The 144179-nt window shown below is 39.0% G+C and overlaps 2 protein-coding genes across 2 annotated transcripts; both read right to left on the reverse strand.

Moving 5' to 3' along the window:
- Nucleotides 1–5942: 5942 nt before the first annotated feature.
- On the reverse strand, nucleotides 5943–16172 carry BLOC1S5 (biogenesis of lysosomal organelles complex 1 subunit 5). Its single transcript, XM_040080651.2, has 6 exons — nucleotides 15939–16172; nucleotides 15516–15879; nucleotides 14226–14308; nucleotides 11983–12112; nucleotides 10245–10303; nucleotides 5943–8039 (listed from the first exon to the last, which is right to left on the reverse strand). Exons 1-6 carry the CDS (start codon nucleotides 16170–16172, stop codon nucleotides 7860–7862), a joined length of 1050 nt encoding a protein of 349 aa, XP_039936585.2. The 3' UTR covers nucleotides 5943–7859.
- Nucleotides 16173–23934: 7762 nt separating this feature from the next.
- EEF1E1 (eukaryotic translation elongation factor 1 epsilon 1) lies at nucleotides 23935–41587 on the reverse strand. The gene is made up of 4 exons (XM_040078066.2): nucleotides 41418–41587; nucleotides 39184–39384; nucleotides 31918–32013; nucleotides 23935–24790 (listed from the first exon to the last, which is right to left on the reverse strand). The coding sequence occupies exons 1-4, from the start codon at nucleotides 41574–41576 to the stop codon at nucleotides 24650–24652; spliced, it is 597 nt and encodes a 198-aa protein (XP_039934000.1). The 5' UTR covers nucleotides 41577–41587; the 3' UTR covers nucleotides 23935–24649.
- Nucleotides 41588–144179: the final 102592 nt, after the last annotated feature.

Genomic DNA, 144179 nt, shown 5'->3' on the forward strand with positions numbered 1-144179 from the left:
AAGATTCTTCATTTTGGATCCAAACACACACTTTTCAGAAGTACTTTCCATTTGCTATTAAACATGTAAAGGGACCTCTTCAAAGATCAAGAGTATCAACTCTTTTCCCAGGAGCAGCATTTAATTTTTTTATATGCCAATATAATGTCTATCATACAATCCAAACTGCAATCCCTTCTAAGACCTACTCAATCACAAAATAATGAGTAAGATGAAGATTACCCTGCAAAAGCAATTATTAATATTAAAAGCATTAATAAGGCAAAACAAAAAGAAGAGGCATAAAATGAACACAGAAAGCAGATGCAGTCATTTCGGAGTGACAGAAACTGGACCAAGATAATGCTGATAAAAATTACACTCATTGAGATGCATAAGAAAGAGGTAAAAATGTGTTGTCATTTTTTTCCCCATATATTTTCCTGGTACAGCACATTTCTGAGACTGTGTCATTGGCTTTACTTCACAGAGATAAAATGGGAAAAATGAGTCTTTATTGTACTTTCCTATCTCTAAACAAATTTGAGTCAAGGTACTTTACCATCAGGTTCCTGTTCCTTCTATGTGTAATTCATGTGATTGCTAATGAAAGCTCATTAAGAAAGAAGCTTTTGCCTGTCACTGGACAGAGGAGGATGTAAAAGAACTGCATTGTTCCTGCTCTGAAAAAAAACAATTTGCCACAGCCAGACCCCCCTCCCAGCAGTGCCAAGCACATGGTAATTTATTACCTCTGGATGTCTGATTCCAAACGAAGGAAACTGAAATGTCATACCTTCATTCATAACACCGTCTCATGGAATTATTTTTTCCGGATTCCTGGGAAGTTGAAATATTTGAGAAGAATATCAGGAACTGTTGTTTTAGCCTGTTTGGTGAGTAGATAATTGCCTTCCAACTCTATTCTTTCAGGAAATGATGTGAGTGTTGCATTGTTCCTAGACGAGGGCAGCAATGTTTTTTAACAAGACACACACATACATATTTTTAAAAGAAACAAAACACAATAAAAACATGCAGTCTAAACCACTGTACTGAACCAGACTTTTTGAATCTGGCTGAGATAAGGGGTTGGCCCAGACAACATGTCCACATTTCACATAACTCAGAGCATTCTTTAGAAGGGATGTAAGTAACACTTTTTGTTGAAGTACAAGAAAAAAAGAGAAATTTCAAACAAAACCTTTTATGATGTGAGAGTAAAAAGCTCATTATGTTAAGTGATATCAAGCATGACCAGAAAAGACCCTAGGGAGAAATTACACTTTCTTTATTGGGTTCCGTGGGACAAACCAGCCTGGGAACTTGAAAGCAGAAGGAAGGTGCACGTGGAAATCACATCATATATGCAGAATAATTCCTCACCGTGTGAAAATGATTTGGAAATGGTTTTCAGCTAAAGTCTCTCTTTATGGCAGCCTTTTCAAAGGGAGCACACTGAGGCAACGACCTACAGTAGCACTGATACAATGGCTGCTGGATAACCTCCTCTCAGAGGTACATGGTCTCAGCCCAGTTACCTGTCAACAGGCAAAATATAATGAGGACTGAAACTTGTAAGAACAAGGGCCCAGTTTTAACCTCTTTCTTTATTTTGCCTAAAGATAATGGTGAAAATTTAGCACAGTTTTTGAATTTCAATTTAATTTTTGAATAAAGTAAAATTGGGCCTGGAAAGGGTATTCCTTTTCTTCTAAGGGAGAGGGGCTTAAGGACTAAGGGACAACATGCTGAAACTCTGCTGTGGCTTTCCATGTTCCAGATTGACCACCAAACATTTCTCAAGGCCTTGCATCCTCTACAGAAAAACTGAAGGAAGATTTTTGCAGTTAGTGACTGTGTGCTTATGGTGACCACCTCAGTGGCAAATACAAACTGTACAACAACCTGATGTAGTGGGCTGCATTGTCCATTTTCTTCCTACCCCTCCACATCTAGCTAAGAAACAAAAGTCAATAATTAGAAAGGTTTATTACATAATATTCTGTTTGTGGATGTTTTAATGGAAATTGCATTTGCTATACCATCTGTAAGTCACAGCTGCAAGAGACTTTCAAAACACAATGCGTCCTGGTTACCCCAAATTAATTTTTTTATAGTACATGTGTATCTATTTTGAGATTTGGTGTTTTGTATTTTTGAGTCTTTTTACAACCAGAGATGGTAGCCAGTGATTAGGCCCACTTGTCCTGGATACATGGATAGACGAAAAAACAAAACGGGAGAAAGCTGCTGTCCTACACTAGGTATCTGTGCAGTATTTGTATTCTATGCAAGGTGCCCCAGACAACAAATTAATCACATTGGCTGATAAAATGAGCATCTCTAAACTTGCTCAAGACACAAATATCACAGACCCATTAACTTCAAATGCTTCTTGATTCCAGAAAAATTTTCCACTCTGTGGAAAAATTGAAGGCCACTTATTCCAAAAAAATATTTTGAATCCTTAGGACTTTGAGGGCTTGATAGATGACTCCTCCTTAGGATTCCAAAGGCTAATTTGTTGTTTGAAACCAAGCCACTACCTAGACATACTACTGAAATTCTGCTTTACAATTTCGAATCTTCATTGTTTAGTAAATAAATGATGCTCAATTTTCTTTCAAATCACTACATTAGAAGGATGCATGATATTTCCTATTTACGTAATTCAGCTTAGGTTTCTAGTTGACATAGTAAATATTGGAACATATTTAGAACCATCTGGAGAGGGGATTTTCAGGAACCGGAATTTATTTAATGAGGGCTAAAAACATCTGGAAAGGACAAGCTTGTGTCCACTCATAAAGGACTTCCTATGACCTCAAGCAATCCTGAACTAAATTTCCCAGGGCTAAAGTTACTGAAAAGTGCTGTGCATGCTCCAGAACATGTTGTAGCAAAAGGTGTTGTTGCATATCCTAGTTTGGAGATGCACTGACTACAGACCACCCCACTAGCCCTCCAAATCAAGATGGCAAATTTATTTTACAATTAATTCAAAGACAAGTAAAAATACTCATCCAGTTCCTGAAACATTTACTGCAGCAAGAACAAAGTGTGGTGGTTTTTTTTGGTGTTTTTTTTTTTTTTTTTTTTTTTTCTTTTTTCCTCTTCTCCCAGATTAAAGAATATTAGGACCATATGTCATGAAATGCTGGATAAATTTATAGAATGTGTCCATCTCAAAATGTTAGTAAGGAGTACCAAGCAAAAGCCATAAATAGTGCTTTGGTTCCCACTAAATTCCATTGCATCACATTACATGAAATGTCCGATAAAAAAGAAAAATAATAATAATAAAAAAATATACATTAGATTGCAGGTCTCCTCATATCCATCCAGTAAGTCATTAGTGGGAAAGACCAAGGAAATGCAAGATTTTATTTTAAATTACAGTTTTAACATACAGTATTGTCCACCCTTCAGTACAGTTGTCTTGAAAGCTCATCTTGAATGGGTTGTCTTTTTCTTCACCATCTATGAAATTATGTTAATTAAAAATCTGAACCATCTATTCTCTGATTTGGCCCAAAGCATATAAGGTGCCAAACTCAAGCTTAGCTGCCTAATTCTACAGTTCTACATGATTTCTATTTAGGAAGTACAAGTCTGAGCCTGGATTTTCAAAGCTACAGTTTTACCCCCAAGCAGGACTTCTCCAATATTCTTCTTTCTAATGCTCACAATTGTCTTGAGTAAATTTGTTCCTAGTTTGCTCATTGCTTATATACGAAACTGCCAAGGTGCTGCACACAAAACTGTACACACTGCAGAACCGGAAGGCACATGGATGTGGAGTGATGTATTTCTACAAGATTTCTTTCAACCCTTAGAAAACTCCCTTTGTTAATTGCTTCAAAATAGACTGTGATACTTTTGTTTTCTGCCTTCTCTTTTAAGTGTCTACATTATTTTGATTTTTAACAATCTTTGGCTAAACTATTTATGAAAGTTGTGTTAATCATTAACATCCTACTACAGCCACCTCAATTCCATCTTTCTGCAAATTCTGCTGCACCTTGACACACAGACCAGAAGCTTGATCAACAGCATGGGGCATACAGCATCTTTAATACTTTGAGAAGTTCATTTCACTATAAGCAATTAAAATAACTGGCCCGTTTTAAAAATGTGTGGTACGGTAATTTGGTTCACAAATTTTATTTGCAGAAGTTACCATTTCCTTTTTATGACACAATTTCCTTCAATAAGCTTAAAATTTTTCATCACATCTTCAGAAAACCTGATCCACTAAAACCAACAGTAGTAAGAATGCAGGTCTTGAAAGTATTAATCTCCAACATTTGAGTATAATCTCAGATTATAATAAATTTTACTTAGAATGCAGAAGAATGGCAGACATTGTTCATATCAGCTCTTTGAAAAGAGCTGATTTCATATCACTTTTGAAAAGTGTCCTGTTCTAATGGGGCAAATGCCACTAGTAAGTAGCATCACTTTATATTTAAAAGTATGTGGCTTCACCCACAGACCGTCTTTTACTTACACAAAACACTGTGTTCCAACTGAACAGCAGCATTTACATTTCATACCTCGCATCAAACCAGGCTTCCTCATGCTCCTTCTCCAGACTACACTGACACCTGCTGGGGAACTTCTGTCAACTTCAGAATCCACACCCTTGAGATGCATTAAGCGTTTTTCAACTCAGCAGTGAACTGATTCAATTCACTGGCTGATTATGCCATGTGTTTGCCGTATAGTTTGTCTTCTGAAAAAAACCCCTACAATTTTCAGGGAGAGATCTAACAAGCCATAAATTATTAGAAGAAGTGATCCAGTTGTAATGATGTACTTTTTCAGTGTCACCATAGAAAGAAGGAGAGGAAGAGGATACATACCAGAATTCTCTCTCATTCCTAAGGTTAAAACAATGTGGTAGGCCTTAGATAAAACCCATTCCAAGAAGAACAGCACACAGGATTGTTTTTAACGTAAGGCAGTTTAAAAAACCCTAAACCCTTAAATACCTCTCCAGCTCCCCAATTTAGTATTTCTCCTAAATACACCAGGGGCAGGTTTCATACAGCAGTTCCAAGGAAGACACCGAGCTTCCTGCTATGTGTTCATTAGAACAGAAAGACTAAGAAAACATTCCAGTGGTTACATGACACCCAGCCCCACTTTCAGTTCCAAAGAACAGTTCAGCTAAATAAGCAGCAATAATAGTAAAGCAAAAAGTTACGTGCATAGTCTGGTACGAAGACGGATTGCAAAACTCACCTTTCATACTAGAAGTTAACTTAATATTGAGGACCTTTTTCAGCTCCTATTGGAATCCAATGCAGACCTCTATTAGGGACTAAATAAATCCTCAAGATTTTTAAAGTTATGGAATTCAGTCATGTAAAACTGAAAGTATAAGGTGAAACACTTCCTTAATGGACCAATGGCATAAAACCAACTATTAAACAATTGATTTTTCTATTTCTCCCAAATAGCCAAGACTATGAATAACAAAAATTGAATTTTCAAAGAAAGTTGCACTGTGGAGAACTATTGTGTGCAAACAGACCATAGTCCCACTTTGATAAAAAAATGCTGAAGACAGGAATCTATCAGTCATACATATTGAGTATTGGACAGATCAGGTATTGGTCGATATTTTTTTAAGCATTTGGACAGAAAAACATGTTTTCCTACCAATGTTGGCAAGTTTCTTCAAAGATGATTAAGCATTTCCAAGTACCTACAGCCTATCATGCAAAAAAAGGTGTAAGTTACTAAATGAAATTATTTCAGGAACAGATATTTTTCATTTAGTCACCACAATGAATAACATTGACCTAGAGGTAGACAGATTTTGAAGAAGTGTGCTTTCAAATTATCATAAAAGCATAAAAGATTCTTAAGTATAAAACACTCTGAAAGAGGAATGCATTTTCAGTGTTAGTACTTAATAAACTTTCTGAAAAATCAGGAGCACGCATCCCAGGTTTTGGAAATACCACTTTATTTTCCAGTGAATATCCAACTTATAACACTTTCATCATTGCTTTTTAGCCTCCAAATTGATGAAATACTAAAACCTACAGCTCCAGTGCATTAGTTAATTAGATATCTAAATCTTAATAAAAATTATCAGTGCAAAAGTAAAAATTAATTCAGTAGGCAGTTAAATGCATTTTGTTACAAAGATATTTGGACTTTGAGCACATATACATCAAACAATCTGGTAAGAGAAGCCACTTCCAGCCTGTGCTCCAAACAAAACTATTCCACACCCAATTCTAAAGACAGTCAAGAACTAATCTTTTCTTTTTAACGAAAAGTCTGAGCTTAGTTACAACACTCATCACGGGTACACAAGCTGAGAAATATTACAGAAGTCCCCCTCTATTCAGTAGAAGTTGTTCAAAAAGAGGCTTTCCTATTTTTCATGTGTGGGATCCTTTTGAGACATCTATGTTTTTTCCATTCAGAACAGAGAATTAACAACATTCCAGCGTGCCCCAGTGTTGGCAAATCCTCTTCAGTCCAGATACACAATGATGATTGATGAAGCTGTTGGACCTACGGTAGCAGGCAGAGCAGCTTGGCAGGAATTCGGTGTTATTGAAAGAAATCTCAAATACATACTCCATCTCCTCTACTAACTTTAATCACACTATCAACATGCTGCCAGGAATGGAGCCTTGAAACCAAGCCATAAACCTACACAAGCAACCCTTGTTGGTGTATTACTGCTGCAATACAGGTAAAGCATAAATTCTGTTTATTTTTATCTGTTTCCATTCTACATTGGACACCAGCTAAATTATGGAAGGATATTTCCTGCACTAACGGTTAGCTTGCAGCAAATTTCATTAAGGTACTATGTCTCATTTTCCTTGGTTAATGAACTGATTAAGTTAAGTTCTTCAGTTACACTGCTGGTAACTGCAAGTTTTGGATAAAGGAAAGCAGTGCAGGAGCGTGTTTCACATACGCTGTAAAAGTGGGTAAAAAACCAGATCAGTACTACAGGCATTTAACCACTAATCTGCTCATTTGTTATGCTGATAAAGAAACAAAAATCTTACCTCAACTGCTTCATAAAGTCCTGACAAGCTTATCCGAAGTAAACCAACAGCATGCCAAATATTTAAGGTAAAACTGTACTAGCTACAGAGCTAATACAAAGACTGATATGCTTCTCATGATCATTTTTTTAGCTTGTTTTGGCTTTGCTAACAACTGTAAAGCTTAAAAAGAGAAGACTGAGACATTTACAGGGAGGAATAAAAAAGGGAGTTGTTGACCAAGCTTACCGTACAATTTTTGTGTTAACAAAAACCATTCAAATCACAACTCTAATTCATAATACTGAACATACAACCCAAAAGTTTGAATTGCAATTGGATTTAAAACTCTGTTGAGATCCTTCACTGGTTAATCTTCAAAGTAAAATATTCCATAAGACAAGTTTATTTTCTTGAAATCTACAAGCAGAATACAGAGTTTTCCCAGTGAATTCTCAGCTAACTATGGCTGGAATCTATTAACCTACTTTTTGGGAAAGGGCTGTGGCTGCACACCAGGATAGTTGATATTACATTAGTCTCTGTTTTCCCAAATGATACGATACTCTGCTGATGAGAGAGAACTCCAGTTTGCAACTCCCTGAGCTGGTGCAGTCACATAATTTTCAGTTCCACTTTCCAACAAACAAAGAAATACTGGCATTCCACCTGCCGTGAACCAAAAAAGCACAGATAGGCACTTAAGTTGAAAGTATGCAAACCTTTTCTTCCTGTACCAAGCCTGTAGAGGAAATTCTCCTTTTTACTATCAGCTTCTGCTTTCCAAAAGAACCTCAGTTTAAGTCAGAAACAACTGGGCGTGGCACAAATCCAGCATTATTAAAAAAGGTCTTAAAAAGAAACATATTTGGCCAGTTCCTTCTCCATCTCAGAATACTGCTCTTTGAGGCGCTCCATAGCTTTTCTGTGCTCTTCATCCACCTCCGCACGTTTGTTCTGCTGTTCTTTCATGAACTCCTCCCAGTGGGCAACGCACTTCTCCTCACGAGCCATCACCTTGTCTGCCTGAAGCTGACAGGAGCAAAATGTGAACAAAGTTTTCAACAATCATTTCCAGACTAAAACAGGGGCTTAATGAGAGCTACATAATGTTGAAGTATCTGGAAACTAGCAAGAAAACATATGGAAAGGGGAAGCTATAAAGAAAACATTTATTTTTGTACAGCCAATCCAATACAAGTGGTAAAATGTCTGTAATACTATTAATGTGATTGTATTAGCAATGCTGCTATTTCTATAAAATACAACAACAGACAGATTAAATGTTTTGAAACTGGCAGTTAGCGTTTCTGCTTTAGCCAACTAGTTCTCACTGTGATTAATGTCTGCCTTTTTAATAAGTTATTTTTCCCCTCATACTTTCCTACTGCTTGGCTTCTGCTAAGTCTAATTCCATTCACTATCTTATCTTGAAAAAAAAAAAAATTAAAAATGTCTAGATATCTAGAAAAAGAGATCATACACACATCCAGTGCACATGACAAAATGCAATGTAATTCTGTGGATTCCTTGCAAGCTGTATTGACAGTCTGGCCCCCTTATATTACAGGTGCAGAAGCCAAAATAAATCTAGGCAGTTGTTCTTCCATTTCCTCCATCTCCCAGCAAAACAGAGGCTTAATCCTTCTTCCTTTCCTAGCCCCTCTCCTTTTCAGTGTATCACCAATGACTGTTTCTTATGTGTGGCATTTTTGTCAACTAAAGGCACTGGGAACCCACTTAACATATTCTTAAACACCCTGCTCTTCTTCAAGATCACACAGCACGGGCTAAATACACCCCTTTTTTCAGTACAGCCTTTGATACACTTTAGCAACATCATGCCAAGATACATTTCTGTTTGCAACAGATACAGTAACATCTACAGACAAAACACACCCGTTCACACTAACAGTTTGACTGGTACGCTACTTCGTATTCAACAGGTTTTGAAACATTGGCATTTGAAACGCTTTTTGACACAATTACACATTATCTTCCCAAACCTGACATTACATTCTGCCAAAAACCTCATTATTTTTTCAGAACAGGAAAAGGTATTTCTCCTCAAGTGGCTGCACTATAAAGACAACTTTTATCTATATTTTTAAAAAAGTTAAATGTTACTACTCCCATCGGGAAAGTTTCAAGCCAAAAAGTCTTACTATACAAACTTTAAGAAATGCTACAAATCCTGGATACCTATAACTACTCTTCCACTACATATAAAAAAAGAGTGGAAACATACAGCTAACATTTTTTAAAAAAGAACAGTCACCATTCTTACTGACTGTTCATTTTATAAATTTCTTTTTAAAGTTTTACTTCAAACAAACAGTAGCAGAACTGTAAGAATTTCCTGCCTCTCTATGAGTATCTGCTCTAGTGTCAGACACAAGCAAACTCCGTCAGTGCTCAGCAGTGTGCTGCTTGCCAAGCACCAGTATTCCACTGCAACTGGACTGCCCATCTAAATCAGCTGCAAAGAAGCAAATGAAAACATGACTATCAGCTTACATCCACCGATGCACAGCCTGTTTTGCTTGATGGCCATGGAAACGTCTTTGGTTTTTCCTGAATTTAATTATTATCAAGAGCATTTTGCAAGTAAAGAGATAACGCAGGAACACAAAAAAGAATTAGTAATGGGAATACATGAAACTATTTTCCTGCTTAATTTTCCAGGTTTTATATTCAGAGCACATGTATTTCAAATAAGCAAAGTGTAGCCAACTGAAAGGGCTCCAATGATTCGCATGTTCCTATAATGTAGCCCTTCATTAAATAACCCATCCACAAGTGAAAAAAAACACTTCCTTTTCAACAAGCAATATATATAATATGGTCAATGTTCTCAGCTAACTAGGAAAGATTTACATTTCCATTCTGGTAGGTTAGTAGATGTTTTTTGTTCCACAGAAAATAAGTTTTTTTATATTTAAGTTTTCCCTATATGTGACAAATGTTATAGACTGAGCTAGGAGGGAAAATAAAGCGAAGGAAATAAAAAAAATAGTTTCCATATATCGGGAGATTGTAGAAACAGCTAGATCCATTAGCTTTGCAGTGTACATTTTATAAGTGCAGAAATCCTGAAAGAAGCTTTACTGCAAGTATATAAGGTACAGAAAAGTATGTTTTAAAGTTTTGCTGTACTGAAGGCAGACCACCTTGCTGTGAAGCACAAGACTCTTAGATCACAAAATAAAAATAAGAATCTATGCATCCATCCTTTACCTTTCTTGCTTCATACTCCCTCTCTTGGAGTCTATGGATCATAGCGTTGGCAGCTTGTACTGAAATAACAAATTGCAGTAGATCAGTCTGCTGCAGTAAATCAAAGAAACTTGCCTGAAAGGGATTTAGATGTGAGGCTGTTGCAAGTTGAAGATTATATTCCACTGTGTCACTTAACTCTGCCCAAGAGTCAGCTGTACTTGCAGAAAACGCTTTACACTTACAACTTTTACACTTATAAAAGTAAGTAGGCTTATTTCAGAATTCAGCCTTTGTATATGTTCTAGATGCCAAAAGCTGAAAGGCAGTGAGGTCCTCTTGTGCCCACACTCTTAGTGCCGCTGATGAGCTGGAGTGCACTACTCAGCACCTCAGAAGACATCAAAAGCCACTCTCAAGTCAGTAAGTAGAAAAAGGTGACCAAACTCTATGCTTTAGTTAGTTAGGGTTTTTTCCCTTATTTTTCCCCATCAGCTGTGTATAGACTCTGCATGTACATCTTTATGCTGAAGTCCATCTCTTCTCTCCCAGACTAAGCCTGGGAAAATTTGTCAATGGAAATAGGAACTGCATTCCTTCCCACACACCTTTCCCCCCCAACTTATTAAACACTTAACAGAGAATTATATACACTAATTTCCCAAACAGCAACTGGATATGCAGTCCTGGACAACTGGCTTAAGCTGCTGCTGCTTGAGCAGAGTGGTTGGACATGACCTCCAGAGGTCCCTTCCCACCTCAGCCATTCTGGGAGCTGTGTTACTGGAGATCACTGCACAGCTGGCCATCAGAAAGCCAGGGAGCAGCACTGAAGGTTCGCCCCAGTTAGACGGTATTAGGGTGCCTTGTTTGCATGACGAAATTTTAAGTTTCAGTGTTTTTCTGCAATCCTTTTGGCATGTAAAGCACCATCTACCATTTGCTATTCTGCATATGCCAGATGCCATATAAATAAGTTATAGGAAATTAAATGCTTATGCAACATGCCACACATAAATTGTAACAAAACCCACAGTGGCGTGTTTCAACTGCATAAATTTGGCAGCTAAAGCTGTGTACCCACACTCTCTTAGATCCTCTTTTGAAGAAGCCAACCCGCTAAATGAGTAAGAAAAAAAAAGAACACTTAAAAATTAGTACAAATTTCAAACATTCTTTTAAAATCTGAGCAGTAAAGAAATATATTAGTAAGAATGAAACTAAGATTAGCATGTGATTACTATTACTTCCCAATTTGTGACTGAATAATAATAATAATAATAATAATAATAATAATAATAATAATAATAATAAAAATAAATTTCATAGCTATACAGCAGGAATTTTTAAGTGATTGAGAGAGTATTATGCACTCCTGTGGGAAAATAAAGAAACTTGAAGGTCACACCACAGATGCTTGCAACAAACCAGGAAACTGAAATTTTGTCCATGGCTTTAGTCAACGTGGAGCACTATTTCCAAGTGAATAGGGAAAGACTGAGATGAAACAACTTCTACTTAAATCAACAAAAAACTTGAATGTAACTGTATCAAGAGCTGACTGGCTGAACTACTACATATCAAAAAACATCCCTGTTGTTTCCCTTTTAAAGTTGGACAGAAGTGAGAACAAAGCACATAAAGAATAGAAAACTACCCAAGTGTGGCAAGTTTTTAACAAGTCATATTTTTGAATCCAACCTATTTAAATTACACCTCAAAATGATGCATCAAGAGCAATAAGAAGCAACCTGCTTACATCTCTTGAAGGTTTCACTCAAATTGTCTTGCATTGACTGCTCACACTTTGGAAGAACACGTTCATTTGCTTCAAAGATCGTATTTTTTAGATTTTCAAGTACCCGCAGCTCTCGGAGGCCACGTTTTTCCTGCCACAAAAAGGAAAGAAAGTGAGTGGCTAGCAAGGAATTCCACTTCACAAATTAAAGATGGTTTCCCAGTTGATAAACTAATAGCTTCATCTCAAAGATTAGACCACTGACTACTAAAGTGTTACTCTACTTATTTAACAACACAGATAAAATTGACAAAAAAAAGAGCAATGTTCCATTCTTCACATTAAAGTATGAAAATCCTTTGAATGACTCCTCTGGCCCTTGTGAGAAAAGACAGTATTGACCATTTACACACCATGGGGAAAAAATGTCTTGTTTTCTATAATTTACAGCATCTCAAAAACAACAGAGAGCAACAGAGTTTGAAAGCATTTCATTTTTATCACTCAGTTGGTTACTGAGAAATAACATAGCAGTGATTCTGCTGGTTTGATATCTGACCCTCCCATTTAGTACAGCAAGAGGTGAAAACAATGCAAGTAAAATTGTTTTAACTGAAGTAAAGCAATGAAGTTGACTAAAAAGTAATATAACACAGCTGACTAAAGAGGCAGCTCTTCTAGATCACTTCTGATCATGATTAACTACGACTACAGCAAGATCTTGTTTTATTGGCTAAATTAAAAAAAAAAAAAATCTGAAGCCTCAGCACTATTCTCACTCTGAATTTCACTTTCATTTTACTTTAGATAAAAACTCTACATAAACAAAAAATACTTTATCACATGAAGTGATAGTGATAGTGTCACATGAAGTGACAAGGATCACCACACTCATTTTAAAAGTTCAGAAACAGAGGCATGGACAAGTAAAACTCCTTAATTAAACAGGCTCCAGATTCCCTGAGTGCAAATCTCCATTTCTTGCACACTAGGTGCTAATCATTGAAAGCATAAGCACATGTCCTACTACAACAAAAAGGTATCTCATATCTCTAAGTTAAAAACAAGTGGAAACTTTGGGTGCCAGTGGTCCTAAGCCCATTTAAATTCTAAATTGCAAAAATGTAACCAATCCTCTACTTAGCTATTTTCCCCCCATAAAAGTATAAGCCAATAACTAAATTTCAATTAAAAAATCTAAGAATATATTACATTTGTCTAAGAAACAGAACAAGACTTCAGGTGAAATGAGACAAATACATGAATTATCAGCCTAAAGATAAAAGTCTGAATTTTGTCTTTTTCTTCTTGTGGGATGACATTTAAAACTACTTACTGTAACCTATAGCTTAGTTAGGGGAAGCAGAGAAAAGGAATAATTTCTTATGACTCTCAAGCCCAGACAATACAGCCCTGATGAGTTTATTTCACATCTGGATTTTGCTAAGCCAGCAGCATATATAAGCTGAAATATAAGCTACAATCTAGGTTGGGGGTGGAGGTGAGGGGGAAAGACATTTTAATGCCATTCAAATCAGGTCTGCATACTGGAATTTTGAAGTGTAACTGCATTTTCAATTACATTTTAAAACGCCACATTCTGTATAGAAAAATCTATAAAGAAACAGCATTTTCCTGGCATATGATTCAAATTTTCTAAACTTTTGCTGCCATCTTGTGGAAACCAAATTATATTTTCCAGGCAAAGCTGTACATAAACACTTCTATACATTCAGCACTTTAACCTTATCTGCAGCCAATCAAATAACAGTTATTAAATTTTTAATGATTTTATTACTTTGCACGAAGTGTTCCTCTTCTCTTCCAGTAGCATCACTTTCCTTTGTGTAACAAAAAATCAAAGAAAATAAAAATACAACTGTGGCAGCTGAATCTAGCTGAGGCATAAAGTAGTTTCTCAAAGAGAGGTAAACCTACACTGGCCAACAATACTTTCCTTGAACCATCTGGACTTCTCTAAGGTGTTAGGATGACATTATTCTCCTACATCAATATTTTTGCCAGTCTTCTACAGGGAAGAAAAATCCTAAAAAACATATGTTCTTTTCAAGTTTTAAAAGAAAAATTACTGCCTTATTTGTTAAAGATGCAGATGTATACTACAAGTGTGTTATTTAGGGAAAAAAAAATCCATGTCAAGCCCTTTTGAAGAAAGTTATGTACCTCTTACGATATCTAAAAAGATGCGAAAGCTGTTCAAGGTTTCAGACCCTGCCAGCATCCAGTAAGAGACAAATACTTACTTCAAATTCTTTAACAAAGTAACGTATTTCTCCCTGAATTACTGGTCGGTGATCCAGCAGTCTTGAATAGACTTCTCCAACATCTAGAAGATCAATGAAAGTCAGAATTTTAGTTTTTCTCTCACTCTTACACCAGGCTACACAACACAGGCAGCACACTGTACCTCAGTGTGACGAAGGACTGTTGCTCACCAAGTACATACAAAACCAAAAGAGCACTAGAACAGTCTCTGTAGGGTGACCTATCTAGCCAGCAAACCACCAGCTTAGATAAAACACAACAAACCAGCATTCCAGACGCCAGACACCTTTCTGTGAATGTTCTCCTCTGCGGCTCAGCACCCTTTGTCTCAATCCTCTTTCTGCTCAGTACAGCTTCTGTATCTGATGGTTAATGCTGGTCAAAGAACAGAACTAAACGCTGCAGTATGACAGAGATCCACAGAGTAAGTGTGGGAGTCTTCCGCAGCAAGAGACAGGAGGAAACCTCACTACAAAGGAAATCTGTCAGCATTTTCTTGTATTCCAGGGACAGACTAGAAATTTAGTCTTGGAAAAGAGTACTTACTACTTAAGTATGTGCAGAGAAACAGGCTTGTCTGTCACAAAGAAAAAGCCCGCTAAATTGAAAAGCACTATGACAGCGTAGCAAATACTGTTTCAAGAAATATACTACGTAGTCCCAAAAAAAGACTTTAAGGTGGCACTGCCATTTAAAGGATGCGTTCTCCTGCCCCAGCTCTTGGACCTGCCCTGTGGCTCTGCTGTATCCACCTGTGTCGGTTCTACACCCTGAATCCCACCTCGTTCAAAACGCAGCAGAACGATTGTTTAGAAATTTGGGAAAGTCGTGATTGTAGTAAATAAAATATGGGCTAAACCACTTCCGAGTCCAAACGCTTCTGTGTACGGATTAACCAGAACAAAACCTGGGCGATTAAGAGCAAAAGTAAGAGTTTCCCAGGAAACTCCATGCCCGTGACAAGGGCCTCGGTGGCCGATTTGGCTCCACAAAAAAAAAAAAAAAAAAGCCACAGAGACACGCTGGTTTCTAATTCAGAGAGACGAAAGCCAGCTAAGCTTCTCAGGGTGTCCAGCTTTAAATCTCAGTACACGCCGCCGAACCTCGGAGGGCTGGAGGGCGCTGGAATCCCGGAGAGCTGGATCGGTCCTGGGGGGTCCCGGGACACTCCGGGCGCTCTCGGGGCCCCTGGGCCGTCTCTCCGCCGCTGCCGCGGGGTTACACAGCGGGCTCGGCACCTCCGGGGGCCCGCACCGCTCCCTCCTTACCCTTTATGATGGGCTGGATCGGGGACCCGGCGGCCGGAGAGTCCCGTCTCCTGTCGGCGGGCGGCGGGGCCGGCGCGGCACCGCGGCCGGGGGACGCGGCCCCGGCCCCGGCCCCGCTCATGGCGCTCGGCGGCCCCCGGGCAGCGCAGCCCGGGCCGCCCCGGCCCTGCCCCGGCCTCGCTCCCGGGCTGAGCTTCCGCCGGGCCCGCTGCCGCGCCGTGAGGTCATCGCGGCGCGCCGGCCGCGGCTGAGGGAGCCGCCCCCGAGGAGCCCCGAACCCTCCCGCGGCCGCGGCTGTGGGGCCGGGGGCGCGCACGGGTCCGGAGACGGGCGGCGGGGCTGGGGACGGGGCTGGAGACGTGTCCTGTGAGCACCGGCTTGAGGGAGCTGCCTGAGGCAGAGGAGGCTCAGGAGAGACCTTACCGCTCTCCCCAAACGCCTGGAAGGAGAGTGTAGCCAGGTGGGGGTCTCTTCTCCCAGGTAACCAGCCACAGGACAGGAGGACCCGGCCTCAAGGTTCAGATTGGACATCAGGAGGAATTTCTCCGCAGAAAGGGTGATTAGACACTGCGATGAGTTGCCCAGGGTCGTGGCGGAGTCGCCATTCCTGGAAGAGTTTAAGGAGAGATTGGACGTGGCGCTTGGTCTAGTTGACATAGTAACGTTTTGTCATAGGTAGGATTCAATTATCTCAGTGGGTTTTTTTTTTTTCCCCAATCTAATTGATTCTCTGATTCAGAAATTATAGTAAGAGACACATTAAACAACCCAGTTTACTTGTAGGTGCAGCCAACATGAATAACTGCTGGACATGCAGGTTACAAAAAACCCCAACAAACAAACAAACAAACAAAAGAGCAGCAAAAAGCCACTCTTGTGCTATTAAAAAAGGCAAAAATGGCATGAAATCCTTGTACATTTCTTTTAAAACCATTTCAGAGTACAAAAGAGGTTCCCAATATGAGAAAGACACGGAGCTCCTGGTGGAGGTCCAGTGGAGAGTTACAAAATTGCTTAATGGACTGGAGCATTTCTTGCAATGAAAGGCTGAGGGAACTGGGCTTGTCCAGCCCTGAGAAGAAGCAACTGAGAGAGAAGCAATGTCTATCACTATCTGACAGGGGGATAAGAAGAGGATGGACCCAGGCTGCTCTTGGTGGTGCCAAGCAATAGGACAAGAGGCACCTGGCAGAAACTGATGCACAGGAAATTCCACCTGAATATATGGAAGAAGTTCTTCGCTATGCAAGTGACAATGCACTGGAACAGATTGTCCAGAGAGGTTGTGGAGTCTCCCTCCCTGGAGATACTTTTGCACCTTCTGGATGCAATCCTGTGCCATGTGCTCTGGGATGACCCTGCTTGAGCAGGGAGGTTGTACCAGATGACCCCTGTGGTCAACCTGACCCATTCTGTGAGAGCATTTTAGGGTATTTTCAATATGATTCCTCTCCCTCCCAGCCACTTATAAATTACCGTATATTAACTTCTGTGACTTTTTTCTTCCTGCAATTCAATAATTTCTGGAACAGGTTGATTCTATTTAGGCCATTGTATCAAAGGTGTTTGGTTGTTGGTTTTTTTTTTTTTTTTTTTTTTTTTTTTAAATCTGCAATGCATGCCACATAACCCAGTGTCATTGTATGAGCAATGAAGAATAAACTGGACCACAAATTCTGCTCCAGCTGCTCCAGCCTTCAGTGTCCTGAAGGCTTCCTTCCTACCTGGAATACCAGAAAGGTGCCAGTTTAGCTGGAACAATTACTAGTTTATTAGTAGAAAACAGTAATAGTATGTATTCTTTGTTAGAAATTAGTTCTGCCCCTGTTCTACTCTGCATAGCTTTTATAAGTAGGAGCAATTGTGTCACTCAGGAAAAAAACGGGACTTTAAAAAGCTATTAGAACTGACACAAAAAATGATTCTATTATTAAATCCTGTGCCACATCATAAAAGCTTGGAAACTGCTTGGAAATTACTGTATGGGGTTTTTTTTGACAATATTTATAATCTTCTAAACTCAGGCTTAAAAAATGAGCTAATTTGTATTGTTAAAACAATCTCCTCCCAAATCAGGCAAAATATAGCTGGAACCTGTCTAAATAATAAAATGAATCTTACATTGGGAAGTGTTCAATACTTCAGCTAACATTATTATTAAATTTAGCATAAATATATAATGTAAAATAGTTTTTCACTCCTTCACTGTTACAGTCTGTAAATATTACATTAATTAGGCAATTAGTAGATGTAAGAATTATTTTAAAAATAGTTCCCTTCTACAGTATCTTTTTTCCTGAAAGGTTGCCTATTGCAACCTGTAAATTAGTATTTATATTTTTTCACTTGAATCCAAAACATGTAAGTATTTGACAAACACCAGTAAATTACAGTCATGCTCATATATTGATAATATCTGCAGGATATTCCAGCTGGCTCAGTCATCACTACTAATTTGGGCTAGAATTCTACAAATGTTAATTTTACTCTTTCCAGTTTAGCTGCCAGCCTTTCATAGCCTCTCAGACAAGTTTTTTTCCCCTCTAAGTCCTATGCTCCAGCTTTTTATTTGTTAAGAAGGAAATCCTGTAGTTAAGGGGCTTTGTAACTACTGCATTTCTAGGAAAGAGTTTTTACATCATGGCTAATGTCAGGTTCGGAATGATGGGACTGCAACAAGGGCAAATCCTGTGACAGATAGCTGCATTGGTTTCTACAACTACTATTCTGAAACCATTCCTCCTTTGTTTGAATAATGTTGGGGGTTGCCTTTTTTTTTTTTTTTTTAGAATATGCTATTTGTTGTATTTATGATTTATGCCTGGTTTTGTTTTTTGTTCCCCTGCTTACTCTCATTGCCCAGTCAAGCTTATTTTCAAAACATATTTTAAAGAAATTAAGGGGGACTTAGAGGTGATGGCTATAAAAAAGACAATACTTGTGGAGCCCCTAACCTGTCAGTTTGTAGAAAGTAGTCATCAAGCCACAAAAATATGGAAATAGCTATGGCTTGGAGCATGAAAATCAACATATGTAGTCATCATGTATTTTTTTGGAAGATAGGCTAAACAACCTCTGTCATTTTTGCCGTGCAATGGAACCCGCTTTCTCTTTTAGGGATCACCCTGCCACTTCCCGTTAGCATTAGCAGCACTCTGAATTGCAAAATCTTCAGATGAACGTGCCGAGTCCTGTCATTTCCCCCACAGGCCGTCTGGCGATGATAATCCACTAAAGGATTATTTCATCCAAGTGGCCATGTCCGAGTCAAATGCCGGCAACAGGCAGGGAAACCCAAACCTGTTGAGGCAGACATCTGCCCGGATGGGAAGAATCGGAGCGACGGCCCTTAAGAGTGCGAGGCGGGGGACATACTTTGTGCCAGCAGAATAAGTCCATGGGCTGCACCCGTGATGGGAGAGCAAGACCACGATCGTGATGGCTGGGAGTTTGCGGGCTGCAATGCCGATGCTGGCCAAAGCAGGCCCGGGGCTGCCCTCTTTGGAGGAGTGCCTCGTCACATTAGCCGGGCGGCCACTGTGTTTGATGCTCAACCTGGACAGACAGGCCTGCCAGGCAGAAACTGCTCAGGCAGATGATGCTGGGGAGGACAAAAATTATCCACTGCAAGACTGAGAAGACAGATGACACCCAGCAGGAACAGCAAGCCAAATCTGCAGAATCCACAATGCAGCTGGCTAGCCTGGGGCTAGCCTCCTCTTTGAAGAGGAACAGACATCACCTACGAGCTGTCAAATTAGATCACCAGCCTGAAAATGCTGAAAGAAATTTAGTTCTTCCAACAGAGAAGAAAAAGTTTAATGGATGAAAATCTTCCTAAAGGGGCCAAGGTAGTGTGGGAGGGGACAGGGGAATCTTTCAGATGCAGCAACAATGAAAAATTAGTCACCTCCCACCTGCCTGCAGAGTGAGAGATGGGATGTGCGGTGCTCTGTGGCAGCCGCGCTGGCTGCAGTCACTACCAGCATGGAAAATAAAAGCCATGTCTGCAGGAACGTGCAGAGAGCAGCAACAAGTAATGCTTGCTAGAAAATTGATCCCCCTTTCCAAATCTGTGGTATCTTTTTATTGCCCTGGAGCTGGGCTCTGAGGTACAATACATCTCACATTCAGGACGTGCAGCAGTGGGATACAAAGGCCCCATATGAATTTGATAACTCGGCAAAGCAAGAGGTGCAAGATGGCATTACCCCTTTAATTTCTTCTGCAATAAAATTCCAGCACAAAGAAATTCTGTGTAATCCAAGTCAATTTTGATAAATAAATAGAAAAAAATAATTAAGATTACCAAGTGAGTAAGCATTTGCTCAGGTGTATGGTGAATCTGAAACCTGGCCTTTCCATCAGGGACAGCAGCTGCATGATCCAATTATAGATGCAAAGAAGAAATACTGCTCTTAGGGGGAAAATATTAAATGAAGCAATCCATTAAGCAGCTGCATCATTGCAATTGCACTTTGAAGACTGTGAAACACACCAAAGATTAAAAGGGGTGATAACATTAAAAACCAAAAAGGGAAAAAAAATTCAAATAGGCCTACAGATCCCTCTTACAAGATTCTGCATATACATACAATTGTAAAATCAATTTATGGCTATACCAAGCAAATCTACTTGAAAAATCTATTCCAAGTTTCTGCAGTCAACATAGCAGACAAACCATAAATTACCTGCAGAGATGCAAACAGAAGATGCTAGCAGATCAGAAAGAATATGAACCAGGCTTCTAAATAGTAGAGCTTACACTGAATTTCTTAATGATGATTTTATAGTTCTATCTATTCCTTTATTTTCATCTCTCTCAGCTAATCACTTTTTAAGTACTTTGTCCTCTTCCAAATCAACAGCTGACTTTTGATCATCTATTGTTTTTTTTAACCAAGCAAAAAATAGATACCCAAGTTCTACTGCTCTTCTATCTGTAATGTTACTTGGTCTGTTTTCACAGACAAAACCACTTTTAAGTCATGTTTTCATATAAAACAGTTAATATAAATGAGTGTCTTATTTGAATTGCGAAGTACCTCTACATTAAACCTTAGAGTCTCAGCACCCTGCAAGTAACCCAGGATCCACACACACACTGAGGGGTCCAGAATAACCTGTATCAGCTGTGATTGAAATTGATGTGTGTACATGCGTGTGAGAGAGAAACTAGGTGAATGTGTAGAATTATTTTATCAAGAGACTTTAAAGCTGTAACACCTATTAGAAAGTCTAAGGTGCACCTCACAAAAAATAAGCTCCCCATTTCTAGGCCTATGTGCTTCCAATGATTCAGCCAGTAGCATGAAACTCCCAAGAGAAGATCTACTGCAGTTTACAAATATTTTGAAGAGGGTTGGGTAGGCTCTAGAGAAGGAATACAAGATGAAAAAGATTAAAAATACGTGAAAAAAAATCACCTCTTACTGGCAAATAGCCGAGGTGTTTGCTAGGAGGCTTCAATGGCAAAAGTTACACTTTCTACACAAAGACTCTCTGGAAATTCTATAGGTGCAAACCTATTGACAGCAAGTACTTACTGTGGGTGGGGTGAAAAAGGGTAACTGGATTGGACTGTTTCAAGTGTGAATCAGAAGTGATACCTTCTAACTCATTTTCTGTGTGAAACACTGGGATACCAACCTAGAAGGCAAATCACTGATGACCAGGAACACAACAGAAAGCACATTACACATTTAAGGTATAAATAATTTCTTTAGTTTTGCTGCTGAAAAGCCTTCACTTTGGCTCCATCTGAATGGTCAGATTTTCTAAGTCCTCAGGTTCTAACTGGAACTATTTTTTTTGTTCGGTGTAATCTTTACGAATTTCTCATTCCTGCTCACTCTTTCCTAATCCCATATTAAACCCAGATTTGTCTATAAATCACTGTTGCCCAGTTACAAGTCTCAGAGCAAGAAACACCCCTAGAGACTTCAGAAGTCAAACTGAACTCTCACTTAAAAGTGAAGTTACACACACAAAGACAACTAAAAATCATGAGCACATTTCTAACCTCTCATGCAATTCTTGAACACCTGTTTCAACCTGGTTTGTCTACAAGCAGTCATCTTGGTATCATGGGAAAGACAAAGTAGGATTTTACTGAACACTTACAATTAACATATTTATTTCACTGCTGAATTCTTCTGTTGCTGAAAGGTTGTCATGCAGCACTATCTCACCATATGGCAACACACTCAAGTCCCAGGGGCACATACTTATAAGACCATAACATGTCAGGCCCCTTGAATAAATTAGAACAATTATGCAAAATAATAATACTGCAATGATGAGATACATTAACAAATGAAAGTGTTGCTGTTCATGAAATGCTGTGAAAATAAATTCCACACATCACTGTGGTCATCATCATCATCAAAATGCAAAGCAACAAAAGTAAAATATCACAGTGCCCTTCAGCAACTGGAGTTTTAAGAACAGAGAAAGGGGTTGCAAGGGAGAAAAGTATCTTTTACTAATGTTCAGTGAAAGTATAATAAAACATTACAGAAAGAAGAAATAGCTTTAAAAGTAACTGAACATTCACCCATGCAAACCCTTTACACAGACCATCAAGGTTAATTTTGACAGCTCACACTATACATCTCATCTTTTAAGATTATGAAGCACAGTGGTAAAAAATGCACCTCATACAGTCACAGACCAACTCAGATAGAATTGTGTGATTTTTCAGAAGTTTCTTATGGATGTATTTGTCCTTGATCAAAAGGCGCTAGATAGAAAGGGGGAGAAGCAAGAAAAATCAATACCATCTGGTTTTCCCAGTAATCTCTCTAAAGGCAAAGCCTCAATTCATCCATTGCTTTTAACCCTCTATCCCCTAAAGTTTCTCCAAGCAGGGGAAAGAAAATTGAATTATGTTCAAGTTACTATATGATAATAACCAAATGCCTTTTAGATAGTAGAGAGTTAAATATTACTAATCCACTTCTAAACATTTCATCTTTCTACCAGGTGAATATTTTTTTAACATTTCAGCAGCAAGTAACACATTTGTTCTACACTAGAGAAAATAAAACTGGCACAAGAGGCTAGGGGATACTGCAGCAGTAGCACGTAGCCAACTTGAGAAATCCCAATACTTGCAAACAGCAGCTGTTTGGGATTTAAAAAAATATGACTTTGTAGCATCATCTCCACAACAACTTGTCTGAAAAGATGACAGTACTGTTCCCAGCAACATTAAGCTCTGGTTCAATTTCAGCATTCTCAGCTGCAATGTCTCATCTTTTCATGGATGAAAGCTTGCACATTCACTTTAAAGAACTTAAATCATTCTCACTTACAAACTCATAAATAAAAATATAAATGCATAAGATGAACATGAAACTAGCCTAAACTCTGACTACACTGATGATTCACACCCATCCTCCCCCTCTGAAACAGAAAATGGTTCATTATAACAGAATTTAGTAGAAGTACAGGTATTTTTCTAAGTCGTACCATCACTTGCTCCCACACATGAGGGAAAAAGCAAACTCACTTGAATATACACTATTAGGTAACAAATGTTTGAATAAATTGAATACTAAGAGTACAAGTACTGACAGTAAACATCTGAAACTCTCAGGCCGTTGAGTATGAAAAGCTTTGAGAACGAAATTTCTAATGTATATCTGTACTAAAGCCCATTCCACAACTCTTGAAGAGATCTCAAGATTTCAGAGAGATCTTTTTAAGTACATAAGGTGAGCTTCTAAACAGCAAGGAACAAGAAGTAAAGAATTAAGGCCCCAGGAAATTGTGAGAAATTTCTGAAATTTTTGCCCTAAAGGTAACTTGGTGTGCCTGTAAACCTTCAGTAAAAGAATTAAAAATAAAATTATGTATATCTATACAAAACACATATTAGAGTCTAGAACTGTCCAGGTTATGCTTATCCTTGCAAGTTTCTTCTGTCCATTTATGTGTCAGGATATATTTTAATTATCTCATCTCATTGTCTACTGTTTTTTTGGTTTTTTTTAAGGACTTTTAACATTCCAAATGCTCAAACACCTATCCAAGATAGCTTTTTTTTTTTAATATTTACTGGGTGAGAGGCTTCTAAGTAGCACATAAAATAAAAGAACGTACATGTGAAGTTGTCTGCTAAGCACTGCAGAAGAAACCAACAGAGAAGTTAATTTATCAATTACAAATTTGTATTTCTTTCATGTCTTAAAAGAAACATTGTCTGAATTGTGCAGGAGGTAATTGACCAATTCAAGTTAGCACTTTTATACTTGTTACAAATAAAAATCGGAGGACCACATTCTACAGTAAAATGACCCATCCAAATGTGTGACTCAGCAACAGTGTAGTTGGTTTCAAAGCCCACTTTAAACTTTGCTAATGAACTTAACAGAGCAGCAAATTATTAAGTTGAGTGTTTTAGCTGGTTTTGTTGGGGGGGGTGGGAAAAGTGCATTTGCACTCAAGTGAAAAACGAAGCAAGGCACATGCAAAATCTTTAACAACACTAACTTTGCTACCCAGTTTGAAAGGAAATGCTTCTAGATTCGAAACAGTACACCACAAAATGAAGCAGGAAGTAAACTAACCTTTTAAAATAATTTTACTGAGAAAAAAACCTAGTAAGTTTCACAGCCAAATTAGGACTACAGTTTTAAAATAATTTATTCGGTCACATAAATACTTTGTAACATTTGCATGTTCCCTTTTTCACATCCTTGGCACACAATATAGCTCTTAACTTGTACAAAACTAGTGTAAACATCCACGGAAAACAAAATGAAAGGAAAGCTGGTTGACATACATAAAAATTCAATAAATAGCAAAAGGAGTGAATAATTGATGGTAAAGATAATGTAATTTCACTTGAATGTTTAATTAAAAGAACTTTAATTTTTTAAAAAATAGTGAATTAAAACTCCATTTTCATCTTTCCACCATTTTTGCATTTAATCAGATACACAATAACAATTCTTTAGTTCAAAGTCTTGAATGAACAACAGCAATTCAATGCAGTTGTATTATTTGAGGCATTGACAGTTTCGGTTCACATACAGAAGGTTACGAAACAGTATTTGCAGGTTAGTGGCTTTGGACAGTACAATTTCTAAACTCCCACACCTCATTACAACATGACATTAAGATCTGCCTTAATGAGCATTAGTGTATAATCTGTTCTTGATAAAGACGACGTTGGACAGATGCTGTCGGACACCTGGGTAATGCTGAATGTGGTTGAACCAACGAGACACATTAAGGTATTTCTCCTTTTCTTGCACTGTGAGGTCCACCTGCATGGAGGAAAAATACAAGGCACCAGTAACACCAGGCACTGCATCATTAGAGTCATAAACATGTGGTAAGGCAAAATAAAAGTGGATCATTTTACAGATGATTTAAACTCGAGTAACTTGTTACAGTCCAGCAGTATTCTATCCTAACTTCACACAGTAAAACTCTAACCCATAATATGTATGGAAATTTAATCTACTCAAAGGAAAGAGCTGGAGGTGGAATATACACCTACATGATAGAGGGGGTAAAAGCCTGCATGTATTTAATGCATCTCTCTATTCATGGGGTCAGCATAGAGCACTGGGCGGTGCAGGGAAGAGACCCACAACCCTTTCATGTTCATTTAGCAGACAGTCTTGTCTCACAGGCAAAGCAACTACTTCATGTTTCAAGGTATATTGTAAGTACAGCAGTAGTTTTTTTCTGGGCAATTTCAGACTGGATAGGAAAACCGGAAGTTGTTTTGTACGACTGTTGCTCAAAATGCAATAGTTACTAAGAATCAGCATAACTTCAATGCTATATTGATTTCAAAAATATTTAAGAATGAAGACATCTGGAAACTTCTTAAAAAATGTAATTTAAAAAATCCCCTGGATTAGAAAATAACTTCACTACCACAGGAGGCATTGAATGCTTACAGATCTGTTAGCTTACATTATTAAGATAGCAACGGCATGATTCAAATTGCAACACTAAAACAAACTGAAAACCTGCCCATACTGCATAAAAATATTTAGAGTACTATCACACAGAACAGCTTCAAGATCAATCAGGAAGAAGTCTCTATCAACACTATTGCAACAGCTCCCTGTCACAGGCTATGTAGCTAAGACTAATGCAGAGCTTCAAGCCTATCTTTAATCAGAAGACTGGATTAGGTAAAGTTATCTACAGTTACAGATCCAAATTGTACCTTTAAAAGTTTTTCAAATTTAGGTCTGCAGCATCCTAAAAGCTTCACTACAAAGTCTGTTATTACTACAGAGTCTTTCAAACCAGCTGTAGAACTATTCCATCTTGTATCACCTGTATTACTATTCTTGATCGGCAATTTTATGTCTCCTTATTTCTCTGTAATAAAGCTGGCTTATCAATTTAGACCATAATCTCTTTTCTCACATTAACATACTACAACTGAATTACAAACGGGGTAGTCCACAAAACAGACTATAAAACCTGCATCAGGAACAAAATGTGATCCTCACATCAACTACCCTATCCTATCTCACCAACGCTGAAACCAATCAGTGCAGGATCACCTCACTTCATTTTCAGTTAGCCAATTAACCATGAAGCTTAACTTAAATCTTGACAATGCCACAGTCAATGAAAAAGGGCACATCTGTAGAGGACAGTTTTAACAGATAAATAATGATCTAGACATGCCTAATATTTTTCATATTTAGATTTCTAAACCTAATCAAGGTTAATCGCCTCAAAAGCTAAACAGATGGCATATTCCTTACGCTTTATTCTACAAGCACAAGATTTTATGGATGCCGCAAGTTCACTGAAAATTTGGTTTTGGGCACAAGACAGCTGGAAACAAATTTGTTTCAACAAACTTTGGATCACAGAAAGAGCTAAACATACTCATTTACAGGTGTATGAGCAGAAAGCTGCTCTTAAAATTTATGTATTGTCTTATATTTCACCTTGTGACAAGCCTTCCTTTTGATTTCAGGAGTTGCCTATCAGATCTGCTGCTTCTCCTTGCCGTTCTCTCACACAGCCTAGCATTTGCCTTAGAACTGGGAAGCTTTAAACATGTAGCAGCAAAAAGAATATAAGAATATATAAGAATATATACTAGAAGAGGAACTGGTGGAAAAATACTGAGGGAGAAGAATTTCATGGTGTTGCAGAAGAAAATTCTAAACCAATTGAACAAAACACTTAAGCTCAATTAATGGGAAGTTAAGGGCACAGTAACTGGCAGCAACCAAAAAGCAGGGATCTTGTAGCTTCTGAACCCAAGTAGCTGCTCTTCCTAGGAAACATTCCTGCCTGATAACAAGCACAGCACTACAGATGTATTTCCTTCTGCAATTCTGTACCATTATGAGCCCCAGTTCAGGCAGTACAAAAAAAAATCTGCTCTTCTTGCTGCTGGCATGGAAATGCAAAACAAACATTGTTCCTACAGTTGTACAGTCTGACAGAAATGCACAGAAAAACCATAAAAACCAGCCACATATTTTTGCTGATCTAGAAACATAAGAGTTATTGGCAATTAACCAAGTGAACAACTAGAACAGCACTAACAGAGCAGGGGAAAAAAAAAAATCTAGGATTTTTAAAGGCATTACAAATGCAAAATGGAAGCTATGGTAATGCAACACTGTTCCACAAACTGCCTGAGTTTCTGCAAATGCAGTATATGCAGGACCAAAAAAAAAAAAAAAATCAGTACCATTTAGGAAAGATGTTTTTGATCACCTGCAGTGTGTCATAATTAATTGCAGCTGAATGCTGATGCTTATAGGAAGCTGGGGGACCATTTACAAAGTAACACAGCGCGTGAAAAGAACAATGAGTGCGCTCTAAGGCAATCTAAAACTACTGGAAATGAAGAAAGGTATTTAAGTATGAGTAAATACTAAAACTCTGAAACTTTTAAGTTCTTGAGTTGACAATAACCTTTTTCAGTCTTTAATGGATAAGCATCTGGTTATGGAAAGAGTAAGCTAAATTTTAGATTTTGCAGCAGATACAGTATTTCCTTCCCATAATCTTTTACTGATAATTCTCCATCTTCATGTTTCTCCAATGTAAATCAAAAATGAAAGTCTGGAAAACTCGTCCTCTTTCATTCTGTTAGCGTAGTGAAAAAACATCTGAAGGGCAAAACAGACAGCTATGCTAATAATAAGACCCCTTTTTGTACTCTAGGCACAACAAGCAAGATATTTTTACTTATTTACATAATGTACTCTATCAGTGAAATATATTAAAAAGCACTTTGTGGCATGCTCTACTTTTTACTTGGAACATAACTCTTAGGTTAATTGTTTAGAGATCACTTCCATGGCATTTTTTACAACATTTTGTTAGATGGGTATTTTCTGTTCTTCCTCATTAAATTAGATAATTCCCCCAAGTTAAGAAAGACTGCTGTTCTGCTGTTAAAATAATTATTTGCTATTAAAGCAATTATTTTAATAGCAAAGAAGCAGACACTTAATTTGACAGACTTTTTTTTTCCATGACATGAAAAAAAAAGTCTTTTTCTTCTACCACAAAGCTCACCGAGGGGAACCAAGGTGGTTATCATACAATGCAACTCTGAGAGTTTCTGAAAGGGCTAAAAATACACAAGCATTAATTATATTTTCTTTATGTGGCATTGGGGATGCAGGCATAAAGTCCCATTCCCACACCCTGCAGGTCACAGAAAATCTAAAAATACCTGCCTACATACGAACATCTTCAGCATCAAGAAAAGGACAGATAGATACTATCTGACTTTTTAAACTTAGCCTTTAGATATGGAAGAAAGAGAAAAAACCCAACAGCTGGATGGTGTATTTCATGACATACTCTCACATAATTTTGTCCAATTTTCTGCTGTTAAAGGAATAGGCTTAAAATTACATCCTTTTTTTTTTCCCCTAAGTTAAACCTACTTCTTTTGCAATTCAGTTTAAAAACCATTTTTAGCATCATTGCTTAGAAGAAAAGCCTGTTACCTCAGTATTAAAATAAGCAACATACTAGTGAATATTCACAAAAAGTCATGGCAATCAGTTCATTATAGGAAATGTTCATTATGGAAAAAATAACTCCAAAATAAACTAGTATTGTAGTCTCATTATAGTCCAATATTAGTGGTTCTGACTCAAGGACAACTGCTTAGTTTGTTTCGTATTTGACCGTATTTGGTTTGACACCAACATTTTGACTGAGGCATCTTCCATTTGCAGATACGAACTTCACCCACAAGTAATTTTCCAAACCTTATTAAAGAAATTTTCAAGTCAGAGATATACATTTGAGACCACTTCCTTGGTTCTGACATTTTTGAAGTATAAAAGCAGATAAATCATCATATTGATTATTTTTCTTGAAATAAAGCTGGACTTGTGCTGGTCAAAAATACTTGTAAGAATGAAGACATCTGGAAACTTCTTTTAAAAAATAATTTAAAAAATCCCCTGGATTAGAAAACAAGTTCATTACCACAGGGGGAATTCAATACTTACTGATTGCCTAAGCTAACCTCAAGCAATGCTTCTAAATTCATGCTTTGGTCTGCAATCTTTAACCTAGTAGAATTTTATTGTTCATATTTATCCACACATGTATTTCTCGAAATGAAATGTCTGTAAGACAACAATATTAATGTTACATACACAGAGACATAAATCATGTATGACAGTGTAGATCACATTGATTGAAAAGGCAGTATCAAGGATTACACTTTTTACACATTTGTGGCCTATATTATGATGCAGGACAGCACGTACTATTTAGTTCTGGGCTTATTACTAGGAGTGTGTATTTCTAATTAAAAGACCCAAAACAGATTCTGTCTGCAAAAACCCTGCAACACTACCTGTGAATCTGATTCGCACTGACTGAAACAATGATTATTTTCCCACAATACGGATTTTTAAACACATCACACTACTGTGTTTATTAAGATAACTAGAAGGGACAGGGAGACTGAAAGGTGGGCACACATCTGAAGAATTAAGAGTTGCTGCTGTTCAGTAAACAAACTCTCAGTTCAAATGGATGAAGCTGGAATCCAGAAGTGAAGAGCCAGACTCCAGAACCCCTCCTGGATAATAGGAAGGGCAAAATGAAGATGGGAGGGGGAAATGAATACAAAGATGCATGATCTATACTCAGAGAAACCCAGATACCAGGCGAAGAACTGAGCTATAGGAATGCTTGGTCTTAAAAGCTTTTCCAATGAAATATGCATCAGAAGGGTTTTAAAGTTTCACTACTTGGCTCATTCAGGATCATCCTGGTATCTCAGATTTAATATTTACAGTATCCCATCACTAATGTCTGTTTTAGCATGTAGTCTTCAGTCAAAACCAAAAGCAGAGATTAATCTTTAAGGTACTACCAGTAATGTTTTCAGATCATTTTTCTAGATGACCTCATGGACAGCAAAATCTGTGGGTCTGCCCTATGTCTCCCATTTCCACCTCCCTTTTTAAAGCATCATAGGAAACATGTATTGATACTTTGCACAAGGCTTAGCTGAAGCAGTGGTGGATATGACAAACTGTTTCTCTGAACCACATCACATGAGGAGATACAGCAACTTTCCCCTGCCTCTCCCATAAAGCTTAGGGCAGAGCAGCAGCTCTGGACACACTCTCTTCCGATTTCAAGAATAAAAATAATTGAAAGACATTTAAAAAAATAAAATCACCAGATTCTACAGTTCAGGATCTGGCCTCTATATGTTTATCAATTCTGAAACCGTCAAAATACATGTAGTTCCTAGTCAGTTGCTTCTAGATTTTCATATTTATTTAGAATAATCACCCTGTTGCTTGCCCTTTATACCCTTCCAGTTCAGAAAATTACCTTTGATAAAATCAAACATTTCAGAAACAGATACTGTACTATAAACTTGTCCCAAGTAATGTCTGGATGGTTGCAGGCACCCAGGAGCACCAAGTCATTTGTTTTTACCATCTGTTCTATTTCCCAAAGCAATAACTTGTATCTTTTCATCTTGATTAGGTGGTCTACTCTAGAGCAAACTCTAAATTTAAAACATGCTTGGATTTTCCCCTGCCAAGTTCGTTTTTAAAAAGTCTCATTTGAACTGGTACTCTCTTACAGAATATACAATCATATTTTTAGAAGATACTTATAGTCTTTTTTTATGTCTTCATATCATATGTGAAAGGTAATGCATTCTAACACTGCAATCAACACATCTATCCTACTGCTTAAGATATTTTACAAGGTAAATATGATTCAACAGAATTAATTCTATGTGACTTTACCATGTTTTCAAAAACCTTCTGAAATGAAGCTTCCCTCTCCTCAGCTTGACACTCACTTGAACTTTTACTCCTGGACAGACACAGTACAAATACATAAGTTCTCTTTAATTTCTGGTAGAATTTCACTACTTGATTTCCCCTCCTCTCTGCTTCCATTTTGAAATGCAGTATTCTTCTACACTTCTCCCAGAGCTCTCATTTTAATTGTATAAAAGTAACCATTCACCCAGTTGATTGAATTCAATTCTCAGACACACTTGCATTTGTCACAGGCATCTTCTTCTAATTATCCCCACTCCCCCCCTCAAATTTTCTAATGCAAAACTGACTGATTTTCATTTTTTCCCAAGAATTTAGTAGACCTTTTTATGAGTACTTTGGTTTCTTCCCACTCCAGAGAATGACAATGGCTCATTTACAAACACATTCCAGCCACCAAAATGCAAATAGCTTCTACTGCTTTATCTTTAACACTTGGGGTTCAGAACTGAAGGTGCACCAATTTTTAAGCACTTCATAGTAGCCTGAGCGGACTACAAATAATCTCAACATCTTCCCCACTCAGAACAAATTTATTTTTGGGGTGGATGTTTTTTTTTTCCTTTTCCTCCTAAGCACCAGCTCCCCATGTTATTTTCATATTATGTACCTTATCCAGTCTTATCTCTTAAGTCTGGAAACACAAATACAATTTGTTATGGCTCAAACTTCTTTATATGCATTAAGGAGCTTAATTTACATGCATTTGTATTTCTCTAATACTAACAAAGTTAGTACTTTTCAGTTCTGACACATCCTTTCAGCTTCATTTATCTATCTATCTCCCCATGTACTTCTGTGACTGTAGCTCTGTAGATCAGTCATGTTTCTGACTCGAACAGGCAAGAGTCCTCAACCCTAGAAACACAGAGACAGGGATCATCCTGGCTACATTTTGCAGAGAAAACTAAAGCATTCTGAAACTACAGGTCTTCTGACAGATCCATTGCTAAATATTAAAGAATAAAATGAAAAACTTAAAAACAAGTTTTACATTCCTTTGTTCTGTTCAGTAGGTCAACTTCTACCAACAAGAAAATGCCCTCTAGACAAATCACAATTATGAGAGTTATACATATAAAAGTGATGCAAGTAATGCTTACCATGATATGATGCAATCCATAGTACATCAAAATGTCTGCCAAGGTAAAAATGTTTCCTGCAAGGTAGACTTTATCTTCAAGGTGCATGTTAAGATCCTAAAAAGGAAAAAGTCATTATACTGCTGTAGTATTGACTTTGTGAAACAATATATTAAGGTAAATGTTAAAAATAACAGAAATTTCCCCTGGAGACCCTGCATATAAAATAAACACTAGTTTTAAATTATCCCAACACAGCAAACAAAACAAACAATAAAAGAAGAAAAAATTCCAGAAAGCAAGTGACAAGATAATAAAATATCATTCACTGACACTGAGAATTAGGTAAAATTTAAATGCTGGTCTCTAAACAAAGTGCTTTATATGAAGGGAAAGTTTTGTAAATGCAAATGCAGTTTATTTTGAGCTGAATTCACAGAAATACTTTCAAGACCGTCTTTTCTTGGTTTCAAGTTACTGAAATTCAAAAATTAGAGAGCTGTATATTTATTATAAGTGCAAATTCAAAGGTTTAACATTTGATTAACAGAAAATGCAGTCCTATGATAAAAGGACAGCATACTGTTCTTCCAGCAGCAGCTATGCCTGTCCTGCAGGACTCTGCAGCTGGTCAGCAAGGATCTGGAACTCCAAATGTCTAAGAACCAGGGAATCACACAGGGATAGTGGGGTGGGAGACAAGGTGTTTCAAGCTTGATGCTGGTAAGTTGATACCCATCAGCTGCTATCACTTGACACCTGCTTTTATTAACGTTGAAATTACTGCTAGTAATTCTTTGTGACTGATGTTGTCAATTCGGCTGCTGTCCAAGTCTCCAAGAAGAGGGAATTTCAGCATTTTAACATCATCTCTCAACTGTTCCAGATCGGACGCTATGAGGGTAGGTAGTAGGCGGCTTCCATTCAGGCTCAGTAAATAATTATTTCAAATACATACGAACAGAAAGACTCCTTTTCACGGCTTTTTGTACGCAACCATTCTCTGCCAGAAAACAAGAGGCTGACAGGCTCAGTGTTGCTCAAGTTTATCAGTTCTGAGGACACAGGCATCGCACATCAGCTCTGCCTCTCTACCTGTCCTTCCTTTTCTCCAAATCTTACCTGTCATACAATTTATGCACCTTTCTGTGCCCTACTTTTCTCTAAAGAAATGTAACAGTAAAATTACCTACTTTAACCTGGACCCCAGCATAAGCTTTAGTTTTACAATATTATTAAATATTATTACAATTTATTTTACAATATTATTTTCAGACTTTTACAAAAACAGTTCCTCTGCTCTTCCTCAGATTTGGAAAATTCCTTTATCTGAAGGGAAAAAAGCAGCACATATCTGCTTAAGTGACTCCCTTCCCTTGCCCTAGAAACAAAGGTAAGCAGCTTAAATGTAACAATCATTTTCAAAAATTTTAGTGTTTCAGTCTCAATTACAGCACATTCCATTTTCAGACAACATTTTATTGAAAAAAAGTCTTGGGCAAGGAGAGAGGAGTTAATACTTAGTGTGAAATTAAAAGATTATACTTGGCCTTAAGCATGTTGAACTTTTTGTGGTTACATAATTTTACTGATATAGGGATTTCCTATAATGCATATATTGAAAATAAACCAAGACCAAAACACAAAACTAGAATGTTGAGACTTTGAGACATTTAACTTCGCATTTGCTTTTGACAAGTTTGACTCCATTAAGCCACCTTACTATTCTTTGATAACCTCTTCATGACAGGGCTCCTGTACTTCTGTAGTATTTGAACATCCCCATGTCTGCTTTGATTTCTTTTACTGGAGTAAATCAGGGAAACATATTAACCCCTGCATAGTTAAAATCCTGTTAAGGTCAACTGCCCCTAGCTATGTATCTTTTCTTTAGACGGGTTTACTGCTTTGTTCATGTTAGTTAGTGCTCAAATTACCTCAAACATGTAACTACAGTTCTCTGGAATTTCTTATATGCAACACAAAGGCAAATCCAACGTTAAGAAGAAAAAACTTGCAGGACGAAAAAATCCCAAACCTAAAGATCAAAAAGCCCCACAGGCTTGTCTGTTTTGAAACAAATTCTCTGACCAGTGTTTTTCACTTCAATAAAACAGAAATTCCACATGCATTATAACGAAAATTAACACCACTGAAACGCTATCTTATTCCCCTCCTCCCCCATTCTTCTCAGCTTAGGCTACAGAATCAGGATTTTGTGAAGTAAAAAGCTCTTTATCTCTGAAGGTACCATGACCACAGTTATTTCCCTGCTGAAAATTTTGGATTTCTGCATCAAAGAAATTACAGCACGCTAATTCTGAGTTTTATATTGCTATATTGCATGTGTACACTCAAAATAGTCATTGATAAAAAAATCCTAAAATTTTAAAGGCAAGGTATGCCATTACAACATGAACAAAGTTATTTATTCTGGTTCATCAAGTTTTATGATGTCAGTTAACTGAGGAAATTAAATTTGACAAAAATGCTTTAGTCTTGTGTAAATTAGCATTAGTTTACAATTTTGGTTTTGAACATGTATTTTCTTCCCCTAAAATATAGACAAATATTCTGATTTCATTCTGCAAGTCATGCTAATTCAGAAACACTATTTTTTTCATGTGCATTAGGCACATTTAGTTAATCTCGCCTCATGGGTTATGCTTCCCACAGATGATTATAGTACTGGATAATAGCTTAATGTGCCAAAATTCCTGAAAGTCAAGTTTGCTTAACTGACCACAGTATTAAAGTGAAATAGTGTTCCTGTCCTGGGGAGATTAATGAAAATATGAACACAAAACTGTATAGAATTTCTATCACATCCAGGAAATTCAGGTCGGCTGGCTGTCATCTGAATCATTTGTCTTTCATGTACTGAATGCCACTACTTAAATAAATTCCATATACACAAACCCAGGATTAAAAGACTAAGATAGTCCTGGAAGTTGCTTGTAACTCTATAAACTTACAGTCGCATTCCCTCGGGAAACTCTCAAATTTCAGACAGGTATTTAAGGCGTAGCTGCATTACAGTGCATTAACATACACTAAACAACTGCAGCAATTCCAACACCATTTTTGGGTATGAGGAGAAGAACAGCAACAGAAAGAATTGTTGTATTATTTATGGACTAAGCGATGGATTTCCACTTGCTTGTTCTATGGGAAAAAAAAATTACAATTTACAGCCTCTATCTAGCAACAGCTCAACACATCCCATTCAGAGCACACTTCTGAGCACCCCCAGCATTGCTTACTGTATGCTAAATATGCAATGCAATGACCCCAAATCCATTTAATCTGCTCAGGGTGCTGAATCCCTGCCAGTCGCTGCCAGTTGTGACAGTGGCTCAGATAAGGAGCAGTCGCTTCTTATGACAACATAGGAGCTTCCAATGGCCTAATCACATTCTGATTTTGTTCTGGATATTTTGCCCACAACACCCTGCTGGTGTATGTGCTTCCCTTACACACAGAAGCATGTCCTGTCCTTTCAGTCAGCAAGATTCCCGAGGTCATTTATGCCCTAAATGCTTTTATATTGCTCGCACCATGCAAAGACAAAAAGCTGAGCATTCCCAAATGTTTCAGAAAAGCCCCTGACAATGCAGAACCCAAGAAAGGGTTTCTGCAACCACATCCAAGAAAAGAAGAATGACACTTTTGGTACATAGACATTTTTAATTCTCATGCAAGACTCTTCTCTCTAACTATGAATTCTCTCAAAACTATGAGCTAAACCTGGTCTGGAAGGATATTATATTATTGAGTTTTTTGTCATAGACAGAAGAAAAATAATCAACAAATGTTGCTGCAATAATAAAAATTCAAATCTCTAAACCTGGAAGTGTGCAAAAATATCCTGGGGCTAACAGAAGAGGTGAACACAAAACTGAAGTTTGCTGGACCAGCTTGCCAAAGCAGGAAAGCAACCCATTCAGCACTCTCAAAAAACAGTGTAGAGAGCCATGGATTAATGACAGGAACAGAGCACAGATTAACTTGCTTTTGTACCTATGGAAACAGTAATTTTTCAAGGAAGCACATTATATAGAAATTACAGCTCTCTTAGTCAGACTTCTAATTGGATTTCACGACTACAGTCAGGCAGCACCAGGAAATTGGGATAAAGCTAATTGAAATCATGGAATGTTGTTCTGTATGAGACACTGAAAGTAATACACAAAGATTCTTAGTTATAATTATCCTTCAGGGACCAGAGGTTTCTACATTTATGTGGATGCTTTTATGTGAATTTAACAAGCTACCAGTTCTTTGTCAGAGGTTTCTGAAGATGGGGTGTGAGGGGGGAAGAATCCTCAGGTTTAAAATACCTAAAATTGATAACGCAGAGATATTAAAATCACCTGAACAGAATTCACTAACACTTAAGTAGACATTTCATGGCACAGAGGTTCTCGGTTCCTTCCTTGAGGAGCAGAAAAAACACTAGTTATCCTGCACGACAACTCACCAATTTTCAGATTTTTTTCCTCTGCAGCTTAATTTACCACTAACTATACAGCAAAGAAACAAAAGATTATACTCTTTTATCCTGTGGAAAAGAAAGTTAATATAATGCACTGGATATTATGCTATCACTGCTATTGACATTCATCGTTCCTACGAAACTGCTGAGGAAGGGATCTGGAGTACTGCTCCCACTTATTTTGTCAAGTACAGAAGCACAAATCAAAATTAGATAAAACTCAACAAGCCCTTTATTGGCCCATTCTGAACATTTTGGCATTTGCTCTGGATGAATATAAAAAACCCTGGTTGAGATGGTCTATTTCATCACTATTTTCCTGCCAAGTAACAGCTTTAGGCAACATGTTAGTAAGAACAATATAACAACCTATTTTCATAAAGCAAATAGAAAATCCTTCCTGTTCAAATTAAGAAACATGAAAGCAGCTATTTACTGACATTTTGTAGAACCATATCAGTTAAGGGTTAAATAGAGGCAGCCTAAAGTTTGTATCAGAAGTGACCAAACTGTTTTTGGTGCAGCTTATTATAAATTGTGGCTCTAGGCTGCAACCATCCCAAGACTGCCATTTTGTATTCCAGACACGTTGTAAAACTACAGCCTCAGACTTCTCTCCCTATTTTAGTTCTTCTTTTTTTTTACCTGTACTCCCTTTTGGCACAGTACACTTTAATGCTAGGCTGCCCCTTTTCTGATTACTCATGGTGGCAAGAGAACAAATTACAAAAAAAAGCCCTTAATTGCTATACTATGAAATTATTAGTGCTGAAACAATTCCACAGCAGCCTTGTGTTAAAATAAATTCTGGTTATTCAACACTTGCTTAAAAAAAAAAAAAAAAAAAATCCACAGAAAAACTTTTAAATGCACTTAAAGGCAGAGATTTTCACACAAGTAACACCAATTGTTTCTCAATAAGGAAATTTTGCTTTGCTTGGAAACATTTGATTTATCTACATATTTGTATTTCAGCATATTGTCTTTTCTATACAACCAGTGTCACTAAGGCCAAAGCTGAAAAGAGATCCCAGCTTCAGCAGGAAAATGCCGTATCTCTGCATCTGGTTTTAACGCTCCAATGCAGTTCTGCAAATACACATATGTGCTGATACTGCAGCATACATATCGTCACTAAAACCATCCTGAGCAGATGTACTTTGTTGTAACAAGACGGAAAACTTGCTTTTGGTTTTTATACGATAGGATGGCAAGAAAGGTAAATTGAAGTTAATTATTTGTTCTCATACAGTCTTCTCATAGTTTCAAGCATCACAAGTTTCAAGTTTGTTCAAAGAATGACTGAAACTCACAAAAGTTTAGACAACAGGGACCTCCAAGGGCCACCTCGTCTTACACACAGCTAAACCTGAAGTCAAAGATTGATTAGTTTGCACTTCCTCCAATCAAGTTCTAAAAATCCTAAAGGGTAGACACTTTTCATGCTGTATCCGCAGAGTAACCATGACTGTGAAGGTTTAGATAGCATTTGCACACAGAAAGAGCAGATATGTTACAAAAAGAGAAGCAACATAAACAAAGTCATGATTAGCCAACGCAAGGTATTCCTCAGGTACAATGAAACCAAGATAACTCAGATTATTTGGGTTCAAGTCAGAGAAATGGTTTGTCAGGATTTTCACCACGCTGGTAGGTAATGAAAGCCTGACAGGCCTCAAGGTCAAGAGGGCTGTCAGCTTGAAGAGTAACAAAGTTTTGTTTTGTATCATTTTAAGAAGCATTTTCCTTGAGTTTAACTAACACAGTACTGCTTTAGTTTATCTTTGATTTCTGCATACCTTACCAGAGCCAGATTAGGACTCTGCCAGGTAGTCAACCTTGTAGCTTACAAATTTCTAAACTCAGACTCAGTGGTAGCACTGAACAATGTAACTCTCTATCTAAAATGCATTTTTAAAATTAGAAAAAACAAACACTTTAAAAATTGATTGAATTTCACTGCTCTTTTATACACACTTTGTAAACAGTGCTTAACAGTGTAAAGCAAATTTTCTCTTCAAGTTGTTCCCACAAGACTGCAAAAACACTTATTACCAGTTGAAAGGAATAAGGAAAATGGAGTAAGTTCTGCTAACTGCTCCTTGTCATCTGGCTGCTTAAACAACAAGGGGGACCCTAGAGATTCTCTTTTTTGCTTCTGTTTAAGAGGAAGTAAGCTTCAGCCTAGAAGAAGAGTTTAATAACAGCAGACCAAGGACTGCACACAAAGTAGCTCAACGTGAAGGACATATTTGTAGAGGTTCCTTTATGATTTCACTTTTCACATGCAATTCTGTCCAGTATCTCCTTTTAGCATCAATACCAATTACCACAGCATCAAGTATGGCTTGTATCCTGTAATTGTCACATCATTAAGAATAGCTCTTAAAACAACCAGAGAATGTTATCCTGGAATACAACACCAAATTGTTTATAACTAAGGGTTTATGAAGAAAGTAAGAAACTTGCACCTGCCTCACACATGCAGCTGAACAGTCTCTAAACCATGTGGAACACCCTTCGTAATTTACAGCCGTTGAGTACTGCAAGAGCGTTGCTTCATGTATTTTACAGTTTTAGCTGTTTTCCCATTTCAGGTTGTTGGGGTATTTTTGTTAATAAAAGTGAAAAGCAGCAAGAGGAATAAAAGCCAGTACTCAGTGATACTGTCATGCCCTTAGCATCTGTTAAATTTTATTAATTGGATGCTGATACACACATTAGCACTGTAATCTTCTTCAAGGTCTAGTCACTCCAAAATTCAGTGGCAAGGTTAATTAAGGACTCCTTACCTTCAGAATTGTTCTAGTATCTTCCTTACTGGAGCCTCCGTTCACTCGGGTCACTCTGTATTCCAGCCACTGCTGCACCACTGCCTTCTCCTCGGCACTGCTTCCCAGCAGTTGCTCTTTCCTAGCCTGCCTGACCAAGTGGGCAGCAATGGTCATCAATCCCGTCAGCCCAGGGCCATTGTTGGTTTGAAGAACAGGAACCTGGAAGTGGAAACAAAAGCCTAAGACTAAACAAATAATTGAAGAAAGCAGTTTCTATATGAATGGCTCTTGTTTTTTTATGGTTCCTCAAAAGGACCTTTGAAGTAACAGATCAGAACTTAGAAGCATTCACGGTAAAGGTGGTGCCATCAAAACAAAGTGTGTTCACATTTTGCTCTTTGGGATGATTTATTTTCAATTTCTACAGAGGAACAAGAACAAACTAAGACACCTTTAGCTCCAATTAAGCAAATTCTGCCAATATTAGGTAGAAATAGCACTGCTTGTTCTAACACTGTCAGAAATCTTATTAACTGACTTTAACTCATTTCAAAATTCAGGACTCTTGACTTAAGACTGTGAAGTCAGCAGCATCCAACTTCTCACTGAACAAGCAAGCTGCAGTAACCACACCTCCTGAAAAGCTTACTCCTACGTACTGCACCGTTCCAAAACGCCCTGAACAGCAGTCAGGAGCTCACTGGTACCAGCAAGACAACACAACACACCTCCAGCCTTAGCCATGATGTCTTTGTGAGTGACAGCAGCGTGTGTTCAGCTGTGGGAAAGGAAACTGAACCACCACCTCAAGAAATTAAGTGAGTGAACTGAAACTCACTGCAACAGGCTGGAGCCCATTCAGACATTTATGACATAAAATAAAAGAAACTGATTAAAATGCAACACTCTTTCTTTTAAAATATGTGACTACACAGAGCAGTCTGTTTATGTTCAGATTTATTTAATCTAAGGTGCAAGCTAAAAGCATAATATTATTTTTGTAGTTGTATCAAGAGTCTTTCACTACTATTAATTTTTTTTTCACTGAACATGCGGCCAGAAAAACTACACAGAGACCTTGTTACTCGATTTTTTCAGCCTTATGCTTTATAGCAATAGCACTAAAATACCAGCTGGTCTGTAAAATAATTAAGGCAGCTTTTGCAATTGAAAAACTGAAGAATACAGATATTCAAGACTCCAATCAAAAACAATCAACTAAAAAACCTCAAAACATAAGGCAACTGCAAAGCTTCATTTCTCAACCAACCTTCTCCAAGAGGGAGGATCAAACAAAGGGCTCACAAATTTGTGACACCCCCAGCTTTACATTGCATTTTTCGTGCCTTGGGTGCCTCTTAAACCATGGAACCTAACGTTTCCATACAAACTTTGAAACGTTAAGACATCTAGAACCATAGAATCATCAAAGTTGGAAAGGACCTTTAGGATCATCCAGTCCAGCATCCACCCAGCACTGCCACTGCAATCCCTGAACCACTAAATCATCACCCAGTACCACATCCAGACATCTCTTAAACATCTCCAGAAATGGATACTCCATCACCTCCCGGGGCAACCTATTCCAAAGCCTGAACACCACAAGAGGGAAAAATATTTTTATTTTATATCCAGTCTGAATCTCCCTCGTCTCAGCTTAGGCCATTTCCTCTGGTCCCCTCACTGCAGGCACAGCAGCTGGACCGGCTCCCACCCCACTACAGCCTCATGTCAGGCAGTAGTACTTTAAATGAATAAAACATTTAAGAGCAACACGTTCTCAATACAGACACCTTCCTATTATTAAAACAGCACCTTTTTCTTCACATATAATTTTTATCAAGGTAGCAGAGACATAACTCGCACAGGGAAAGCAAAATGGTGAAAGAACAAGTGTAAGTCAAGCCGAAGTCCCTTCCATGAAAACATGATGAACCTTCCCACAACACAGGGAAGGAGTTTTCAGAACCTACAGGCTCGCAGGCAGCGAGGACCCTACAACATGCACAACATATGTTAGTTGCTGAGGGAAGGGCTGAAGGGAACACAGGTGAGACCACGATCAAGGAGACGTCGGCTGGTATCTGGGGGGCCGCAGCCACCTTCACATCGGTGCCTGGGGGCAAATGCCAGAGAGGCGGAAAGGGAAGCTCGGAGGGAAGCAGCCACTGAGGAGAGGAGATCAGACCAGCCCGCCCTCCCACGCGCGCCGCCGCCGCCACCCGCTCCAGGCCCCTCCTCGCTCCCTTCACCTTCCGCTCCCCCTGGACGCCGTACTTGTTCCCGCCCGGCAGCCCCAGCAGCCGCTCCAGCAGCTCCAGCTCCTCCGTGCCCCGCACGGCTGCCGCCATCTTTTGCGGCGGGACACGCGGGACAGAGAGAAGGAGCGCGGCAACAACCGCTCGCCCCATTGGCGGACAACACCACAGCGGCACCGAAGGAAGCGCCGCTGCCATTGGTCCGAACGGGCCGGTCAGCCAATCAGCAGCCAAGGGAGGCTAGGCGTTCAGCCGTTCGGAGGGGACGGAAACGCAGCGGGGTCACGGAGGGCGCATGCGCAGTAGCCCGTGCACGTCCCCGGCCGCATGGTGGGCCCGGCTCGCGCGCGCCAAGCCGCGCCTCCGGGGCGTGGCCTCCCGGGAGGGGGCGGGGCAGCCGTGAGGGGCGGGGGAGGCGGAGCCGCCCTTTTCCCCAGCCCCGGCGTGGGGCGGGCAGTGCGGAGGTGTCCCGGCGCTGGGTTCCCTGGAGTCAGTTTGGTCGGAAAAGACCTTAGAGATCACGGAGTCCGATCTGTGAACCAACAGCACCATGTCAGTTGGACCGTGGCGCCGTGTCAGTCTGTCCTTAAACACCTCCAGAGATGGTGACTCCACCACCTCCCCGGGCAACCCTTTCACCTTTTCTGTGGAGAAATTCCTCCTGATATCCAGCCTGAACATCCGCTGGTGTAGCTTTAGGCCATTTCCTCTTGCTCTATTGCTGCTTGCCTGTGAGTTCAGGGAGTTGTAGAGAGTCATGAGGTCCCCCCTGAGCCTCCTCCGGGCTCAACAGCCCCATCTCCCTCAGCTGCTCCCGATAGCCTTGTGCTCCAGACCCTCCCAGCTTTACTGCCCTGCTCTGGACAGCCCCAGCTCTGTCCCCGGGTCCCCGCGCTCCCGGTGTCCCAGCCTGCTGGCCCCGCTCTGCTCAGTTCCATGGATGGCTCAGTGCCACACAAGGAGCTGTGTGTCCCTGAGGGACGCCCTCGGGCTGTCCGCACAGAGGTCCTTCCCTTCTCCTGGGCTTCTCAGGAACCATTGCACTGCTTCTACCCGTCCGTTTGTCCGTCCTGCCTTCCTCCACCTGGCAAATCTTGATCTCGTTGTCCAAGTGCAGCCAAATTTAGTAGAAGAGCTGAAATTTTGTGGAGAGCTACATCACTAGGGATCTTGTGAAATGGAAGATCAGCCACAACCAAGCTGCTACTCAACATCATCACAGGAAGAGGAGGAGGGATACAAGTAGGGTTAAGAAAATCATCCTAGTCAACACTTTTAATAGTAGTAGTGGAGTTAAAAGATAAACCTCACAAAATCTAAGCTGGCCGTGAAATAGCCTGACTTAACTGCACTTTAGTGTATTTGAGATTTGATGAAGACATGGTTTAATCATCTTCCCAATGGAAGAAACTCTGCTCCAGATGTCTTACGGCTGCCCATAAACACTAGGAATTAAAACAATTTTAGATTTCCAGGTTTATTTGTGCAGAGTATCAAAGCCCAATTTCTGATAGAAGCCTACTAAACACCAAACATTTATTTTACTAAAAGGAAGGAGTTAGTCTAGTCCTACTACTGACATTTTCACAAAACAGACTCAGGGCTATCACTGCGTTAGTCATCTCAGATAAGATGATCCTGACAAATTTCCTGTTTCTCCTGTGAAACATTTTATCTTGATACAAGGTGACATTTAGATTTGTGCCTTCTGTTACAGAAAAGTCTGAAAGTGGACACTGAGCCTTCCTCTGGCTGGGGAGCAAATCTGAAATTATGAGTGGATTTTTAAGCTTTATAGGATCTTTTATATTAACATCTGCAAAATACTGAATTAAAAAAACAAAAACAACAAAAAGCCACACCTGCTTTGAAAATGGCCTTGTTCTTTGCAGAGCTTTTTAAAATTAATCAGCTCCTTTCTTTAGACAATAATTTGAAATTATATTGTTCCCCAGCTCTGTGATATCAATGAGTGATCTAAAATTGTACAGAAAGGCTTCCTTTTCAGTGAGAAAATTGAAAGAAATGCTTTGCCCCCTTTTTGAAAGCTAGTTGATAGCTTCATTATTGAGCAATTTTACTTTTGATAATGGACCATCTATTCAGTAAATATATGCCTACACTTACAGGTTATTTTATATATTTATAATTTTTAGATGCTTTGGAACCTAGAAGATGCGATCTACCAGTATAAAATATTAGTATTGATGTGTTGAAATATCTATCAGTTAAAATAAAAAGGTCACAATTTCAATCAGATGAAAGCTGGGGGTTATTGGGTGGTTGCCTTTTTTTTTTTTTTTTAATTACTTTCCTCCCTCAAACCTCAAAGTTTTAAAGACCTTGGAAAAGGGGACTTTATAAATTAAATGATGGAGATTAACTGCTTATGGTTGTGTAGTAGTTTTCCCTTGATAGCAGTGTTTAGCAGTCTCTCTCCTTCTTATTCTGGGCACAGTTCTCCCTTCATTCCATTAGGTGGAGCTTTGTGATTAAGGCTGCAGGAGAAACTTGCTTCCGAGCACAAAATAATTCACCAGGAAATGGCTGGGGGAGGAGGTGAATGAAGCTTTCTTTGCTTAGAGGTATCGTTGTCCTGTACTCAAGCTTGAGACACAAAAATCTGAATCAAGACCCTCACATACAAGGAAAATAAATTGAAAAATCGATTCTGTCAAACAGGGCCCTGCTCTAATCTGCTGTTGTCATAGTCAAGTTCCGAATCTAAAATACCTTAGGTTATAAATTAAATGTCAAATATAATTAATTTGGCACTTGAAAAATGAAGTGGATGACTGTCCTTTGGAGAAAGCCTGACAGCTTTATGTATGTCACATTGGTATCTGTTAAAACAAGCTTCACATGCCAGATGATCCTTGCGTGAATCACATTGCTGTTAGCTGTACCAGAATTTTGTCGATGGAATAAGTCTCAGAACACTTTTCTCCTTAATTGTCTGAAGCTTTTGCAAGACAATATAAATCAAGTGTCATCTGCATCATCTGTGCAGAATAGTGGTTTTATCATACATCAAATAAGCAATTTATTTCTTATTCATTACTACGGAAGCTATTGTTGAATATTTACATACAAATCTATATTTTATACAAATGGAGAATGTTTTCTGCCCTGTGACTTGAACCCACTGCAGTTACAATTTAATTCCAGTTTTCCTTCCCTCTTCTTAACTTCATCAACAGTGGCTGTAGCCCTGCCATCCTCTTCCACAGGGAGGCCAAGGTTATAATTGAGTACCACTCCTTCCTCAGCCCACTTCCCTAGGGCAGATCCTGTTTCCACGGCCTCCTCCCCTTGGCCCAAACCAGAAACAAATAGGTCTTTTTCATGTTTTGTGTCCTTGCTTTGCACAATGAACTGCGCTCACCTTAAGGCTCATTTATTCACAGGTACCCCCAAGGAGGTGAAGAAGGCAGGTTTGCCCCATGGACACACTTGTTGAAATAAAAAATGTCAGTATACCATGTTATTTCCCACTAATAGGACCAGTAAGACCTTCCTAATCAAAACCTCATAAGAATTCCCTGAGTAAGGTGCCGGAGCAAGGTTTCACCATTAATTTTTAAATGTGGGTAATGAACTGGCTAAATTTTTGTGGGTGATACCCTTTACACTACCTCTGTGATCAGGATATTCATTTGGATTAAGAGGGGAAAAAAAAAAAAAAAGAGAGACTGAGACTGTGCTGCTCATTGAAATGAGGGGAACTTGTGCTGACAAATTGGAAGATTCAGACTTGTTCCTGGTTCCTGCAGCGGCTGAATGAAACAAAGATGAAATTGACTTTTTTTTTTTATTTTCCCAAGTGCTCTTAGAAAATCGAACACACAAAAAGAATGGTTCTTGTAACAGCCAACTCTCCTCTGCTTCAGCTTCTCTTTTCTTCTGCTTAACCCCGTGCTCTGTAACAGAAACATGAGCCCTAGGTCTGTGTTAAAATATAGCCCTTCTTGTATGTCAGGCAGAAAACAACTCCAAAGCAATATTTTAAACCTAAGAGCCACAACAATTTTTTTCTTTTTGTCTCATTTCCACTAGGTTACACTGACAAAAGGACTGCTAGTTAGAAGCCTTTCTGCAGGCAGGGACTCAGAGAGGTTACTGTCCCAGCAGCTGATTTTAGCCTAAGTGCATATTGAAGGAAACATTGCTGTGTGATTACTGCTATGATGGTGCACCACCAAAAGCAGGGAAAGGGAGACATGTCATACTTTGGAGAATACTCACCTCATGCACATGTCGGCCTTAGTTTAGCAAGAGATGCTTATGTTTGTATTCATTTCAGTCAGAGCAACAACAGGGTTTGTCACTGACCATTATAATATTGACTGATTTCTTTTTCACTTCTATTCCATGGAAGACAATTGCAAGTCACAGTGCTACCCAGGCTACTGTTGTGAGTTAAAGTAATCATCTTAGTTGCAAGACAGGGCCATATCCACGGGCAGGATGGCTGCATTACTGCACTGCTGCATAAAAGCTAATTAGCCCAGGTAAGAGGAAATCAGCTCCACACGGCCATGCCTAAAGTGTTCCCAGACCTGACTCACTTGTCCATTGCTCAGAGTTCCCTGAACTTTGTCTCTTATAGGCATATCTGCATTTGGATCTCAAAACATTGCGACTCAATTTTACCACATTAATTAAAAATGTGCAAATTAAACAACTGTTGAACACAGGTGACAGTTGGGGCTTGATAATTCCAAACTAACTTTGAATATATTCCATGGATTTGGAGACCAATCAACAGGGTGTATGTATTCATAAACATATATTATTCTGTAAAACTTGTCTCATTGATGTTCCTTTGGAGTATTTTTTTTTGAATCCAGGTAACTTTATCCTTCAATGAGTTAACAGTCAACTCTTCAGCACTGATTGTTATGAGGTTTATTTCCCTGAGACAAAAAAAAATATGGACCTACACAGAAAATTAACTGAGAGTTCTGTAGAGACATATTCTGCTCTCAGCTTCATCCTCTTAAGTCAAATTTACCTTTATTTCCCACTTGCCTTCCAAATTTGAAGATATCATTAAAGAAAACAACCAATATTGCTGGGTGTATGGAAACTCAGACTTATAAAAAATGGCACAGAAGAAAACAAACTGGTGTCTGACGTACCAACCTGAATGCTAAGGTTTGGTTCAGCAGGGGACCACTGTTTTTTTCAGTAGTTGTGTGTATCTGGCACAAGCAGTTCTGTCCCTGACAGCTAAACAGATGAAGCAGATGACAGATTTTAAAAGTGCTATACCTAGAAAACAACACCTGGTTTATCATGTGTAAATGTGGTACATTTGTTTGTTGAAATATAATCTGCTGCTTCTTTTACAGATAAGTAAGCACTGGGTTTAGTCTGTTGTGTTTCTGAGAACATGATCCTTGTAAATGAATTGCTGCTGTCAAGAAGCTGGTTTTAGGGGGATTGCCCTAATTACATAATGCAGAGTCCTGGCATGAAAAGGTTAAGCTGTTTCAGTGTACCCTATCAGTAACGTGCCACCTTTGTCCAGACTAATTCTGTTCTTTGTTCTCCAGCTATGGCTGTGCTCAGCTGGAAATATGTCCTGAATATACACTAGGTGGCAGGCGGGTCAGGGGGCTGGAAGCGAACCTTGCCCACGCATCACACGGCCCTATCTCCTGCCTCCAAAAGATCAATTGGTCTTCCCCAAGCCTCTACAAAGCACATTTGGCTTGCTGGACTGGATAAAAGCATGCAGTCAGCGGACTAGAAGCTGATCTAGCCCCCTGCCCACAGGATGCTAGGCCGTGTTGTTTCTGACAGATTTGCTTCTGCTTTTTAGCCGACAAGGAGAAGATGCCTGATCAGTAACAGCTCGATCAGTAGCAGCTGCTGTTGAGAATAAGGCTTGTGTTAGAGAAGTGGATGTGTTAAAGAAGTGCTGTCAGCACCTGAGGCAGGCTCTGATGGCTTGTCTTCAACGGTAGACTCCTGTATTTGCCCTCCAGGAGACGATGGCAGCTTGTCGCAAATTTTTTGTAGCAGAACATCTTTCCAATGCTCTGTGATGCCCCAGGATGAAAGATGCCCTCAACGTTGCCCTTAAAGTGGCGATCTCATTGCAATCCCAGTATGTACAGCCTGGAATACATTAGTGCTTAGTGCAGGATCCTTTGGGAGCTGTCGTGACACAAGGTCAGATTCAGCCCTCATGTAAACTTGTGGTGCTCGCTTGACCCACAGCTCTGTCACTGTAACAGAAATGCTGTCAGCTTTCACCTTTCCTGATGTCCTTGAGGAAAGGGTGGATTTGAAAGGGGATGTCGCATCACTATCAGATTATGCTAATGTCATAGGTGAGTCTCACAGGGCTCTAAGAATGAACCATATTTTAAAGTAGTCTTTCCTATAGTTCTCTGTTTTTCCATTAGTGCTAGTTGTAGGAAAGCCATGAGTGGCCATCAATTTGTTTTCCTGTATCAGACAAAAGTTTCCTCAGTGTTGTGGTAAGATGCATTTAGGATTGCTTCTGTGGTGTGAGAATTCCTGAATTGGTGCACCTCTTCTGATTTTAATGACCAAGTATTCTTCAGATTTTAAGAACACAGCCACTCTACAGACAGACTCATGCTGACACAGTTATTGGTACAGATAGTCTCTCCTGAGCATCTTAGGCCATTTCTTATGTCTGTTGCAGGGTTCAAGTACTTCCATAGAAGCAAAGCAGATTTTGTTGCCAGTTCATCTAAACCTAATCAGCACGTCTCTGGATAATAAATGGTGGAAAACACGCTTTTTTCCCTAGACTTTTCTACACTGTTTTACACTTTTCTAAACTACTGTTGCTTGTGGCTGTATCAGTTGAAAATTATGGAGAATCAAATGGTCATGTAGGTTCTATTGCCTCACTGTGTAGTGAAATAGTTGAGACTCTTGAGACCAGCAGTGGGAAAATTTCATTTTGAATAAACCTTTGAATAAACCTGTATATTTTAGTGTTTAGAGAGTGCAATAAAAACCACTAATAATAATAATAAAAAAAAGGGAATCACATTCAGATAGTTCCTAATCTAACCATCTGACACTTCCTAGAGTACCTGCACATTTTCTCTGATAGCACAGGAATGAGCAAATACTACACACAAGCACATTTGTCTTTTCTTCTTTTTATTCATCTGTCTTTTTCTTCTTTTTGAGTTGCTGAGGAACCATTCACTAAACTAGGAAACATTTCAGGACAGTAAAATGAGAAAAGAGCAATAGAGACGTGACGGAGTGAATAGGTAGGTGTATTTAGACAGACATGGATGCTGAGAGGCTCCTTCCTTGAGCAGCAGCCTGTCCCAAAGGAAAGGTAAGAAATCCTTCCTCCTGCAAACATGGTTTGAGACAGCTTGTATGAAGACAACAGGAGAAAACATCAGGTCCCAACTAGAAAAATGAAAATATGGAGCTAATGACTGACCAAAATTTCAGTTCTCTTTCATATACATGCAGCACAGGGTTTATTTGCAGCAAAGACGCCTGAAGCTGATATTCCTAGTGAAAGTAAATGTGAAGTAAAACACAAAAGCTTCTTCATTTGTTCTTTGCTTCTCTTTACTAGATCTCTTTCAATTTTTAATTGCTGGAGACAGAAATCTACAAAGTAAACAAACAAATTAAAAATATAAAATTGGAATTAAGCAGTACATTTTATAACTTTTTAAGTATCTTTTTGCAGTAAAGCAACTTTCTGAAAGGCAAAATGTGTTTGGAATGTAAGTTACGGACCCAGGCCAACAGCAACTCTGTCCGTGGGAGGCTGTCTTTATGAGAAGAAATTGACATTTAACTTTTGGCAAGTATGTTTGTTTGATATTAGCATATATTTCACCTAAAGAGAAATCTGTATTAGTATGGAGATGTCAGATGAAGCTCTGCTACTGAGATTCATGGTGCTTTACCCAGGATTGCAGGAAGGAGTTGCATGCAAACCTTGTGTGTTTAAGAATTTCAGGTTCTTTCGGCCATAACTCATGAGTTTGACAATGGATCTACCAGAAGAAAACAGGGTTAAAAATAGAAGATTATCTTATTGTCCAGTGCCTCTGCAAAATCACACAGTTTGTCCTTTTCCTAGGTGTTAGGTGGTTTTTGGTTTTGACTTGGTTTTCTTTTTTAAATTTTGATTTTTGTACTTTCCTCCTTTTCCCTGCTGCTCCCTGCAGTGATCTTCAGTCATATTTCTCCATCAAAACTTGTCAAAACCATACATGATGAGACAGAATTTTAATCAAGTGTTTATTTACTTCTGTTTTGGAAAGCATTTTGCGGAGGTGAGGAGCAAGGATTATGTGATGATGAGTATTTGAACTGATTACAGCGAGGAAGTATAATGCAAAGGAGGCAGGTTATGGTTATAAGCTACTGGGTGTTGTTCAACACATCAGTGACATTTTGAAATATCTGGTTTAGAATTATGTGATCCTACAATCTGAGGGACCGTAGTTGAGTTTTACTTCTCAGGAGCTCACAGAGGTCCAGACAGTGGCATATAAAATATACACAGAGATCAAGTGGTTTGAAATTCAGACTGATTTTCTTTTTTTTTTTTTTTTTTTTTTTTTTTTTTTTTTTTTTGTGTGTGGGAAAAAGGAATAAACCCTCAAAACACTTTCATTTAAGGCCAGTTCCTACCAGCAAGGGAAATTTAATCTACTCAAGCCACCAAATCATTGAGTACATTTATTCATTAAAGTAATCAATCAGTGGAAATAGGTTTTTCTTTTTATATATTAAATGGCAAAAATGATGAGTTCATAAAAATGTCAAGAAATTTTCATCTCTGCTATCTCTTTTCTAAGGTCAGCTGTCTTCAAACGTATTATCCCATTTGTGGGAATCTTACTTATTCTGTCTTTCTTGTAGAAAGCTGAGCATTGAGTATTACACAGAGATTAAAATTGAGTAGAAACTATAGAAAATGTCAAACATAGCAGAAATCATGACACTTGCTCTTTTGACTAGTCACAAAAGCATCAACAGTTGTTAATTTTTGAAGCTGGTATTCTGGCAGTGTTACATTAATACATCAGTCACAGCTACTTCTTGTTTACATTTTTGCTAGCATCTACATGTTTGTCAAGATCTATCATCTCTTTCCCTTATGCAGTTGGCTTATTTAATTTTGACAAATGGATCCTTGCCAGGAAGTTATGTATGTGCCTTGCACATCATCATTTGGAAGCAGGAGACAGCATTGGGATTATAATTTTTCTCTACCATTTATAATGGAGTCTGCTTCTTTGAGATCTTTTTGTGGAAAAGACCAGGTGAATAAAAACTTCAGCTGTCCATTTGCCATGTGAAATAAAATTACATGCATTGTTTTCCTGACTCACTCTAAACCTAGAAATCAAGCTCAGTTTATTTTGGGAAAGATGAAGTTCCTCCCAGGTTTCTCTTTGAGCTCTTGTTCATTTAGGAAAGGAGGAATGTAAAGCAACCAACTGCATCATGAAATCAGTATCTTACATCTGCAGACAGTCCTTCAAAACAGACTAACCCAAATTTATTAATCACTCTTTAAGACCTCTGAGTGAGAGACCTTACAATTGTTGTAATGATTCTAAACCTCAAAAATGTAAACAGATAAGGAAGAGATGAAATAAAAGACATTACCAGTATTTTGAGTGAAGCAGCTATTTCTTAGGTGGCGTTTCCAGATTTCCCAGGAAGGTATGGGACCATGGACCATGACCCAATTTCCAGAAGAGAAAGGATATTCCCAAGTAATTTCCTGAAGTAAAATTCTGTCCTGAAATGTGTTGTTACCAAACCATTAGTTTGTAACTATTGAATTTGGTGACAGGTTTGACTGTGTGAGTGCAAAAAAGGCATACTGATCTTCCTCAATAGTGTCAGGAGTATCTACTACCTCCCCCAGCAACACGGCTCCATCTGTGGCCAATTGACAGAGTGTGCTGGCTTGAAGGCAAAACCAGCGAGAGACTCCAAGTCAGAAAAAACAATTTAATAGGAGAGGAAAAAAAAAAAACAAAAAACCACATGCAATGGTACAAAAGACCACAGAATACAACCTGAAACCGTGGTGGTAGCAGTCCAGATGAAGTGGTCTTGTTGAAGCAGTGTTCCTGCAGAAAGGTCTGGTAGCTCTTGTCCTCTGGGAATGCCTGTGCTGTCCCAAGGCCCAGATTATATCCAGGTGGGAATGCTTGGCTCCTCCCCCTGGGCGGAGCATCTCACAATGGGCTGATATCATTTTATCAGTTTTGCAATGGGTCCTTGATTGCCTATTAAACAGAGATAGCTCCTGGGGAGTGTTATCTATGAGTCATGCAGGACGGCATTGATGGGCCATTAACAGAAGATAGTCTGGAGGGAGGGGGCACAGTGGGAAACAGTGGTGCACAACTTAGTTTCAACATTTCATGTAGATGGTGATAGAATACATACTTTGGGCACATTTTACATTGTAACCTAGGACACAGAGGAAATTGATTGACAGCAGTCCTGAAGTATGGACTAGTTAAATATATCATAAGTAGGTTGCAGTGAACGCAAATCAGCTTGACCCAAAAAATTTTTGTTCCCAAATGTCAGCAAGATTTTCTGTTTATCTTTGTAATATGGTCAGGGCCCAGAAGCACTCTCTAAATAACAGGGGCATCTTTGATGCAGATTTTTACTCCTCACAGTTTTAAAGTTGTCTAGCAAATATCCGTGGAGCAAGCAGACTCTAAAGGGCAGCCAAAGGCCTGTTTGTGTGGTGAAATCAGCATGGGGTAAGGTAAGATGAAAAGTGAGGGTACAGAAGCTGTCTGCTCTCATTCTTCACAGGGACAGTGGTGAGCCCTCAGGGTGTGCTCAGATGGCCCCTGCCAGTGCTCGCTGAGGTAGTTTAAGGGGTCACTGTCCCTGGGTATCTGCTTTGTCCTTTTGCTGGAGATTAGGGCCCTTATTCCAGCAGAGATGGAGAGGAGTTCAAGACTATCCCTCCACTGTCATCTTTCAAAGCCTGCTGTGTTCATTAAGATTAGCCATGAAGACTGATCTGTGTTTATGAGCTGAGCTGCTGTTGATGGAGGCTGAAGAGCCAAACCACACTTGGGTTTGCTGCCCAGCTAAGGGAAGAGAACTGCTATCAGAAGTGTGGTGCAGGTGCCATAATGACATAAAAGTTTTAAGAGCAACCTTTTGTGAATGTAGGGAAATAAGATATAATATATTTAATGATTAAATGCCTCTTCACAGGGGATCAGGGCAGAATAGGTGGTGGCTTGCATGTTTTCAGATTACGGGCTTACTTCTTGAGCATATGAAAACACAACTCTGCAAATTTCAGTAATTCAAAGACACAGTAAACCTGTTTCTTTTGGGGCAGAGAAACACTATATTGTTTACTTATTTCACTAGAATTTGGCAGTCCTCGTATACGGGTGACATTAAACAGAGCAGAACTTTGCCTGAGTAAGGAAGTGCAGCTACAATGCAGCAGCAATCATTATTCCTAATTGGGATGATAAAACCTGTTCAGATCCTGCTGAGCATTTCCTTGCATGTCTACTGCATGAACTGCAAATCATTTTTTCTTGAGATTTTGATGTGTTGTACAACTCTAAATACATATCCTGGGCCTTGGGACTAGGCAGTATCAGCTTCCTATAGAGATGTAGTGTTTAAGTGAAGAGAACAAAGAGGTTGAGGTGCAGTCTTAGAGAGAGTCTATGCAACTTGGAGATCAGTTGTCACTGTATAATAGTTCCTTCAACACTCATCAGAGAGCTAACAGAATATCTTTAATTGCTTTGCGTTTTTGGAGGAATTCAGGTGTCTTAAAGGTATGCAGAAAACACAGTTAATGTCAAGCCACTGTAGTTTGGGCTCACAGCTTTAGCATCCCAGCCTATGGACTAGAAATGACCAATCTTTATTAGTCATCAGAAATACCTGCGGATTAATTAATTTAATCTACAAATTAGAAATATTGTGAATACCGTTTTATGCTTGTAAACTGAGCTTATCTTCTGGTCATTGGCAAAATGACCAATTTGAGGATAAATGGGGATATACACAGAAAATGTGGGTGTATATGCCATGTGATTTAGCACAGTTGGTTAGAGCATGGTGCTGATAAGGCCAAGGTCATGGGTTTGATTCATATACAAGTCAATCACTCATGAGCTGGACTTGATGGCCCTTCTGTGTCCCTTCCAACTATGAATATTCTGCGATTCTGTGATCTATCTGGCTGTAACACATCTTTCTCCTCTATACCCAAATCTTTGTTTATGTATAAAAGAATATACCCACTAGCAGGAACAATTCACAAAGTTGAATCCAACAATATACCATGCAACAAATACTAAGGTCATCTGCTGTAGCAACCCCACGAGCACTGAAACTTTCCTGACAAAGTTTCATCTGCACTTGGCTGGATCTAGTCAAGGGGAAAGATTTCAGGAACTTCAGGCAGATCTTTTGCAACAAGTTTCCTTATGACAAAAATATACCGTGTCCTCATACAAATGGTTTTATGGACACCCTGAAAGGCAATATTGATAATAAAGAGGAGAAGCCTGGAGACCTGCAGCTCTTCCATGCACCATTACTCACACCGAAGATCTGGTGTTTGCCATTTGGCATGCATGAGGATTTTGCTGTAATGGAGGCACCCAGCTCTGCTCAGCAGACTTATTTTCCATCCTCCACTGATATTGATATCAAAAGCTAAGTTCCAAGGCATCAGGTCACTGCTTTTTTGAGAAGCAAGTACATGAAGGAGTCCATGGATTTGCAGAATGTTATTTCTATTTCTATTTCTATTTCTATTTCTATTTCTATTTCACAACTTATCTTGCTTCTACTGTACTTTATAACATCTGATTTGTGTACGAGCAATGGAGCACATGTTGGTTCTGTCCTGTGCTCTCTGCCCTGGAACATCAAGTGCTTCTGGCCAAAGGGATCTTATTTTGTGGTTCTACCAAAGCAGGAATGCAAGTGGCAAACAGGTGAAAGAAAAATGTCAGTGTCGCTCAAAATCATTCCTTTCCTATTCCAAAACTTGGACTTGAGTTTCCTTCTTGAAACTACCAAATCAATTGAAAATGCTCACTGATCCATACAGAATCCTCAGGAGAGGGAAATCCTATTAAAACACACTGTTCCAGGCCCAAATGGACTTCCACTCTTTACAAGGGGAGTTTTGGCACCAGTTCAAATGAGAGCGCTTGGGGTAAGTCTTCTGCAGCCACTTATCTTTCCTTTCTTCATCCATATGATAACAAACCACACTAAAACAGAAAGGAAGAAGTACTTAGAGCTCTGAGGAAACACAGGCCAACTCCTCAGGTAATTAAATTAACCCAGTTCTACTGTAACAAGTGATGTATACTGTATTCACTGAAGTTACACCAATTTTTCCTTTCCAAGGCTCAGGCTGACAGTGTGTGAACATACCATTGTTCTGTAGGCTGCTGCTCTCTCTGTACATCTGGGAGGGGTAGAAATCAGAGGGCAAATGCAGTCTTCAGGCAACACTTCAGAAGTGTTACATTTTGTATTAGAAAAAAGTAAATTATTTTCAGGCTGACTCTAGTTAATTTTCCACAGCTTAGTTTTTACAGAGATGTGTAACTGCAGCTGGGCATTGCTTGTAGTAGTTCAGCTTTATGGTTGTTGTGAGGGTCCAGTCACTTGGTGGGTTTGCAAGTTCAGCTGCTGGCTGAACCTCACAGACATGTGGCAGAAACTTTTCACCTGGCCTGATCTCTCATATAGGTACATATAGCCTCGTGTTTGTATCTGCAAATAATTAGTATATTTTAAAAACAAACAAGATTAAAGTAAACGTGAAAAGGAGACATAGGATGTAAAACAATAAGCACATTGGGGGTAAGGCCCAGTTTCCAGAGGCAGCTGACAATTGCCTCATGCCATGGGGAGAGGTGCTGCTTTCCATAATGCATGGAGCCAATTATACCAGTGTCTTGACAGAGGGGAAGGGGGAGAAATCTTTTTACTGACCCTGACAGGCAACAAACTTCTACCCTGAAGCCTGATGTCTGATTAGTTTTTCAGGTTTTTTACTGAAAGGCTCTTAAGTAATAGAATAGTTTCTTCCTAGGACCAATACTATTTCATTTACCGATACACCATTTGATGTATTCCTCTTAGTTTTTTTCTGACATCAACTTAAATACTTGTACGACCCCTGCTGAAGTTGTGGAATTGCAAATTGACAAGCCCAGTTAGTGGAAGCTGAGTCCAGACATTAAGACGGTAGAATATTTTTAAGCAATTTAATGTTTTAGAGTACTTTTCATAAAGAAAAAAATTCTAACAATTAGGTACTAATATAAAAAGAACAAAAAAGTATACTACTAAAAGGTCAGGTTTATATAATATGTTTTGCACTCTAACCACATAAAGAAAAAAGTTAAGTATTTGATTCCCCTCTGAACTTTATGCCTTTGATAAATTTAAGATTATTATTATATTTAAGCCATTTTATGTCCTCAGTGGGAGTTAAGGCACTCAGCACTTGCAGAATTGAAGTAAGGATGTGAGCAGTAATTTGACGACTCTTGAATTGTATTGCCTAATATCTGAGAAGGATCAGGAAGACAATCCTTAGCCCTGAGCGTTATATACAAATGAAATAGGGGTTATCTGGGGGCAGTATAATTCATTAAATGTTCCCTCTAAATGTAAAACACCAAATTCCCTCGACACAGTCAGCCTTTCTATCTGCAGTCTAGTTGTGACATAAAAAAAGATATTACAGTAAGAGTAAACTGAAATTCAGAAAAGCCCAGAAGTTCGCTGTTAAAGCTCATTCTATTTTCTCATTATACCTTTTAACAAACAGACAAAAAAAGCTTTGTAGGTATCACAGTCCTCTGATTTTAGAAGATGGGACTAGATTCTTAGGTGTTATCAATCAGGAGATTTACATTAATTGTGATCCAATTACCCTGTAGGTTTGTCAGCTGAGAATCTGATCCAGGAACTGTAACAGAAAAGCATCCATGAGTAGCATCATCTTCCCTTCATATATCTCTCTTTTACTTCAGGCCAGTCTGGGAAAAATTTCAAACAAATACTCTGGTCAGATTTTTATGAAGACTGCATAGAATTACACTGGGTCAAAAAACCTAGTTTATTTCAAGGGAAGATGTAAGGTGACCAGACCAAATTAAAAAAAAAAAAAATCCCATAACTGTAATTGTACTAAAGGACATGTACATCACTCCATTACGCAGACTATGTGTTCTTACCTTTGATATATTTATTCTTACATTAAGCCTCCCAAGGAACAAGGAAGGGTTAGTTGTCCAGTTTGGCCAAGAAGGGTGAAAGAGGGTAAGTAAGTGGTTTGCTCAAGGCTACCCAGGCAAATATATCAGAAGAGCATGAGTCTCTTTCATGCTGGGCTAATGCTACAGTCCCCAGACCACTTCTGCCTGCCTAGGTCTCTGTCTGTTATTTAATTAATACAGAGGCTATCAATAATCTTTGGAAAGTCAGTTATTTTTCCTCCAGCTTAACCAACACAGAAAAGTGGAAATGTCTGTCTTGTGAGCTGACAAACGGAGAGTGCTATACAAAGGCATTTGATTTTAAATTTGCTGTTGCCACACCATTAACAAGAGAGCAGCCCAATGACTGGGATGGTTCAAATGCCCTCCTCTTGGCTCCACCAGCACTGCCCAGCGCCCTGCTCGTATTCAGTGGCATACAAGACAGGGGCACACAGGTAACCAGGCTGGTCCCTCTCCATTCTACAGTCCCTTCTGTGCTCACAAAGCTGGGACAAAATCTCAGGGACTGAACGAAGGTACTCCTGATGCCAGTAGACATTCAGTTATTCAGCCAAATGACACTTGTTTTCATTTTAAATTTCCAACAAACGTGAAGGAAAGTTCACGAAGTCTCGGACAACAGCTTTTTAGGACTTAACCTAAATGAGATGGTAAAAATATATAAAAATTTGTGGAGAAAAGGGAACAGAAGAACCTTAAAAAGGAGCATTTATGTTTCCTTTTCCTTTTTAGGAATTATATCTTACAATTTCCTCATGAAAGTGCTGCTGATTCTTGTATTTTAAAAATACCCTCTTCCTGTTCAGCCTCTCCCACAGTAGGTCAGTCTTGATTCACTGTCCACTGAAGTAGATATTTGTATTTCCTCATGTTTGCATCAATCTTAACACATCTAGGGTGCCTCTAAAACTTTAGAATACTTTTTAACTACAGATATTTTTAAGTCCTTTAAGATAGAGTTTGTACTAAAAATGATGTTACTAGTGGGTAGTAGAAAGATTTTGTTCCTTTTTAAGCTGCGACCATGCAGAACTGCAAAGGAGACAGTGAAAGAAGCAGGTGAATCTGGCAACTTACTGGCTTTTTATTACCTTAATATGGTGAGATAAGGCAAAAGCATGCTTATTTTCTGAATGGTTCTTGTTTTATTCAAAATCCATGAGGGCTTACCTTAAAAATATATGATGCTATCGAGTTCAGCAAGCTGCATGATTTATTCAGCCGGGCTCACCATTTCTTCCTGTCAGTTATATGTGATCAGTTATTGAAAGTGTCAATCACTCATTATATAGGGTTTGGGTTTTTTTTTTTTTTTTTTTTTTTTTGAGTTTAGAGACAGTCTTTTAAAAGACTTTCACACAGGGGTATTAGGGCCCAATACTCAAGAACTGACTTTCAGCTAGTCAGTGAAATAAATGTTTTGGGACATATTATGAGTTGATACAAGTCCTTGTAGGCCTCATGTTTCCATTTTACATCAGCCCTGAGAAACTGTCCTGTTATCACTGAGCTTGTACCTGGTCATTTTTGGTGCAGTTTTACTCTGGCACAATGCAGTATGGCTGAGACATTTTCGCAGAAAAAAATGCAGAATGTTATAAACCATCTCATGTCAGGTATTCTGTACCTCAAATTGGTGGAACAAAGCATGTTATTTCCACTTAATGGGAAGAAACCAACATTGTTATTTCTACTGCTCTAGTGTCAGGGCTTTTTATTTCCACTACAGTGATTGTACAGGCTCTCATAACCAATATGCCAACATCCACCGTGCCAAAAAAAAAACCCAACAAAAAAAACCTTGGCTGGACAGAAGCACATTAGAGCACACAAAAGAAAACTGACTCAGGCTGCAGCTAGAAAGGAAATGTCTATTCTCCCAATAGTAGTGTGGAATTTGACTAAAAAGTTACATTTTTCTGACAGATGGACAACCTCTGGATCATTTCCAGTTCTCCTGATGATGCAAGTAGAAAAAACCGAAACAACAAGCCAAGGGCATGTATAGATTCCTAACTTCAAAAGGGGGAAAGGAAACGTACTACTTGCTTGTGGTTGTGTAAAATAAATGCAGGTCAGGTTTAAAGCTTCTGGACACCGCTGATCAGATCTAAAGGGCCCAGAAACACCATATCAGATAAAAAAATGTCATATCTCTCTAGAGCAGTGTAAGTTCTAAGAGGATTTCTTCAGAATAGGGGACACAGCATTACTTCTCAAAATTTTCTGCAGTGAGAAGCAGCTTCAGGGTGAAACGGTGGCTCCCTGGAAACTTTGTCACAGAGTTGATGTGAACTAGTTCACTGCGAACACTGACTTTGCCCCATTCCCAGATTGCTCTTCCCACTTTTTAACCTCAACTGCCCTCAGTCTTTAGCCCTCTGAGTGACCTTTTCTTACAGCACAGCATGGTGCTCTGACCTACTCCAGTTCTAACAACAGGCTTTCTGTTGCACAGCATGTGAACCTGGGCCAGGAAAAGATGGCTTAGATTTTATGAGGATTGTGGACTACAGAGACTTTGCCCCTGAACACACAGGAAGCTTCATTCTTGGGTTGGTGGAAATCTGCATTACCTCACAAATGTAAATAGAACAAGATGCATTTGTCTTAGCTGAGTGTACAGTCTGTAGATTCTGGGGTTACGCAGAGTATGCTGTGCTGAGAAATAAAATATCTTGGATTTATTCCTTATCAGTAGAAAAAATAGGTCTCTATTATCCACAAAACTAAGACTCACTCACATTTATATGGCTTTGGTAACACATTATGTATTTTTAAATGATGGAAACTTCACAAGGGAAACTAAAAGATGCCTTTAGGTGAAAATGATGACTCTGTTATTTGCAAACATAATGATCTCCGTTCAAAAAATTAGCAGAAAATGTGCGCAGAAATCTAAAAATGAGCCCTTGGATGGAAATGATCACCTTTCACCTTGGAATGTGTATGTTAGTGCTGTTAACAGCATTGTTTTTTTCATGAAAATGTACTGAATAATTATGGACAGTGACATGAATTCACAATATAAGAATAAGAGATATATAATTTTGTAAAGCATAGAAAATTTTATGAAATTGATTTACCTCATAGAGAATTTTACCGAGAATCACTTATTTCATGTCACCACAGCCCTTAAATTTGAGGCTGACATCAGCATAAGGTATGTGCTGTTTATTACTATGTTGGGGGACGGTTTGCAAAAGTCTGCTACAAGTGCCTGCAAGAAGTAGGAATATTAATTTTAACCCATAATAAACTGTTCTCACCAGTACCAGCCAACACCTGCCTGGTTGCTGCTGTACATCCTTACTCAGCAACACTGGAGGTGCAGCCGCCCTGAACCCTGCTTCTCAGAGGTTCTGAGGACGGTGAGTCGGAGGAGATTTCAGCCCAGTCTGAGATCTCAGCACCTGGTTCTTTATCAGGGAGCAAGAGCAGCGGCAGAGGGCGGGAAAACGCTGGGCGCCGTCCCGCTGGAAGCACGGCCCGGCAGAGCTGCGGATGCGGTCCCCGCCGGGGCGCGGGCGCCGCACGGTCCCTGCAGCGCCGGCTGAGGTCACTGTGGCTCCGCACCTCCCGCCGCTTTTGGAGCAGCTTTTTGCTGCTGGAAGAAAGGATACGGCAACATCTTTTTTTTTTTTTTTTTTTTTTTTTTTTTTTTTTTTTTTTTTTTTTTTTTTTTTTTCTCCCAGCACATATAGTTTCTGAAAATGGGGACTAACTGACGGTTGTAATTTTGATGGAGATTTACCTGTAGGCAAGACGGCAATCAAACCCACACTATTAACGGAAAGCTGATTGAGTTAATGAATATAATTGCCAACTCTACAAACTGATTCAGTCTGTCTAACAATCTATCAGTTTGTCTTTCGTCTTGGAGTTGTCCCCGTTTATATCTTGCTATATGGTGGCTGTAGGTGAATACCTAAAATCCCCATAAATAAAATATTGTTTGAGGGTGAACTTATGGATGCTTGGGAAAGAAAAGGGAATCTGCTATACCAGGTAACAGAATTTATCACTGTTCAATTAAACACAATAGATTTGGACTAGGCAGCTGAAATAGTAGGTAATACTAACTTTTGGTTTTATCATACAGCTGGTCTGCATGATATTCAAGTCTTTTCCTCATTGGACTAAGTCTGCAAAAGAGGCATCCTTAATGACTTAAGTGACTTATGGTCTGATGAATGAAACAGTGTACAGGAAGCATTGAATATAGAAGTCAGAGACCGATGCTCTAAAGTAACAACAAAATGTTCTGTGGAGCAGGGAAGAGATAAGGGGATGTGAGAAAGCATAAAAAAAATGCCTTCTGTGAGTCTGAATTTCAGACTTGGCAAGCCTGAAACCCACCAGCCTAAACTGAACCACAAAGCCCACCACTGGATCTGCAGATTTCCTTCCATACAGGGAGCCCCACGGGGCTGTAAAGAAAGGCTTTCCATCCTCCCCATCAGTTCAGAGAGAAAAGACTGATATAGTAGAAGATGAAGACTAAACTACTGAATAGTCAGAAAAGCATAATTCACAGCTCAAGTCAGGGACAAATCCAATTCAGAAGAGCCCTGTAGAGATCACACAGCCTTTCTAGAAGCAGTTACTATAAATGACCCTTTTCAGAGGTATTGGAAGAAGTTTGCATTCAACTTCTGATAGGGGAAGCATATTCTGCTTCCTAGGAGCCTGAACCAGTCCTCAGAGCTGCCATCACTGAAGAGCTGAGGGCCAAACTACAACTAGAGAGTTTCCTGCCTTTCCCCTGGGGTCACTCACAAGAGGACAACAAAAATGAGACTACACTACATGTCTGTGATGAACATTGTAAAGCAGTGTGACATTGGAATAATACATACCTTTTACAGTGGAAGAAACCCCTAATGTTTGCAGAGAAGCCACTTTTGAACTCTGTTAATGAAAGTAAGGAACATGAACCCCTAGAGAGAGATCAGAATTACTCTCCAAGGCTGGAGCCTTTGGAGAAAAATAAGAGATGTCCTTCATGTGCTCCAAGGGAAAGGTCAGGTGGAATCAGATTGCCTCAGCTCCACTCATCTGTCTGTAAGTGAGACTTTTGTGCCTTTAATGGCAGGGACAGTCAGGCCTAGAGAGTCCATAGCTGTGTTTTAATAGCAGACACAAGGCTGTGGCATGGACCTGATTTAGCTTAACTCATGGAAAGAAACACAAATTGCCTAACCGAGGGGCAAAAGGCCACATATTTATATAATTTTAAAAAGGAGGTCAGACTTAGGTAAGTCTCCTAATAAAGAGGTTTTCTGAAATCCATCTCATATACCTCTGCAGGTAATGCTGTGTGTTGCGATCTTCCTTTCATCTGCAAGGCTTTCTCTACACAAACATAATAATACAATGCCTGTCTGTGTTCTGACATGAATCTGTGTTCTTAAAGCCTTGAATGTAGCAGCTGGAGAAAGATTTACAACACATTTGCCCATTTGTCAGCTATTCCTTCACTAGCTCTCACATATTACTAATTTAATTTAATAGAAGAGTATTTTGCATGTCCTGCCATGCAACATTTCAAGCCTCTTTCCAACATAAAGAATCTTCCCCCTCCCAAATTTTCTTACGCTGTATCACTGTGTGTGTCACAGCCAACAGCTGAATACGCATTATCTGTGTAACTGTGAGTTTATCCTCAAGTTAGTTGGATTAGACAGTAGGTTATAGACACTACACTGCCATTGAATACACTTACTTCAAATTTAACATGAAGTTTAATCAATAAAAATAACAACAATAAATTTGTCTCATTCAGCTTTTCTTATGCTGTAGAAATGCCTGAGTATAAATGGCTTTTAGCTGTTCCTCAAGAGATACCTTTGTCATTTATTGAGCATTTTGTGCTTCACAAGAATTCCTATTACAATGTCACAACTTAAATTTGCCTTGCCTCAGTGCTCTTGAAATCCCTGGCCGGCTGATGGAAAAGGGAGTATCTTTTGGTGCTTGCATGTAGGTGTCATCTAAACCAACAGTGTCTATAATCTATTTGCATAGGCAAACACTAAAATCTCCTGAAATAGAAAGGAATATGATTTAAGTGAAAAACCCCTATTTCCAAGATTAGAGTGGAACTGCTTGTTAGGAACTTCAGTGAATGAGTCAATATCTCTTGCTCAAAAATGAAACGTTAGCTAAAAGTTGAATTAACTGAATAGGCCAACTAATTGGAGTCTTAAACATGAGCCGTAAAAATAATAGATTTGTTTGCTTTTTAAAATTTATTTTTATGTATATAAAGACTGTCTGATAGGCATTTTCAAAAGGAGGAAACAAGAAATCAGGGATTTTATGTTCACTGTTCAGGTCCTGTCTTGCCTGCCTGCCTGTAAGAATCAAAAAAGTGTTTAAATTATAACACTGGAAGAGTCAGGAGCAAAAAATGTCAAGTGTTTAAGGGAGAAAGGGGTTTCAGCCTTGACTGTTTTGATTTTTTAATTTTGTTTAATTTTAGTGTCTAAACAGCATTTGGAAAGAGGATGTTTTTATTTAAAATTCAACATCCACAGTACTTACATTATGGTGTGAAAGCTACACTGGATGACTGATATCTTGGCAGATCTCCCAGAGGCTTAATGCTGCGCAGGATTTTATCCAATATTTTTAAAGAAAACCAGTATAAGGGAAAAAAACAAACAGAAGAAAAAAGAATCACAATTTCATTGTAATAAAGAAAGAAAGAAAAAAACCCCCACCTTTGGCCCATATGACTTTCACAAAAGGGGTTTTGACTGACCATCAGATCAGGTTCGTTATCTGAAAATACCTGCCCTAAATATAATTCAGAAATAAGAGACTGTTTTGTGTGGTGATTTTTTTGTTTGTTTGTTTGTTTGTTTTGGTTTGGTTTTTTACTTAGTACTTTGACAGAGACTTACCCTCCATTTTACTTGAAGGATTTACTAAAATGCACAATCTGAAATACCAGCTCAAAATCAGACACATGGATGAACACATGGCCAACTGTTTCTCATTGGAAATGGCAAGAACCTTTCCACTTACTTTTTATACTTATTTACTGATTTTTATGCAGCACCAGTAACACCATTATCTCAGCACTTACAGAATGATATAAACTGTAAAATATCTTCTTTGAGACATTTAAACCTTTGCTGGATAAAATGCTAGTAAATGTGATACTATTAAGAAATAATCCTGCACAATAGTAAAAGACGTTAGATCCTTATGAGTAAAAGGAGTTTCTCCATTTTTAATATTTTTAAATCTGTGGTAGGCACAAGATAATGTTCTTAATTTGTTACTTTCTAGTAGAAGATCAAAGCGCATTATAAATTTAACCTTGATTTGAACAATACTTTTCCTTCATATTCTCTAGGCCTGGGGTATTTTGAAATCATCAATTTTGGATGGGTGTGTAAGGCAATATGTGCTCCCTCTGTGCCCAAAAAGTAATGTAAGTAAATTGCCACGCTTAAAAACTTAAGTGTAAACATTTTTAATCGTAGAATCTGATTTAAAATGGTTGCCTCAACTTTCTGAATGTTCTCAGGTACTATGGTGATGGGCAAAGCATGACAACTAAACTCAGGAGGTTGTGCTGGAGAGAAGATTGTTCAGTACACGGGTGCCTGCTTTAATTTGCAGTTCCCCACTGTTCAGAAGCTCTGGGATCAGCTTTATGAAGAAGACATCCCGTTCGTTCCTCAGCCATGCTCAGGCATGTATTCAGGGAGCTTTGTATTCACGTACTTATTTCATGTCCCTGGAGTTGAGCTTATTGATTACTCACATACTTACACATTTCTAACTTTAACAGCTTTGTTAAAATGGGGACTAATTCACTTACAGTCAGTCCCAATTTTGTGCAACAGGGATATACATTTTTTAAAAAATGGAACAAAGAAACAAACCAAAAAGGATATATGAGCTTAAAACAGGCTTTAAACATATTTGAGGTGTTCCAGTACACTACTGAATCTAGCCCATGATGTTAAAACTGCTTTTCTTCCAAAACATGGGCAAACCCATTAATCAATAAGGGCAATAGTAACTGTGGCAGCATGTGGCAGACGTAGCTAGTGAGAGAAAAATAGTCTGAGTAAATGCAATACTTTCTTCAACACTGTACACTACTTAAGCATAACTTATTTTGAAAGGTTAAAAGATGCAATTTGAAGCAGCTAGTGAGTATGGTTTAGAATGACTTCTGATCCATATTATGCCATTTTCTCTGTTTTTAAAAAAAAATAAAATAAATAATTTGACTGACCAAAGGCGAATTCCATCATGCTATTCCCACACATCTATTTTTTTAAAACTTTATAATGGTTCACAGGTTAACATTATGTGAAATCACCTAAAACTCTTCACAGAAATATTTCAGTCCAGTAATAAAGATAAGAGCATATTTGGAAACAGAAAAAGAAACAGATAGATAAAACTGCAAAGATTATTTCAGTTTAATCTAATTAATTACAGAAGCAGAAAGATTCAGTATTAGAATTTGCCAATGCTGAGGCTGATTTCTGTGCTCCAGAATACAGCCTCCAGAAAGGCCTCCTTTAGACTAATTGCATCTACTGGATGGACAGATAAACAATTTTATTTCTCTAAAAGTTGTTTTCTGGATAAAAATAAAGCCATAAGGCCAGCCTTAAAAACACAATTGTTCTCCATTTTTTTTTTTTAATTATTATTATTATTTTATGATTACTATTTCTTTGCAAACACTCATTCTAACCAAGCAGAATTTACTTACGTCCTGCAGTGGGACAGTAAGCCCCCAAGAGATATGGGTTTATAGGAACCTCTTATGTCCCGTTTTCCGGCTGTGGGAAAGTGATTTTCAGGGAAGGGAAAATGACTTGTCTAAAATCACACAGTGAGATTAATGATACGGCCAAGCACTGAATGTTTAGGCTGTGGTCAGATGATCACTAAGATTGGATTTATGCATTCCTGGATCACCTGGCCATACAAATTTGGTGGAGACAAGCACGCACTCCTGTTGAATTATTCACAGCACATCAGATAGTGCTTATGTCAGCTGGTGCCCTGAGATAGCCCAGAGTGCAGTGGATCCCGTGTGCCATTCGTGCTCATCTCTCTGGTGTAGTTTGGGATGATGGCCTGTTGCACTGTGGCAGGGAAGTTAGCTTCTGGTTATGAGGCTGTTATTACCACAGGAAAAACCCTAGAAAGTAACCATGTTACAAGCAAGGGACCCTTTTAATGTCACAACATGTTAGGGCATCACAGTTCCAGGATGCAGTAGGTGACAACATGGATCTGTTGTGGGCTCTGCCTCTGGAAGTGCCCATTTCCTGCTACAAGCTGGTGATGGAGGAGGGCAGATGTGATGCCCAGAGTATGGTGTTTCACGCTGGGCTACATGAGCAGAGAACAGAGGACAGAGCTAATTGTTTTGCAAAATCTTTTCTCAATGCTGATTAAATGGAGCACAGTAAGGCCAAGAAATGGCAGGTTCTTGTTTCCTGAGGCATCTGGGTCTGTGAGAAGAGCTATAACCATAACAGAAAGTTATACATATAATATGGGGAGATCCAGAATATGAGGAGAGCTTCTGAAAGGAAGTGTTCCCAAACAACACCTTGTAGATGTTTCTCTAGAAGGTGCCCACCCAACCAGTGATATTTACTGAACATTGAGGAGAAAGGGACTTAAACTATCTGAGAGGTGACAGCTCTTTACTCTTAGCATTTGGATCTGAATCAATTTGGACAAGATTGATTGCAACATCAGCAAGACAATGCTGAAATTCAGAATGCTCTTTGGAAGGGTCCCAGCTCATGATTTGAGTGAGCCATGCAGGAATTCAGAGTGAAAGTTGTTTAGCTGAGTATGTATCCTCCCTCTCTATCCTGTGACCTGTCCTGATTGTTTATCAACATCTTGGGTCACTGCATTATTGTGCTGGGGTCATCTTCAGCTGGTTTCAGAGACCTCATGAAGCTTGCGTTCTCTGTATTCCTCAGCTGATGCCCTGGAGACAGGACAGGCTGCTGTCATGGCCATGTTATTTTGTGCTTCCAAAAGTATCCCATGCCACACTTCAATTCATCTAGCTCAACCTAAATCAGGGATAAGACAGTAGAATTATACACTAGTTTGTGTTAGAGGGGTCCATTTGAAGTGATATAGCCCAACGCCCTTCCAATATCCAGCAGCGTCTTCAGCTGGATCAGGTTGCTCAGAGTCCTGTCCAGCTTGGCTTTCAGTATTTCCAGAGATGGGCCATCCACCACCTCTCTGGACAAACAGTTCCAGGGCTTCACCAAACACATCATAGAAAAGTTCTTTGTGATATTGAATCTAAATTGACCCTCTTTTAATTTAAAACCATTAGTGCTTGTCGTGTTGGAGGAGGCCCTAATGAAAGTCTCTCTCCATATTTCTTATAGGACCCCTTTATGTCCTGAAAGTCCAGAATAAGGTCTCCATGGATCCTTCTTTCCTCCAGGCAGAACAAACTCAACTCCTTCAGCTTTTCCTCATAGAAGATGGAGGTGACTTGAGAAGACCTGTCTGATTAGGCTTTGAATCTTTATGATTTACATAATCTGTTCTGGTGGCTCAACTGTGAGTTGGTAACCACCCGCTGAAAGATGGTAAATGACAACCGAGGACAGTAATGAATAGTTAGAGGTTGTAATATCTTGAAGGCTCCAATTACTGCCATTGCTACTCTGTGACTGTGCCTGAAGACAGAATGTGGGAGTGACTCGACTTTGCCAGTGACTAAGCAATTAGCCCCAAAGGCAACGTGGCACATTTCTGTGGGCCTCCATTTCCCATCTGCAGAAGCAGAGCAGTGCTTTGCATTCACTTTCACTTAGCACATTCTGCTTTGACACTAAGCGTGAGAATTCAACTTTAAACTGGGATTTTTGAAATGCGTCATGAGGGAACTAGGCATCTACTCAAATATAACTAAAACAGTAGTTAGAAATTACTGGAAATGAGCCCATGTCCTTGAAGTAACAACAGTTACACTTCATCTCCTTCATATTCTCTTTTTCATATAGAGAGATCAGAAAGACCTTATTTTCTCGTATTAAGATCACATGGCAAAGGTTTTCTGGGAGCAAAATGCCTGCTAAAGCATTTTGGTTTATGTAAAGGCACAAAGTGGTATTACCTATGGGGCTTCGGGCTGCAGGGGCCTCCAGGCAAAATACTCTACATGCTGAAGAGGAAATGCAGTTACTGAAGTCAAGTTTATGTTTTTTAACCTATTTTTCTTGAGATAACTTTGTCAGATTGTCAAACAAACTCTCCAAAGGGATTTGAGTCACAACCACATTAAACTGGAATCCAATCTTGTTATGCTGGCCTCAGCGAGTGGATATTCCCTCTGAGCAAGCCTGCACTGTATTAAGCTGCCTTCTGTTTCTTCAACCTAAGCTGTGAATGTATAATCATATTTCCTTTTGAAAATGACTTGTTTTTCTTCATTACAGAAACAGGATTGATTTTTCTACAGAGTGTTACACTTGTCGAAGCAGCTATAATCAAATTTCAGTGTAATGTCCCTACACAAGTAATTTCCACAATTAAAATTGTAACTGTTCTGGATACCTGTTGGGTTAGATTCTAACCTTTGTGTGTATCTGGAATTGGTCCACTGAGAACAGGGGCCAAATCCACAGCTTTTCAAATCAAAGTCACTGTGATCAGTGGGCACCAATGGTGGATATAACTGACTACCTTCAATGAAGTAAACAGAATCACTTATTAATACTGGTATGACAAGAGGAAAAAAACCAGGACCAATAAGTCAAAGTAAATTACTTTTTTGCATCAATGAATGTCAGAAGCAACACAGTTTTTGTAATTTTCCGATATTCCAAACCTTCCTCATGTAACCCATGAATAAAATTAAGAGGAGCTGGGTACAGTGATAGCAATGTTTCAAAAGTTGGCTCAAGACAGGCTTCAGTGGCCCAAGAACTCCAATGACAAGCCATGTTAAGAGTTCACTACCTCAATAGACTATACTTTGGGTGATCAATCTTTAATTTAATTTAAGATTAATTTAATGAAGATATTTATGTCAGCCTTGAAGAAAGCATGGGCTAAAACTGCATCTCTTTATATGTGTGACACTCAAGCGCTGCCTTTGCTGTGATGTTACTAAAGCAATCCCACAGGTCATTCTCCAGACTTCCAGTCATCATTTATAGCTCTGTGGGCCAATCTGTTCAAATTCACCTTTCCTGGATAAAACTTCTAAGAGAAGGCAAATGTGGCTACCTTCCCAAGCACATCATGGCTTTCCTGTGCACTAGTCGCCAAGGAGGAAGCCACAACTCCTTTTAAACGGGCTGAAGCTCAGCCTCACACACTGTCACATGCACATCCACATGCACACACTCCTGCAAAATGCTGACAACCTAAGTTAACAACAAATTATGAAGACAAAAATGCATTTTAAATATAAAGCTGAATCACAGCTCCCACTGCCTGGCAGCAGCTAGGTGGTATAAGTGATAAACTTGCCCTAAGGGTCAGCTCTGGAATTCCTCTGTTACAGGGGAATTAATGCTTAAAGCAGTGCAAACAACTGTGCTGCTGAATTTGCAGCTCCACCTATTTTCTGAAGGTCAAGCAGCCCGAACTCCCTGCAGACACACACTGCTGCATGTGTGCACACACACACAGAGAAGCAAGTAAAAATAAGCAAAGTATTTACCAGCATGCCTTTCACTTACATCCACTTAGTATTATCTATTGTAGTCATTTCATTGGAGAACAACATGTTATTAGGGAGGCCAGCTCTGCCAAGTGTTAGTCCCCCAGAGGGGACTCACCCATGTGTTAAACATTTTAGCTCTCGTAATAGAAGGCTATGCTGTATATTTCAATGACAATTCACTTAGTACTTACAGATGAAATACTTGGGAGTGCATCCTAGCAAGCAGTATTTGCTTTTGATACTGAGAGAGTGGGAAATAAAATCACGTAGTGCATAGTGTTTGTGAGCCAGATGCTCTTGTGGCAGCCAACAAACCAGATACTCAAGTTCATCTCGGGTGCTCAGTGTGTGCATCAGACTTGCTCTGAATGAGAGCCCTGAACAAATTCTGCTTCCAGAGACAGCAAATGGTTAGGAGAGTGGAGTGGCTGAAGATCTGAAGAAAGGGAGCATTCCATTTATAAACAGGCAAACAGAGACTGCTTCCTTCTACACAGCAGGCATTCTTAAGACATCGCATAACAAGGAAGATGAAGATATCTCAGGCTGCTTCATCTGCTTCAGAAGGGAGACCAGATTTCACAAAACTTTGTCGCTATAAAGCGATACTTATTTGACATGAAGGAGGAAAAAAGCAGGAATTACAGAAAGGAACTAGAGATTCCTCATGGGGTGTTTCATCCAATACTCTTCTCAAACAGTTTGGCATCCTGGAGTGGCTTGCACTACAGAAGAATGTTCCAGTTCTGGTTTCCTTTAAGTAGATTTGACTTTGTCTCATTTAAAGCAAATGTGTTGCTTTGTTGATGTGAAAGTTTTGACGACACACCACCCTAATTGTTTGCTGCTCTTGAGAAACACAAACCTGCAGCCAATGCTCTATGACATGTTTTTGTGCTTCTCGTTGTTATAGCTTTCCACCAACTGATCATCACAGCAAGTCAACCTGCAAATAAGTACTCCTGAGCACTTTAATGAGGCCCTTATCTCTGGCCAACTTAGGAATACTCACTGGGCTTTCCCCCTGTTGAACGGCAGCAACTCCAAATAACCCTCCCATTAAAACAAATGCGCTGCTGTCAGAGATGTCAGGTTGAAGGGCTAACAGGCTTCTGAAGCTGCTATTGCATCATCCTTTTGTTGGGCCAAGGTACAATGCCTACCGGAGTGATTAGAGCAATTACTCAGCACTGTTTGTCACAGACAATCAGATTTGACCACCATGAAAGCAGCCGTGACCTAGACCTGCCTCTCTAGCAAAGCATTATTGTTGGTTGTCATCTCCGTCTTTGGTAGCTCCGTGCATGTGTCTAACTTGGAAATGCACTAAGAAAACTTCCTAGCAATTATTTCTCTTTCGTTTCTCTTCTTGATGGGCCTCTCCAATCATCTGATGCATGATTTCTTGCCTTTTGTCTTACTGCCTGTGTCCCTGCTGATACGTACTGTGACCTTCTGCCAACGAGTTAAGTAGCAAAAGTCACTAGAGAGGCTCTAAAGTCACCCCTTCTCTGGTTTTCATTCAGCACAAACCAGAGAAGGCAGCCAGTTGGGAGCTAATGGAAGGAAGGAGAGAGAACTTGGTCTTTGTAAGTCCAGTTCTCTGCACATCTCCTTTATAACATTTTCTATGGCAAATGCAACCTAGTTGCAACATTTTTTATGGCAAATGCAACTATTTTTTAGTAAAGTGCTTATCAATATTGAAAAACACATATTAAAAAGTGTTGCTCAAATTAATGTAAGCAATTTCTGTGATTTATTTTTTGTATGGCTGGAGTTAGAATATTGAAGAATAACACTTGAACCTGGTAACTTAAGTGCCCTGGCCTCTGTATACTGCTACTCATTCTCACTCTTGCTTTTCATCTTAAGTTTTTCATGAGATCTGCAGGAAAGCAAGGACAAGCACATCTCTGCTCTCTGCCTTCCCTATGAAGACAAAAGTATCCAGCTGTGCTGCACTTTCGAACTGCCACATTCTCTCCTCTTTTTCATTTTTTATTCCAATGCACATACAAGAAAGATACTTCGTCAGCATTATCAAAGAAAGAAGCAAAAGGCATAGAGACATATGTTTCAGGGGGCTGAGATGTCACATTGATGCAGCTTCAGACAGACGAATGGATGAAGAGCTGCCTAGTGCCGTTCCACAGCACACTGATACAAATGTCCTGCATGCAGGTGTGTGAGGGAGACTAAAGGACATGATCTCATGCAGGCCACGTCAGCAGGGGTTCTTACACTGATCCTAACTGTGGTTAGTGAGCAAAGGGAGAGCTCGGGACAAGAATGTGCGTGTGAACAAGACTTCAAATTTCAATAAGGGGAAGGTGTTAAATGTAAGATATTGTGATTATTGTTACTAAGCAAAATGCTTGTGTTGATACTTGCAGCTGTTGATAATAATGGAGGAATAAAGGGCCCTCCGATCACAAAAAGTCCCAGCAGCATCTTTGTCACATTAGTACAGTAATTTCAGTATTGCTTTTAAAACTGTTGTTCAAAGCAATTAGTAAACAATAGATTATTAACCACAAAATGCTTTGTAATCATTTTTCCAGGAAGTAGCTACATTCTACCGAAATTATATACTGTGTTCTCTGATGGTATAAGGACCCTGAAGTTTAGACAGTTTCCAAAATTCTTTGTGAGAATGAGGAAATATTTATCGTACACAGGCCACTGGTGAGGTTTCTTTCACTTGCTCTTGAAACTCTCTTTACTCAACTAGGCAAAATTAGAAGTTCAGCACTAATACTCCTTGGAAAACATGGATAAAGGTACTGAGATACGGGGCACAACAAAGAGTATTTCAGCTGTCTGACTTAGGGATAAAGAACTGGCATGCTTTGTAGTTTTTCAGATCCTTAAATCCTTTGAAAAGGTTTAAGGATAAAAACCTACAGCTAGCTAGGAAATAATGCATATTAGAAATAATAAAATAAAATTACAAATAGATGAAGTAAGAAAATGTATTACTAAGATTATACTTAATAAGTATCCTTCTTAGCTGATTTAACATATCAGCTCCCTGTCAGACTGGCTGATTAGCCTTTACAACGTACCCTAAGGCTGGTGTACCCTGACAACTTCTGAAAGGTATATATTTTTTCTCACTAGTGAAGGTGGTTGCCAGAGCCACCCAGTGCAACTGCTGCACACAATCTGTTTCTTTGGTAGTTCAGAAAAAGTAATTGTCTCTTCCTATTCGCTCTTCTTTATTGCCAGTAAGGAGGTGATGCAAGGGATCAATCGCTTTACCTTTCCTTTAAGGTTACCAATTACTTATCTTAATTGGAAAATTCCTGTCTTCAGTTCTAATCTGTCTATTATTGCAATGTAGGACACAATAACAAAGCTTTATAAATCTTACAGGAATTCAGTAGATGCAAATAATTTAATCAGACTTTTAACAGTAGCCTATGCGTTCTAACTACAAATGAGGGATTTCGGAACCCTGTTTTGGATTGGTTTGGTAACATCCACATATTTACTGTTAAATAAGGTAGGGTCCCTTCACACTTATCTTAGAAGGCAAAGCTGAGTAATCTGGGTGTCTTGGTTTGGAAGACAGGTATTTGCTAGGGAGGGGCAGGGCCTCTCAAGGAATGGGGGAATTCCAATTCCCTCCCTCCGAGTTATTATAATTTAGAAAATTAAAGGGGCTTTTCCAGGCAGGACTATGGTGAAAGGAATAACAGTTCCTTACTAGTAAATATAACAAGGTAAACAAACAACCACAACTACAGCAATAATAATAAACAGAAATAGGGACCTCGAGGGGCTTTGTTTCACAAAGCCCGGGGCAGTCTGATCCCTTGGGGCTTCGAGAGCACTAAACTGGAGCCGTGGAAACTCCGGGGCTGGTGGCTGGAAGGGCAGGGTGTCCCGGCAGGCAGGGGGGTGCAGGGCTGCAGCGTAGCAAACAGTGCTGAAGAAGCTGCGACTCCCGGGCAGGGCTGGTCCAGCTCCAGCAGGGCAGGCGGAGGAGCTTAGAATTCCTGGGCACACGAGCAGATGACGGTAGATCTCCCAGGACTGGACTTTCGGTCGACAGTGGGCTTCTCTCACAGTAAAGAGCAGCCTGACCGTCCTCTCTGATGCCCAGAGCAAACAGCACCCCCAGCTCCCCCAGCCCTGTCCTTTTCCTGCCCCAAAACTTGCGTGATGTCCCCCCTCCTTTCTGTTAGTCGAGTACTATCTGAGTACCAGCACTTTGTTTCATAGCAACTTATGGGGGAAAATACTTTAAGACAAAAAGGAACAAACCTAACCCCCAACACTGGGTGAAACCAGAACCACTCCAAAACTCTGTCCTCGACTCAGTCTCATGTTGACCATTTGCAACAACTTTTTGGACATTTCTTTCATCTGAGTCAGGGAAAAAGAGAATGTTGCTACACTATTACTTAAATATTCTTATAATTTATTATTAGGAAATGCATGGCCGTGAACTCAATGTAGCATGCAAAACAAGTAATTCAAAACTTCAAAGTCTTGAAGATACGTTTTCTTCAATCTAAGAAATTAGTTTAATTACATTGTCGCAAAATCAACATTTTTTTTCTCTGCTATGTAGCTGATAGGAGCATTGGTTGTGATAGGAGGATTGCCAGTTCTGCTGCAACTTTTCCTCTAATTAAAAATGGTTTCAAAAGCATGTGCTGTTACTTGTAGAGAACACACTGATCCAGTGATTCTCCATGTGGGTGAATGCACTGCATTCAGACACTGCACTGATGTGTTCAAATATTTTCCTTATATGTTCTATACTCCTACATGATTTGCATCTCACACTGGCAGTTCTCCAGCTGTGAGACGGCTATCAAGTTCAATAAAAGATGACTTTTAAAAATAAAAGGAAATAAGGTTAATCCATCTTAAATGAAACAATTTTCCTAGTGCTATATGTTTATTACTTGACTGCTCTTAATTTAATTGTTAATAAAGCTATTTATTTAAATTTAAATTTTGCCCACTTTGTGCTGGGGAAGATGGCAGATATTGGTGACTCTGAAAAGTTAGGTTAATGTTGAGGAGAATGCAAAGAAAAAGAAAAGTCAGGTTGTTTGGTCTGATTTCCCTGCAGCTGATTGCATCTGGCAGTCTGTCTCCATCTGACTTGCTTGCTGAGTATACAGGGCTGCATCTTTTTGCATCCAGTAAATCTGAATGGATTTAACAAATCCAAAAATTATCGGCTTTCTTTTCCCTACTTTCTTGACTTTTCTCTCATACGAACAGACTTCTCTCCATGCCACTGAATCATTATTATTGTTATCACCTGCTATTTTAATCACAGACAATACATCTGGTGTAATACAAGACTAAAATAATCTCATTTACAATGAATTCATGATCAAAAATAGAGAGGTTTCACCTACAGCATAATCACCCTTGGGAGAGTGGTTATACTTTAGCCATCTGGAAGAAAGATTTTCAAAAACAGATCACTAGCAACCACCTGATGAAGTTTTGCCAAACCTTGTGAAAGTTTCATTTTCTAATTGTGCTTTTGAACACCTTGGGGAACTTTAGTGCTAGAGACAAGTGCATGGACTTACTGAGGTTAGTTTTGAATGTTCTAAGGGGTTAGCTGTTAACCTAACCAGGCGCCCCACCTGAGTTAGTCAGGGCTGAGAAGCAGGGGAAGCTTTCATGGGAATACATTGCACTTACAGAAAACAGTGCTCAAGTCAATTAACGGCACAAAATCTTTGTTTTGTTATTACACACACAACTTCTCCCCTACTTTAGACATTAATAAGAATATTGGGAACACCTGAGATGCAGCAAAACCCTATGATGAGCTGAGACAAATGAAAGGCTTCTTTCAAAACAAAACAAAACAAAACAAAACAAAACAAAACAACCCATGAGAATCACTGGTTGCCTTTGAGTAGAGACTTCAGTGTATGTAGGTGTGCTGAGGTGGTGGTTGCCCTCCAGCTCTACATTGAGCCAGCAGCCTGGAGAAGAAAAGATATTAGCTGAATAAATTTGTGGCCACAGTAAACCTAACAATAGGGCACTAATTCCACATCAAAAACTTTTTGGCTATAGGATTTAAAGCACTGAGCTGGGATAATCTCACTCCAGCAATTTAAGCGAGGTAAAAGTATTTGGAATGTATTAATTTTTCACTGCTGGGGTTTCTGCCAACCTACATACTGTCTGCATGTTTCATTCAAACTTTTGCTCTAAACCAGAGACTGATCTCCCTCAGCCTAATACAACATTGACAAGAAATAAAGCTTGCATACACATTGTATAACGTAGCCAAACTAATTCAACAGGAAAGCAATCATGTATGTGTGCATATCTAGATAGGACCTGCAGCACTCTGTGCTCCAGAGGGCAGAATGTCTGATGAGTGCAGAACCTTACATTTAGCATGCGAAATAAATGCAAGGAAATGTTTCCCCTTGGCCAGAAGCTAGCCTCATGAATTCTCACCTTGATCTAAGCTACATATAATATTAATTGCATAAGAATAGCCTGTTCCCATGGTTATGGGAAGTGGGTTCCTTTTTCTCTGCTGGGTTCCTATTCCCCAGTTCACCTGTGATAGTGTAGCTCTAGCAAATCCAGGCCTGTGAAGTCTGCTCCTATTATTTTCCTTGTTGTTAAATTAAGCTTTTAAACCCATGTGTGTATCAAGTGTACAATATCTGTATAGGAAGACTGAAATAAATCTAGGAGAATGATAAAGCTTTGTTCTGGTATTTGCACCAAGGAAATATTTTTGTTTTCTTTTAAAATATATTTTCTTTTGTGCTGGATGGAAAAGATTTTCCCTCTTTGCTTTACTTAAGGTGCTTTGGATAGAAGAAGATACATTAAAAAAAAAATATATATATATATATAAAAGAACAATATAACCAAGTACAGCAAGGAACTAAATCAAGGTGGATTGTAATATGCAACTCAAGATTTTTACAGCACACATTTACTTCCTTTGTAATTTTCTCATTAAATTTTCTCAGTTGACTATTTGTACTTATACGTGCAATACCCATCAAAGTTGTAGCTAGATAAGTGTATATTGTTAATTTAGGCTTCATGCTTTAGGCTGGGCTATTATGTTTTAAATATTTCTTTCTGCATTCACATTGTATTTCCGTGATGTAGTTCTGCTATTCCTTACCACAAAAATTGAGACCTTGGCTCGGAGTGCTTCAGGTCTTTCAGACATGTGTTATTCGCCCAATAGCTTAATTACACTCTTCTGTGGAATGAGTACACAGCAGGCACTCTGCATTTATAATTTAATGCTTCAAAAACAAGAAATAGGAAATTACATGACACACAGAGTTTGGGCAAAATATTAAACCCAGTTATTCTGTCCCTATATAAATGAAAAATTCAAATCTGGCTACAGCAATAAGCTCTATACAGATTTCATGCCTTAATTTTTTAATTAATTCCAAAAGCTTTTTGAGTCAGGCCAGTCCTGAATCTCCTTTTCAACACAGCATTTTTGGGACTATTAAGTCCCTGTCTTACTCTGTTCTAAGTAAACTTGCTCTGCACTAGCTGCTACCTGATTTTAAAAGTCTTTCCATATAACAAGGATATCTCATCCTCTCACTTAGCATGGCTTCCAGTCTTGCTACATGAGTTTCACACCCAATACTTGTGTTTCCTACAAGAAGTTTTGTAGTCTATTGTTCTTCCTCTCACAGAAAAATTGGATAGATTATGCTCCTCACTTCAACCGGTTATTGTTAAACTGAGTGTGCACTTCCATAGGAGACAATAATTTTGAAGGCAGATCAATGTATGATACGGCACAGGTAGTGTATGGTAGATCCCACTTACACTGATATGTTTGATGATAGAGTAATTTCACAGTAAAATTAGAATTCATAAGATGCAGATAGACAGATTTCCCATCGTGTCATAATTTTGTTTTACAACGGGAAGACTCACTCAAGAGGCAATGCCCATGGGTTCTAGTATATTTAGCATCATCTTGGTGATGAAGCTAAACATCAATTTGAATTAACAGTGTGAAGATGGTAAGGAAGAGGAAGAAGGGCTTTTGTGGCTTGCCTGAAGTCACCAAGATAGAGTGCAAAAACACTGGGGCAGAATCATCTTCTGAGCTCCATTCTTCTGTTTCAGTTACCGTGGCTCACTTATCTGCTACTCCAGGAGCAGTGCAGCAAATTTAGGTCAGGCTGTTTTTGCAGTTAAACACAGTTACCTGTCAGTGGAATAAATATATCATTCCAGCTTGCATTTTAATGAGATTTCTGTTGGAAACATGGAGCTGGGTGATCGCAATAGAGTTACTGCAGCAGTGGATGAGACCGGGTGATTTTTAAAATAATACTTTACAATTTGCTTTTTTATCTCAAGAAAGGCATAACAAACAGAGCTGCTCATGTCTCATGCAAGAGCAGGATATATGCAGAAAGTATAAATAAAAGACTGACAAGCTAAAAATACATAAAAGACTGAAAATAGTGGATAATAGGCTTTTCAAAAAAATGACAAGAAGAAAATTGTACCAAAGTGAATACACCAAAAACCTGCCCCTTAAAAATGACTCTGTCATTACAATTTACCTGTTGACTTGTGAAGTGACCTGAAGGACACTTGGTATACAAAGTTACATAGTTTTCAAATAGCTTCTTTGTTGTTTTACCAGAGGCTGTTCACAAAAATAAGGTGATTTTGCTCAGAATTTTATTTTAGAGCCTTCTAAAATAAAGAGAGGCATACAAAACCTCTGACGATCCTGATCTCTGATGATGGTTTAAAAGTTTCACTTTAGCTGGTAATTGCTTGCTTTTCAGCTCAGTTGGTTCCATGGCAAAGTGTAAGAGCCATTTTTCCAGACAAAATGGAGTTCTCTCTCATATATTCATTTTTGCACCCAGGGTGATAGATGGAAGATTCCTTGCTAATGTTTGACCTAGAGCTGTGCTTGGTATCTGGTATTCTCACCAATTTCTTCATGAAAGTATTGATATAATTTTACCAGAGTTACAACTCCCTTACTGTATGATATTATACGCCACATCTACAGGCTATCCACCATCCACATAGGACAAAGGCTCGTGGCAAGACAATGTGTCCAAATTCTGATAGAGTCTGCCCTCTCCTCCTAGCCCGGGTTTCCCAAAGCTTGGGTGTGATCTAGTGTGTGTGTGCAGTTTTTACAGTGAGGAGATGAAGGCTTCGGTGACAGAAACAATGCAAACCAATTCAGAGCACACTGAACACATTTTTGGCTTTAACTCCCTGGTAGCTTGGATGGTTTGAAAAAGAGAATTCTCCATTTCTACTTAAGGCATAGTTAATTAAAATACTGGCATTTTTTGGGTATATAGTGTTGTCTATGAGCAATGCACTCATATTTCTTCCTGGCAAGCAAGTCCTTCTTTTAACTGTCTTGTTGCTGTTACCATTCTTACCATCATCATTAGGCTTCTGCATTTGAAATGATCCTTATATGGATTAATGGATCATTTATAACTAAATTATGGAAGCCTTGTCTGTGTGATGGTTCATTCAGTGACTGAAAGAGGCAATGGAGTCTAATTATCTGAACTTGACAGTATTTTACCTGTCAGTACAGAATAAGCTTCACTCTTACCAAGATCATTATTATGCTGTTTTAACTGCAACTGTTATTAGGGGTCAGTGTGAAGCATAGACAAACCCATGGCCTCTCAGTAGAAAATCAGCACTGCACCTAAAAACCCCTTTGCTTAACATAAATTTAAATCGAATTTCCAAAGGAACTTCACCTGTACATTATTAAATGCCAAAAGGCTTAAAATAGTGCATGAAGTTTCACAGCATGCCAGTCAGAAAGCCCCTCCAGAATGGTTGACCCAGGATACTTACATCTGCAAATGGCAATATTCCTGTTTTACAGAAGGACAAATATGCATTCAAAAAGTGACTCAGTCAAATGCGGTGACAGAAGATATCTGCAGCAGAGGTACTAACAGAATTCAAATATCCTGCATTCAAGTTTTGTGTTTTATCTGTCTAAAGATCTCCTAATTTCTGTAGAGGCAGCATTATGGAAATACTTATGATTGCTATTGTCCTGCTTTGATAACATAAAATACCACATCACTTGTTGGCAATAGCTCTATAATAGGTTTTATTCAGTGCTTGTTATCAAGTAGATAACAAACATATTTATGTAGGGAAAGGAGAATGAAAATACTTGGCCTTGATGAATTTGGTGCTCTTCTCCCAACTCTATAAATCTATAGTCACGTAGTAGTAACAGTGACAGCATTGGACCAGGGCATTCATTGCAGATGAGAAAATACTGTTAGTGCTACACTCTGTAGGTAAGAGAGTTTGTGGTGATAACTTTTTGTAGAAGATGACTGAGCACTGGGAGTAACTTATGTGCTCCTGTGATGCTGCAGTTAACAACCAGAACATTTGGAACATGCATGATGTTCTTGAAACAAACATATAATTATATTACCTGTATCTCATTAAATTATGCTCACATGATGCAAACCCATAAAACAAATTATAAGAGGACGTTTTAAGGGAAATATCCCTTTTTTAAGGGAAAAGCTATAGATATTAATTTATTTTACAATAAATAAATAAGGTCTCTGACATATTAGTGCGGCTTATTTAGCTCAACACTTCAACTGGTTGTTTGCTATGTCATGCTGATCTAGGACTGTTCTCTTATCAATTTTAAAGGTTTTGACATCCTGCATTCAAGATCACTTCAGATTAGTAGGAATTCCAGACCCTAAACTTTTGATTACTTGTGACATCTTTGTTCATTTGGTCCAGTAGCATGTACCAATGGATCATTTTATTTAAATTTATTTTACAAAAATCACTGCTTTCCCATCATCTTTAAATTGATTTTTCACCTCCCATCCCAGTGCTAGAAATACACTCATAAGCACACATGCAGCCAGCAGGACTTGCAGACACACATCCACAGTAACATGATCTGATATCACAAACTGTAACAGGAGCAGAGCAGTAACACTCAGGTCTCTAAGTGGATGTGGCATTGTTTAAGCCTCAGGCATACAAATTAAAGCACCTACTAGCTGGCATAATTTGCTTGGTCAAATATCAAGACAATTCTTCCACTAGCTCCATCCTAAGGAGAAAAAAAATCCAAACTTTAAAACCTGCCTCTGCTTTCTTTTTTTCCATGTATCCTGGAACAGATTCTGAGGAATATCCTGGAACAGAATACTGAGGAATACATGTTGTTTTTGGAAATAAGCTGGCATTGGAAAATAAACAAATTATAACACTAACAAGTCACAAAGACCATGACAAAACTGAGGCAAAGGGCTTTTCCTTCACTGCTCAGAAAAAAAGGTCCTTGGGGATAAAAAGGGGAAAAAAATCCCAAGTAAACTTTGTCAAAAGTTACTGGTATAAAAAAATGCTGTAGGGCCTTTAAAGCAGCTTTCTTATTGCAGTACAATTAGATAACTAACATGGCAGTTGAAATTCAATGAGATTTGGTACTTAACTCCCTTAGCTTGGCATTTCCTCAAGCATCTGCTATTTCCACTACCCAGGAATTACAGTCTTTCTAATCACAAACCTAATTTATCACAGCATGATTATTCTGGTTTCCCCTTATTTAGTTATTTTTTCGAACTGCAAAATGTGGTCCTGTTGCTGGCCGGAACCATCCATGTCGGGGGCTTACCCCAACATTGAGGTGGTTTCAGGGTCCTTCGCTCCCCTGCACAGCTCCGAGCCGAGCCGAAGGAAGAGACAGAGTTCTCAGGTTTAGATTTTTCAAGGTTGCATACTTCATTTATTGTTTCTTATCTTACAATTTTCTCAGAGTCCGACAAGATGTTCGCAGCTGCATGGATTCCTCACGTCTCCCCCCGAGCTGGGCTGTCCTTATCTTTTATACTAATTGCTACGTATTTCTTGTTTACTATTTCTTACCAATATCTATCACTATTACTAAAAAGGTCATCTTTACTTTGACCCAATCCTCACTAACTAATTTGTGCCACGTCAATGCAGCAATGGAGTGAGGGAAGGAGAAGGAGAAGAAGAAGGAGGCAACGCCCCAGATTCTCCATCTTGTCCCCATTCACTTCAATGCTAGGAACCTAAAATTACTATTTTCTCATTCTGTGATAAGCTAAACCACTATTTCTCACATTCTTGTGGCCTGTAAACCTTCTCTCAGTGTAGGAAGTTTTTCCCATGGTCTGAAATCAAAGCCAGTGTCTCTCTGAGCTCTGGGCTCTGGGCTGGGGTCCCAGACCCCCCTGCCCAGGTCCCTGACCCTCCAGGGCAACCAAAGGAATGCCCTGGACTCCAACACATCCACTGGTGTGATACAAATATTCATGTTGGCTTACATATTTGCTATTTGGCTACACTGGTTATTCTTTCAGCTGCACACAGAACTAGTGACCCTGGCAAATATTCCCTGGAAGAGTAAGGATCCTGTCTTCATTAACCATTACCTCTAATTCCTGTCATGTCAATATTATTGGTGTTTGACCTCTCAGACAAGAGGAGTGTGATCAATTGTGCAGCTGTGCTCCTTGCTCCAGCTGATGCGGGCCTTCATCTGCAGTAAATGAAATCCACGGTAGGACCCTTCAGGCACCTCTTTGTAATGTTGGGTAAGACATGTGTTTTCCCTATCAGGTAAAGACTGGGCGGACACACCAGGAAGACACCAGTTCTATGGCTGGTTGTTTCTCAGGGAAGACATGTATTAAAATGAAGTTGAGCTGAATCCTAAATTGCTTACCAAGTTTCTCCTGTGTGTTTTTCCAGTTAAAACTCCATAGGAGTTTTCTTTGTAAACACCCAGGACCAGACTTTTGAATGTATTTGAACAACCAAAACAGAAGTCAGACTACAGATGCTCAGAGTATAAATAATATAGAAAAATCGAGGGAAAAGCTGATGAAATGACTCAGCAATTGTGCTGTTATGTCTCTGTAGGACACAAAAGAAAGACCAAAGTCTCCAAATATTTCAGAAGGCAAAGAGAATAGAAAAGCTTTATTGTCTAATTCTTACCACCTTTTATAAGGTGTTCTGATACTTTTTTTCCCGAGACTTAACATGATTGGTGAATAGGAATGACACCTCTCTAATCCCATTGGTGAAACCAGAGAAACAGCAAAACACCACCTGGAGAAAGATTGTTTTGGGAAAGGATAGTTGTTTTGCCAAGATTGTTTTGAGAAGAAGCTTTCTCGAGAAGTTTTCCCTTGGGAAACAGCAGCTGCTAGCAGGCTAAAATCTCTTCAGACTTAGAAATATCAGGCCCACACTGTTATGGACAATGCCTTTTATTGTTGTTTTGTGCATGGTGATAGTTTTCTTCTCAGGTATATTTTTTCCAATGTGACTACAGCTGAGCAGTTGAGATACTTGGTAAAGTTTTCTTGTACTTTTACTGCAATGTGTTCGTAGTTAGAAGATGGGGAGACTGCCTCAAAAGGTTGTTTTGCCACATTTGAAATTGTAAAGCACATGAAAATTTCTGGTGTTGTGACAAGGGCTGAAACTAGGTGAAGGGATTTTCTCAGCTCATCTGGCAGGTAAGGAGTGGAGGTCGGAATTGCACTCCCGGTCTCTGGCCCCATCCACAGGCAAACTCATCATCCCATCACCCAGCATACAGGACTAGAGAGAAGGAGATGAAGGTTTCATGAGGAGCCTGAGACACACAAGGCCAGACAGTGGAAACTCTTTGAAATTTGCTAGGTCTCAAAATCAAGGCCCCCGTGTCTCCTCATTGTGGCTTCTGAGCATTCTGAGGGAAGGCCTGTTTCCCAGCTCTGCCACTATTCCTTAGTACTGAAACAATGTCATCTCTCAGCAAAAAAAGTTTTGTCCTCTCCCACACAGAAGTCAGCAAAGTGCCCTTATGTGGGACATGCCTAAGTGTTCACTGAGAAACCATGAAGGGCTGAGTAAATTAATTTCAAATGTGCTGAACCAGACTGACACGAATGCAGACCTACTTGCACTTTCCAGTCTCCTCACTGACGTATACCAAAATTAAATAGACATCATGTGTAGCATCCTGAAGTCACTTCACTGTGATTTGAATATAAAATTAACTGGGAAAAAGGTATATGGGTCTGGTCTACTTGCAATAACAATTGGAAAGGCACATCTTGAACTAATTTTTCAAAATTAATTTTGGAGATACCTTTCACACACAGTTGTAAATCAACAAGAGCAGCTTTTCAATGAAATGATGGCCTTCAGTTTGTGAAGAGGTGACCTGGAAGCTCTGAGTCACAGATGGGCCACCACCCTGCAGATCAGTGTTTCAAGCTTTGGAAAGACATCAGAAGTGTTTGTTCCGTAATGTATTTTTTTGTGAAAATAGAGAAATCACGTTCAAAATGCTAATACAGTTCTAAAATAGGTACAGAAAAAAGAAAGAGAGAAATTCGTAGAATACATTTAAGAAAATGTTACATTTCATAGAAACAGAACATGATAAAATATAAATTCCATCATATGATTATTCTATTGTGTTACTGTACTGTTGTTCTCATATTTAAACAAAAGGGTCGTAATCCAGAGTTCCTCATTCTGTACAGAAATGATGGCCCAAGATTCAAATATTTTTGAAGTCCTGTCATCAAGGCCAGGACAGATTTAAATACATTGCTAAAATTTCACTGCACCACTTTGGGGTGTTGAGTAAACTGCTGCTAATTATCAGCTTATTTCTAAGTAAGATATCATCTAAAAGGCAAACTGTGATATATATATAAGAGCAGAGCCTGCCTTCTTTTTCCCCTCTTTATGTAGAGATTAGCACAATATATCCCTCATTTTTCAAAACTGGATGCTTGAAAATTTTGCTAATATAAAAATTCTAATATATAAGCTTCTAGTCTTAAAACACACAGTATATTGACGGCAACTCCTTTGCCTTCTTCCTAAACAACAGTGTTTGGTCCTGAAATGTGAAAAAAATCCAAGCTATCTAACCTAAAACAGCTCACTTCCAGATTCTCTTGAAATTCACAAATATTTGAAACACACATTGGGGTCCAAATAGTCTCTCTTTGTGACCAGCTTGGGGTTAAGTTTTTATCTTTTTTCTCTTTTCTAACCTTGACTGCTGGTTCACAAACATACAGTTGATATAATGTTATGGATAGCAGACGCACTGGATAAATTGATCAATATTTAATCTATCTCTATTCTTTGGGGTTAGTCTTCATTAAAGTAATATCTCTTTTTATGTGTGATCATGGAATTCTTTAATGAAAGCCTATTTGATAAGCCAAGTCTTCCCAAAAAACCCCAGCTGAATTCACCTTTCTCTCTGAAAGCAGATTTTGCTCTTTGACATGAAATCCAAGATGGAAATGTTGATAAAGATTCCCAGGGAAATCTTCCAAACATTCTTCATAATATCATGTGTGATATAGTGACAAGCTATATGTTTCCCTGGCACTGAGATTGAAAATGGAAATGTTAAGTATAAATCTTTGTGGAAGTTTCAGTAATTTTTAATAATTTGTTCTTTTGTGGCATTCATATATGAATGATATATTTGTCCTAGAGCAATGCAAATTCATTTCCCCACATCTATAATATCTGCAGTAAGCTAAATTAAAAATACATTTGTACTTGTACAGTTAAATGATCATATTTAATGAAATGTCGGAGATGAATCTCAGCAAATAGTCAGGAAATTATTTCAGAAAGAGCAGCATTTCATTACTGGCAGTCAGGGAAAAGCAAAGAGATTAAACAAATGGTTTACTTCTCCAAGATACCAGAGGAGGTGGGGGCGGTTTTGTGCAGGGGGTGGCTGTGCATATGAGACCTCAGCAGGGATTTTTACCTGCTAGCACGGCAGCATTTGCACAGCACGGGGCTGGCAGGGCTAATGCTGGGGGTGAATTCTTTTTTTTTGGTACCTGTGCCTGAAAAGGCTGGAGGTGTTTCATGGGTGCTGTGTTTGACTTCTGGGAAGCACAGAGTCTGCACTGCACTCAACATTTCCCGGCAGCTGCTGCCATGGGTGACCCTCCAGGGGAGCCTGGAGGGCTCTCTGCCCAGTCCCTGAGCAATCCTGGAGAAGAACCCCTGCGCTGGGTGGGCAGGGATAGGGAACTATGAGACCAGTGGAGTTAAAGCTGGTCTGACAAGGCCAAGAGGAATGGGGAGTGGGAGAGGGACTTCTCAGAGGCAAAAGAAGACCAGGAAATTGTTTTTGCTGTGAACATTATGGCAATCAGAAATAATTGAAAGGTGGAGCGTGGGACCCGACTTGTAAAGCCAACTAGCAACTTTATTTTCATGAGACTTAGGACTGTGCTGAACCCTTGGAGCCACCAGCGTCTTTCACCAATCATGTATCTTTAAAGGATTCCTGCCCGTCAAGGAACCTCTGTGTCTGGGAGCACAGCTGCCTTTGGCTCCTTGTTAGCCCATGGGAAGACACTTGTAGCAGAGGCTCGGATCTCAGGCAGGCTGGCCTGGCTTCTGTGGCTTCCTTTCTGTCTGCTGCCCGTAAGGAGCAGTCAGCAGTGAGGCACCTGCCTTAGCTGTGCTTAGTCTGGATGTACTTTGAATTCAGCACTCTGCCCCTCTACGTGTCTTTGTAAGCTGGGACACTTCCCATGCTGCTCTCCCACCTTCCACTTCTCTTGATTACTTAAATTATGAGATCTTCAGGCTACAGACCCTCACAGGTCAAATCAAGTCTTCGTGGAGCATCCGGTCTAACAAACCCCTCTATGGTACTGCAAAGTGACTGCTGCTGATACGTGACACAAAAAAAATCAGCGTCTATCAATAGGAACAAAATTTTAACTAATTGATGTCCTAAAGTTCCATTAGAAATCCTCTGGGAGGACTGGACTAATCTGAATATCAAAATTAAATTCTAAACCAAATATACAAATTTAAAGAGCGTATAGAAATGACAGAAAATAGACTAATTTCTGGGTTTCCACAGACAACGGAGGTGAAAGAAAATGTAGGAATGAAAACTCTTCATGGGCAAAAAATTCTACTACTAGAAGAAATATTTTCAGGGGCATGACATAAATTAAATATCTGAACTATATAATTTAATTATTTACAGATATTAATATATGCACATACACATATATATGTACATGCAGAAGATGGTGGAAAGGTGATAAGGCTGTGGAGACAATGGGCAATTTTGAGTCTCACCCAGCCAAGCATCCATACATTTAGGCTGGCCCTTTTTTCTTTCTGATTTCTACTCTGTTTTGGACCCCTCAACCACCCCATTCTGCCTTTGTTCTTTTTTTCCTCATTTTTATATCGATAGCAAATTAAGAAAACAGACAATGTAAATTATAGTTTAGTCTTACATCTCCACACATATTATATTTAAAATAAGCATCTAAATGCAGCAGCCTGGGTAGATTAATTTATTTGAGGTTCTGATTTGCAAAGTGGAAAAACCCAGTTAAGTAATTATTCAGGTGTGCAAAGCCATATGAATTCTCTGAACACATAGTAGAAGAACTCAGATCATGCATAAAAAATTGAATTATGGAAAAATGGTTGAGGCACATCAGGTCTGAATGAGGAGAGTGTCAATCACTTGTGTTTGTCAAGGTTCTTTGAGATGCGAGTTTTCAGCCTTAAGGAGAGACAAAGGATCCATGTAGGGATCAACATAATTCTTATGTCTGATCTGATTACTTTCAGGGGCATACATATAGACTTGCCACATATTTCTTCTTTTGCTTACTTTTGGAATCATCCCTTTTCTCCTTTGGATTTCTCTTTGGCGTTTTTGCTGTTGCTGGTCTTCTGGGAACTATTTTAGGCGGGCAAATTCTGTCTAGTGGACAGTCTTGGGAAGTGCCCACAATACTGGGAAGGCTGGGGGAAGTGGGAGAAAAGGACTCAAAACATGTTCAAAACACAGCTGCAAAATTTGTTCCACCATAACCTGTCTCCACTCTTCATTACAGAGCCTGTGGTCTGAGGGATTTTGTGGCAGGAGACGAGACTTTTCTACACCAGAATGCTAAAAATATTCTTTTGCTCCTTACGATACGGGGCTGAGAGCCTGTGGAGTAAATTCTTCAACAAGCCTTTTTTTCTCCTAATTACTGCAAAACAGGTATTCACCTGCTAATCACTGCCATACAACATGTTACTATTAAAACAAATACTATCAGATTGTCACCTTTCAATTCCATTGAATTTTGTTTGGATAAAATCCTTACTTAACCCCCTACTTTTTGCATATTCAATTTCCCTCAGCTTCTGTTTGTCTAGATTTCTTAATCAGGAAAACATAGAGACCCCTGAAGTACCAGGAGCAGCATTTTACATCCTAAGCAGTACTTGCTGTGAAAATCTAGGGCAGGAGCAAACCTTTCTCAAAGTATGTTGTATTAGGAGCACTGCAAAAAGCGATGAAAAATAGCTACTCAGGACACGCAAATTCCTACTGGAAGACAGCAGCAACAGCAGCAGCCAAAGCTGTGCTTCCCTAGGAGAAAAATGATCTTGTGCATTGGATAAAACACAACAACATCTTAAGATTTCATCCCAGCTGCACTAGAACAGCAGGAACCAAATACTTGTTGTAATATGTTTGCTTTCAATCAGACAACAGAAGAATTCATTCCATTTGCTCACTATTTTGCCCTCCTGAACTCCATCCCCAGAACAGCTTTGCAAACACATCTGAGCAATTCCACAGTGGGTTTTACATCCATGGTAAGTCATTTCTGCTGGGCCTATATGCAGGATTTGTGTTGTTCAGAGACTACAATGAATGATTCTTCCCAAAATTTGATTCTGTAAAAAGCTACTTGACTGCTCCAAATAATCTTTTTTATTCTTCATCTTAGTTTACTCTTAAGGGTTTTTCGTTTCATCTTTTTCTGCTGTCCTAATGTACACAAATCACTTTTAGAGATAGTGTCATGTGTATGAAGGGAGCAATTTATCAACACAGACACCTCTTTGATGAAGGATGGTTTGTCTTTACAAGGCTGGACAGCCCAAACTGAATTTCAATTTGCTATGGCATGCAAGGGATTTAGGGATTAGGGTTGGCGAGAGGCTTCGAGCATCAACCACCTTATTATTGCTGAAGGAATATGTGATTTGAAAACCTTGCCTGTCTTGATTTTTTTTTTTTTTTCTTTAGTATGTGGGGGTGAGGTGGGGAGGGACGAGTAAGAAAAGCAATAACTTACTTGGTGATTTAACAGTTATTATGCTCCTTCTGCTTTTCAGTCACTCACTACCTATTTTTTAATGGGACAGATAGAACTTAGAGGGTTAGATCCAGGTGACAGCACCTAAATATCTACTTGAAAGTGTTTTATGACTAGCAAATACAGCAAATATAACAGCTTGTAATAAAAATAAAACTATTGGGGAGTGAGAGATGGAGAAGGCAAGAAATATGAGTCATAAGTATTTATATACATGAAGGGGTCATGAACTGCTACAAATAAATATTGTTCTGACCAGATCATATTACCTGTTCCTTAATGCAAGGAAATTGATAAGGGATAATATTTCCCAATTTAAAAAACACATCATATGCCATTCACCTGTTCTTTCTTGGAATGGAAGAGGAGGAGGAAATCCAAAGGGGTCTACTGGCTTAAGCTTTGTGCACCATGATATTGACTAATTTCTAATAAATATAAACATCATGTGAATCAAAAGCAAGAATTACTATTTTTTTTTATTTCAGATTCTTTTAAGTAACTAAACCACTAGAGGGTTTATTTATCTGTTATGCTAACAAAAGACCATTGTGGTTGGTGTCACACTGCTGTGAAACTGAGTGCAAAGGAGAATTACAGCTGTGAAATCCTTACCAGGGAAAATTTCCCAGTTCCGCCATGTATTTACCTCTGAGGATCTGCTCTAGCTCCCAACAAAAAACATTAACTCTTTTCTTCAGAAGGTTTTTGGACAGATACATGCTTTGATATAAAGAAAAAAAAATTGCACGAAGTAGCTGCTCTCTTTGTCTTCCCTTTTTCCCTCAGATCCTGGGCTTTCAGAGGTGGAGACCAAACTCCTGCCTGCATCATCCCTGCCTGCATCCTCAGAGCAGCACAGCACAGCACAGCAGAGAGGAGATGGATTCTATCTATCTATCTATCTATCTATCTATCTATCTATCTATCTATCTATCTATCTCAATTAATTCAGTTTCTTGCAAGGGTTCCCTAGAGAGCAGCATCAGGTTGTTCTCACATTCTCCGTAATGTGCTCTAATGAGCATTTAAAAGTTTCCCAAGTAGTGGAAGCATTTCATCAGGAGATAAAACATCCCCTAGATACTCAGAGAAATATTCTGAGCCCTTCCCAGGAGAGCTGAGATTTGAACTGAGATCTTTTCTACTCCAGTGACTCTATAGTGCTCAGGAGAAGCAAATAAAATAAAATCCAATATTTTATATTCAGAATAAAATTGAAGGAATCCTAGTTGTGAGAATCTACATATTTTTCAAGGAAAATTGGTACATGTTATTAGAATAAAATCTTCAAATGGAAATAAGATACTTCCCCATCTTCTCCCAACATTTTAAAACATATTAAAAATACATATAATTTACAATTTTCTTGGCATTGATTAAATCACTGTCTATCCATACAATACCATATATAGACTTCTACATGTCCCCTCATTGCCATAATGCTCCTTCCTGCTACTCCATGGGCCATAACAAAGGGGAATAAAACAGAGTTCATGGCTGTGATGTAATATCTCTTTGACAAGGTTGCTAATAATTAATGCCAAATATCTGTCACTAATCAGATATCTTCTGTGTTGTGCATAGTGGTTGTCTCTGTGGTCTGCTAGAGATTTTGTATCTTAAATTTTTTTCTGTAGACCTCGGGGGGGGGGTTTTTGCTTGTTTGTTTTTGTTTCTTTGTGTTTGTTTGTTTGGTTTTTTCAATACAACCTCTTTAAGGCTCGGCATAGCTTGGATATGGAATTAGACATCTAGAAATCGCAGCACGTTATGAGAGAAAGATGGTCTAAAATGGTTGGTGATGAAAGATTACACAACCCACGACAGCAAGAAAGGTTCTTCTGCATACAGACAGAAAAAAGTCTGAAAACACGAAAATTTCAGAGACATGCAAGACCCAAGTTCTTTTCCTTCATGAATGAAATGTTCTTCTGCCTCCCTGTACTATCCAGCCTCTCTCATCAATGCTTGTTTCTTGTGGAGAAGAAAGATATTGCATGCTGCACTGGTAGTCCTCTGTTAAACCATCCCCAAGTTCCAGTTCTATTCAGTGGAATGGTTAATTCCAGAGTGTTACAGCGGCTGTGGTCTCCACATGGTGGCATTCTGCAATTTGCCACACTTTTACAGGGGTGATAATGCATGTCTTGCTGTTTCATTTCCCCATCTTGACTTTCATGTACATCTGCACTGATGTATTTTTCTAAAGCTGTCACTTGGAAAAACACCACCACAACGTGATCAATACAGCAGCTTGGGGAAAATACATACACTTACATATCTAGCAGCATAAATGAAATCTCTACTCTCTATTTCAGACCAGGCAACAGGAGACAAATGGGAAAAAAAAAGACAACCAAGAAAAATCAGATTTTCTATAATTATATAAATTACAGCTAGAATGACTGTAATCACCTAAAATGCCTCTGGGGAGTTGGATTAGCAGAAGACAATTTCTCAGATTCACACTCCAGGGTTTAAACCTACGGCTGATATTTAGAATTAGACTACCAAGCTGAAATAATTAACCCTTGGGAAGCTAAAACACGTGACTCAGAGGTGTACTATCTGACTGAAAGGGAGGAATATGCATCTGTATCTTATTTTAAATTTCCTGTGAAACTTAATATTTGACCAGGCCAGTCAGATTGCACACTTCAGTCCAAACTGTGAGCATATTTAACTGGGAAAAAAAAAAAAAAAAAAAAAAAATCCTTCCACTCTCCCTCCTTCTAACCTCCAATAAAAAGGCAACAATCACTCAAACGAATATCCCTTAAAACCAACAACAGGTTTCCTTCAGTAATGTGTGTCTATTGTGAAGTAGATGATGAAAATACAGATTAAAAAAATACAGGACTAAAGCTGATTAGTAAGAAAAAAAACAAGGTAAAATATTGTAAAGGAAATTCAAAAACTGCCTAGACACGTTAGTAGTGTGGGTGGTTAGGATATTAAAGTAGATATAAAGATAGAGAAATAAATAAGGTGTCCCTGTTTTCCTTTATTTTCTTCAGATGAGTGAGATATTTAAGCTTCTTTTCAGGCATATGGAGAATGTCCCTAATGTAAGAAGTAAAATGCTCCAAGTAGGTTCCCTCCACACTTTCCAATTTTGAGGTGAGATCATGGATGTGGCAGTGAAGGACAGAGTGAGCAGATCAGGAGTTGCTGATCCTCTATGTGGATGTTTCCCCAGGTTTCAACAGTGTTCCTCTGTGCCTCAGCATGTATGTAATACCAGCAAGTGTCAAGGGACTGACCTTAAACAGAACTGTGAAGGCATGACGTTGTATTAATATTATCCAAATCTTTTCTCCTTGCTGCAAGATTTTCCTGGAGTCTCACCTTGTGCTTTGAATCCATTATGCTGCCACAAATACCTAAAACTTGAAGCTGCTGAATTTGCTACTACTGGTGAATCCCAGACAAGATGTTACTGCCTAAGAACGAAAACATCAATAATTCCCTTAATCATGGCAAAGTGTTTTTTCCATGTAGATATTGCTTTGAGAATAGAAGCTTGTGGGAACAACATCAATCAGGGAGCACACACAAATGAATAACTTACAGCCCCACTGGCAGCCTCTATTGAAGATTAATGCTGATAAACACCACATTCAACATAAGACACGATTTCGGAAAACAAACCAATTTATTGGATTCCCAGACATACGTATTTTGTAGTCAACCACTGATTACTGACTCAGCTGATTCTGCTGGTCATTCATCACAAGTGCTCATACAAAAGCTATTCTCTTTCAGGATTCCATTTAATACACAGCACAATTACTTGTGAAGCAGTACTGTTCCAGTTAAAAGAAATTTCCTTTGAAAGCTGCACACTGAAGTGGCTCCATTTACATAGCACAAACATGACAGACACAGATATATTTTGTGGGGATAAGTATCATAAGTTAAAGAGGAACTGTTGGGTGTAAAACTGTACTGAAAGTTTTGTGTTGGGTGCTGGAGATGACTCTTCACTATTTGAAGAGGATGTTGGTGTTTATGGCTTTAATTTTTGTTTGTGAAACAATGATAACAAATGTTAGCAAACAAGGAGGGAAAGACCTTGTCTTCAATCCCTTGCCATGTAAGGACAGCATATTTGCATTCTATCTACTCTTACCTACAACTCAATAATCCTGAGGGTTGGCATAAACATCAGCTCTGTAAGCAAATTAATGCAAAAGAAAGGATGCTAAATAGGTGAAATATTTGGCTAAGATTTGGTTGTAGGAATGGCAGGATAACTTCCTAAACTCTTGTCAAGCCTTTCTTCATTTTTTATTAACAGATAGGCTTTTGTAAGCACATCCTGACTTTACAGAGGTACTTGAAGAGGTGAGGGGCTCTGTAACTTTCACACTTTAGTGTCAGGCACACTCTTAAGACACAGATGAATTAAACACCATTCCTGTTATATAAACAAGATTGGCTTGAGTATATATTTTATTATTACAAGAGCTAGGGGAGTGTCAATTGTCATTATATACTTTATTTTCACATATAAGTTCATGCTGCTTATGTGATAAGGCTTTCTTGGTTTTGTTTTGTTTTTTAAAAAAACATTATCTTTGTCTTTTAAAAAGTAATGGCTGCTTCTTAATGCAGTGAGATTTTTCTTGATAATGACACAGCACATAATCCTGAAAGCCTGGGGGTAAAGTGTATCCATTTGAAAAAATGACCCACTGCACTATGATGAGAACTGGAAGGTTTCGGTGCATGAATTTTGTTCCTTCAATATCATAGAAAGCAATTCAAGACTTGTTTCTCAGTGTGGTAGTTTTGGCTGAGGTGGAGTTAATTTTCTTTAGTGACTAGCATGGGACTGTGTTTTGGATTTGTGTTGAAAATGGTGTTGATAACTCAGGGATGGATGTTTTTCTTATTGCTCAGCAGTGTTTGCACAGAATCAAAGCCTTTTCAGCTTCTTGTACTGCCACTCTGGTGAGGGGGCTGGAGGTGTGTCCTGTTTTCTGCTGAGGTAGAATTAGTTCTTAGTAGCTCATTCAGTGCTACATTTTGGGTTCGGATTGAGAACTCGCTGCTGTTTTGGGTTTTGCTAAGTCATGTTTATACTAAGACCAGGACTTTTTCATTTTTTTTATCTCATTCTCTGGCAGTGAAAAGGTATATAAAAAACCCGGGAAGGAGCATAGCTGGGACACTTGTTCAGAGATCCCCTTGGGAAGCAGCCCTTAAAAATGAAGGGGCTGTAACTAGAATCACAAAAAACCACTTGTATGGTCAGCACCTCTGTATTTCTGGGTGGTAGGTTGGTGTTGTTCTATCCTTTTTATAAATATGGCGAAAACATGATGACAAGGATAAAAAGAATCCAGGCAATGAAATATTCTTCAGCAGTTGGTACATCTGAATGTGATAGTTTATATTCAGCAATTACAGTTTCACAGTGTTACTAAAGATGAAGGAAATTTTCCTTTCTTGTTTCTTATCTGGAAACTTATTTATTATTGGGTAAATATATATTTGGTTTTGATAAATTGATCAAGTTCTGGGGATTCTTTGATTCTGAAACATTTCTAGGTCTTCATTAGGACAAATATTAACCAAAATGCTCCAGAAGCAGCAGGTAGTCTAATTTTGTACACAAACCAACTTTTTTTTTTTTTTTTTGTGTGTGTGTGTGTGTGTGTGTGTGTGTGTGTGTGTGTGTGTTTTCTCTAACTATCTTCTCTAATCTTCTTCTCACTCCATGTTCTCACTCCAAGTTCTCAGCATATATATATTAATTTGGTATCCATCACAGGGGTTTCCTCCAAAGATGTTACTCTTCTCTGTAGAGTCCATTGTGCTACAACTTTTACTGGTGAATACAAAATTCCCTGTGTCTGATTTGCATCCATTTTCAGAGTTACCAACACTTGCTGATGATTGCATGTACTTAACTTCATTGTTAATATATTTTAAATTTATTGTGCTAAGGCTCCTCCTCTCAGCTGACCCCTTGCTGTGTTCATAAGAAGTAAGACGCAGCTGTCATGAAACACTGGTTAGCAAAACCCACTGCTCTGCAGGGAGAGATGTGCACTGTGCAATGCAAATTCAATATAAGTAGTATTATTTTTCGCACCAAGTGACTCATGGCTGTTTATGAAAATGCCAATACAATCAGCACGTTGAGTCTACAGGGCAACTTCATTCCCATTGTCAATGGCAGAAGGAAGAACACACTGAAAAAGAGCTTTCAGTTCTGCTTTGGAAGTAACTAAATGCTACAGCTTTATAATGTATGAAAAAAAGGAAGACAATCCTGTGAGTGAAATGCAAAGGAAGTCAAAGCCCGGCAACCAAAGAGTTTTAACAAGGGACTAACTAAGTACCTTTGATCATTTTGAAAGTTCATGAAACAGAATGCAGAATAAGTAGATTGAAGAACACAATCATAAGTGCTTTTGTGATTGAGATAAATTTGTTTTAAAATCATAAGTCAAAGTTGAAATTGATGGATATTGTTCCTAGTTTGTTTAAAGGCATCATGATAAGAAAAAATGCTGCTCTGGGAACACTAAGAAAAGAAATATGTGTAAACTTTATTCTGGAAATAGAAGGAAAGATTCTGCTTATGTTAACAGCTGCAAAGCTGATCTGTAGGAAGCAGGATGAAGCACAAATTAAGAAAGAGAGAAATAGATGAGCATTGTGCAAAGTAAGTGGCAATTTCAGATTTCATTCCGAAAAAGATAATTCTGAGAACAGCAGAAATAAAGACATCCATGTCCACTAGTAGTAAGCCATAGCAAAGAAATGGAGAGTGGGAAAATTATTTTCTTAAGGTCTGCTAGAATTCCCACAAGGACTGTAAGATCCTTGTCATAATGAAGGCCCTGTAGAAGCTATATTCCCTAAACATACAATCAGAGTCTATTGAGAGTCTGGTTATAATAACAGGGCTGGTAGCATATTGCAGGCCATCACTGCTTGCACTGAATTTTTTCTTTACAAGAGAGTGGACTTCCAGTTAAATTAGCATTTCATTATGTATTAAAATACAAGTGCTTATCAATGGATGACTCAAAGCCAGTAGGACCTGCCAGTGTTGCACTTGGTTCCACATGGTCAGTGGTGCCCTAAGAACAAGTGCCATTTTTTTTGCCAACATCACAAGTATTAATCAAGTGCTCAGTTCACTGTTGTCTTTCCATGTACTACTGGTCATTCTAGTGCAGGGTGCCAAGAATTGGGATTTAGATTCGTACAAAATGACAATGTTGCTATTTTCAGAGTTAACACTTGCGTAAAAGTTTACATGTGAAGGAAGCCATCATAAATTGAGCTGGAAATTTCTTATACCCAGCTAGTCTAAAATAGTGCATTAACTACAGTGATGATGTTATTCCATTTACAATAGCAGAGAACCTGTACAATGATCTTTGGTATAAAAGGTAGGTTCTTCTCAGAGTGTGTATGACAGAATTTTCTATTTTGTTTTACTCTATCCTTGGTAATTGTGTAATATATAGTTGACCTTGTTATTTTTTTGGGAGTCTCTGCTTTCAGTTGTATTATGAAAAATTAATAATTGCTTCACTGAACTGCCATCATAGTGTCATGACAATAACGCAGCTGCCATTGATTACTGACATTTTATACACAGTCTTACTCTCACTCCTCTGTACAATCCAGGTTGCTGTTGATTCAAACTAAGCCAATTGTAGTACTGACATGGTCAGTCTTCAAAGACAGCTCCATCAGTCTCCAACTATAACAACAATAACATCTTTAAACTGGGCTGAAGTTTTGCTTTCAAAATGGCTTTTACACTGAAATCTCTCTGTATTTCATTGCGTGTATGTTTATGACAATCTGACTGTAACTGTGAGAGAAATAATTTAGTTTTAAGAGCTATTAGTCCCAGATGTTCAATTGAATTCTAGTCCTCATTACAGAAAACACTGCAGACTAAAGAAAAGCAGACAAGGTCGGAGCTGTCCAAGGAGCAGTGAGAGGAAAAGGTGATTATCCTGGCAAAAGCCCACAGGTACACTGCCTTGTTGAGTCATCTGATTGGGGAAAAACTACATCTATAAGGAATGCTGCTGTCCTTTTAGAGGTATTGTGTGGAGGCAAATGCCAGGGAGATTTATGTGCTTCATTCCCTGACCTGTGATAATGCATCATTAGAGCCCTCCGTGTTTTCCACCTTTGTGAACAAAGACTCATAACGGGGACAATTATGAAAAAAGAAGAGGAGAAGCCACGGCAGTGGCAGCAGGGGAAGCATGGCTCAGGCACACAGAACTTCACTCAGAAGTTGAACAGAGATTTTTTTTTTTTGCATTGCACCTTCATTTCACTTTATTCTAAGGACTACATTTCTCCCTGCTTATCTGTCCAAAGCTCAGACTCCTTGACAGAATTGGAACATAGCACAAAGCTAAAATCACACAAATCCCCCCACTCCCTCCGTTGTCCTCCTTATTTAACCCTTCACCTTCTCAGTGGACATTAAAATAAATTTAGAGATGTAAGAAACTTATAAGGAGAGCTGAGGTCACTTGTGATCCCCAGTGAGAGCTCTATTGAGTCCTCTAAAGTGCAATGATAACAGTGAAAACTGTTTCATGGCCCTGCGTACCTTTGCTTTTATCCTGACCCCAGGCAATCTTTATATTTTGCTTGCTGAAATGCAGGGCTGCTGCTCTAGCTGACTGACTGGGGAATAAGTTTATGTGTATTTAACCAAACCAGACTAGCATCCCCTCTTCTCTGGCCATGGATGGATATGGATTCAAGCAGTTGTAATGTTTTTCTGAGGACATTACCAAGTCATTTTAATCACGGCTTACTGCACTGGTAGATTAGTACCCAAATGCAATGACCTTCTTTTTGCTGTGGACATGAACATGCCAGAAAACCAAACTGTACTATTCTTTGTCTTGATCCAATAAATTAGGATTAAATAAACAAGAGAGACGAGTGTGATGTACTTTGATAATCTGAGTGCACCTGTTTTGTAGTGGAAAATTGGATATTCTTTTTTTCCCCCCTCATATAAAAATGCTGCTGCCTGTGTTTGTCTCTTAGGGGATGACGCTATAAACAGAATTAATGCATGGCTTCCTACATATTTCGCAATTGGGGGTTATTAAGAAACAAAGCAACAAAGAAAAATTGGTGTGCGTTAAGAGGTATTAAAATGCATTGGTCTGACTGTCTGTTTCTCTGCTGCAGTGAGGTCTGATTCCCCAAATATGCACAAGAATATGTGTTCTAGGAGGGCAGAAGCATGGAGGAGAGAGCTACCTGAAAGCCTTGTAACCATATTTAAGAGCAACCATTATCCTGAAGTGCTATGACCAAATGACATATTCTCCTGCATTGTGGTTTTTTACACTTCCGTTAAGGAAAAGTAAACATCACATACTTCCACATCAAACTACCTGTGATCTGTCAACCCTTTGTATTAGTCTGTGTGCATACACAGAAAGGAAGGAGGGTCTGATCCTGTAATACAATATCAGCTTCCCAAGCCAAGAATATCCAGCCCTGTTTTTTTTCTCAATTTCACTTTCTTGTGAAAGAATGAGATGTTTTACACCTCATTGGAGTTTATGGCTGCATATATCAACAGATATAAAAATAAGCATGCCATCTCTGCCTTCTTCCATGTCATGGAAATGGTCAGAGCAGCATCTTCCATCTTTGTGGAAAAATGCAAGAGCATCAGTTATCCTTCTCTGCAAGCAAAAGGTGCTGAGTAAGATATGTTTTGTCACATTCCACCTCTTAGTAGCTGGTTTCCATCAGCAGTACTGCATTAAAAATCAAGAGCCTCTGTTTTTATTATTTAGTACGTCAACATCCAGATGGGAACTGCACTGCAATTCCTACTTTCCATGTTGAAGGGGGTCTATTGCTGCATGTGCAAGTAACCAGTTGGTGTCAGAGGCAGTGGTGTGTTCTATACATGTTCACAGTCAGAATTCAAATAGGGACGATTGTGATCCAAAAAGAAAAAAAAATTGCATGGTAAGAAAAGAAGGAAGTCTCTATCTCTTTGAGATTTTCTGTGTGTTTTCTAGGATAATTTCACCTGTTGATTACTCTTTGAGTGCTTGTGATGATGTGGAAAATAAATATTTCAAAGCAAACAAGAAAAACAACCAATAAACATAAAAAGATGAGGCAGAACAGATGTTTGCTTAAGCATGGTTGTATAATATTGGCATAAAAAAATAAAATGCTTTATTTCTTTTGTGTCCTGAAAGGCATGTGATAAAATTAATTTTATTACTACCTGGTGTGTTCCTCAGGTGGTCAGGTAAAAAAGTAAATATATTTTTATAATGGTTATAAACTGTTTTACAATGTCTTAATCATGTACTATCAAAATTGAGATTGTACAGAAGGCTTTGACGTACAAAGACCAGTGCAAGACAAGAAAGATTGCAGTTTGTGCAGTTTTATTCTGTTGTTAAATTCCATGAAAACAGCTCTGCAGGTAGAAAGCTGTAGCTGAGTCCAAAAGTATATATATTTTATGATTCATTTTATGAAATGGCAGCTGTAATTCCAGCACTTCATTATTACATCCTTGACTCATCTAAGTGCTTAAGAGTCAGGCTGAGATTAAGTCCCACTGAGATAACTTGCTGCGTAAAGTTAGTCGTAGTTAAATCTGTGCCTCAGCTGAGGTCTACTCCAGTGAATTCTCTAATACTCCTGGCATGTGAGTGTCTGCTAAAGCTTTGCCTAGGAATCCAGATGTTCCTGTGAAGAGGGTGCCGCAAGTCAGTGAGGTTTTAGAGACTCAGCCGGGCAGAGCTCTAATTATATTACATGTTATGGAACTAAATATCCCAGGTCTCTCATTGCGTTTTATCTTCCACTGATAGATCTGCTGTGCAGATAGCAATGAGAGAAAATATCTTAGGTGAGATGCTAATTAAGCATGCTGAATTATTGGGAAAGCAGAAGAATTTCAATTATCTGAAGCACCTGATGTCCGGTGTTTCCAGTCTAGGTTCAAGACCATTTGAACCTTAGATGAACCTTCCTAACATGTCAAGTGATTTGGAATCTGTTCCCATTTCTGTTGAGGACTTTGCAATTTCAAAAACTTTGATAGATGGTTATTTTCCTTCTTTCCCAAAATGCCTTCAGACAATAAGCCATTTTGGCAGAGGAAGGCAAAGAAAGATGAAATATTGTATTTCATTAGAAGTTAAATAAGTAGTAATTTCTGGTGCCCTTGACCTTCACAATTAATAAGAATGATAATAATGATTATTATTAATAAAGAGGGATTATCAATAAATAATATAAAAATGCTTTCTTAAACTGCATTTCAGCTGTACACCTAGCAGCCCTCTGGAGGTGAAATATTCTTTCTCATTTTATAAATGCAAAAGCCAAAGTGAGATTACAGCTTCCCAGTAACATTTACTGATATGTTTCTAGATAGAATTACATTACATGATGAAACCATGAAAAGACACTCATGACTAGGTCACTTATGTAGGATATCATAAGGAAAAAAAAGTAAGAGATTTGTGAAAACAGAAGCTTGTCCTGAGTTTTACACTTAGTAGGTGCATCCTCTCGTCTTATTTCTCCGGAATTATTGCTGTGGTGCAAACAGCTAGAGATGTGTGGCTCACCTGCTATTGTTCCTAGCAGAGCACTTGGATGACTGAAGCCTCTATGACAGATATTTTTTTCATAAACACTGTCTGTACATTCACTGCAGTCCTTGGCTTTGATCAATTTCTTTAAATATGCATTCTTTGGGTACACACACATTTTTTCCCCTCTCATTTTAACTTTTTTTATGGCTGTATTACCTCTTTATGAAGCATGGGAAGAAGATGGCAGAAACAAAATAATATAAGAAAAAAGTACAAGCACCACAGTGTGCTGGTGATATTGGTGATAGCTGGGAAGGGGGAATGAAGCTTTTCATCCAACAGTTTCAGAGGTATGTTACTGTTTTAGGAAGAAGGTTCATGAAATACATGGGAAAAGTAAGTGGAATATTACCTGGAGAAGAAAATTTCTCCAGGTCACTATGTCAAAGGAAGTGAATGTATTATTTCTGAGGGGAGATGGAGTAGATGGAGACAAGGCAGAGGACAGGTGATTAATGGGAACAGTGACCATTTTCCAAAAGGAAAAAAGAGATACAGATGCAGAGACCTTGCATCACACACTAATAATCAGTTGCTGTGTTTGTAGCATCAAATAGAAGATATTGCTACTTTATAGGGGTGGATGCTCAGGGTATCCTCTACTGGTGACGCTTTATGTGGGGCAGGTTTAACATGTACACAAACCACTCAGGCTCCTGTATATCTGACTGGTCTTTTTACTTGCAATAGGAGGCGTCAGGAGTAAATGACACTCACCCCTTAGAATCACAGTTGTTGATCCTGTAAATATTGCATGTATGGGTAAACCTTAGTGCTCTTTCAAACCCTGATGCTGATGTGTCCACATTTCAGAGCTTTTTTATATGGTAACAACTCGGAAAAACAGGAAAGGATCTTTATCTACTTTCTTCTTTAAATAATAATGGAGTGTAGCTGGTGGACCAAAAATTTGTCATTCATTTGCAAGATATCCTCCCATAAGTCGTAACTTCTCATGCATAGAAGTTAAATTAGTTTTCTAACTTTATACACTAGCATGATAGTGGATCCAGGAATCTGCACTCGCTGCTCCAATGGAAATATAACTTCTTGTGCAGTGTTGGGAAACCTTGCGAAAGAGGGATACATGTTTAAACTCCTTTAAGCGGTGTGAAATCCACCTCATTGTTCAGGCAGTTCTAGAATTAAAAAATCATATCCATGCAGCCAGACTTTAGAAAATAATGCTCCAAGAACTCCTGTAAATCTCGACATTAAACCAGTGTTAGCATTGTCTCTCTACTTGAATCATTTATTTAAGCGGTGATAATAAAAGGTGTCAGCAATTCAGTTGTAAGCTCTTGAAGATTTCTGTGCACGTTGACCTTTAAGTGTTTGCATCTTGACAGGTGAGCCGTTCCTAACGTCTCCTATGAGGTATGGCCGGGGCAAGGGGTCAGGCACGCTAATGATAAAATTACCATTTACCTTTTACCTCACCAGCCTCAGTGCCTGACATTATAAATGTAGGTAACCTTTCACCTGAAGGCCCTCTTTCTTCTGCAGTGCTAGGGATTAAGAAGAAATGAATGTGCTCACAGCTGCAGAAGAAGCATAAGTCATGAAAAAAGGTGCTTTTTGTGATTCTTTCACTTTAATTTCCTCCTTTTTTTTTTTTTTTTTTTTTAAACTAAAAAGTATGAAGAGTTTTGCCCTGTTTTATTTTAAGAGACAGTTACCTGGCTATTTCTATTCTAGCATTCCTAAACTAGTCAAGATTATTTTGTTCTTTCTTATTAAGATGAAAGCACTATTTATTAATTGATTATTGCGGTCAATAAGGTTTCTTTCAGGGATAAGTGACCACATTAATGAGACTGTGTGATGATCCTCACTGTTTGCCATAGCCCAAGCAAGTAAACTTGTTCACCTTTATATCCTGATCCAGGTTTTCCTGAGCTTCCCCAATTTTCTGACTTGAGTCAATATTCCTCTCCCAAAGGCAATACCATACAATCAGTGGTAATGGGTACACATTGAGAGCCTTGGAGGTATTGCTGTGACACTGAAGACTGCCCAAGGACTGCTGATCTCCCTCCCACCTATGGTGTGCCTGATTGCTCATAAATAACACTTAGACAACAGGATGTACTGTGAAGCTTAACAAGAATGGTGTGTATTTACTTTTCCACATATGAAATATTTCTGACTTGTAAAATCCATGCATGTTGTGGATAGGACAACTATCATGCCCAGGAGAAATATTAAAGATGGTGCTAGGTGCAGAGCCTGCATTTGGCTGCTTCATGCGCAGGTGATTCGTATCCTGATTTGAAATCCGTATTCCTCTTGCCAGAGCTAAAGCATATGAGGGTGGAAAACATACGAAGAGACAGACGCAGAAAATGAGATTCAGTTCATTTCACTGATCAAGAGCCAAATGATCACAAGCTTTAGTAGAATTACCTCCCAGAAGAACAGCCCCTTTCTGATAAATGCAGCCATGTAACTGCTAGGGCATAAATTGTGCAAATTGAAGACTGTAGCCCAAATATAAATCTTTATATTAAGTTTACTGAAATTTGGTATTGTGTGAACATTATTCATATCTATGAATCTTCCAGCACAAATCTTGTTGCATTTTATTTGTGTTATAAATTTATACATTTAGCAAAATTTTCATTCAGTGAATATCGAGCTTAATGAAATTATGTTCTGGGAAGTCTATAAAAAATTGTTGCATCTCCCTCACATTGGAAAAACCTGAGCAGACCTATTTCTAGTTTTATCTGTTCTTGCACTCACACACAGAGTTCAAGCATCTTATAAATGAAAGGTACAACTTCACTTCTGTGTTGAGCTGGCAGAGTAAGTAAAAGGATTGGTTAGAACATATTGAAAGGAAAGTCAGATTGCCAGCTGAAAAAGAAAAAACCCACAGAAGAAATATTGTCCCTTCTAAAAAAGTATATAGCTCTTCTCTCACTTTAGCCTGCACTGCTTCAGCTATTGGGGAGTTTGTGGAGTAGTGAAGCAGGACGGAAAGCACAGGAAAATCCTTCCTCTGGGAAGCTTGTACTCAAATCAAATGTGTTGAAAGGACACAGACAGGGATGTCATTTGGGCTGGATAGCCTGACAGAGTTATTTCCAGGCTTATCAGATCATGTTCCACTTGTCTGAATACTCTTGATTTACTTCTGTGCATCAACACAAACTCAGCCCCCAGCACCAAAACCAGATTCATTTCCACAATACAAAGGGCTTAACTGTGCTTTTCAGCAGGCTTTCCTCCTCCTATCCCTCTGCACATCTTTCTCCTGGAATGGATTTCTGCTCCTACATTCAAATTCTGCATTTACGGTGGTGTAACTATTTCCTAGTTACGACTTGGACCATGGAGCAAACACAGTGCCATACAGAGATGTAGGAGCCTTCATAACAGCGTGAGAGGTTGCAGAGACTCCACAGGTGTAATAGAAGCTTCTGGCAACATTTATAAATGGGTTTTGTGGGTTGTTACATAGTCCCATCCACCGATCCATTTCTCTGGGACTGGGACTGGTATTCCATGCTTCTGCCAAGTTTCAAGCACATAGTATGAAATTTGCTGAGGAGTAAAATGAATCCTGCCAGTAAAATATTTCTTTCCCCTTCTCTACACTCCAGCACTTTGAAGGGGCAATACAGGCCAGACCATGCAGCTGGGCAGTCAGTTTCTGATTCTGAGTTAGGAAACAAGGGTATAGTGGCCACTTGAAGGGCAGAGTCCTGCATTGACAGAGAGCACACATTTAGCCCTCACAAAACCTGCAGTGTTTCTCTGCAGGGACAAACACGATCTTTTCAAAATCATGCCAGTAAAATCCCTCAAATACTGGATTATGCTCTGTCTCATCCCCTCTGTGTTCATTGAATATATATGACGCTAGCTGGCTTGAAGGAATCTTTCTTTTGATTTCCCAGGGGATATCCACTGAAGGTTTGATCCTGCAATACACTGAATATGCTGAGCATTTAAGGAAGCTAGAGGAGTTTGAGAATGTAAAGCTATCTGCTGGCTGAAGTCATGAAGAGATGCGTTGAGCTAGTTATGTTGTGCTCAATGTCATACAAAATATTTCAAGGCAGGAAGAAATATGAATACTTCAAAGAAACAACCAAAAAAAAGTCTAACAATAAAAATACTTCCTGGAGACCTGGAGGGAGAAGAAAATTTTACCAGGTACACCACATTCCAGAATGTGCAAGGAGGATCTGGTTTCATGGCAAGGACAAGGTCAGATCAGAAGATCTTCTAAGTTATCACTACCTGCGCCACTAACACTTATTAAGTCCAACAGGAAACACATTTTGCAGATTGGCTGGAAAACTAATATAATAGAGCACATTTAAAATATAGATGTTTCCATCTAAGCATATGTTTATTGATTCTTGAATCTTTCAAAGCCACATTAATCATGTGGCAAAAAGGCAAAAATTTGACATACCAGTTTAGGAATGAAAGAAAAAAGAAGTGACTTTTTCACGGAAAGTGCTGTGTCAACATATTTCCACAAATCAATCAATGGTCAAATAAGTCTAGTGAAGAAGCGAGCATTCCTTCAGGAACTACAGGATGCAATACACTTTTTTTTACAGCTTTATGCAAAATATAGTTTGCTAATATAAAGAATAAGTGGATATGTCTTTTCTTATTTCAAAACAGGATTCTGTCTTTCCAGTAAAAAGAAAAGTGCTGGCAGTGCTGATAGGAAAACTTACTTATAATTTAGCAACACTTTGAAATATGTTCAGTTTGAAAAACAAAGAAAGATAAAGTAGTTTGTCCCCAGTATTCAAAGCTCTTTCTCTTCTGGGCAAAGACTGGAATTGGCTTTAGAGAATGACATTAGTGGGTTCTGGATCTAGTCGTTACACTTAAAGATACTGCATGACCTTTTGCTGTGTTTTATACACCACCAAGCACATGGAAAGTGTTCAAACATGAATACATGGGGTTTTGTTTTATAAGTGTCTATAGCATAAAGGATTTGTTTAAACGAAAAATGCATACTTCATGTATTCACTTTCCAGATTCCTCATAATGGACAAAATTTAATCAGGGGATGGGTTAAATTTTTTACTTATGGCATGGTATATGCTACAAATATGTCCCCAATGCAAAAAACTGTGTGTGTATGTGTCTGTGTACACAAACACACAGACACATAAATAGGAATGCAGGTATAATGTACAGGTATAATGCACATACATGTGAGCACGTGGAGGTGCACATCCTTAGCAGCAGCACAAAGAACCAATGCATATTGCAAGTAAATGCAGTATGTAATTTCCCAGTTAAGATCAAGAGCTGGGAAAGAAACTCTGTGCGCCGGGTTGGCAATCTTCTGGGGAAAAAAGCCAGAAGAGTTGATATTTAAAAGGTTCATTCACTGCTTCTTTCTGCTCTTAAAATGCTGAATGAGAAACTCAGGTGACAGAATCTCCAAAAGCCTGCACTGAGCACAATTCTGCCTGCCAAGGAGGAACGTGATGGGAAGAGACCTTCAGCTTTTATGCAGATCCTGCTCCCTCAACCAGCCTTTCTGCAGCTGCTGGGAAGAAAGATGTGGCAATCCTGCGACTCTGAAATATGGTAGCAGAATCCTTTTACTAAGCAGGTGAAAATCCTTTACTTCTAATGAGAAAAGGTTTAAAACAGCTGAAATCCCACTGGTTTTTAGTCTTCATGGTTATAATCTCATGCAATTCCACTGAAGAATGCAGTGGGGGTCAGAGCAATCTGTGAGGATGTGGTGTTGCTACCCCTTATTAGACATTTTCATTTCTTCCAGCCTGGAAGCTTTCCCATACCTTGTTAGATTTATTAACATGTGTTTATAATACTGCAGTTGTACTGTGATGATTCTAGGATGTCTGAGACTGGAAGGGGATGAGATGACATTTCTAGTATAATTTGCTCTGCATAAAACCTGTTCCCATTAATACTCAAGCTCATTCTCTATTTGTGAAGCTACTGGACCAAATCAGCTCATGCCAACAGGCACACTCTGCTGACAGCTCAAGAAGCTTTGCCAGTTGACACCACCTAAGAATTTGGCTCCACTGTTTGAGGGAGGGAGGGACAAAGTTTAAATAAGTGTTAGTCTAAGTGTCAGATTGTATTTCCACTTCCATCAAATCAAGTCTAGAGTAAGTTCATTTAAAGCAAGAGATTTTTTTTTTTCTATTTTCTTTGATGTAACAGAAGAGAGTTTGTCCTTGAGAATTTATGTCTTCAAAAATCTCAGTGAGGCAGAAAAAGCCACTTTTTAGCCAGTCTCTGAGATGCTGACGAAACCCAGAGCAACCCACTGATATGTAAAGTACCTTATTTAATGAATTTTCACACACATATGTGTATGTGTATGTATGCACACAAACACACAGTTTAACTGAAAAAAAACCCAAACCCTAAGCAAAAGAAAAATCCTCAGGACTAGATACAGTACCCTTTAAGTACAGAGCTGTTTAAAATATCAATCTCCTTATTGTAATTTGATGTGTGAAATTCAGGCACGCATTTACAATTCAGATCCTATTCCTTAGGGATTCCCATTTAGGGCCTGTTCGTATGATTTATTTAGTGCCTTTCTTCACTTACTTACGCTTGAGATCGTTAGGTATAATGCACATATATGCACAGGGATAAAATGTTTATCATCATTACTTCAATGAAGTCATTTGCCATCCTTGACACCCTCTAATGTCCCAAGTGCTTCAACCCACTGGCTCATTTGCCCAGCTTTGCTCTCTCTTCACTTCTTCATCTCAGATTCCCAATGTGTTCCCTTCATCAATCACAGATGTTTAGCGGGTAGCAGGAGGGAAGACAGCAGAATAATTATCCAAATATAACAAAAGAAGGTCCCCTTTGTGACTCAGGAGGAACATGAATGGGGGAAGGGGAGCAGGGGAATCAGGATTTCATGCTTCTTTGAAAACATTAATGATGTTTAATGGAAACCAAAGAATCCACTGGAAGTTATCATGGTCTCAAATCTGTGTCCCACATAGCTAACCTGAGGACTTGGTCCCACTCAAGTGTCCTCTTTCTGCTCTGCCTCTCATTTCCCCAGTTGTCACATTTCGCCACCTCTGATGGTTGCAGTCAGGAACCACTTTGAATGTACGCTTTTGGATCTATTTTTTAAAAAAACAGGATCCAAATCACTGTGCCCTGACTACATTCAGCTAATTGGCCCTTGCTTTCGATGACATCCATGGTGTGGGGATGAACAAATTGAAGATGAAAGGGTGGGCTGGGGTGGGGGCAGGGGGAAGGTAGCATGGCCTGGGGCACTGTTTTGTGCACAACTGGGGAGAGGCGAGAGAGTGTGGGGTCCCCAGGTGGCCGTGTGCAAGGTGACTTCTTCACTTTGAAAGAAGATTGGTCTCACATTTCTCTGCTTCCCTGGTACAGGCACCAGCTGCAACGTGGTATTTCTCCATGACGTGAAGGAAGGAATATACACAAAGCCTGGCAGAGTCTAATGCTGGGGAGACAGATCCTAGAGATGTTCACACTCACGAAAATTAATGTTTCCAGTGGTGCTTCAGAGCTCGGTCAAATAGTGGTTGCCAATGTGTGCTAGAGTTGAATTGAAACAGAAACTTCTCATGTAGACCATAAAACCAACACAGAGTAAAAGGCAAAATTTTTTTTGAAACAGAATCAAACAATTCAAGATGGAAATAAACAACTATTTATCTACTTATTTTTCTCAGTAAGTCCGTGCTGGGTTTTGATGACTTACTCAGGAATTAACATTTGCCCCACTCAAAATTCAGAGTCAGAATTACCAAAAAGAAAACTCAGGGTTTCTGAGTGCTACCTGACACTTTAAAGTACACCAACAAACAAATAGCTAGTCATAGGAAAAGCTTTATTTTTCTTTCAGTTCACCTTTCTCCTTTTCCCTAAATATAAAGGACTTTGCCATGTACTTAGGTGGGGGATCTGACGTAATCATGAAAACACTTCACAGAGAGATTGTATGTGGTCTTCAAGGGAAACACAGCAGCAGTGGTTGTTTCTGATTATAAAAGGAAATTCTGCCCTTGAACATATCTACGGCATCAGCTGGTAGAGGCAAATGTTCTACCGGGGAATTGCCAATCCCTTTTTTTCACAGCTATAGGGAAAGAAATGGAAGATAAACTACTGGTACTGAAATAAAGGCTAAAATCTATACCTCTACAGAAAACGAAATGTTTTTGACTTGCCTTTTGTTTAAGGGCCTACATATAACCAAGGATACTTATCATCTACTCCCGTTTAAAGTATGTGAGCTAGAGGTCATATCTGGTCACCAGAGTCCCCATGGACTTCTTTGATCTTTTTATCTCCACAACATTTGATGGTAATAAATTCTACTGTTTAAAGAGGCAACGTATGAAAAGCAAATAATGGACTTTTCTGGATCTTTGAAAGAGATTTGTCATTTTTGCTACCTGAAAGTGAAAAGAGTCCAGTTTTTCTTAGGTGCTTTTCATGCCTTATCTTAGCACATCAAAACCAAAGTAGAAGAGCCAGCCTTTCATGGCTTCTTCTCAGAATTATATGTTGGGACCTTTTTCTACTTTTCAGAAATGGTCACATCCAAGTCAACCAACACTCAACATTCACTCACTCCCTTTTCCTGCTAAATAGTTTGATCTATTTTCTTGTTCTTTCAGAGCCTTCAGGAGCAGATTAGATAAACTGTGCTTTAAGATTATGAAAGAGATAACAGAGTTTATCACAGCTGTTTTGACCCTTGCAGAGTCTGAAACATAGTTTGAGTCAAAACCTTAGCAAGTGATGGTTTTTAAATTTTTTTTCTGGTCTGAAGTATAAAAACTGTGCACCATGGCACAGAAATGTTTTATAAAGCTATGGAGAAAAAGCAGAGAGAAAATTCCTCCAAAGGGAAAATGAATCCACATTCTTTTGAGGGGAATGGAGAGTAACGTAAAATCATATAGACAGAGTACTTATCTCTGGAATTTATTTTTTGTTAATAATTTTTGAAGAATACTTGGAGTGATTTAAGCACTTATCTTTATGTTCACCATGAAATTTGCTATCCTGCATTACCTGTCAGGACCAGTAAAAAACAAATAAATACAGACATTCTTCAAAAACCATTCAGAATGTTACTCATGTTCTGGAAATAAAAGGAATTTACAAATGTTGGTCTGTTTTGGTTTTAACCTAGTGCAAAATCCCTATCCTGCAGCATTTCTGTATTTTCAGACTGGGACTTACAATTCATGGCACCTGATCTGTATCTTTTACTCTCCTGAATGCTTTTCCCAAACCAGGTAGCATGTGTCCAATGTATTGAAATCATACAAGACCATGACTCACATTTCCTTCATGGCAGACCCAGCTCTTCAGGCTGAAATGTGCTGTGTAAATAAGAGGTAGAGGAGCAGTAACAGCTTCTTGTTTGGAGGCTAGGATGCTCCATTTACTTTTCCTGAGTGGTTTCATTCTATCCTATTGGTGTAAAGCTGATAAAATGTCCCTGAAAACAGAGGTGTTCTAGGTGGTATATATAGCATCACCTATAGTTATTGGCTTTGTCAGCAACTGTGGCATTCATTTATCTACCTAATTTATGTAATCAGGGTCAGCTTTAGACACAGGCACAGCAAATGTTTGAAGAGGATGCTAAAACATCAGGATCATGTCCCTCCTAGCAATTGTGGCCACTGAGTAGAGCCAGAGCCTGGGCAGTCCTGCTGTCCTGGACTCCAGCTGAGCCATGGGAGAGCTGGCAGAGCACAGAGAAGCGCTGATGGAGGTGGTGGCATTGCTGGTGCCATCGCTGTTTCTCTCCAGAGAGCAGCAGGCAAGGCTTCCTTTGTGCCTGAGGTCCTGGTTGGGACCTTGCTTCTGGGACTTTTCCTTCCCAGGGCAGAAATTTTATGCCCCAGACCCTCCTCTCTTGAAGAAGCATCATTTATTTCCACCAGTGTTGCTGGGGGCATCTTGAATTAGCTCTGCTAACTCCATTTCCTTCAAGATGCTCCACATCTCAAAAATTTTGCAGTCCAAACAGGAAGTTAAATAGTTAGAAACTTCAGACATGCCACTGTAGAACAGTTTTCCCCAATCCACATCGTCTTAGGATCTTTGCACTGTCTTAACATCACATTTAGAAAGCGATGGGATATTTTCCTTCCAAAATCACCCCTCCTCTATGGTCAATGAAATCTGGCTCTGTGGGAATCAGAAGTTACAGCAATAAAACTCCTCTTTTCTGACATGCTGAAAGAATAAATTGAGCCTTGCAAGGCTCCTGGCTGAATCAGGATGTTAATGAGTAGGGAAACAGCAGTGAAGATGATGGCTAACCAATCAATAATGACTGAATTACAGTTTAAAAACTGGATGTGTTAGATAGTTATTAACAGTGTAATTATTCATAAATGTGCCTAATTATTCATAATTATTCAGAAACCTTATTACTTCCCTGATTGTCATAAGTGATCTCCGAGGCCAATTATTATTTGATTATGGCCACAGGACTCTATGCTGGTATTACTCCTTTTGTCCTAGAAAAGTACGGAGAAAGCTGGTGAAGTGAAACTCATGGAGGACTATCTGCATCAAGCAGTCCTTTAAGAACAAGGAGCCTGTGATTTGAAAGCCTCTGTTGTGTTTCCTCTTAGCTCTTTCTTCGGATTTCCTTGATTCCTTTATTACAGAAGCTGTTGCTGCCTAATTAGGGTTTTCTTGTTGTAATTGCTACATTTGATATCTTAATAGTGTTACAGTGAATGCGAGGGAGGAAGGGGGAAAGGGGCAGAGGGACTATCAATGCATGTGTTTGTGGAGAAACCGAAAGCTCCCCAGGCTGCATGACTGAGCCAGAAAGGCGCAGGAGCCAAATCCCAGCTTGCTCAGGTATCTTGTAACTCAGCGGGGAGCTCTGTCAGATGCAGCTAGGGTAGTTTCTAGCCCCTGACAATGAGAACGACAGTACCTTTCCCTTTAAACAAAGAGCTGGACTTGATTAGTAATTTCCACAAAAACAGGTGAGAAAATTGTATTTTACATTTGCTTGCATTTGACTCACAGGAATGTAAACTCAAATCTAACTGCAAGCTTGATTAAGTGCTGAACCAGATGTGTCCAGGGTGTTGATGCAATCAGACCTCATCATCAGAAAATCTGGGATTTTTGTCAGAAAACACTTCACTAATCAAACAGGACCGTCAGCTCCTTTCCACTCTCTTTCCTCCCCTGCAAACATTAGAGCCATTATATTGTGGGGCGGCATTAGTCATGTTAAATTAGCATATAGATGAGTTCTGGGGGTAGGAAGGAGGGGGAGATACGTTATGATAACCTGATGCTGTAATGCGGAAATCTTTTGGCTTATATACCGGGCCCCACAGTGCCCTGAGCTTGTTGCACAGGGGAAATGCAGTTTCCCAACAGGGTTGCAAACAGCTTCTTTTGTGTGATTTTACTGACGGTGTTTAATAAGAGAACACACACCCAAGCACTGGAGAATCATGAACCAAGCTCCACAGAATCATCCAATTGTCTTAAAAATCACGAAATTCAAAACCCCATATGTTGGGGGTTTTTTGTTGTTTGTTTGTTTTTTTTGTCTTTTGCTTTTTATCTTCTCTTAGTGGATAAGAAGGGCTGGAAATCTCTTTGCACTGACAGCCAAGATTGTCCTTCTAACAACCTGAAGGGGTAATAAAGAAAAGCAGTACAGAGTGCAAGTGCTGTCAGATCTGTTAGTGGCTCACAGCCACTATGGTGTGAAAAGAAGTCCAGCTTTGTGATCATTTTGGCATCCATGATCCAAAATGTACACGTCATAGCAGGGGGTTCAATGGGAAACATTCCTAAGTTCCTTTAAAGTCTTCCCCATCCCATTATCACTAAGTCTGTGCCCAGGTACTGTCATGCAGGTATATTTGAGTACTGTCCTCACTTCAGGAGGCCAGATTCTGGTTGTGGTTACAGCTCTGTACTCCTGGAGTTGTTTCACACATGTCAGTGGAATCTGGGGATGAGATTCCCTGTCCTCTGATGGTATTCTTGCAGTTGAAGATATGGTGGAAAATAGTTTTATGCTATTTTGAGAGAGTGCTACCAAACGTAAGAAATGTAATAGTTCAGCAGCAGGTGAACTGAAATGTGTATATACATAGTTCTGGGTTTCTTAAAATCCCTGGGAAGTTTAACAGGGGCATTTCTTCTTTTCGTCAGATTATGTGATGTAAACAACATGAGGTCTCAAACAGCACAAGTTGCTGTGCTCAACAGTAACATGAAAGGAATATACTTGATTTTTCAAGCTATCTCTGTGTAGGAATAAGAGTTTTGTGAGAAGCATGCTTGCAGTCTGCATTTTTGCAAAAAGTACAGAACAGAAGGTTTCTATTTTCTTTAGAATATATAACCACAGGAAAAGAAAATACTACTCTGTCAGACAAAGACTGAAGACAACTTCCTCCTTCAGAATTCTTTATTTCACCATGAAAGTGAAATTTCTTTAGTCACACTTTGTCACATAACTTTGGTCTTTTCTTATCAAAATTGTGTTGGAAATTCAATTTCTACAAGTGCTGTGGGGAAACCAGTGATCAGTTTGCACACCAGGAGGTCTTCCAGGGCATTCCAGCGCAACTTGACCCAGTAGGACAGAATGCTTACCAAACTCTTTGACAATATCTGTCAGAATGGAAGTCAGGAATCTTATTTTGTCATGGCTCAGGCTCTATTGTATTACAGCATCCAAGTCTCAGTGAGTCAGAATAAGATGTAACTTCAGGTATCCATGGAATGACAACTCAGTCTAGGCCCAGAAATGCAAAGTTAAACTAGCTGCTAAAACCACTAGGTATATCTGACGCAAAATTAAAAATGGAGTTCACATATGTAAACTCCCTCTCTGAACTTTTTTGACTGCTGAGTGTGTGTTATTTATTTCTTATCAAGGCAGAGAAGGGGACGAAAGTGTGAAAAATGTCAAATTCTCATTTAATACTACAGCATAATTGCTAAGGCAAGGCAGAATATCTCTTACATACCTTTTCTATCATGGCTGCAGCTTTCTGACTTGTAACACAAGCTATAGCTACCATGCTGTCTTCTGCCTCTCTGATTCTCAGTGAAGTACATTTCACTGTATTCTAAAGGATAAAGCTTTGATTGTTCTTAACTTACATAGGATGACAGCTTAATTCTGCTAAATCCTGAGCCCAAAAAATTATGAAGACACTTCTTTTCCATTAATCTGAAAATCCAAGGCTGCTTTGCCACAAAGCAAACAGCCATGATGTATTCTATTAAGCAAAGTTTAGCAAAGCTCTAAGCAAACCCACACAGGCACTATGAGCTACAACCCTACTTCAGAAAAAAACCAACCGAAAATACACAAGAGAAAATGTTTGCAAGTGTGTGTGTTAGTTGTTCCCCCTCCCTTTGTGGCTTCAAAGGGTGAAAATGGAAGAATGTGACTGCAGAGCATAATGGGTCAACACTGCAGCTCTGATCGCTGGAGCATACACTCTAAATTTCACGCTACATTAGGTAGATTTTTAAACCTAATCTGCTGCTACGACTGTTTTATTGGTAATTCTATGAAGGTACAGATTTCTTGACAACAAGGGAGACATAAGAGAGGTACTTGGTAATCCACAACTTTGTAACACCTCAGTGACCCAGCAGTCCAGCACATTCAGCGCACCTTGGCTCAAGGGGGTGCACCATAACAAGCCTCCTTTCAGCTCTCATTTCCCTCTGTTATGACAGTGAAGGGCATTCATTTAACCAATTACAGTTTTTTCCTTGGTGTCTGTAAAACTCCAATGTATTGATCCAGTAAGGGTGTATTCTGCACTGAAAGCTTTACAGATTGGCATAGTTTTAAAACCAGCTCCTGTATTCAGCCAAACACTATTTGAGAGATGGAGAAGGCTTTAGTTTACCCTGCCTCAGAGCTGTTAAAATGCTGTGCAACAGTACCACTCACTTTGTTTTTCCAGTTTAAATTTCTTCATTTTCAAATAAACCTTGGCCAGAGTAATTTAATTGCTGAGCAAGAAAGCCATGGTTACTCTTCCTGTGCCTGGCTCCACTGGTGTTTCAATATTCCACTGAAAACAGAGCAGCAGCAACAAAAGCAACTGGAGCTGCAGCAAAGGCTCTCATATGAGCTATGCATTTCTGCCACAACAGAAGCACTTCTGGTCACCTGTTGGTTGTGAGTAAGTTTTGCTGCTGAAAACTATGGGACTGGAGATTCTGGGTGCCACCGGAATTAGCTGGAAGTTTGGCAGGTGGCTTCAGGGTCAAATGTGGTATTAGACATCTAAAGGGAGATTATAATATTCATGACTATCTATTCAACTAAATCAAGGCTCAAACCTACCCAGAGGATTTAATTTATGTTTGAGAAGTCAACCAGCAATCCTTTCTAATAGAACTGGAAATGGCTGGACTGATCCCTCCTTCAGTAGACCTTCCATGCAATCTTTAACACATTTTGAAAACCTTCTCTTTCTGTTCTATGCTGGTTGTATACCCAGCTGTCCTATAATAGCATAATTCTTATGGACAAACTTTAATTTACAGTGCTTTTTCTTTCTCTTTTTTATTGTAATAATTGTTTTACAGATATATTGCAAATAATCAGTGTCCTGTGCACCACAAACAATGGCACAAAGGCCCAGACTGAATAGTCAAGTTGTAATTCAGTCTCCAGGCTGAGAGGTTTGCTACCATACCCAAACCCTTAAGCAATATTCTTCAGTGTGGGACATTAGCAGGATCCCTCAATTGAATTACAGCATTGTATTCCATCTGGGACTCAGTATTGTAGTGTACTTAACATTGTACTACATTGGGAGGCATGAGAGTAATGGAATTTTACAGTAATAAGATTTTTTTTTTTTTTTTTATTAAATGAGAAGTAGGCATATAAGATCCCCAACTATGTGGGAGTTAGTGGAGTTAGAAATAAAGACCCTGTAAAACATACCTGAAAAATGAGCTTTTTAAAATTTTATAAATATTGTAATGTGCTGTTAATGTACAATAAACACCTTAGAACACTAAGGCTTTCTCAAAATGCCCAACTTGCTATGCAGTTTTAGGTGGATTTTCATCATGATAATTATAATATATTGGTAAGTGATTTCTGAAATGGAGTGTGTGTCATTCCCTCCAGTTCAGTAAAGTATTTTGGCAAAGGTTTCAATTCATCCTTAAAAGCCCTAACCTCAAGTACACGTGCAGGTTTCAGATACCTTATATCAGATGTAAAGTAGATATAGTATATATGAAATATATATATAAATATTTATAAGATACCGTAAATGTTTTTCTGAAATCAGTGCTGAAAGTAATTTTTTATTTTTCATTCTGCTTAAAAAAATCCATATACCAGAATAGCATTGACAAGCAAGTAAAGTGCTAACATCAGTTCAGAATCTGCTGCTTCACGGCACTGACTCAGGGAATATCATATGAAGTACTTAGTAACAAACAAACTAGAAAAGCTCCAATTTTAAAGGAAGACAAGAAGACATAAAAATCAGGCAGACACAACAGAAATAACTCCTTCTCATATATTTTTCTTTTAAATTAATATTTCATGATCAGTTCACCAGCAGTCTGTTATCTTCCTAATAAACTAAAGGTATTATAACTAATAAAAAAATATTTATTGCCACATTTTATGTTTTAATCAAGGGCAAACCCCTCAACATATTCTTTCTTAATTCCTTGACATGGTGTATGATAAAGTAGAAAAAACAGCTTTTTTTTTTTTGTTAAAAAGAAAATGCTGTGCACTGATTAGTTAATTAATACAGCATCTTTTGGAAGTGCAGAATCAGAAAGAACTAGAGATAAGAATCTGCAAGATATAGTATGCTACTCAAATTCTGGATTTGCTGTGCTAATATCAGTTTTGTCGTTGGCTTCAGGGGCCAGAGTTTTCCCCTTAGTCCTCACTGCAGAGATAGGGAATGTTATGGGAATTCAGAAATCCCCAAGGAAGTGTTGGGACTTGAGATTTCCAAAACCACAAACTGGTGAATTTGCAAGTGCAAGCAAAACAGACTGTATCGATCAAAATAAAATCCTAATGAACCCCTGATGTGCAGTGGGAGAAATTTACAAGTACTTGTGGGTAATAATTAGGCAAAATGAAGTAAGCAGACAACTCAGTTCAGACTTGAATTTAGATCCTTCTCTAAGCAAAAATAAGTCATGTGTCTTAAGTGGCTGTTATTTAATTTACCCCTTCATTGTTGCCATCTTCCTGGCTACTGTTCGACTAGCCAGTTTTAAACAGTTTCTCAAAATCCAGAAATTTTAACCTTGATGCATAGACAAGTTGTATTTATTTTGCCACTACTACGTTTCTGCTGCTACAGCTGCTGCTACTAAAACTACTCTTGTTGCTGTTAATCATTAAATGAATACGTGTTGCTAAAAGCAATAGATCCATGTTGACTAAAGTTTTGGCAAAAGTATTTGGAATGTCTTGGCCCCTGTTTCACAGAAATACACTGGGCAGGTTCCTGATCTTCTGGGAAGGATTTAATTGAGAAGGAATTAAATATTGCTCTTAGTTTACAGCTCTTCATGGAACTAAGATTTAAAATACCATGTCACCCTAAAGTTAAGTATCAGGTTAAAAATGAAAAGATGAGGGATGTGATATTAGAAACCTGCTGTTTTCCTGAAGAAGATGAACAAAAAGAGTTTGCAAATCTTACAGTCCCAAAATGTTAATGCTTTCCCCTTCCATGGAATGCCCTAGATAGTCACCCTGCTGCAAAGCCAAGGGAATGATGTGAACCTGCACCTCAGGGTTAACCACGGACCACTGAAGGGTGGTGATGATGCAGAGACTCACACTTTCTGTTCTGCAGCCACAGGCATGGGGCAGCAACTTCTGGAGGAAGGATGGCACGTGTGGCAAAAGGCAATGGTGTTGTACATTCCAGTAGCTACATTTATCAGCTGGTTTGTCAGAGTCCCTAGATAGAGCATAGGGAAGCGTCCCTAGATAGAGCATAGGAAAGCCAACAGCCAGTTTAAGTAGAAAGATTTTATCCACTATTAGCTTGGATAAGGCAGAGTGAGTAATTTCAGCTGGTACAGAGACCTATATCCCCTTTTATTTGCTACTATCTTCTTAGAGTCTTTGCTCAGAATATATTTCCTTAAAAAAAAAAAAAAAAACCAAAAAAACCACCAAAATCAAACCCAAAAAACCCACCTCAGGTTTGGTCCTATCAAAAATGGGCAGAAAATATGCACCTGATCCTCTATCAAAATTTTTGTATATCCAGTTTCCCAGACAGTGACAGTGGGAAAATGACAAGATGTATTGTACCACAAATCTTTCTTATATACATCTGCATTTACAATATTCAAGTTTAATTCCTTAAGAATTTTTATCACATGCTAATCCCTCCTGTTGTTTCAGGGGCTTGTTGCTCTCCTACAATAAAGATTTTAAATCTCATGGATTAGTATCCCATTTAGTAGATTCTAGAGTTAAAATAACAATGATAAAACTGAATAATTCGTTAGGACCAACTCAAAGTCAAATTAATCTGACTTGTACTGCTGAGAAAATGGAAGAATTTTTTTCCTTTTTTGGTCACACTTCATGTTATTCTTCCAGATATAGGAAGCATAGAAAGAGTTACTAAATTATTTGCAGCTGTTTTAATAAATGGACTACAGCAGCCCAATACCACATAACCAACTACAATTGCACGTACTGATATGCATCTATTGCATGTACTGATCATATCTGAAATGTGCTTATAACATCCATTAATTATTTATTAACCTTTTAAACTGCTTAAGAGTGGAATGCTAATATCAAGTGCAATCTTGTGGGAACCAGGGATAATTTTTCCCAGCAGATAAATGGTATTTTCATCCTGATCATGTGATAACATTCTACACTGTGAACAAAAGCATAGAGAGAATCCATGTATTTTTGAATATTCCAGAGTAAAAATTCCCAGCTTATTGCATGTCTTAGTCATAGCTTCATTTAGGGATATAGCTCGGGGAAAGTGGCCATTTTGTACTTAGATGAGCTGCAGTAGAATTCAAAATCTTATTCATATGAATCCCTTTATAAAGACAATACTTCTTTTCCAACATGTTATCATGTTTCTAGGACTCTGAATATTCAACACGAAGGTCCATTTTCTCTGAAAAAGCTGTCATTGACAAAGGTTTTCCTCTTTTTAATTTCTCTGTCTGGGGATGTTTGAACTGCTTTGCTCTGACATCCGGAGTAGAGAGGTGTTAGCAGATATCAATATTTGTGAGAAAGTAGGAAGTGAACCGGTAGAAAACTGAGTATCATTAATTTCTTCTTAAAGATACATCTTGGTTTTTCATATTTGCAGTAGCAGGACTGAAAGTTAAAAAGAGTTTTTCCAACAACTTCTCCTCTCCTCTCCTCTCCTCTCCTCTCCTCTCCTCTCCTCTCCTCTCCTCTCCTCTCCTCTCCTCTCCTCTCCTCTCCTCTCCTCTCCTCTCCTCTCCTCTCCTCTCCTCTCCTCTCCTCTCCTCTCCTCTCCTCTCCTCTCCTCTCCTCTCCTCTCCTCTCCTCTCCTCTCCTCTCCTCTCCTCTCCTCTCCTCTCCTCTCCTCTCCTCTCCTCTCCTCTCCTCTCCTCTCCTCTCCTCTCCTCTCCTCTCCTCTCCTCTCCTCATCCTCTCCTCTCCTCTCCTCTCCTCTCCTCTCCTCTCCTCTCCTCTCCTCTCCTCTCCTCTCCTCTCCTCTCTCCCTTCCATCACACAACTGCTCTCAAGAGCTACACTTTTGTGATCAGGCCCATAGTTTACCTTGGTAGGAGTAATTAATTTTTAAGGTGTCATCCATAACCGGTTTTTAAATGCTACCTACAGTGAAATTAATTCAAGCAGAAATTCACTCTGAAGCAGAAAGAGCATGGATGATATTCTCAGTCCCTGCTTTTGCAGTAAAGCCTGGTGCAGGCTATCTGTGCAGGACTGACAGCATCCTTGTTTTCATCTAAAGGACAGTCCTCAGCAGTCGATCAAAAGCCCAAGGTTGAAAGAAGCTGACATAATGCCCATCAAAGTCTTCTCATTAAAACTGATTTCAGTAGGTTGACTCTCCTTGACCACAATGACTCTGTGGATATTCATGTAGTGTGTAAGGCGCTGCTCAGATTTTTGGTAGCGCCAGCAGCAAATTGTGCGACATTCTGTATGGCCAGGGGTCAGATGAATTCTGGGATTTTCCTTGCACATCCACTGAGGCCAAAGTGTTTGGTCTTCAGTTGTTTCTGTTTTATTAATGAGGGTGATATTTAAGTGCCTCTGAGATTTCATGGGTAAGGATGACTTCTATAATATCTGACTGCCTCTCAGGTTAAAAATTTTGCCTGCTACAACCTCTCCCACTACACATATTTTTTCTTCTTCCTATCTTTTTTCCTGATGTCATTCTCACCTCTTTTAAAAATAATCCTACATCCTTGATATCAAGCTGTCTTGCCACTGAGGCTTTCTCTGGACTGTACTACAGAGCAATGCAAAGTATAATTTTTTTTAATACATCATGTTTACTTCCATATTTTAGTACAATTAATCTGTCAACTCTTTCCGGTTATGCATTTTTGGTTTGTAATACAAGAAACATTGTGTTGGTATATTATCTTCTTCTCTTCTCTTCTCTTCTCTTCTCTTCTTCTCTTCTCTTCTCTTCTCTTCTCTTCTCTTCTCTTCTCTTCTCTTCTCTTCTCTTCTCTTCTCTTCTCTTCTCTTCTCTTCTCTTCTCTTCTCTTCTCTTCTCTTCTCTTCATTTTGCAGAATTGCTTTTCCTGGGATTGACAAAGAAGTGTTTTTTTTTTTTGTTTTTGTTTTTTTTTTTTTTTTTTTTTTTTTTTTTTTTTTTTATTTTTAAAGGAGGAGACATTAATAGCAGAACCACACTAATCCTAGAATGTAAAGGAAGGACCCCGAGATTCTGAACATCAGTGTATTTCCCTTGCTGGTTGCATTACAAGATTGTGTTTATAAAGTCGTAGTTCATCCCTAGACGTGACATTTTCCAACCTCAAACCAGAGGATTTGCTTAAATTAGGCAACTTTTGTGCCACCTAGTGGCCCCTCCTCTCTGAGAAATGCATCTGACATTCCCTTGCCTTAAATTCTGCATGCCTCTGGTCTTTAAGTATGTAGAAAACCTTCACCAATAGTAAATGGTGAACTAATGAGTCAAAATCACATACTTCAGCTACGAAGATTATCCTTTGATACTTTTTCTTGGAGTTTTTATTTGGCCATTTACCCCTTATCTCTGCAGGAACTTATCCATGCCTGGCCTCTGCTATGCAGAATTATCACAAATGTGAATCTTTATTACTGGAGTTAATTTCTGAGATGAGGTCTTGTCATTTTCAGTTACTTTACACTTCCCTATTTTCTTGCTCTCAACGGATGAGTCCTCAATTCACCCTTATTCTTGGAGTCATTGGAAATGGAACAAATTGCCGCCACTTTGTCACTCAGTGGAGCTAAGTCAGTATACAGCAGGAAAAGGTGTTGAACCTTTTCAAATGACTATGCTGTTAGCTGTACCTAGCCACAGCTTTTTGAGCCACGCTGCTTGAAGTCAGTCACTTCCATCTATATTTGGGCAGCAAAACAGCAGTGGAGCTAACAGAGGCTGCAAAGATTGGCGGATCCCGTTGGCTACGGAAGGAATTTGAGATGCTGACAATGCCAGCCCATCCCACATCTGATCTCAAGATAACTATTGTGAGGGTCCGAAGGTTGCATCTTGTTTCTGTGGTTCCAGTGATGCACTTCAGACACTAAACCCCAGTGTTCAGCCCAACCAGGCCGGCTCCTATTTGGCAAACTCTCTGGGTTTAAACTCTATGTTAAATATAAGCCTAAGGCTAAGTGCAGACTGCTTTCACAGGCAGCAATGGGCAACGAACAGGGGTTCCCAAGCACTGAGAAAATCTGCCTTGGGCAGTGTTTGAAGGGTTATGTACTTCAGTCGCATCAGCCCATATTGACAGAGTTTCACAGATCCACAGAGGACCAGCATGTATGAGGGATCTACTGCTGGACACAGGCAGTCTGACACATGGCTTTTTACACTGCTAGCCAGTTCTTCTCCTGCAGTCTGTGTTACAGTGCCTTCTGGACACAACTCAAAGATTCAGCATCTACTGCTGTAGTCAGGAAGAACTGAGTCATGGGTCCTTCTGGCATTCACCTGACAGAGTCTGATAAGTGGCACTGCAATGTTTATTTCAATTAGAAGATCTAACCCCTTCTTCCCCAAGATCTTGACTGTATCCAGGGATACTCTATTTGAAAAAAGAACTTAATTAGGATGATATTCATTTACAAAGACCACTGATTTGAGAAATGGCCCAAATAATAAGTGCTGTCAGAGTAATTACAAGACTATGAGGCTAGCAGTAGTGATGTTTGCTCTGCTAATTGTACTTAATTTACTGTGAAGTTTTTCAGTGGCTCCTGTAGCTTTGAGTGCACTGAGTTGTGATTCTGCTCTATATACCAGGGGGAGAAGATTATCAGTGGGGTAGCTCAGTGAGAACCATTTCTGAAATGATCCCAAGTGGCAGATTCCCCAGTGCTTTCATTACACCCAGCCAATGTCATGGACGACGCTCTCCTGGAGCTCCTGGGGATACAGTGGCTGCTCACAAGGTGCAGTGGGGAAGCCAGCAAGCTCCAATCTGCCACTGGGTGCATGTGTGAAGACTTTAGTTTATTTCCTTCCTTGTTTAAGGCCTTGAACTGGTCTTTCTCATCATGGAAAATTATGGATGTGTTAGCCAAGGTCAGAACTAGATGTCTGTTTGCAGTTGACGCTGACAGCAGTGCTGGGACAGTCACATACCTACAGACCACCATGTAGCTGTTCATACATTATCCATTTATCTTTCAAGGGACCTCGTGGGAGTTCTTCAAAAAGGAAAAACCCATCTTGAGGAAATGAAAAAGAAAAAAAAAAGGGAAGTTAAAAAAAAAAAAAAAGTAGAGGGTTAAAAAAAAAAAAAAAGTAGAGGGATTAAAAAAAACCTTAAGAAAAAAAAAAAAACAAAAAAAAAAAAAGAAAAAGAAAAAAAAAGAGCAACAAACTGAACCACAACCCCAGCTTGCCAATGGCTGATTTTCAGGTCACTGGACAAGGCACAAGCTCATGGAATAATTAGTTTCCTTCTTCTTGTGCAAGTGTATATATATATCTCCCTCCTTGATAAATTTTGAATCTTTTACAAATATCAGCAGAATTTAATGGAACTGTAGAGATCTCTGAGAGATTAAGAAACTTTTATGAGAGCAGGTTGGAGGAGAAAGATTGTACTGATGTTTCAGTCCAAGAAAAATGTTTAAATCAGAGCTTACACCTTCTCAGGCAGCAAAATATACAAATCTGTAAACAGTCAATTGTAATGTTCATGGCCTTATTAAAAAAATAAAATAAAATTAAGGACTATCCATTTGTCTTTTAAAAACAAGGTAAGACTATAGCAAATGTGGCCAGACTAAGTTCCCTGAAATCACTGTTTTGATTTAGATTAGTAAAGCTGACAGTGGCTGAACTCTGTTTACCTTCCTGCCCCTTCTCCCAGTAGAACAATGGACCAAGCTATGCAGGAGGTCAAAAATGTTAAAAGCTGTTAACGGATGGACTCATGACCATCAAGCTCATCTGACATCTGAGTGTGGGCTGGAAAGAATCCAGTGTTATGACATATGCCAAGCTTCTCTCAAATCTCAAGGCAGGTGACAGGAGCTATTGCACAGTTTAAACCTTCTCCTTTTTGTCTCTTCTGCCTGTTACCTGTTTTGTGTTTGTGAGGCTGACAAGACCCATAATAAGATAACCTGCCTGTTGCTTTTGCCCCTCCTCCCCCCACTAGATAGAGATCAGTGGAGGCATGGGGAAGAAAGAGGATTGATTTAGATGGACCTAAGAAAAATGTTCTCATCTGAAACCAGGTGTTCCTAATGCCTGCCATAAGATTTATTGCAGTCTGCATCAGGCAGCCCACACTGAGCATTCCTGAGTAACTGGGATTCTGTATCCTACCATCTGATGGGCACTGACCTCTCCTTGCAATCTCTCTTAAGTGTCTGAGCCTCTTTATTCCACCTTCCATCCCCCGGCCTACCTCTTCTGCCATATCCCAGCAGATACTTTATGACATGTTGCCAAGCCAGGAAGCCGGCATGAACAATACTACTCTGCACCCAGCCTGGGGCTACTCTGAGAAATGGTCAAGTATCTGAAGTTTAAGCTAAATAACATGATCTTAATGAGCTCATGTGGGCTATAGATCAAAATCATAACCAAAAGGTAAAAAGTTCAATCAGCTTTTTTCTGTGTGCAGTAAGAATGACCATAGTAACTTTGCACTGAGTCCTTTTGCAAGATTACTAAAGAAAAAGTGTTTCAAAGGGAATGGGTAGGAGTAGGTATTTCTCTTGCGCAGTTTTGACCTCAAATGAACGCAGAGAAACTGTTACCCGCTGCTATACAAAATGAACCTGGCATACCTGTGCAGGTACTGACTATCCTTTTGTCTAGACTCGGAGTCCAATATGGACTAGAGTTTACATCAGGAAATTTACTTTTATTTCAGATCTTTTTTTGGAAATTTTGGGCACTGGTTGTTTTTTCTAAGCCGCTGTTTCCAATGAAACTAAGTCCCCCGTATGTTAAAAAGTACTTGTTACTGGCTTGTGCCAATAACAGCATAACTCAGTTCAACTGGTCCTCTTGTAAAGTGTCCTAATGATCACCGGCTCTCAGTGATTATCTTTTCAAGAATTTATTTTCCAGTCCTGCAGGTCAAAGAACATTACACTAGCACCCGTGAACACATGAGATTGGTTTGATTCAGTAGGAACATTGTGCCTGGGATACTCCCTTGCTTTCAGACTTTCACCATCATGGTAAACCAACACTTGCAGAGCCAAATAACCTGCAGGAGTTTGATACTGAGACAAAAAAAGGAGTATACCACTCTGGAAGCTGCTGGAACTGAAATCTGAGCTCAACATAGCTACAGCTCATGGTCTTATCACCATTTGAAGGCATAATCACCTATGTTTTGACATATTCATGCCATAGGCTTACTCTGCTCTTTCTCTCTCCAAGCCAGAAGTGTACTTGGGTTTTATATTAGAAGTCACATTTTTGCTGAGTGGTGTACCAAAGATCTACCTACACTAGTAAAGGTGTGTTTTTGCTGAGAATCTTTACACAGGACAGCTAGAGGAAAGAAACAGCAGGAAAGATGTGCTTGCTATATGACTACATTTACACTGATACTCCTACCCCCCCAGCTGTGTCACTTCCATAGTGTTATCATCAAAACTCACACTTTCACAGGACTTTTATGTGTAGGCCAGGTTTGAATTCATCAAAAGTCTTTAGTGATCTTTGGTGTTAATGAACACAAAAAGCAGGTAACTTTGAAAGTTAATAGATATTTAATATCCTGTCTTGGTGTAGAGACAGAGCCTGCCATGCTGATTTAGCTGTTAGAACAGATTAACATTTTGATGTTCAGGAAGATATCAGAAAGCTTAAACTGAATTAGCCAAAATATACTGTCCTAAAGCTGATCTTTTGTTCATTGTAAACATTCTGCTGATGTTACTTAAAATCAACAAGTAAGATCAAACAACAACTGTGCAAATCACTGGGTTCCCTGCACACAACTACTAAATATTGTCAAACGAAAGGCATTACTAAACACCATGTGTGCAGATATTTAAATTTTTATGCAAGTGGGGCTTGTTTCAGGACACTATCAGTAATGTCTATGACATCCATTGTCACAGTTTCTAAATGGCTTTTCCTGGTTAAATGCATTTACCTCCTTAAATGTACTGTGTAGACAAAATGCTCCAGCTTCACGAGATAGGCAAAGACTAATGTTTGATCACTCTGTCCTGTACAGTCCTCCCATGATACACAGCCTTCTCCAATACCTGTAACCCTAGTGATAACTCTATTTTGGAAGTTAGCATGCAAGTGTGAGGACTGAATTAGGACATTTAAAATCTCCTTTCTGGTACCAAGATCAGGAAGCAGTACTGAGGTGCCCATTTTATCTGCTGCTCCAGACAACAACTGAGTGTAGGTATTTTGGTCATTTCATTAGAAACATGACTGAAGCAAAAGAGAGGGCACTGCATTAATACAGCGAGGGCTTGCTGAGGCATCTCGGCTTAGAACGTGTTCTTAAAATCCTACTGTATTTTGGACAATTTGCAACCACTCCAGTTTGGCTGACATTTTATAGGTGGGCATCATTGTCCCTTTCCCCTCACATTTAAACACCATTAATTGGGAAAATGCAAATACCAAGGCGAAAAGGTAAGCATCATAAAAGGTTAAAAGCAAGATTACAACTCTGGCTTTCAGAAAAGCAGACTTCAGGCTTTCCAGGGATCTGCTTGAGAAAAATCCCATATGAAATGACTCTGGAGCGAAGATGAGTTTAAGAAAACTGATTGATTTTGAGGGATCACATTCTCCAAACTCAAGAATTATTTATCTCTACGCACAGGAAATGAAGCAAAGGTGGCAGGAGGCCTGCCAAGGAGAACCTGTCCAAATTCAAAAGCAATAAGGAAGCATATAGGAGGTGGAAGCAGGGGTAGGTGACCTAGGAGGAATATATGGACACTGTCTGGGTATGCAAAAACCAGGTAAGAAAAAGCAAGGCCCATTGATTTGAATGTGATGAGGGATATGAAGGACAGTAAGATCTTCTGCTAGGACATCACCAGCAAAAGGAAGACTACAGAGGTTACACGAACATTCTGATGCATGGGATCTGGTTGATCTGGTGTCAAAGAACAGCAAATAGGTCAAGGTACTCAATGCCTTCTCCACCTTGCTCTTAAAGGCATGACTGAGCTTAGGGAACCCAGCTGCCTCAGACCAGTGCGAAAGCTCCAGAGTGAGAAAGACCTACCCTCAGTAGAAGAGGGCTGGGTCAGGGATGATATAAATAAATGGATGTACATGGATGCCTGGGGCTGATGGGATACTCTCACATGGCAAATTGAGAACAGCTTCATCTTAATCCTGGGGAAGGTCAAGTAGTGAATCCTCCCGCAAACCATTTCTGAAAACATGGAGGAAGAGGAGAATGCGTTTACAAAGGGGAAACCACACTTCACCAACCTGGCTGCTTTTGTGATGAGAGGACTAGCTTGGTGGTTGAGAGGAGACCAGTGCTTGTTGTTCATATTGGCTATAGTAAGGCTTTTGACACCTTTGACACTCTAACATCTCCACAGAAAAACTGCAGAAGTATAAATTAGATGAATGAACAGTAGGTGGGATGTGGCAGCCGTGACTGAATCAGTTTGGAGTGTTGGATGCAGTTTAGGGCTTCTAAGTCCAAGAAATATTGAAACAAGGCCAGCATAGGACCATGAGGATAAATAAGGTGTAGAGCATTGTATGAGAAGAGGCTAAGAGAGCTGGGACTGTTCCACCTCAAGAACAAAAGATGAAAGGGAACCTTATTCAGAGAGATTGGACTAGCCTATCTCCAGAGGCCCCTTCTATCCTGAATGCTTCTGTGATTCTGTGAAAAGCTTCCATACAAATACTTCTGTTGCCATGTAGCATCAGTGAGAAAAGATTAAAAGACTCTAGGGAATGTCTAGATTATTTAAAGTAAAATTGTAAATGAAAAAAATTCAAAAAGTCTACTTTTGGTTCCATATTTAACATTGGATTTAACCATAACTGATTTTTGTAAAGAGAAAGTACTCGCTTTTATTTTACATTAAAATGTTTCACTGAAAATCATGTAGTTATTTACACTAGGTCTGATAAAACAGAAGCCTCCCAACTCAAATTTAGGCTAGGAAAGGATTAGTGTGAAGACAGAGTAAAATTCATGGTGCCATTTATCATTTTTAGTGATGACTATTTGGGAATAAAATACAGATTTTGTAACTCTGCCAATAAGATTCCTCTTCGGGAGACACCTGCAGTGAACATTTGGCCACTCTTGTGTACAAAGATTTTGCTTTGTGGCAGAAAAGCACTCTTGTTCCATGGCCTTTATTAAAGTTTAAAAGAAGTGTTGACTTTCCCTGCATTTCATGCTGTGGAGGGAAGAAACAAACTTCTCTCTGAGCTGACCTTTAGGAGATGTTGTGTTGCCTGAAGCCCAGTCATTAAACACAGCAGTTAGCTCTAATATTTATGATAGAATGCTAAAATAGAATCTAGACAATAGGAACCCCTCTTTAGTTTACTGCTGCATCCTGCCATCCTAAAAATACATGTATATTGTCCAGGGTCACTTAATAATTTGTATGTATGGATATATTTTATGCACATAAAAGAATAGTATGAGCTACCTGTAAACATCTATGGATGTTCTAAAAATCAAAAGCATTTCTTCAGGACTGGTACTGAGCAGGAACATGTGCCTGTGGTTTCAGTAGTATCTTGCTCTTTGTTTATATCAGTAAAACTTCAGACCCGGGTTTCCCTTTTGCCCTCTAAGCATTACAATCAACAGAACAAGGTAAAATAACAATTGAAAAAAAAATATATTCTTCTGCCAAATATCTGCTGCCTTCATAAGATCACTTTTTTTTTTTTTTTTTTTTTTTTGTGCATTTAAGGCCTGAAAGCAGTGACCTTGTTGCTAAGCAACAGAGATGCTTAGGCCTCAGCCCTGGTGCTTGAGATGACAAAGGTCAATTAATGTGGCAGGCCTGTCCTTATCAATATGCTACTGTGGCACCAACTTCTATTTCTTTACAGTAATATATCATAATAAGTTTTGTAGGTCTTTATACTGCAGATCTCCTTTTGAATAAAAGCATAACTAAGACTTGAGGGTATGTCTGATATAACAGAAAATGTAACCATAAAAAAACGAAACCCAGAATAGAAATCATCTGACTGCTGACTATCCTGCTGTGCTGCCTGAGGCAGTTACACATTTCCATTGAGTTATTTTATGATCAGGCCAGTATGTTATTGAAATATTATCTCTTTAGCCTTTCTCATTCTGATAAGAAATGACAGGCTCTCAGAACACTAATACACATGGAGAACAAAATATGGAGCTGTGGAGAAAATTCAGTTGGGGCAAGGAACAGCAGCTCAAGTATATTCCTGTTAAAACTTTCTCACCAATCTGGTGTTGGATTTTAAATAACTGTCCCTATTTTTATTCCAAAATGAGCATCAGAAACATTTTTTCTTAATACTAGTACTATTACTACTAGTGCTGCTATTACTACAACTATCATTAGCACAAAATTATGTCAAATAGTTTACCAGTGTGAAATACTTGCTATATGGAAAGTCCCCCTAATTGAGAAACATTTAAAAAGTAGTCAACTGCCTATTACTGGATTTTTAAAGCATTTTGAGAAACTAAAATCCACTGGCTGTTCCTTTTGTTCTCCTCTGCCCATTGACCAGGCTTCTGGCTGAGAACATCCCTCCCCTTCAGGACACTTTGAAAGGTAAACACCTACACAAGCTTCTACAGAGGAGGTTCCTGGCATTTTTTGTGGTCACTTTGGGATCAGTGGGTGACAGCGGCAGCCGCCTTCCTCTCTTCCTGGGTGTGTGGTGTCTGGGTTCGTGTGAGCAGGTTCCTCCTCCTTTCCCACATGCGCAGGGTGGGATGGAAGAAACACTGATGCCCCAGGAATTTGGAGGCACCCTCTGCACCATCAGGCACAGCCAGAAGGGTAAATTGTGTGGCATCATGCATTAGCTGGCACTGGGATCAGCAGCACCCAGACAAACTGCCGTAAGCAGACAACGATTTTCACATGATGACTTGAAAACACGAAAAATGACTTGTCTGCATTACTCATCATTATTTTTGTCCAAATGCTATTAGGGTCACAAGAAAACTCTGTTTTACATATTTTTGACACTCTTCTCAAGACTGTCAAAAACATGTAAAATATTAAGATCGATGCTCAGTGCAGTTGCTGTTGGACAGAGAGTGCCATTTTTTCCCTGCTTTTTGTCCTTCTTTCAAGCTTATCCTGTTTTGTCTGGCAGGAGAAAAACAGTCTGAGCAAGGTCTGAGTACTTAATTGTGTATCCACTACAAGAGTCATCAAGGGTTGCATCTAGTTAGTGATGTTGGTTTCCGTGAGTGACCCTTTTTATGGGTAAGATAGCATAAAAGAAGCTTGGTGAGGATCTTTCTAATGCCTACTGCATCCCGTTAATCTATCCTATTCTGCACAAAATAGGAGTTAAAAGCCAGAAAGGCATCCTGCTCTTAATCCTGTTACTGCAGAGAAGAGTCCTCCAGAAGATCATTTTGTTGCTGTCAGATGAAAGAAATTCAAACTGTAACCTTTTGCATCTTATTTGCAGTCACTTTGTGATGTCAGGTACATAAATGTTACCTGGTTAATTACTGTTTATAGATAAGAATAAAATGAAAGGTCTGACTCCCTGTTCTGAAAGCACGACTATCCTTTCTCTTCCCCACAAGACCTATCCAAGTTAAGTAATGTTCTTTTAAGTAATACTCATGAAATTTCCCCTGACTTTACATTGATGTGAGACTACACACAAGGCCTACAGTTGTCACCCTGCTTCAGAGAGTGGGATTTCATATTCCCTCAGTTCTTATACCCCATGTACAGTATGGTATAAACTGACCTCCAACTAATTTGGAGTGAGGTTTCTCAGCTGCTCAGCCCAGTTTCCCTGCAGTTACAGTGCTCATGTGTGTTTTACTTCCTTGTTTTATAGCATTAATGGAGAAGCAGATGTTGCCTTTCTGCTCGCAAATGCTATATACAGTGAATCATCTTAGCCTCTCTGTAAAATTTCAACTTAATGGAGTCCTGGCATTTGTGATGAGCTGAGGAACTTAATTTTATAGAACAACCTATTGAACAAGCTGTTCCTGGACATTCCCATCTCAACTAAATGTTAAAAGTATTAAAATTCACATTAGCACAAAAGGAAATTTTGCATGGGTAATCCTTTAATACAGTGTTTTATGGCTCTATTAGCTGCACAGCAGCTGGTGACATGATGAATTTAATCCATTAAAAAATTCAGTAAGAGGTTTAAAAGTCAGATTTTAAAAACATAATCTTGCTGCAAGGAAAGAGAACTTCTCCTCAGGGCCAGAGACATGGTGAGTTCACAGTGTGGCAGGTACACGAAATACACCTGCATGACAAGCTTTCATATGCTTATGGTTTCACACCTAGGAGAGCTTATGGTGATGAAAAAGAACTCAGGAGCACACAGGAGTTCTTAAAGGAGCATATTTCATCTCTCCATCTTCCTCTCCACCTCTGTTTTTACTTTTCTATTAAGGGGTTTAACATTGTAGAGTTAAAAGTTTGCCTTCCTGCTTCTTATATATGCATTCCATACAAAGACCATAGCATAGAAAATATTTACTTCTCTTTTGAAGATTTACTACCTGCCAAAACCTGGCAGGAAATTTACTACATGAAGAAAAACTATAGATTTCTGAAAAGCCCCTTGTTTTTCTCTTTTTTTCCATATAAAGAGAGAAGTTAGCAAGTGAGTGTTTTATAAATGTGTATGAATATACAGTCTTGCCAAGTTCTTATTTTACCATGGTATTAGTAGCCTCCTTGAGCCAGCTCCTACAGTTACATAGACTTAATGAAAATCTGAACTTCCATTCACTAGTTTTTCTTATAAGTTTCTTTGCAGATGCAAAGAACTACATGAAAACCTGAATTAAATTCCTACAGGCTTGTAACCTAAGAAGTTAATAAAAAGTACCTAAAAATTAATTATTATTATTTTAAGTTATGTTATTTTTAGGACATTTAAATTATTTTTGGAGCCCTCTTCCAGCACTGGTGGCAGTGTAATTATCATATATCCTTGTTTCTTGCCAGCCTTCCGGAATCAGCCCTTTACAAAATTAGACTGACTAAAATTATTTTTTCTTGTCTGGGCTGTTTCAATCATGATTTCCCCATACAAATATGTCACCAATATTCACATTCTTCTGGATGACTTATTTAGCCAGGCACAAATACATTCTAGCTTCCCTTCCCAAACATTCACCTTTGCTAGGTTTCCCTGGGGAAACAGTATATGGGCTTCAAATCAGAGTAAGCACTTCTCTTCATGCAACCACATTGGTAATTTTTATTTATTGTACATCTGATTATGATGTATGACGTACTGTTGCAGATCATAAAACAAAAAAGGACAATTTAAATAAGTAAGAAATCAGTTATTTAGCCAATTTAACTATGCTAAGGAAGATTCCACAGTACTTTAGTAACATGGTCCTTTAAAATCTTTATCAAGTTTAAGAAAAATTCCAGTGGAATAAAATGCTTTTCTTTTGTGTATCCTACTTCTTCCTCCTTCTACCTTTGGAAATGGTTGAAGTGTAGGTGAGAAAGTACTGTACAGAGACAATGTATTCAGACCGATTGAAAACAAAACCAAGGGAAAGATTTTTTCTTCATTGTATTTAAAACTATGTGATATAATTTTATTCACCTTTCCTCTAATTGACTTTGTTATTCCAACTTTTCATCTGGGTGCATATAAAAGTAAGCTTCATTACAAAATTAAGTCAACAAAAAGAAACTCCTGAAGAAACTGCATTTAGTAAGAATCCCATACAAACCCCAAATGTGCTCTAATTTGAGCTAGCTAAAGGCATATCTACGTGCTCAGCTGCCTGATGTTGTGCAGTAGCTGTGCCTGTACTCAAAGTAAATCCATGACTTGGAGTTTAGGAACATCCAGAGATGAACTGTTTACTGCTATATGTAGATATGTAGAGAGATTAATTCATAGAAAACCATTATAGTATTTGTTATAAATAAAATCGACCAAATTCAAAGTATCAAAATTTAGAATTTTATTTTGAGACAAAATATCAGTCTCGGAAAGCCACAATTTAAAAGGACAGCGCCGAGCCCGGGATCGGTGCCGGGTGAACACGGATAACAAGCTCTGTCAGCCTGGTATCCCCCCCAAGTTCACAATTTCTGGTCTCCGGCCGTCCCTTTTTATACACAAGATCGCGGAGTGAAGTCCGAAATTCTGACGTTATCCTCTCCGAGGCGTCTTCATTAATTATTCAAGTCCTGGTATCGGAGGTCTGAATAGACCGGTAGGGTGGAACAATGCTGTTGATGGCCGGGCCCGGGTGTGTCGTGTATATGTTAATTTCGGCGGAGACGAGTAGAGATATCCATCTGAAGTGATTATCTTGGTCTCCGGACTCGTATCTTCTTCTTCCGTGGTTCTTTGTTTCCTTTCAGGGATTCCCGGCAGCAATAGTTTCAAGGCCCCCTCTCTGGTAATTCCAATCATACTTTCCTCGTGTCCCTCCTGTGCTTCCCAAGCCAGGGAATTTTCTAATTTTTAGTTTCTACATTTTACCTTTACTTATGTTCATTTGAGCACATTTCTAACATTCATATTTTATACAGTTCAACATTTACCTTTTATAATTTGATAACACGAATTAACTTTAGCACATTTATCACAATATTCAACATTCTTTTACCTTGTTTATGAGGGGGTCTCTCATCATGTACTTTCTGCTCACTTGTGAACAGAATTTCACTAAATAAAGCTCATGTAGGAGCTCTATTTTGCATCTGCTGTATACATCCACTGTACCAGGACAGGCACCGTGAGAGTGCCATTCTTATATTGTGGGAGAACCTATGGATGTGAAGTGTGTAGAATGCTGTATTGCAGCGTCCTACTTCCCTCCTGCTCCCTCATGGTGTCTAAACTGAAGGATGTGGTGTACGTGTGCCTGGGGGGATTATGAGTGTCAGGGTCCATCCTGGCTCTACACTTGCTTTGCATATACTTTTATAGCCAGCCAAGACATTTTTTCTTCATTGCCACTGACTCTCTTTTGACTTACTGTCACATCATTTCAACAGCTGCCCTCAGTCCAGTGGGTTGGGTGGGTCACTATGGAAGTGTGCCTTTATTGATCTAACTTCCAGAGAAAAGAAGTTATTAGGGCAGTATATTTAATAATCACAAAATTTTATTGTCCTTAAAACAAAGGACAAAGATACTCTAAAAAAACCCCAAAATCAAAATAGCAAGCAAAAACCGGTTTAGAAGCAGACATGTTCCTAAATATCTCTGCCATGCTTTTCCTTAAAGCCTATTTCCAAATAAACTGGTGTGAAGGTTGAAACACGGGCTAAGAGAACACATAGTCCTTTGTCGCCTAAAGTGCTCTGGTTGTCTAAAATATATCAATTTGCTTGGCTTTCTTAGTTTCTTGATTACAGCAGCACACAATGCAATTAACATCTCCAAAAGCAAAGAACGAACTTCTTTGAGGTGAATGTATTTACCATTGAAATAAAAATATAAATTCCAACTACTCTAAGTCACCATATACAGTACAATTAGCAAAGATTGAAATAACTTATTTGCCCATTTAGAGTCCTTAAGCATGTTATAATACATCCTTATTGATACTTTATACTTAAAATTAGATTTATCAGAGTAGCATTTACTGGCAAACTTGATTCCTTTTTTAGTTGTTACCGTGTGTATCACAGATAGCTGATTTATAGACATTCAAATAGCTGACCGTATTTCACACTTACAGTAGCAATGATTTTTAAAATATGATTTAGATGCAGGGAGCAAAAACTGAAGAAATATTTAGAATGGCATGTATAATACATTAACAGAATGATTTGCATGTATATGTAATATACACGCAACATAAATAATTTGCATTTTAGAACTGTGAAAATTTGGTAAAACACCAATTAATTAATGTCCACATCATATCTCTGGTGAAGATATTGTTATTTCACTCATGTAAATAACAGGGAAGAGCTTATAGAATGTAAATGGGTGGTTCTTAATGTTCTTATTATTGAGACACACAGTTTAAAATGTTTACTGTGTAGCATAAAAGTGTGTGCCTATAGGCAATTTCTGAAAGCATACATTCTATCTACAATAATAAAATATTACATCTTTTATTTTGTTACTGGAAACTGCCTGATATGGAGAAGAGCATTTTAAAGTCTTCTAATACATCTTATTTGATAATGTCGGTTAACTTTCTTCTAAGTTTAGATTGTGCATTATTTTGAATCTTTCATTTGAATCGTGTTTGAATTGGGTAAGACAGATTTGTCTGTTTGGCAACTCCATTTTGTATAAAAACTGCAAGAACACTGTGATATAAATTAATATTATCATTTCATCTATCACTTGTTTGTCATTTAGCCAGTTTCTGAAACAACATTTCTAACTTTAAGAACACATACTCTCCCTATAAAATTTACATAAAAACAAGGTAAAGGCTTTGATTTTACAGAGGTCATTGACTGAGCAATCTCAGTGCACTACATTAAAAGAAAAACTCTGAAAAATGAGATAAACATGACTATTCATACTGCTTTGTGCTAGCAGCTTCTCAAGTGGGCCAGGAGCAAACAAACAAACAAATGGCTAAAAATAATAAAATAGTGTAATGAAAATCCTAAACTGTCTAGAAAAGACAATTTTATCAGTATATGGTCCAAGGTAGTCTAGTTTTACACAGGAGGACACCTCAGAAATGGGAAGCCTCTGTTATCTGCTTCTAATTTGTGATGTCATTTTGATATAAAATTAATATAAGCTATATTTTAAAGAGTAAAGAACTGCAAAAAGTCACATACAGAAGGAGAAATAGGGCTTAGGAGTTATTTAAATGGCCACATTTCTCTTAATTTCATCCCTCAGAAAAGTAATTAAGTATGTGCAGCCATCATATTAAATTCGAACAGTACCTGCACATTGCTCTTACTGAATTCTTTACTACAGATGTCCAAGCATGTGTGTAACAGGGCCAGGAATATGCTTATTTCAACCTTCATGACCACTTGGAAGGCAACAGGTATTCCTTGTTTTTGGTCATCTTCCCTAGAACCACCAGCTTCAAAGACCACTGAGCGTCTACGAGGGGCACAGCCAGATGCTCCCTGCATTTATGAATGACAGACGGGCAAGAGCATGTTTCCATAATCTCTGTTTCCTGCTGTTTCACTTCCAGATAAGAGGAGAGGTGGTGATCAGTGATTTGAATAACCTTTTTGTCCATGCCCCATCACAAACACTACTTGGACTCCTGCAGTCTAAGCAGGAGTGTGTGGGGGGTCGGTGTTAGTTTTGCCATCCGTAAGATTAGGATTAATATTTCAAAAATATTTCAAAATAACTCCATTTTATAATGATGAAACAAGCAGTTCTTGGAATATTTTTAAAGGGAATAAAGAGGTTATAAAAGTGTTAATTGCTGTTACTAAACAAGCACTCTGAGATGAGCAGCTTCCATACACATTATGTCAAAAACCTTTAGCAACAACGTATTTATGGGAGCTGGAGGAATATAATTCATAAAAAAGGCATGGAAATACTACAGCTAACTAAGAGAGATTCTAAAAAGCTGTTAGACTTTGTGAAGAACCACAAACCATCAGTGATAAAAACGATCTTTTAAGTCGTCAACTAAGGCCAGAAAGGTATTGCAGGGAAATAAGAACCATCCTGGAAATGGTTCAAAAAAGAGAATGTGGAATCCCCCACCTGTGAAGGGACAAACAAAGCAAGCAGTGGAAAAATGAGAGCTGACATGTGTGTCATATGTGAAGAAGACAGAGTGGATAACAAGAACTGACATGTGGGAAGATGCCTTTGTCAAATTGCCAGAAGTTCCAGAGCTGGTGACACCTTGCTGAAGGCAGATGAGGTTGGGAAAGATGAATGCACCATGCCACCTTTCAAAGGTCAAGACTTTGCAACGGCATTGATGAAACACTGCCACAGCTGCCACACAATTTAGGTAGGGAAAGAAAGCTTTCATTCCTTCCTGTAACACAAAAATTAAAGGGAAATCTAATAATTAGCCTATTACAGGATAGTCAATCATTTAACTACTGAAAATCAGGGGAGACATATTCTAATCTCATTTCACTTGAGAAATCCTGTTGCCTTTATTGGCAGAATTTGTGCCACTGATGGGAAATCTCTCATTCTGACTTCAAGAGCAGTTGTTCTCTGGCGGCCTGATTCATTAAGTTAATGGGACACTTTCTCTTGAGTCCTCTGAGAATAAGATCTATGCACTGATAAATCTCAGTAGTTTCAAAAGTTCATCTAATCAAAGGTGATCTGAATGTCTTCCATCCAATTACTGTGCCAAAGACAGTCAGTTTCATAATACTTCCAGATAGTGCTCTTTCAGCTGGGCACATCAAGCCAGGAAAACCTGTTCCTTGCACTTACTGTACACCAGTATCCTTGCCTATAGCTCCTGACAACCCAGAGAGAAAAAGGGCAGGATGGGGGGAAGTGGAAGAGTGGAACAGTCTCTGTTATGCCAGCACAAAGAAGTGGAGTTAAGAGTTTATGAAAGATTCGGAATCTGGTGTCATTTTGTTTGAACCACTGCAATCATTCCCCAATGATTTTGAACCACAAAGTTCATAATCCCTTTCTGTGAAAATTCCATGTTTTCTTCTTTTCCATGGCATTATTGTCCCAGACACTGGTCCAGTGGTTCCTTGTCACTCTTTCCTCACATTTTTTACCTTCCTATTCTTCATGCCCACATGTTTCTCCTAAATAACTAATATATGGAATTTATTCCAAACAGCTTCTTCTGTTTGTTAATTTTCTTCTATTATCAGGGATGCCGTCGCTTTTGTGCACTTACACTACCCATGACTACCAATTTAGACAGCTAGACATGTCTGAGGCACCCTCTCCTGATAATTCATTGTCCTTACATTCCAAACTATGACCAAGACACTACGTTTTGGTATGACTTTTACGATGTGTAATGTATTCACATGATATTCAGGACAGGTCTTGCGATAAAAGTGGTTTCACCAATGGAAATTCAATCAGGAAAACCCACTTGCTTTGTACTTCCCCAGCATTGGTGATTAGATCATGGCAGTGATTTAATGGCAGTGTAGGGGAGACTAGGTTAGCTGAAACTGATATATAAGCAGTCTCACTGTTTAGAGGGACCCGGTGCAGACTTCACGTTTCCTTGTCACGCTGTTTCAGATGGCTTGTCTTTATCCGCAGCACTGGGCAGCTCTGATTCTCTCAAGAGGCAGGAAACTAGACAGTGCACACTGGAAACTAATCCTTCACAAAAACAAAGGGAAGGTGCTCTGATAGTCAAATTTGGCTGTTCTGATTGCAAAGTGTTGGTGGGCATGAAGAAGGTTGTAGAAAAAATGGGATAAAAATGCATCATACTGCGTTGGTCTTCTTCAGCACCGACTGACTGCTAATCTTTCCCATTTTATTGCACCTGATGTAGATGAGGGATGGAACAGCTAAACTACTCTCAGTTACAATGGGTGACCTCACTGGGGTCATGTGTTTGGTCTGAGTAATTGTCTACGTGTTAACAAGACCTGCATTTAAAGGAAGAGAGAACAAAAGGGTAAATTGCCAAAATTTATCTGCCTATACTATCCATTCTTACTAGGGACCAACTAGAGCAAATTCCATCAAGGGCATTTCTTCCGTTTAATGAGCACATAGGAAAGAGAAGCATTGTTCAAGTACAAGGGTGCAGTTTGCAGCCAGCCACAAATCACATTTCATTTATCAGGCCTACAGATGACAGGATATCATCAAATCCCCTGAGAGTCATATTCATTAAAAAGAAATCTTAAGTAATTACAACAATTAATTGACTTGAAACAGTTTCGGGTGGAGAAGGTTTACATAATTCATTTGCCAGACAAAACAAGCTTTATGAAGTCAGGGCAACATATTATTTAGAATCATCCTCCTCTTCCTGTCATCTTGCAAAGCACAGGATAACACCAAACACCTGGAGATGACTGAAATGGGCAAACAAACAAACAAACAAAAAAGATAGGAAAAGAACCTGAACTTTTATAACTATCAAAGGGATAATGTTTCACTGACTTGCTCTGATCACTACTTAGAAACCAGAGAATGAAACATTCTCCCATTTCTCCTTGTTTATTCTAAATAGGCAGAGGATTTCTAAGGATTAATTATGTAATAATGAAATTTGAAAACTGGGCAAACTAAATCACTTCACACAGCCTCTGTACAATGCAAACATCGTGTGTGTCTAGTTGCGAATTTATCCTGAAGCTTCCCCCTGGTTGTGAAATGTGCAGATTAATTTTGTTGCTTCCTGTTGACCGATCTTGAATTTCTAGGTATCAGAATGCCATTCTCATGGCATTCATACTATTCATACTATGAATAAAAAGAAATATTGTTCAGAGGAAAGCTATTATCCTATCCAGTATTTTCTTATGTCCCCTGATCTGCCTGTTCTCCAGTTTTATTTCTTGCTTTATATTGATTTTACACAGAGGTTTTTCTGTTCCATGTGTGTTTAGTCTCTATATACAGTATGGTTTTAATCCATGAGTAGGACTTCTAGGTATTGCAGCTAATAGGCATAGCACTGAGATTTCTGTGGTAACTCCAACTTCTTGGGCTGAGAGAAGTCTTTTTAGTGCTCAGACTGATTTTAAATGTATTACTATTTCTGTTGGTAGCCCGAGTTGGTCTCCACTTCTCTGCACATGCATGTCAATATCTTTGGGGAAATAAACAAAAAGAATAGTCATGGTTCACAGAAAGTATTTGCTGGTATTACAGTCACAGAGAAGCAAATGCCAGAAATATTCTGGGATGTTTATTAAAGAATTTAGATTCAATATGTAAGTATAAAATTCATTTATCATATAGCTTCACTTGAAAAATAAGGCAAATACTATTACAAGACTTAAAAAATAGATTCCTACATAACTAACTAAGAAAAATCTGCAACTCTACTTAAAAATAAGGAAATGCTCAATTCAAATTATTAGTGATAAGCAGAGTTGGTGAGCAGGTTGACAAAAATCCATGCCAGTATTTGACAAGGAGCAATGCCATCGTTATAAAATTGACAGTTAAAGATAGTTTAGCTTCATGAGTTTCTGGCCTCTACTATCTGCCTTCTATGTCCTGTCACTAACAAGGATCCTTGTCTCATTTCAAAGCTCACCCTATGATGTCTCCAGGAACAAAAAAAATAATTAGTCCTTACTTCTAGTAATGCCATACTGTGGGAGAATGAATAATGAATTTCCCATATTTTCTGCCTATCTATAATTTCAAAAGATTAATTTCAGATATATTCTATGTAATTTCCAGATATTTTGATTATTTTTTAAGTCATCATTGCCTTCCTTTGAAGAGTTTGTGCTGCCTGACATGGTGGAAAGGCCCACACATTTATGAGTTTTAATATGGTGTCTTTTCCAGCCGTACAAACATATAATCCTAAACTCCCTGTCTTACGTGGATTCCATCCCTCTGAAAAAATGCAAGAAAGGCAAGTAATTTTCTTTTTCTGAACTTGTTAATCAGTCTATATCCATCAAAATAAGGTAACATAGAAGGGTTACATTTGCCTCGAATTTCTTTGTGCTTTGGAGGTTTAATTTGCAATTCACAAAGACTGAGTATGAATTTAGTTTTACTGATAAAACCAAAGGATGGTTTTCTATACAAGCATTGCATTTTCCTCGATTCTGACCATAGCAGGCAGCGTGAAAAAATAACAGAACGTGTATGATGTATCTCTCTCTCCCTCTGAGCCCCTGCTCCGTTTTTGCCTTGGCCAGCTTGAGAGAGAAACCATGGCTGGAAGGATTTTTTCCTTAGGGCCTTAAAGATCCCAGGGGCTGCTGGAACCTTTTCCTTTAGAGAGAGCAGGTGTCCGTTGACGGCAAAAGGAAAGAATCTGCCCTTGGTCCAGGGGGAATCACAGCTTTATTCTGGGTCCTGCCCCCGCAGAGTCTGGAGTTCAGTCCAGTCCCCGTCCCCGTCCTGGTCCCAAGAGCATATGGCCTCCTTGCTTTTACCCAGGGGGAAGGGGCTAGAGGCAGGGACAAGCCACTACCCAATCAGGGATAAGGTGGGAGTGGAACAGAGTTGGATTACATTCCAGTGTGGGAGAATGGGCGGGGAAAAGGAGCAGGGACAAATCTCATGATACATTTTCCAAGGGAACAGGGTAGTACAGGAGAAACCATTACAAAACCCAATATAAAAATGAAATACAATATAAACCCAAATGATGCACAACAACACATATAAAAGCATTGTACATGTTATTCTATAAAAGACTGGGGCAATCAACCCATCACAAATTAGACATCGTGACTGCACCAATGATTAATGAGATGCTAAATGCAAGTAGAGAAAAGTATTTTCTGCCTAAACATAGAATCAGAACATTCTGCAATTTTTTTCAGTAATGCACATGTGCTGGAGCCTACATAGCAGAAGAGATGCATTTAACTAGCACAGATAATGCACACGTATAATTTCAGAACATTACAAATGTAGACAACATAGAAAGAAATCCTACTAAACTGTTGATTGGGCAAGCAAGCAGAGTAAAAACCTTACCAACACAAGAAAACCAGAGCTTGATGGCTGATTGCAGATTGTGACCAGAGCTGGGACTGATTCCTGCCACAGCTTCCACCAAGGCAGGTCCCACTGAGAACGTCAAGGTGCATCTCAGCACAGGCTGAGATCTGGAAGATCCTGAGCTTTTGCCTGCCAGAACCTGCTTTAAAAAAGAAACTCTGCCCTATGCTCTTAAACTATCTTATCTGGGGAGTCTAAATCCAGATACCCCTTGGAGGGGAGAAAAGGGTCAGTACTTGTGTGTCCCACTGGCCCCCAGGCCTGGGGCTGTGTCCCCACTGTGACTCTGAGAGACACTGCCAAGATGGACACAGCTAAGGGGGCTGCTACATTCCTCACAGCCCTCTTGGAGCCACCTCTCCCTCAAGCTCCTGTAGGAGCAGGAGTGCGGCTCAGGTAGATGTGCCTGTCCCTGGGATATCTCCTCTTGCAGGTGTATTTCCCCAGGGCAGCCTCAGCACCCATGGCATCACCCTGCGCAGCATGCCCGGGCCGAGCAGGAGGTGCCACCACAGTCCTAAGGGGGCTGCGATGGAGATCGAGTCCTGCCTGCCCTGGTGCCAAAATCAGAGAGCCACAGCACTGCACAGCCCTCCTGCCATAATTATTTTTGCCTTTTCTTGTTAAGAAACAATGTAACAAAGTGGGTTTAAGCCCCAAGCCCCTAGATGCTTTCATCTCTCCCCCTGTCCTTGCTCCTCTTGCTGCAGCTGCTGGTTCCCCTGCAAGCCTCCACTGCTGGTACTGACAATTCATGGCAGTAGCCAGGATTTGGGCTGGCTTAGGTGGTGGGACAGGGCTCTTCCTCAGCCACCACCGTGCCATGCCCCTCACAAATAGGTATGGGGACCTGGGCAGGCTGCAGCTCTCTGATGGAGGGAGCTTCTTTCCCCCGTCTCCTCACAGCTCCCCCCATCACAGCCACACAGGCCTGTTACACATTTCCTTGTGAACCCGAGAAAAACTTGTGAGTGTGGCTGTGAGGAAATGAATGGACTAACTGTCCCTATATTACAGTCTTACTTTATTCTAATTTCTGGTTTTGTTTTTTTTTTTTTTTTCTCTCTCAAATTTCTCTCCAAAGCCCATGAGGTAGGAGGATCAATGTTAAAGAACTATACTGATTTTTTTAGTATTCACTTTGCTTTGCTTTACAAAATAAGGAGGCAGTGTCTTAACTGGTGTGATCCAGCCTCATCAATCACATGGGTGCAGATCAAATGAAATCCAGAGCAGCAAAGGCCTTTGCTTTTTTTAATTGGTTATTGCTGGGCGATGTTACTGATAAGTGTTCATCTACAGAGTCTGTGAAAGGGATAAAATTCATTTTGTGTCTGTTAATTGCGTTCATAAGGTACTGTTTGACCTCAGGAGACCGTCCCTGCATAGCCTTTCCTACTTCTTTTTCTTCTCAATCCTTTAAGACATTCACAAATGAAAATGAAGAAAATCAGAATAGTACATCTTTGGAGGCTTCAGTTTTAAAACAGAACAAAAGAGAAAAAAGGCCTGGAACAGAAAATATCTTTATTTTTTTGCAAAGAAAACAACAAGGTCAGCAGCCATTCCAGAAGGTTTATGGAAAAGCACAGCAGTTCTAGACTGTGGGTTCAGAAGTGGTTTAACTCCCCTCGAAAGAGTGTGGGACAAATTCCTCCCTTGTTGAGGAGACAAAGAGGTTTAAGAAATGAATGTAAGTCAAAGAACACAGAGAGTCAAAGTAATACAAAAAGAGGAAAAGGACTGCTTGGTGTAATTCACCTTTGCCAAGTATAACCCTGACAAAAGGGGCAGCTTTTCAAGTGGCATATATCATTGTCACTCTGTTGACCTCAGTAAAGTTGCTCTGTCAAGGGATATGACCCTCTTGGTAGTCCTCAAGGCACAACAATAATAACTAAAAATGTAGAAAATTATCTAGCATAATTCACATTTTTAATATTGTAATTCATAAATCCAAAATCCATGGAACTCAATAGGAGATTTTAATTTAATCTGTTGGTTTTGGATTGCAATGTTCAAACTAAGCATGAGTCTACAGCCATGTTACAAACCCTAAAAAAATAGTGTTTGCAATAGAATTGCTGACAGATCCTTAACCATAGTGGTGCTAGGGAGTCACTATAATATTGTAAATAAGGTGAATAGGCTCTTCTTATCTCATTTCACAGCTGAGCAGTGTATTGCCAGATAAATCAAATCAGGGTAAACGGTTTCATCTAATAAACTGGGTCAACATATAATGTATTTTTCAGGTTTGCACTTTCATTGATTCTCATTTGATTTAAGAAGAGATATTTCAGTTTGTGTTTACAACATTTTAAAATATCTGTTTTGTCCCTTCTCTAGAGAACAAGCAAACAAGAGAGACTATGCAAGCTGGTAGCATCACAATAATGTCAAGTTTTCTGTTTTCTGTAAGTTCTGCTTTCCATTTTTATGCATCTGGGAGAGAGTGGGGGTAGGGAATGAGGGACTTACTATCTCATATCTGCATTTTCTCAATAATGTTTTAGTGATGTTTGCTAATGTATCATTCATTAACCATCAGCCACTATAAAAAACATAATCTATCTCACAAAGTGGACATTATTATCACATTAAATCATTTCACAATATACCTGAACGGTTCCACATGAGGGGCCTGGCCTGACTGAGCTCAAATGCCTTGGGGGCAAACTCTTCAGTAGTAATGAGATACGAGGTCTGTCTGTGATGAATATGATATTACTCGTGTCAGTGGCTGTGGACTGCACCCAGAATATTTCTTCTTACAGGTTTTCTTTTCTTTTTTTTTTTTTTCCCCTATTGCAAAGGAACTCAGGCAAAGCACTATTAACCCAGTAAATGAAGCTCTAAAGATCACAGAGTGTGCCCATTAGTCGACAAGATTGTGACTAATCCAATTTTTCTTGCAGGGAGCAATTCTAATGCTTTTGTAACATCTGGGGATGGCAGGGCCTGCATTACTGATGAAGCTAGATATGTTTTCTTCTACCTTTTTCTTCGTTAAGGAACAATTATTGCACTTACTTATTTCACTGCTTCTCCCCCCCTCCCCCACATTTTTCTCCTGTCTACTTCTGCCCTGATGACCGCTTTGAAGCTGGTTAAAATTATATTCCTGGCTGACAGAAGAACCAGAAAGGGTGACTGTGAATGAAGCTAAAGAAGATACTCCTTGTGCTTATTGGACTGTGGACAAAAAATGCGCTTGTTCAATGAAGAACAAAAAAATAACTAGGTTCCCTCAAAACAAGAAGAAAAAGGACCTAGAACACTTTGTTATCAGTCACCACTAATGTCATGTTG

Source organism: Hirundo rustica, chromosome 1 (genome assembly GCF_015227805.2).
Source record: "Hirundo rustica isolate bHirRus1 chromosome 1, bHirRus1.pri.v3, whole genome shotgun sequence".
Lineage (NCBI taxonomy): Eukaryota > Metazoa > Chordata > Aves > Passeriformes > Hirundinidae > Hirundo > Hirundo rustica.

Coding starts and splice junctions, on each gene's coding strand:
- BLOC1S5 (XM_040080651.2), bottom strand. CDS start 16,172: ATGTCAACTAGACCAAGCGCCACGTCCAATCTCTCCTTAAACTCTTCC. Junction 15,880..15,938: donor CCAGGCGTTTGGGGAGAGCG/GTAAGGTCTCTC, acceptor CGGTGCTCACAG/GACACGTCTCCAGCCCCGTC. Junction 8,040..10,244: donor GGGAGTATGAAGCAAGAAAG/GTAAAGGATGGA, acceptor TGCTCCTGTCAG/CTTCAGGCAGACAAGGTGAT.
- EEF1E1 (XM_040078066.2), bottom strand. CDS start 41,576: ATGGGGCGAGCGGTTGTTGCCGCGCTCCTTCTCTCTGTCCCGCGTGTC. Junction 39,385..41,417: donor GCGTCCAGGGGGAGCGGAAG/GTGAAGGGAGCG, acceptor TTCCACTTCCAG/GTTCCTGTTCTTCAAACCAA. Junction 24,791..31,917: donor ATGGATTGCATCATATCATG/GTAAGCATTACT, acceptor TCCTCCATGCAG/GTGGACCTCACAGTGCAAGA.